The 144,179-nt window shown below is 44.7% G+C and overlaps 1 protein-coding gene across 1 annotated transcript; it reads right to left on the bottom strand.

The window, feature by feature from the left end:
* Nucleotides 1-48,433: 48,433 nt before the first annotated feature.
* SUSD6 (sushi domain containing 6) lies at nt 48,434-104,561 on the bottom strand. Its single transcript, XM_077263332.1, has 6 exons — nt 104,403-104,561; nt 94,838-94,995; nt 58,929-59,126; nt 58,101-58,239; nt 56,148-56,572; nt 48,434-52,083 (listed from the first exon to the last, which is right to left on the bottom strand). The coding sequence occupies exons 2-6, from the start codon at nt 94,941-94,943 to the stop codon at nt 52,058-52,060; spliced, it is 894 nt and encodes a 297-aa protein (XP_077119447.1). The 5' UTR covers nt 94,944-94,995; nt 104,403-104,561; the 3' UTR covers nt 48,434-52,057.
* Between the last annotated feature and the right edge of the window lie 39,618 nt (nt 104,562-144,179).

The following is a 144,179-nucleotide window of genomic DNA, read 5'->3' as shown; positions in this document are numbered from 1 at the left end:
GCCACTGGCCGAATTTGCCCTTAATAATCGGGCTAGTTCTGCTACTTTGGTTTCTCCTTTCTTTTGTAATTCGGGGTTTCATCCTCGTTTTTCCTCTGGTCAGGTGGAGCCTTCGGATTGTCCTGGAGTGGACGTGGTGGTGGATAGGCTACATCAGATTTGGAATCAGGTGGTGGACAATTTGAAGTTGTCTCAGGAGAAGGCTCAGCAGTTTGCTAATCGTCGTCGCCGCGTGGGTCCCCGACTTCGTGTTGGGGACTTGGTGTGGTTGTCTTCTCGTTTTGTCCCTATGAAGGTCTCTTCTCCCAAGTTTAAGCCTCGGTTCATCGGTCCTTATAAGATCTTGGAGATTCTTAACCCTGTATCTTTTCCTTTGGATCTCCCAGCATCGTTTGCTATTCATAATGTGTTCCATCGGTCGTTATTGCGGAGGTATGAGGTGCCCGTTGTTCCTTCGGTTGAGCCTCCTGCTCCGGTGCTGGTGGAGGGAGAATTGGAGTATGTTGTTGAGAAGATCTTGGATTCTCGTGTTTCCAGACGTAAACTCCAGTATTTGGTTAAGTGGAAGGGTTATGGTCAGGAGGATAATTCCTGGGTGGTCGCCTCTGATGTTCATGCGACTGATTTGGTCCGCGCCTTCCATAGAGCTCATCCTGATCGCCCTGGGGGTTCTCGTGAGGGTTCGGTGACCCCTCCTCAAGGGGGGGGTACTGTTGTGGATTCTGTTTTTGGGCTCCCTCTGGTGGTTACAACTGGTACTGGGTGACTTTGGTGGGTTGCTGTCTCTGGTTTCCACCTGTCCATCAGTGGCTGGGTGTTTCCTATTTAACCTGGCTTTCCTGTCATTCCCTTGCCGGCTATCAATGTATCAGTGTGTGTCTCTGTTACCTGCTCCTAGGCCTTCAAGACAAGCTAAGTCTGTATTTCCCTGTTTCATGATTGCTTTCATGTTTTTTAGTCCAGCTTGCAGATATGTAATTCTCTGCTGCTGGTTGCTCTAGTGGGCTGAAATTACCACTCATGTACCATGAGTTGGCACATGAGTTTAAGTAATTTCAGGATGGTATTTTGAAGGGTTTTTCAGCTGACCGCGCAGTTCACCTTTTGTATCCTCTGCTATCTAGCTTAAGCGGGCCTCATTTTGCTGAATCTGTTTTCATAACTACGTTTGTGCCTTCCTCTCATTTCACCGTCATTATATGTGGGAGGCTGCTATCTCTGTGGGAATATTTCTCTGGAGGCAAGTGAGGTCTGTTATTCTTCTGATAGGGGAAGCTAGATCTCCGGCTGGCGCGAGACGTCTAGGGGCCCCCCAGGAACGTCCCCCGGCTACTGTTAGTTGAGTGTTGAGGTTCAGGATCGCGGTCAGCTCAGGTTCCATCACCCTAGAGCTCGTCCTGTTTTTGCCCGTGTTATGTTGACAAATTCCCTGCCATTGGGAATCATGACAGCTGACGTTACTGAACCCCAATAACAGAGGAGCGACTGTGGACTGTGCGGACAGCACTTCCGGACAACAACTAGCGGTGTTGGAGCCCAGGGACAGAAGGAGGAGGAGGTGGAGGAGAGAGGAGGGATTGCCACACACACAGCTGGGGAACAGCTGACGTTACTGAACCCCAATAACAGAGGAGCGACTGTGGACTGTGCGGACAGCACTTCCGGACAACAACTAGCGGTGTTGGAGCCCAGGGACAGAAGGAGGAGGAGGAGGTGGAGGAGAGAGGAGGGATTGCCACACACACAGCTGGGGAACAGCTGACGTTACTGAACCCCAATAACAGAGGAGCGACTGTGGACTGTGCGGACAGCACTTCCGGACAACAACTAGCGGTGTTGGAGCCCAGGGACAGAAGGAGGAGGAGGAGGTGGAGGAGAGAGGAGGGATTGCCACACACACAGCTGGGGAACAGCTGACATTACTGAACCCCAATAACAGAGGAGCGACTGTGGACTGTGCGGACAGCACTTCCGGACAACAACTAGCGGTGTTGAAGCCCAGGGACAGAAGGAGGAGGAGGTGGAGGAGAGAGGAGGGATTGCCACACACACAGCTGGGGAACAGCTGACGTTACTGAACCCCAATAACAGAGGAGCGACTGTTGACTGTGCGGACAGCACTTCCGGACAACAACTAGCGGTGTTGGAGCCCAGGAGGAGCAGAGGAACACAGTGTAGGCCGAAGCCTGATTGGAGAAAGTCGAAAGGGAACCTTTAACCCCCCCCCCAAGGCGTTTGTAGCTGAAAGAGCCAGCTTGTGCAGCACAAAGGATGCAAAAGGAAAAAATGGCTCTTTTCATTATGCTCCTTGCAAACACAGAACTAAACACTTATAAAATGTGTCCCCTGATACCGTGAGACCGTCCCGGAGGTGGGACTTTCCTTCGTAATATGACGCAGCACAGCCGTCATTCCTACCCCCTTGGCGCCGTGCCCCGGCTCCTCAGCGTTGTTTGATTCTGTCCCGAAGCCTGCGCTGTTATGTTATCCCTTGGCCAGACACACTTAGCGCTGCCCATCTTCTGACATCATTTGGTGTCAGTCTGGCTGCGCCTGTGCGTCCGCGCTGGCCGAGATCCCGCCTCGCAGTGTCGTCTAATATAATCCCACCGCGGGCCTGGGATCCGTGGCCATGCGCAGTGCATATCCTCGCCTCTCACTCCCCTCCCTCCGGCTTCTTCAGACTGTGCGGTGTCACGGCCGTGGCATGCTATTAGGGATCAGCTGACGGCGCACAGTCTGAAGAAGGCGAAGGGAGATGAGTGAGAGGCGGAGGTGAAGATATGCACTGCGCATGCCCATGGATCCCAGGCCCGCAGTGTGATTAAATCAGAAGACACTGCGAGGCGGGATCTCGGCCAGCGCCGACGCACAGGCGCAGTCAGGTTGACACCAAATGATTTCAGAAGAGGGGCAGCGCTAAGTGTGCCTGGCCAAGGGATAACATAACAGCGCAGGCTTCGGGACAGAATCAAACAACGCTGAGGAGCCGGCGCACGGCACCAAGGGGGTAGGAATGACGGCTGTGCTGCGTCACATTACGAAGGAAAGTCCCACCTACGGGACGGTTTTACGGTATCAGTGGACACATTTTATAAGTGTTAAGTTCTGCGTGTGCAAGGAGCTAAACAAAAATAGCTACTGTTACTGTGGCTCTTTCAGTAACAAACGCCTGGGGGGGGGGGACAGGTTCCCTTACATTTCAGTTGTTGCGTCAGCGTGGCGGTCGCAGGACACATTGCCGGCTACACAGCTGGGGATCAGCTGACGTTACTGACACCCAATAACACTGGGTCGTATGTTTTGACTGTGCAGACGGCACTTCTGAGCCTCAACTGGCGGTGTTGGAGCCCAGGAATTAAAGTTCAGGTGGTAGAAAGATGAACACAACAGGAGACCTGGATACTGTAGACAGTCACTTAATTATTTAATCAGGAAGAGGAGTGGCAAATTCCTACGAGATCCAGGCCTGGTTCATTTTCAGGAAAGTAAGCTGGTCAACGTTATCGGAGGATAGTCGCATGCGACGGTCAGTTAGTACACCACCTGCAGCACTAAAGACGCGTTCCGATAATACACTAGCCGCAGGGCAAGCCAGCACCTCCAATGCATACTGGCTTAGCTCTGGCCATGTATCCAGCTTTGAGACCCAAAACTTGAAAGGGGAAGAGCTGTCTGGGAGTACAGCAAGAGGGCAAGACATGTAGTCTGTCACCATCTGACGGAACCGTTGCCTCCTGCTGCCTGGAGCCGTCTGTGATGGTGTAGACTTTTGTGGCAGGCACACAAAAGTGTGCCACAGTTGGGCCATACTGGTCTTGCCTTGGACAGAGGCACTGCTTCTGCTCCCTCTTTGTGCAGAGCCTCCTCCACTGCCTGGACGCACTGAGCTGCTTTGTAATGCACTAGCAGCACTTCTCTCAGTTGGACTGGAGAAGATGATGGAATTCACCAGTGTGTCTTGGTACTCCCGCATTTTTCGCTCCCGGTTCAACGGTGTGATGAGGCTTTCTACGTTGTCCCGGTAGCGAGGATCGAGGAGGGTGAACACCCAATAATCAGACATGTTGAGAATGTGGGCGATGCGGCGGTTGTTTCTCAGGCACTGCAGCATGTAATCCACCATGTGCTGCAGACTGCCAACTGGCCAAGAAACGCTGTCCCCTGCTGGAGGCGTGATCTCTGCCCGCTCGTCATCACCCCACCCTCGCTGTACACACTGACTACTGGACAATTGTGTAACTCCCTCCTCTGGACGGATGTCTTCCTCCTCCATTGACTCCTCCTCATCCTCCTCACAAAGTGTCCCCTGCCTATGCGTTTGTGAGGAACCACGTGGCGCTGACTGTCCAGAAGATGATGGAAATGGTGAATCCTCATCCTCCACCTCTTCCACAACATCATCCCTTAGCGCTTGCAGTGATTTTTCAAGCAGGCAGATAAGGGGGACAGTCATGCTGACTAGTGCATCATCTGCACTCGCCATCCGCGTGGAATAATCGAAGGGACGCAAAACCTGGCAGACGTCCTTCATAGTGGCCCACTCTGTGGTTGTGAAGTCTGAACGGCGCGGAGTGCGACTTCTTTGCGCCTGATGCAGCTGGTACTCCATTACTGCTTGCTGCTGCTCACACAACCGCTCCAACATATGTAACGTGGAATTCCACCTGGTAGGTAGGTCACATATGATGCGATGTTCCGGAAGGCGGAATCGGCGCTGCAGAGCCGCAATGCGCGATTTTGCCGTGCTGGAACGCCGCAAGTGAGCACACTCTAGGCGGGCCTTGTGCAGCAGTGCATCAAGATCCAGATAGTCCCTCAAAAAACTCTGCATGATCAAATTGAGCACATGTGCCAGACATGGGATGTGAGTGAGGTTGCCGAGGCCCAGAGCTGCCACCAGATTTCGGCCATTATCACACACTACCATGCCTGGCTGGAGATTCGCTGCCACAAACCACACATCGCTCTCCTGCTTGATGGCATTCCAGAGCTCCTGCGCTGTGTGGCTTCGATTCCCCAAAGAAATTAATTTCAAGACGGCCTGTTGACGTTTGGCCACGGCTGTGCTCATGTCGGTCGTAACAGGTAAACGTTCACGGGTCCATGTGGAGGTGGACTGTGACGGCTCCTGCAGCGACGATTCTGAGGAACTTGTGTAAGAGGAGGAGTCAATGCGTACAGACTGGATTCCTGCAATCCTTGGAGTGGGCAGGACACGTCCTGCGCCACTCGCACGATCTGTACCCGGCTCAACAACATTAACCCAATGGGCAGTGAGGGAAAGGTATCACCCCTGTCCATGTTGACTGGTCCACGCATAGGTGGTGAGGTGGACCTTGCTACTGACGGCGTTCAGTAGCGCGTGTTTTATGTGTCCCTCCACATGCTTGTGCAGGGCAGGGACGGCTTGCCTGCTGAAATAAAAGCGGCTGGGCACATTGTACTGTGGGACTGCCAATGACATCAAGTCACGGAAGCTGTCAGTCTCCACCAGCCTGAATGACAGCATTTCCAGTGACAGAAGTTTGGCAATGCCTGCAGTCAGAGCCTGTGCTCGTGGGTGGTTTGCCAAGAAAGGCCGCCTTTTCTCCCATGCCTGTACTACCGATGGCTGTAGACTGGCCTGGGAGTGTGAGGATAACTGGGAACATGGTGCTGCGGGTGGAATTACAGTGGGTCTCTGGACAACAGGGCCAGAGTTTCTTCCACGGCGATCCTGGGAGGAAGCCGAACCAGCTGCGTGTGAGCTGGAGGAAGAGGCAACACGAGCTGAAGAGGTGGTAGCTGCCGCTGTTGGTTGGCCTAGCTCTTCAGTGTGTTTCTGTAACTCCGCCGCGTGCCTGGTCCGCACATGTTTCCACATGTTGGAGGTATTGAGGTTGCTGACATTTCTACCTCTTTTGACTTTGTGATGACACACCTTGCATTTGACATAGCAAATGTCATCTGCAACTGTGTCAAAAAAGGACCAGGCACTGCAAGTCTTGGGAGCGCCCTTTTTGGCTGTTGGAAGAGACACGCTCCTAACGGGTGCCAAAGTGGAGGCTACAGGATCCGCAGTCTTCCCCCTCCCTCTCCCTCTTTGGCCCGTTCGGGGAATCTCTTCCTCAGAGCTGCTCCCACCACCTTCCTGTCCCTCACGCAACGATGGGTCAAGGACCTCATCATCTACACTACCCTCTGCCACCAACTGCTCCTCCTGGGTAGCCTCAGCAGCAGAGCACGCACCAGAAAGTGGCACCTGAGTGTCATCAGCGGATGCGTTCTGTGGTGTGGTGACCGGAGGCACTGGCCCACCCGCCTCTTCAGACTCAGAGAGAAAAAGCTGTTGGGCATCACTGCACACTGCCTCTTCTTCCATTTCTCCAATGCTGCTTGGCTGGCCCCCTGTTTCCAAGCCAAGAGATTCAGAGAACAGAAGTAGAGACGGCTCCTGTCCTGGGCTCTCTGTCTGCCTGGGCAATTTGGCAGGTGGTGAAGAGACAGATGGGTGCTCTCCAGTGCTCTGTGTCTGAGAGGATGTGGCACTAATTGAAGTCGATGCGTTAGCTGCCATCCATCCGACAACGGCTTCAATTTGTTCTTCACGCAGCAGCGGTGTACGGCGCTCTCCGACAAAGCTGCGCATGAAGGACTGTTCCCTGGTGAAACTGGGTGCTGATGAGTCACCGGTGCCCGCAGCAGGCACAGAATCCCCACATCCTCTCCCTGCTCCGCGCCCACGCCCACGTGCCTTACTCCCTGCCTTCTTCATCTTGGTTGACTGATAAAGATAAGCAGAAAAGTACTAACGGCTTTGTGTGCTTATTCCTGAACAGCTCCTAACAGGTATAAGAAACAATAATTTTCTAAAGTGTGGACTAGACTTTAATATCAGATAATGTGGCCTACACAACTGTAAAGTGGTGTGTTTGGTGAACTTTATTATTTATTTTTTGGGTGCTGAACTGACAACTGGTCAGGCCCCAAAAACCTCCTCTACGTTATCCTATGTAGTGTTTTTCCACAATTTAGCTGGATACGGGTGGAAAGACACTAATAGGAATTTTTTGAAAAAATGTGCAGCAGCCTGCACTACTTAGAAAAAAGGAAATTGGATTTCACGGTATGACGCAGTGATTTACCCTGAGCTGGATACAACCGGCTATGGCTGCACACAGACTACAGGGCGAGCTGCAGTCACACGGAGACCGTGCAGACAGCCGTAAACGGCGCTGCAAGGCCCCAAAAACCTCCTCTACGTTATCCTATGTAGTGTTTTTCCACAATTTAGCTGGATACGGGTGGAAAGACACTAATAGGAATTTTTTGAAAAAATGTGCAGCAGCCTGCACTACTTAGAAAAAAAGAATATATACCAACAGAACATCAGTATAAATATTCAAAATATCCCAATGGCGACTCAATTAGAAATGTGATAACTAAGGAGAACTATAAGTCACAAAATGCCAGAAAAATTATTATAATAGTCAGAATTTTATTGAAAAGTATTTAGCATAAAACAATAAAATCATGTACCATAAGTAAATTCATGTGATAAATCATAAGTGCATCCAAACTCCGAGATACATAAAACAGGACACTGCTGGGTATACTAAAATATCCGTATAATAAGGTGCAGCTATATCATTGCCATCAAATCTGACCAAAGGTGCATAGGCTGTGGCACTCAAACAGTAACAGCATCAGTGCATTTCGTGCCCACAGCATTTGTCACAAGCCTGATAACAATCAGGTTGCGGTGTGCATCGTAAGTAAGCTGAACGAAATTTACCCATAATAGTGTGGCAGGTCAGATTACGATGTGCATTGTGCATCGGTGATACCTGATACTTGCGGTATCGGAATGCTCAACACTAGTTGTGTGGTGAGGACAACTGCAGAAAAAAAAGCAAAAAGAACGCAGCATTTATGCTACATATGATCACAGCCTCAGTGTTACATTGTTGTTACACTTTTTATGGGTTTAACACAGAAAAATATCAATCATGCCATTTAGCCATCCCCGTAAATAATCTTATCTCTGTGTTGTGCAGATTGTTATGTTTACAGGGACACCAAATATGTCCTATGTCTGTGTTAGGCTTCTTTCACACTAGCGTCGGGCCAAGGTTACCGACGCTAGCGTTGTATACACCGCACAACGGGGGCAGCAGATGCATTTTTCCAGCGCATCCGCCGCCCCATTGTGAGGTGCGGGGAGGTGGGGGCGGAAAAAGCGGACCGTCGGCAGCAAAAAACGTTACATGTAGCGTTTTTTTGTGCCGATGGTCCGCCAAAGCACAACGCATCCATCGCACGACGGATGCGACGTGTGGCAATCCGTCGCAATGCGTCGCATAATGTTAGTCAATGGAGAAAAAACGCATCCTGCAAGCACTTTTGCAGGATGCGTTTTTTCTGCAAAACGACGCATTGTGACGGATTGCAGATTGCAGTTAACGCTAGTGTGAAAGTAAAAAAAAAAAACACGTTAAAAATTACATTATTTTTTCATTATTTAGGGTAAGTTCACACAGGGTGTTTTTGCTGCGTGTTTTTTTCTGCAGCAAAACCTGGTCATTTTGGCAGGAAAGAAGCTGTGCCACAAACGCAGGTTTGGGTGCGTTTTTTGGTGCGTTTTTTCATGGTTTTTTTTTCTCTTTGTGCATGCCAATAAAGCTGAGTGCACACAGAGAAAAAAAACAACTTCTTGTAGATAGATAGAATGAATAGATAGAATAGATAGATTGATAGAATAGCTAGAATGAATAGATAGATTGATAGAATAGATAGAATGAAGATAGAATAAATAGAATGAATAGATACAAAATGATAGAGTAGATAGATTGATAGAATAGATAGATAGTCCTATAAATGACAGTCGTATAAATTTAGTAGAATCTTAAGGGGTGCACGCGTGTGGGGTATTTATTGACCAATTCTCCACCTGGCTTCTTCACTTTCTGTTGACAGTCCCACTATCAACATGGGTGACTTCAACATCCCCACTGATACCCTTCAGTCAGCAGCCTCCAAACTCCTGTCCCTTACTTCATCTTTTGGACTTACTCAGTGGTCCTCATCATCCACCCACGCAGATGGACATACACTAGACCTGGTCTTCACCCGTCTCTGCTCTCTATCTAACTTCACCACCTCCCCTCTCCCTCTATCCGACCATCTGCTCACCTTCTCATTCCTGTCCTCCTCACTGGTCACCAGTGTTGAGCGATACCGTCCGATACTTGAAAGTATCGGTATCGGAAAGTATCGGCCGATACCGGCAAAGTATCGGATCCAATCCGATACCGATACCCGATACCAATACAAGTCAATGGGACTCAAGTATCGGACGGTATTCCTGATGGTTCCCAGGGTCTGAAGGAGAGGAAACTCTCCTTCAGGCCCTGGGATCCATATAAATGTGTAAAAGAAAGAATTAAAATAAAAAATATTGCTATACTCACCTCTCCGACGCAGCCTGGACCTCAGCGAGGGAACCGGCAGCGTTGTTTGTTTAAAATTCGCGCTTTTACTTGGTTACGTGAAGTCCCGGCTTGTGATTGGTCAGGGCGGCCATGTTGCCGGGACACGGACCAATCACAGCAAGCCGTGACGAAATTACATCACGGCTTGCTGTGATTGGTCCGCGTCCCGGCAACATGGCCGCCATTAACCAATCACAAGCCGTGACGTCACGGGAGGCTGGACACGCGCGCTTTTTAAAATGGGCGCGTGTCCAGCCTCCCGTGACGTCCCGGCTTGTGATTGGTTGCGCCGCGATCAACCAATCACAAGCCGGGAGGCTGGACACGCGCGCATTTTAAAATTTTAAAATGGGCGCGTGTCCAGCCTCCCGTGACGTCCCGGCTTGTGATTGGTTGCGCCGCGGTCAACCAATCACAAGCCGGGAGGCTGGACACGCGCGCGTGTTTAAAATTTTAAAATGCGTGCGTGTCCAGCCTCCCGGCTTGTGATTGGTTGATCGCGGCGCAACCAATCACAAGCCGGGACGTCACGGGAGGCTGGACACGCGCCCATTTTAAAATGCGCGCGTGTCCAGCCTCCCGTGACGTCACGGCTTGTGATTGGTTGCGTCTCCCATGTGACTGCGACGCAACCAATCACAAAGCCGGGACGTAATTTTAAAATCCTTAAGGACCTGAAATTACGTCACGGCTTGCTGTGATTGGTTGCGTCGCCCATGTGACTGCGACGCAACCAATCACAACGCCGGAACGTAATTTTAAAATCCTGAAGGACCTGAAATTACGTCACGGCTTGCTGTGATTGGTTGCGTCCCGGTCACATGGGCGGCACGCAACCAATCACAAGCTGGGACTCACGTAAAGGAAAGAAAAGCGCGAATTTTAAACAAAGAACGCTGCCGCTTCCCTCGGTAAGGTGCAGGCTGCGTCGGAGAGGTGAGTATAGCAATATTTTTTATTTTAATTCTCTCTTTTACACATTTTTACATTAATGTTGTTTCGATACCGATACCCGATATCACAAAAATATCGGATCTCGGTATCGGAATTCCGATACAGCAAGTATCGGCCGATACCCGATACTTGCAGTATCGGAATGCTCAACACTACTGGTCACCCATGTCCAGCAACATGCGCACCCCCGCAGAAACCTTGCACACCTAGACACCCACACACTCTCTGACTCCATCCTACCACTGGCATCCATATCCTCACTCCACGACACAGACACTGCCCCTGCTTTCTACAATGCCACTCTCGCATCAGATATTGACACGGTTGCCCCTCTCGTTCATGGCAGAGTGCAACGTATCAATAGACAACCCTGGCACAATAACACCACTAAAAAGCTCCAGTACGTGTCCAGGGTTGCAGAGGGCCATTGGAAGAAAACACATTCGCAAGATGACTTCACTGCATTCAAAGAGGCAACACTCGCTTTTACATCTGCTCTCACCTCTGCTAAACAGGCCTACTTCACAACCCTCGTATCTTCCCTATCCTACAACCCCAAACAGTTATTCAAAACCTTTAACCCCCTCTTCTGCCCCCCCACTGCCCCCTCCAACCTCCCTCATCTCTGCAGAGGACTTTGCCACACACTAAAAATAAGACTGATCAAACAAGGCAAGTCTTCATTGTTCAACCCCTTTGTATACCAGACCAATGCCCAAAACCCATAACCTCCCTATCCAATGTCATGCCGTTCTGTCTGCTTCTGGTTTTCAGCATGACAATGCATATGTTTTCTTTAACCCTTTACTCTTTTCCCCCTAATTTGAGCTGGGATACTGATGGCTATTACCTGAATGGAGCCTTTTCAGTTCCCTGCTCTGCTGCGCAGCCGTACATGGTGGTTAGGTCTTTTCTGCTGTAGGACCATCCGCATGTGCGGTCCCTGGTTGCTGCTGTGAAGCTGTCTGCGGGTTGTGAGGTCATTTGCAGCTGATGCATGACTTTCCACGTGGGTCAGTGCTTGCAGTTTCTGCCAGGTGCCCTGAGCCTCAGATCCTGCACTGATGATGCTGTAATGGTTTCTGTTTGTGCTTAGGGCGTGCGCGGCCACACCTCCCCTGCTTTTATCAGTATGTATGTATGTACTTGAAATGCTGTCCCCAGCCAATTGCTGAGGGGCAGCTAGTATTTAAAGTTCCCCTGCCCTATGGGCGGGGCCTGAGCTACTCACAAAGCTCTTGAACTTTGCTATGTATGTTTGTGTTCCTGCACCCCTCCTGTCTATGTTTTGGTACCAAAGTCCTTGCCTTGATTCCTGTTTTGTCCTGTTCTGGTGCCTGTCCTGGAGGTGGTATATCCAGGCCCGAATCCTTGATCCTGTACCTGTCCTGTACCTGAACCTGTCTGAACTGTGTCTGCTGTGATTATGTTCCTGGAATCCCTCTGCATCTGGAGCCTCACTCCCAGTGACTTTGAGTCTCTTGTAACCGGTGTTTCTGCTGAGCATCTACTACTCTGTGCTCTGACTACCATGCGGTGTTAACCCCGTCTGGCTCCTTTCCAGCACGGCGGTGCTTGCACCATCACGCTTTAGTTCCTTCCTAGGTCCGATGCCCGGAGCCTGACGACCGCAGTCTGGAACCTGATGACCGCTGTCTGGAGCTTGGAGCCTGATGACTTTGGTGGTGCCTGTAGGTTGTGTCAGAAGTCCGGAACCGAACGACTCCTGTCTGATGTCTGCCGGTGACCCTGGGTCCAGATGTCCTGATGTTCTGTCTGTACCCTGATGTCCTGCCTGTGTCTTGATGACCTCATTGACCCTGATGCCCTGATATCCTGTCTGTTCCCTGATGTCCTTCCTGTGTTCGATGTCCTGATGTAACTGATGACCTGGGCTGCCACGCCAGTGTCCCAGATGTCTATCCAGTATTCCTGTGTCCTGATGCCCTGCCAGTGTCCTGATGTCCTGAGGTCTTTCCTGATTCCAGATGTATCCTGATGTCCTGTCTGTATCCTGATGTCTTCCCTGTGCCCTGATGTCCTCGTGTACCCTGATGTCCTCGTGTACCCTGATGTCCTGCCTGGGTCCTGATGTCCCGCCTATGTGTGCCTCGATGATCCGTTGGTGCCTTGGGGTCCACTGGGTGGTACCTTTCTGGATGTGTGGAATCGGGAGCCTGACATCGTCATGTTTTGTTTATGTACTGTACAACTTTACTTTAGTAAACTTTACTTTCTCTATACCTGAAGTTGTGCGGTGTAATCAAGTCCTACGTGTCTCTTTCCTTGTCCACATGCTCAGCTGCCACAGAACCCCGGTCTCTGCCCTCCCCTAGTTTGGGTAGGCCCGGGTCCCCCTCTGTGGTTTAAAGGGTCCGTATTGCGTCCCCGCACGCCCCACGCCTTCTGAGGTTGGTCGGCTTGGGGGCGTCTATGGGCTGACCATGACATCCAACATCACTGAAGGGGGGCTTAATTGTCTCCTCTCCAAATCGCACCTCACCACCTGTGCGCTCGACTTTTTTACTTTTTATGCCAAATAAGAATGATCAACCCCCCCACCACTCACCACCAACCATGTGCTTTAGCTTTGAGAACAGAGGATTTTTTTTAGCATTTAGGTCTCAACACCATGACTTACTAATTGTGTGCAAAGGACCCAAAGTATAAGTAACTAGGGAAAAAAACACTTGCATGTCTTGACAATACTACCCTTAATCCCTTCACGCCACAGCCAATTTATGTTTTTTCATTTCCATTTTTCGCTCCCCTTCTTCCCAGAGCCATAACTGTTTTATTTTTCCCTCACTATGGCCATGTGAGAGCTTGTTTTTTGCAGGATGCATTGTACCTTTGAACAACACCATTGGTTTTACCATATAGTGTATTGGAAAACGGGAAACGTCTTCATTTTTCCTGATCTGGGCTAAGAGAGGGCTTATTTTTTGCATGCTGAGCGCACATTTTTATTGATGCCATTTTGGGGTAGATGTGATGTTTTGACCTCCTGCTATTGCATTTACTGCATTGTTGGGGCGACCAAAAAAATGTAATTCTGGCGTTTTTTTTTTCTTTTCTCCTTACGTCGTTTACAGATTAGATTAATTTTTTTTATATTTTGATAGATCGGGCGTTTCTGAACACGGTGATACCAAATATGTGTATTTTTTATTTATTTTTATTGTTTTATTTTGAATGGGGCATAAGGGGGGGTGATTTGAACTTTTACATTTATTTTTTTTTTTTATATTTGTAAAACTTTATTTTTTCTTCACTTTTTACTTGCTTCAATAGTCTCCTTATAAGGGCTCATACTCACTTGCGTGAAATACGGTCGTGTCTCACATGCTAACACCCGGCTCTGCCGCCGGCACTTGGGAGCGGAGCGTGCAGCTCCATGTATTGCTATGCGGCCGCACGCTCCGCTCTGCACAATATGGCGCATACATTTTCAAGTGCATACTAAGCGGCACTTTAGCGCTGTCAGCTGGTGTAGATGACGTTGCACCACTCTATCTCCATTCCACAGACTGTGCTGATGTGGTCATCCAGCTTAGTAAAACCACTTCCCCATGTTTGCTAGAAATATAGTCTAAAGTAATTGTTACTGCCGTGATCGCATTTCCGCCTATTAGCTGCTAGGGCAATTTGCAAATAAATCTAATGTTAGGCTAATATTATCTGTTTAGCCTTTGACATTTTAGTGTGATTCTTTGATTGGAGAGACATTACCAAGCGCTTTATATTTATGTATTCACTGAAAAATATATTACTGAAGGAGAAAATCATTAAAAAAAAGTAAAAAAAAGCACAGTTCTATCTAGAACAACCCATCTGTCTGCTCCCGAGCTAAGAAAATGCAACTGTTGGTGGCTCTTTTTATTATGAATATGGAGGAATCAAACGAGATATCTGCCGATCCAATGATTGCTCAAAACATCATTAGCCCAAAAGCCGTCTAGGGAGTATTTTGGGGGTTTTGGACTGCAGTATGTATAACTCATACATACCCTCAGTGCATTTGCTGGGGATTCAGAAGTATGCAGTCACATAGAGCGGCTGCTGACTTAACGATTTGAACCGGTCCACCCTTTTAATACAATGTTGGTAAAAGGGAGAATGCCCTAATCAATTCACATGTGTATTTTGTCATTAATTTAAGAGGATTTTTCGTCCTCATCCTCAGCTGGTTTGTGCCGTAGGACCATGATCTGCCCACATACGTAATATTTTAATATGCAATCAATTATGGATTCAGTAGTGTGATCAGTTTAGCAGTATGATTTATGTAAAAAGCATTCTGCTCCACAATCTATTATTCAATGTCGTGCTGACTTATTTATGTTAGGACTGCGGCTGCCATCAGAAATGTCTGTCCCCATTGCAATCATGTTGACAGGGCACCATGGGGCCTTCCTTCACTGTCAGTAAATAAAATCTCGAATTGTATTTCTGTAGCTTTAAATTGAACATCTCTGTGGACTGTATGTGAAAATATAGATCAGCGTAAATAAACCACACGCAAAATATATGAACCGCACAAAAAAAGTATAGATCAGCAGCGAATGAACCGCTCTTATAAAGTTTAAGCTGCATGCATAAATATATACAAGCAGTAAATAAACCAAATATATAAAAATGTACTAGCAGTGAATAAACCAGTGAAAAATATATACCAACAGTGGACAGGTCACATGGATAAATATATGTGAGCAGTGAATAAACCCAACACTTTTTGTTTTTTACAACAGTGAATAAACCCTATAGGTAAATGTTTACCAAAAAGAACTGCAGACTGAAAAGCACTCAGTACATTCGATAAAGCGCCATGACTCCCCCCACAAGAAGAGACCAGGAGGTAGTACTGTCTGTGGCTTCATCACTTCGATGGATATACTGTCCTAATTTACACTCAGATTGTGGTCACTTTGGTGTCACTGCTGCACTCTTCTGGTTTCCAGATATTGGGAGAGCTTATTGTAATATAATATTAATATTTTAATAATACCAATGATGCAGTCACATGTAGAGGTTAAATTGATAGTAGCGCACGTTTGCCAATCAGCCGCTTCATAACAGCTGCTGTGCCTTACCACTCTATTAGAAATTCGGGGCTAATGTCTGGCTTAGTGCTAATGGCCACTTAACAATAGACAAGCCATTTGTAGCACTTTTTCTAATAATACAGGAGAAAGCCACTGATACTGTTATGAAGCGGCTGATTGACAAATGTGCTACCTGTGTATCAACAGCTTTGTGGAGCCCCAGCCTCAAAAACTTGCATTATAGTTTAGTTTTTTTTAAGAATAAAACATGTATACTGTAATTGTAAGCAATAAATCATGTAACACTTGGGGTCTCCAACACTACAGTGCTACAAAAAGAAATGGCAGAGAATCCACTAGGGGGCAATCTTGACCACATTTTCTTTGATAGTAGTTGTATTAAAATAAGTGCTAAAATGACCATAGGTAATGTATCCAAATTGTATGAATTAAATAATGCATGGCTAGTAACAGGTGAAAGCCCTAAAAATGGTGGTGTTGTCTAAAGTCATGCTGTCAGACTATTCAAACTACCGTAAGTCCCGCCACTCGTTGCTTCACGGCGGGGCCAAACATTTATATACACCTTCCCACCTGCTTAGTTTCCCTCTATCTGCTCCCCCTCTTCTTTGATTGACAGCTCTGGCTTCATAGGGCCAGAGAATGGTGGAGATAGATGGAAATTAAGCTTGTGGGAAGGTGTATATAAATAATTGTCTCCACCATGAAGCATCAAGCGCCTGTGCTTGGTTTGAACAGTCATTCATGGTGACAAAATTCAATTAAACAACTAAAACTTTTGATTGGTGCATTGCATAAGAAAGGAAGGAGGACACTCACCTATCTGAAGCTTGACTTTGCTTTATTAAATGTTCATTAAAACATTGTCGTAGCTGTTTTCGCTCTGACCCAGAGTCAGTACGTCAGATCACCAGTGAGGCCTAATTGTGAGATTTCGCCCTTAATTGACAAGCGCTTGGAGACAAAAGAATCACACACGTTGTTCTGTGTGATATTCACTTTTATCTGATATATTAAAAACCAAGGCAATGTTTTATACCATTTACAACATATGCATTTGGATGTAACTCATGTAGCCCCCACCATCACCCAGGGTCATACTTTATTTACCATAACCCAGAACATGTTGTGGCTGACTATTGAAAGCATACATGATAAGAAGTATAGTCTCCTTGAACAGGAGACCATCAGACTACTGCGTCAACAGATTCTAGTAATTCTAACACTTAAGAGGCACTTAAAGGCAAACTATTACCCCTTCTATAACAATTTCCCCCTTTTGTAAATGGTATAACCTTTGCTATGGGGTCAGCTGATGTCCACAAAGGAGCTACTGTCTCATGGGTCTAGTACCCACAAGGGGGCTTTCTACCTGCTTCGCCCATCCACCCTCAGTGTGGACACTCACCTTCCATGTCAGCAGTGGCCATACGGGGCCTATGATACTCTACAGAAGGTTCAGCCTTAGGTAATACATATATTAGGGCTTTTACGGCTACATAAAACAATAAGCAAAGCAACAAAATTTGCATACAAGTCTGTCAAGTCAAGTCAAAAATAATCCATCCCTCTAGGCCGCTAAGCCAATCAGCTGGATTTAAAAAGAAGTCTCTAAATTGTATTTGTCTTATTAAGAGCCTTAAGGAACCTAGAAAATCTGAGTCCAAGTCTCATTGTGTATGCAGTGTGGTGTTAATACCCTCCTTGGCTCCTGGGGTATGGCAAAGTACAGCATAGTCCTTGCAGATACTGGGCTGTGTGTACAGATCCAACAGTCCAGCAGTTTTTGTCCTTGTCGACATTTAAAAGTGTATTCAGTGTCTCTGTAAGGTGCAAACATCCTACCACTGCCAGCAAGGTGATTAGAACAACAGTCTTTCTGCTAGTGAAAAAAAATCTTTTTGCAGTGACTGGCATGGATCCAGGTGGGCTTTCCCTCAAGTAAATGTGGTCAGCTGGACTTTACAACGGGCCGTCAAACCGTGGATATAGGCTCCTTCTCACGTGTCTGTGTATGACCACCCATCACCTGGATTCAGCAGATGTGCGTCTGCACTGGCATTAAGATCTGGAATGGATGAAAACACATGTTTATGCACCACATTAAGTCTTTTCTGCAAGGCCTGGACATGGGCTGTTATAGCACCGTGTTGCATTTGTAGCACCTGTGGGAAGTATAGATCAGTCTCTGGCAAACTACTAAACAGGACTTCAAAAGGAGACGAGCCTGTCTTTCTATTTGGAGTGTGTCTGACTGACAAGAGTGCAGGAGACAAGCACTCTACCCCGCTCTTTCCTGTGTCTGCCATGGCCTTTGAATTTTCAGTTTAAGTGTCCCATTTAGTCTTTCCACTTTCCCACTACTTTGTTGTCTATATGGTGCATGATATGCTTGCTGTACTCCCAGGGCCTGCATGACTTCCCTCATTATTTCTCCAGTCAAGTGTGTACCCCTATTGCTTTCTATGGTCTCTGGACACCATACCTGCAGATCAGTTCTTTCATCAGTTTGTCTGCAGTCACTTTAGCATTTGCACATTTTTCCAGATAGGCTTCCAGCCAACCAGAGAAGAGATCTACACATACTAGGACATTTTTTTCTTTTCCACACACTCCTACCTTGGGTAGCTGTATGTAGCCAGTCTGCAGTCTCTGAAACGGGTAGAGAGGCCTGGGTGTCGCTTTCTTAGGGATTTTTACTGTTTTACCTGGGTTGTGCTGTGCACAGATGAGGCATGACCGTACGAGCTTTGCTGCTGCGTAACTGAAACCAGGAGCGATCCAGAAGGCATCTACCATGGACACATGTGACATTTTGAGGTGTGAGTGGGGCCAGGTGTTGCTTGCGCCATTATTAGGAACAGGGACCTTGGTATATACAATTTCTCCTTATTCTCCCAAAACTCCTTTTGAGTTCAGCTCAGCTCCCATTCTCCCCCGTGTTCCTTCTCTGTTTGGGCAGCTGGAGGGATTTCAGGACATCTAGGCTCAGTGTGGCTGGAATACGCTGACTCTCCGCCACCATCCACTGCTCCCTAGGCCACCTTGCTGCTACTTTAGCAGCCTCGTCCGCCCTTCTGTTGCCCTCTACCTCCACAGAGTCACCGTTTGTGTGTGCTGTTACCTTGACGATGCCAACCTGGACTGGTAACGTCAATGCCTCTACTAATTGTTTCACCAGCTCTGCATTTTTAATGGGCTTACCGGCTGATGTAAGAAACGTTCTGCTTCTCCAGATGGAGCAATAATTATGGGATATTCCCCATGCACAATTCGAATCTGTATAAATATTAGCGACTTTACCTGCAGCAGCTCTACACGTCTCAGTGAGTGCCTTCAACTCTGCCTCCTGCACCGACATGTGAGGAGGGAGTGGTTCAGCTCAGATTACCTCATGTGAGGATACTACTGCATGTCCAGTGTAGAATCGCCCATCCTGGTGGTATCTGGAGCCATCTACAAAAATAAAAACCTCAAAATATGCATTAGGAACAGGTTTTTCATGAACATATATAAAACATACTGTCTCCTGACTCATCAGTTCCTATGCAGTCATGTTTGTGCGTCATGTCAACGTACCAGAGTACTTTTTTTTTTCTAACGCTGTCACCAATTCCCCCTTTTCTGAATCCACAGGCAGATGAGTGGCTGGATTCAGAACATTGTATCTTTTGAGGGTGACGTATTCATTAAATTAGTATTAGAGCACATTCAAGTTTGATCTGTCTAGCCATAGACAGGTGTTTTGGTTGAACTTGTACGAGTATGGCATTAATGTCATGTGGGGAACAAATTGTCAAAAGAAAAAGTCAGTGTGAGCTCACATGCCTAGCAGTAATACAGCAGCTCTACAACACGGACACAGGTAAGAGACCCTCTAATCACTGGGTTTAATTGTGCTGAGTAGTAAGCTATTGGTCTCTGTTCCTCTCCACGTTGCTGTGTCAGTACTGCGGTAGCATGTCCTGCCTGCTCTGTTCAAAATAAGAAAAATGGCTGATCATAGTTTGGAATGCCTAAGGCCGGGGCTTGACACAATGAGCAGCTTCAGAGAATAGAAGGAATCAATTGCTTCTTGAGTGAGATTGTAGGGGTCTGATGACAACCTGTCATAGAGTGGTTGCATCATTTGTGAAGCAGACCTTATCCAAGGCCTACAGTAGGTCACCAAACCTAGGAAAATGTGTAGATGCTGGTGTGACCTGGGTAAAGGGAGATTTTGTATTGCCTGTTTTCTGTCTTCAGTCAGGTGTCTTGTACCTTCAGCAATACAATGTCCTAAAAATGTCACCTTTTGTTTGCAATACTGTAATTTGTCACGTGAGACCTTGCAACCCTTCTCTGCCAAAAAAAAACACAGCAAGGAAACTGTAGCTTCCTTGCAGGATGTCTGGTCCGGGTAGCAGAGCAAGAGGTCATCCACGTACTGCAATAGTACAGTCTGTGGATGAGGTGGTTGCCACTGCTCAAGAGTCCCTGCCATCGCTGTTGAATAGATGGTTGGGGAGTTCTTTCCCCCTTTTGGGAGGACCGTCCAACAGTATTGTTTACCTTCGTGAGTAAAAGAGAAAAGATGCTGACAGTCAGAGTGCAGGGGTACAGAGAAGAATGCATTTGCCAAATTAATGACTGTGAAACATTTTGTGACCGTACGGTGTGTGTATTAGGGACAATTGAGATCACACTCACTGTAACATCATTAATAGCCTGTAAGTCATTAACTATTCTGTGTCGGGGGAACCCTTGGGTCCTTTTTTTTTTTTCTTAATGGGATACAAAGGGGTGCTGCAGGGGGAAGATCTTTGCACCAGAACCCCTGCCTTAACGTACTCTTTAATATCCCTGCTCAGGGCCATTGATTTGACTAGGATCAAAGGGGTATTGCTTTAACCAAAGAGGAGTGGTTCCTTCTTTTAATTTATCATGACAGGGGGAATGGGCAGCTGACCCACATCAGATTTTTCCCCTTGCCCAAACGGTGTCTGGTACCTGACTCTTTTCCCTGTCCTCAGACATTCTGGTGTCAGGTGTTACTTTCACTACTCTTGCCATATACACCATTTCTGCAAATTTACACAAGTGTTTATATAAATCACACATTAATGACCAAATATTATTTATACCCGTATTTGATTGGGTAGAGTACCCCTTAAGAACTAAATTTGATTCACAGAATATGTTACCAAAAGAAAATTATATATATGAAAATATATAATTACGAAAGATACTGAGTCATAAAATGGGGGAGCACAATGCCATAGGCCACAGCAAAGCAGAAGCTTATTCTAAGAAGGTAGCAGCCCTATATAAATCCATAACTAACCGTTCCAAATATAAAAAGAAGGGATTTGAAAAATACCAAATATCAATACCAGTTGCTTGCGATAAGGTATAAGAAGTGGAAAGGACAAATAAAACAGTGACTATGGTTTGAGCCAATATAATGAATGGCTAAAAAACTATATATCATATGAAGACAACCTAGAAATACATGGTAACTATACCATCTTGTGTATGGAAACTACTAGACTGGCAAATGAATGGAATTAAGTGTAACTATAATAGGGCATGATTTACCTGTGGTATAATGTGCACGTGGAAGACCCTGGTGTCCTTCTGCACCAAGTGTTTATATGAAAGGGGACTTGTGACTGTAATACCCTCAGGAGAGTACTGTATGGTGGTCTAGCCAGCACTCAACTCTGCTCCCAGCAAATTCATAGGGGAATTGTTATTAACAATAAGTTTCTAAGCACTTCTTGGCTGTCTCGTGATTCTAGTCTTATTTGTTTAGTCATAGGGGCTTCAGTCGCTTGTCCTTCTACACTCACGCATTCCACAGTCTCGTCAGTAATAATGTCTGGCGTTATCAAGTCTTTGTGTACCACAGTTCCGGCTGACCCAGTGTCAATCAAGAATTCTGTCTCTTTCCCTCCCGGCATTGGTATAGTGGTCATCAAGGCAGGACCAGGTCCGGAGGGGACAAGAACCGGGCACACATTTGTCACTGGGTTGTCAGTTTCCTAGTCTGAAGGTGAAGGAAGTGGTAAATTGGTCTGAGTGTCCATTTTCTCCACAATTCCAGCACTTTACTGTTTCTAAGTCCTTAGGTCCCTCACTACGTCTCTACTGTTTTCCTTGTACTCCAGCATACATGACACGCCTTATTGTCCTAGTTTGTTCAACTCTTTAGCGACTTTCAGGAGATCTTTTGGATCTACATTTCTCCATTCAGGTCTGGCTCTCTGTATTGCGTCTCGTAAGTCTTTGGTCATACCGTCAATGAATGTATTTACCAATACTTTAACATCAAGTGGGTTTACTGGACTGTACCCCATGTCTTCCCATTTCAGCTGTAACCGTGCAAAGTACATCTCTACACTCTCTCCTTTTGTCACATCTGTAAAAGTCTTAATTTGCATCCTAGTACGTCACCTTCTTTTGTGCTCACTAACTCCCTAGGCCTGCCCAGGTGCACTTATATGTCCATCATATTATCTTTATTTGTCTGTAAAATGGGAAAGGTTGGTTCTCATGGTCAGCCAATTGTTTTTGCGTAGCTAGCTAGTCAGAGGGCCTCCAGGGATAATACTCCCATATTTGTCTTACCCTACCTGATGTGGTTGGTTCTCTGGTGGTGGGGGTGACTAGATGACCGGTTGGGGGTGACATGACATGCTGGTCTACAGCTCCTTCCCAAAAGGATTACTGTCAGCCTACTCCCAAAAGTTAATGTCCCCACTACCCACCAACCACAATCCTGTGTCAGCTTCTTAAGTCACTACATGTGATCTTGTCTGGACAGGATTCAGTGCAATTCTCTTAGGTCGGGTTGCAGCACAGATCATACAAGTATTTCTCCAGTCTGGGTTTGTCTGACCACAGTGTTTACAATTCCATCTGTCTTGTCTGGGTCTCTGGTTATACAAAGGTATAACGGTAGCAGTAATGTGTCAGTCATAGTCGGACTTTTAAGCATCAAAACATTCATAATACACCTTACTTCCGTCCTGCTGCACTCTCTCAGATGCCATTTATTCACTTGCTATTTTCCTCCTTTGTCTGTGCCTTTTTGAACATCCAAACATCCCCACACTGGCATTTTTGCCTTTTTCAATCTCGGTCTCACATCTTTCACTGCTTCCTTTTTCAATCTGTACAGCGGTTTTGGATCCCATTGGGGGCCCTGACTGCACACAGAATAAGTTGCCCATGGCTTCAACTTATCCGCTCAACAACACCGAGCAGGTTACACCACCTACCACTCGGTGGACTTAAAAGATTTTACCGAGCAGGTTACACCACCTACCACTCGGTAAATCAGCTGGCTAGCACAGCTCCATGGAACGGCAAGGTTACACCACCTAATGCCGTAGACTGACTGTAGCAGGTCACCTCGTACACTACATCAGCCGTGCAGTTGGCTACCTCCTCTGTTGATCCTCAATTTGCTATATCAATCACTCAACTTGAAGCAGGTGAGTCTTTTACCAATCTTTCAATCACTTACAAGTTTTCCTCTAAAATAGGCACAGTTCTTTTTCACTTTCAATTTCCAACTTCAACTTACAACATTCCCTTCTACTGCAATACATACAGTACTTATTGCTTTAAACACAAATCTCTCAGCGTGTACTAAACCAAGGACAGAGAAATTTAGAATGCAGCTACGTGCCCCCCTTCCTCTGGCACAGAGGGAAGAAATCACAAACAAGTCGCGCAGGGGTTCGACTCCTTCCTCCCATCTGGTACACAACACTGAGATAAGAGCTTGGTGCCTCACACACACAGAAACAGAATGCAGCAGTTTTCAGACTTAATCTCTACAAAACATTCAAAATTCATCCTCTCGGAATAAAAAACAGTTTCTCTATACAGGCAAATCACTGCATAACTTGAAAAAGCTGATTCTGACCGTGTCCGGCCAAAACACATATAGACACCTATAGAAACCTATCCAATGTCAAACCATATATAACACAGGTTTCACTGAATCTCAGATGTAATTAAATGTACATTAAAAATATCCACAACTCATTCATCCTGGACCCTCAACAACAGTTAGATAAGTAATGATACTTATGTGATCACTCATTCATACGTGCTCATTCAGGGATTGTTTTTTTCCTTTCCTTTCACTTTTCAGTTGATTTTTACAAGAAGAAAATCCCTTATACTTATTTACTCACCTCTCCTCTCATTCAGAGGTTCTCATAGACATACATACATACATACAGGGCTCACACAGCCTGCCCATTTTGCACTTTGGAACTCCATATAAATAAAACTGCAGCAGTGTCCACTGAAACTCTGAAAGCACTTTAAGGCCAAACAACAAAAACCACGGCCTTATACAAAATACAGCTTCATATAATGTACTGCCAATCCAAAATGACCAAAATAACAACACTGCACAGAGCCTATCCCAGCTCTGTAGTTCACACAGACACTCTAATACACAACCAATTAGGATATTGACAAATAATACAGATAACAATTATCACACTTATTATTCTATTATTCAACTCTCATACGGACATAAACAGACAAAACACAAAACTCACTGGTGATGTGGATTCTTTGAACCGTGTTGGCAGCCTTTTACCCAGAGGTATGGACAGATCCAGAAGAGAGATTGCAGGTGCAAAACAGATTGTAAGAATAACATTTCTCACCTTGCTGCAGCTGGTGTTTGCATGTCCAAACTCTCAGGAAGCTCCCACATACGGATTCCGAATAAGGCTGGTTACCACGGCCCCCATTCGGGCGCCAAAACTGTCGTAGCTGTTTTCGCTCTGACCCAGTGTCAGTACGTCAGATCACCAGTGAGGCCTAATTGTGGGATTTCGCCCTTAATTGACAAGCGCTTGGAGACAAAAGAATCACACACGTTGTTCTGTGTGATATTCACTTTTATATGATATATTAAAAACCAAGGCAATGTTTTATACCATTTACAACATATGCATTTGGATGTAACTCATGTAGCCCCCACCATCACCCAGGGTCATACTTTATTTACCATAACCCAGAACATGTTGTGGCTGACTATTGAAAGCATACATGATAAGAAGTATAGTCTCCTTGAAGAGGAGACCATCAGACTACTGCGTCAAAAGATTCTAGTAATTCTAACACTTAAAGGCAAGAGGCACTTAAAGGCAAACTATTAACCCTTCTATAACAACATCATGGCCGGGAGAGTAAACAAGGAGCTCCTGTGAGCAGTGTGAAGACGACAGCTGTTTCGCGCTCTCACTGTGCTTCCACGGGTCAGATGTTTTAATGAACATTTAATAAAGCAAAGTCAAGCTTCAGATCGGTGAGTGCCCTCCTTCCTTTCTTATGCAATGCACTGATTTTCATGTGATTTCTGGAGGAGCACCCGGTAGCTTGTGGTGGAATTTGGACCGCTTTTCTGCATGAAAGCACTTGATGTGCACAGAGGCTGAAGGTCTCCAAGTGAAAGGTAGTGCCGTCCCTCTTTTTTCTTTTTCTTTTGTCAAATAAAACTTTTGATTGCTCCCTGTCCCAGTAATGAGTCATTGCGTCTTGATATTCCAGTGTTTTTGCGGGTTTCCTCCATGTTCTCCGGTTTCCTCCCACACTTTGAAGACATATGGATAAGGAATTCAGATTGCGAGTCCAAATGGAGACAGTGATGATGATGTCTGTAAGGCGCTGTGGAAAATGACTGTGCTATATAAGCAAGAAAAATAAAGAAATCATAGTGCTACTCTATACTTACATAAACTTAAAGATGGGGATGAAGAGACCTTTGGCTTGCCCTGGAGATACCTGAATGCCATTCAATCCCATATGATGGACTCCTGGGGTTCTTCTTACCATTGACTCCAGTCTTCAGCAAAGAGTTCTTCCCCCTCCCACAAACTCCTCTCACTTGTTTCCAGCCAGATGAGTTAACAGCAGGATTGTAAGAAGCACACCACTTCCTAACCATAGAAGCGCTTTCTTGTATAACATGGGCAAGGGTGATAGACGAAGGGGAGGTGACCATCATCCACGCCTTGCCACAATACTGGAAAATGGAGGTCCTGGCTGTGTGTGTGTGTGTGGCTGTTATCTTGGCGTTACGCCTCTGCAGACCGTATGCTGTCACTTGACTTGGCAAGCCAGGACCAGATGCAGTTGAGATAAATGAGGGAGAGCTAAGTAAAAAAAAAATTATTTTTCTTTACTTAACAACTTGGTGACTGCTTCTGGGTGCCCACTTCTTGTAGGTGTACAATCCCAAAAATGGTGCACGTCAGAGAGTGCACCATTCACTCTGCCATCACCAATACAGTCTGTGGCCCAGCTGTCGCATACGTCCAGACCCCATTTTACATAGTAATATAGTGTTTAAGGTTGAAGGAAGACTTTAAGTCCATCAAGCAATGTGAAAGCACCTGTACCCTGAGTCATTGCTAGGCCCTTTTGCCTGAGATAAGGAATCCTGCTGCCACTTAGTACATTTTGAAGGAAACCAGGATTATCTGATATGTGGTGTTCTCCCCTCTTCGCACACGAACACCCATTACAATGCAGGTCTGTGAGAACAGGTCCATAGGTTTGTTCACTTCTCAATAATTCTCCCTATCTAACAAGTCAACAGGAAACTGCATTCCCTTGTGCCAATGTAACTCCTCCAATTCTCGGCTGGTTCTCTAACTTTTAACCCCGGCTACAGCTCACCAACTATTGCTAAGCACAAAATACATAAAACATAGTAATGCATTATATAATCACAAGAAATAATCTTCAAGAAGGGGTGTGGGCAGCATCTCCACTCCTTTCCATTAAGAAGACGGATGTGAGCAGCATCTCCCTCCTTTGCATTTCCCCCTTCTTTAATGATGGCCATCCTCAGCCATTGATGATTGCAGTTCAACCGTCCGGCTGCTGTAGCTAGAAGCTGTCCTCTGCCTATTTCATAGCATAAACAGTCTTCCTCCTTTCTATTTGAGGCTTGGTCAGAGATAGGCAATAAAGTCCTCTATTTCCATGAGTCCCGGCGTTTTGGACTGTAGGTCCACTGAAATCAGCTACTGTAGGAGTTTCAAACTGCTCCAGCACATTGGGGGAGCAACATGAACAAATGCATGGTCCCCCCAGCTTCTGTATATCTTTCAGGCGTCCTTCAGACCCATGTTTTCTTAGGCCTATTTTCTCTAAGGGTATGGCTCCACGGTCCGGAGGGGCAGCGTTATCGCCGCTCGGCGCTAAGCCCCGCCCCCTTTCTGGGACGCGATGATGCCGGATGTGTACAGTACACATCCGGGATCATCGCACCCCTCGCCATAGGGCCCTGTGATATGCCTTGCGGGGACGCTGCGTCCCCGCAAGGTGTACGGACATGCTGCGATCTGAAAAGACGCGCAGCATGTCCGGAGTCGCAGGGCCGCCGCGTGCGGGTTTCCATGCATAGTGGAGACGGGATTTCATAAAATCCCCTCCACTATGCTGGAACATCTGGACGCTGCTTGTTTGACGCTGCAGCGTCAAACAAGCAGTGTTTACTTACCGTGGAAACATACCCTTACATCCACTGCAGAGTCATTGCCTTGGGCAACATAACAGCTGGGTTGGCTACAGTCACAGGCATTTTCAGGTTAACCCATTCTGTAACCGGGATAAGACGACTCCTGCGGAAGACTCCATCTGACAAGCTGCATGGATTAGGGGTAGCAGTCCATGATTATTGGATTCAGTAGCAGGGCACATCCCTTTGACCTCACCTCTTGGGTTCTCTTCTCTCTGTCAAAATCAACCACCAAGCTGGTAACAGCCACCGCATACCATTCTTTCAGGCCGTCCTCCTTTAAGAATTCTATCTGCTCTCCGGGCTGTAGGCTGTGCAAGTGGGAGGGTAGATAACTCTGTTTTACATAAACAATATGCCTGAGGCGTTCCTCTTGTAAGAACTCTTACCCCCCAAACCTTGTTGAAAGACTGGACCTGCCCTCAAGATAGTTTGTGGTTCATGCTAGCTCCTTTTGCCCATCCATCCAGGCCTTGACGAATTCCTCTGCACCCTTCTTCTCTTCCACCACTTTGGCAATCCATCCGGCCCAGTGGCGGATTATAATGAGGTCAATCTGGGTGGCAGCCCAGGGCCCAGTGGTGTGGGGAGGCCCACCACAGGGCCGCTATCAGGGCCTTACTGCCCTGACTGGCATATGGGGACCGGTGGGCAGAGGGGGCCCACATCGGGCCCCATTTCATCTGCTCACCGGGCCCCTACCGGCAGGCTAAACCAGGCTCTTAGCGGCCCTGCGGAAGTTTAACGCTATTGACGTGTGGCCCGCGCCCGCACGTCAATAGCTAACAGCCGCCAGCCAATCGGACGCTGGCAGCTGACGTCAGCCGCAGCACGCACGTCACCGGTGTCCGACGTCATTGGCAGTCGCTGGCGAGTGCGTGCTTCAGCTGCGTGGAGGGAGCTTCACCGCAGGAGTGTGGCCAGATAAGAAGAACTTGTTTTTTTTGGTTTTTTTATTGAGAGCGGCGATCCGGGGGGCTCTGGGCAGACTGAGACACGGGGGCAGAATGCTGGACATGGGGGCAGAATGCTGGACATGGGGACAGAATGCTGGACACGGGGGACAGAATGCTGGACATGGGGACAGAATGTTGGACATGGGTGGCAGAATGCTGGACATGGGGACGGAATGCTGGGCATGGGGACAGATTGCTGGACACGGAGGGCAGAATGCTGGATATGGGGACAGAATGCTGGATACGGGGGGCAGAATGCTGGACATGGGGACAGAATGCTGGGCATGGGGACAGAATGCTGGACACGGGGGGCAGAATGCTGGACATGGGGACAGAATACTGGACACAGGGGGCAGAATGCTGGACATGGGGACAGAATGCTGGACACGGGGGCAGAATGCTTTACATTGGGGCACAATGCTGGACATGGGGGCAGAATGCTGGACATGGGGCAGAATGCGAGACACGGGGCAGAATGGAGATACGGGACATGATTGGAGACACAGGAGGCAGGATGAAAGACATGGGGGCATGACTGGAGACACTGGGGGCATGACTGGAGATGCTGGAGGCATGACTGGAGACACTGGGAGTAGGATTGGAGACAGATAGGGCAGAATGGAGACACAGGGGGCATGATTGGAGACACAGGGCAGGATTGCAGACATGGGGGCATGATTGGAGACATAGGGGGCAGAATGGAGATACGGGCATGATTGGAGACACGGGGCAGGATTGGAGACAGATGGGGCCGGGTTGGAGACAGATCGTGCAGGATCATGGGGCAGGATGGATATGATGGGGACAGATGGGGAGATCATATGGGGCAGAATGGATACTCATGAGGGCAGGATGGGAGAACATATGGCTGAAGCCACGAATGAGACACACGGGGGCTAGGATGGGGAATATTATTACCATAGGGGCTAATTAAGGGATATTATTACTGCAGTGATGTATTTATTTTTTGAGTATACTGTTTTAAATGAGGGGTCCTGTTACTGTGTAGAGTGACACTATGTTGCCTTTTTTTCTTCATGTTGTATAATGTAGAAGTTGGGAAAAATGAAGTAATGTGTTCTGCAAGCGGAGCTCGAGATAACTGTGTTATTTCCTGCAGAAACGATGGCGGTCTGTGCTGGATGTAAGATGAAGGACTTCACCTAGAGACGTCACTGGTGAGTTAGTGTATTACCTATACACTGACACTATAGACTATATACAGAGCTCCTGTATATAATGTCACCAGTGATCACTGTATTACCTGTACACAGACACTGCATACTAAGTACAGATCTCCTGTGAATACTGGCACTTATGGTGATAGTATTGTGGTTTTTTTTTTATTACTGATCAGTATTGTAGTACTCAGTCACTATGTGGTGGTAATATGTGGTCTGGAAATGGTGTAGTGGTATTTGTCCCTTGTATGTGATATTATTTGGTCACTGGTGGTAATATGTGGTCTGGTCATGGTGTTGTGGTATTTGTTCCTTGTATGTGATATTCCTGGTCATTTTAAAAATTGAAAAATAAATAAAAATATACCTAAACTGTATTGCATATTTTAACAAATATTTCATAGGTTACAGTAGAGTAGGGCCCTGCCAAAAGTGTCTACCGCGTTATGGTGGCGGCTTAAAAAATATTTTGGCCAAAACAAAAGCTGCCAGCTATATGTGTGATCTGGTGATGGGAACTGTTAATGTGTGATAGGTGAGAAGTGGAGTTTCACTCAGCAACTATTTTTCTGGAATAATCTGATTCAGGTATACGATGACCCCGTCACATGACCGGGGGGGGGGGGGGGGGGGCCACAGATTCTGAACAGCCCAGGGCCCTGGCTACCCTTAATCCACTATTGATCAGGCCATAGATACTTAGTACTCGCTTTCTTGGCATGGGGCCCCACTGTTTTTTTTTTTACTTGTAAGGCAGCTAGTCTCTTTGCCCTTCATTTGGTGGCAATCCAGATTGTAGCAAATGGTTCTAGCTCTGTCTCTGGTCCCATGGCTTGTCCTCCGCTCGGGACCTAGGAGGCCTTCTCTGCTAGACCATCTGGTCGGACGTCGCTGTCAGGCCACAGACTTCGGGCCCTACAACAGTCCAGGCTGAGGGGAGAAACCACCTCTATTGGTCTCATTACCAGCAGCATTAGCATACCGCTGGCTATGCAAGTGATCAACCTCTCCATGGTGTCATTCTCCAGCTCCCGCTTCAGCTGCTCCATGAGTTAGCCACAGCAACTGCGCCCTCTTCTGACACTTGATTGTATTATTTTCCACCATAATTTGCAAAACAAATCTTGCCAAATCAGAAAAGGTGATTTTCTGGATTTGTCTTCTCATTTTGACTTTCATAGTTGTGGTCTACCTAGGATGTCAATTACAGGCCTCTCTCATCTTTTTAAGTGGCAGAACTTGCACAATTGGTGGAGGACAAAATACTTTTCCTACCTTTTTTTTCCCCAGAATGCACACATGCAGTAGTACAGAATTGCATATAATGCAGTAGTCTTACTGTATCCTATGTGATGCATATACAGCAGTCAATGTATCCTTTATAATGAATATAGAAGTCTCAGTGCGTACTGTGATTACATAGGATACAGTTTTGTATGTACATCTATATACAGTAGTCTCAGTGTATTCTACAGTATGTGATGTGTATACAGTAGTCTGTGTCTCCTATGTTATATACAGTAGATTGCGTATCCATTGTAATGAATATAGAAGAGCCTTAGTGTATCATATGGGATTTATACAGTGAGGTCTCTAGTCCATACAAGGGATATCACATGGCACAATGGAAATGCAGTATTTCCATGCCATATTTAACCCCTTCACCCAGCCTGTTTTCACCTTCCTGACCAGGCTAATTTTTACAATTCTGACCAGTGTAATTTTATATGGTCATAAATCTGGAATGCTTCAACAGATTCTAGGGTCTAAGGGGTAACGTTTCTCCTTATGGAGAGTGACATACCAGCTGGCTTGTCAAGGTAAGGAGGCTTATTCGCCGTGCAATGCTCCTCTGGGAATTTAAATATGAAAATTGCCTCTTCTGAGAAAAAGAGGACTTAACTCTATAGCGCCACCTGTTGGAAGTAGCGATCCTACAAGTCACAATCAACCCTTTAACGAGTCGTGCAATATGACATATTGCACGACTCGTTAAAGGGTTGATTGTGACTTGTAGGATCGCTACTTCCAACAGGTGGCGCTATAGAGTTAAGTCCTCTTTTTCTCAGAAGAGGCAATTTGCATATCAACAGATTCTAGTAATTCTAAGTTTTTCTTGTGACTTCATGATAGTGGTAAAATTTGTTCTATACGACTTGCGTTTATTTGTGAAAATATTGGAAATTTGGAGAAAATGTTGCAGTTTTCAAAGTTTTAACTTTTTTTGCTCTTACATCAGAGAGTCACACAAAATAGTTAACATTTCCCACATGCGTACTTTACATCAGCCCCATTTTTGAAACTTTTTTATTAGGAAGTCATAAGGGTTCAAAGTTGACCAGTGATTTCTCATTTTTACAACGAAATTTACAAAACTTTTTTGGGGGGACCACCTCACATTTGAAGTGACTTTGAGGGCCTATATGACAGAAAATACCCAAAAGTGACATCAGTCTAAAAACTGCACCGCTCAAGGTGCTTAAAACCACATTCAAGAAGTGTATTAACCCTGCAGGTGCTTCACAGGAATTATTGGAATGTGGAAGCAGACAATGAATATTTAACTTTTTTTCACAAAAATGTTACTTTAGGACCCAATATTTTTATTATATTCACAAGGGACCCCAAAATTTGTTGTGCAATTTCTCCTGAGTATGCAAATACTCCTTATGTGGGGGAAAACTACTGTTTGGGAGCACGGCAGGGCTCTTAAGGGAAGGAGAGCCATTTGAAGTTTTGAATGCAAAATCATTAGCGGACGCCATGTTGCATTTGGAGAGCTCCTGATGTGCCTAAACAGTGGAAACCCCCCACAAGTGACCCCATTTTCTAAACTAGACCCCCCTCAATGAACTTATCTAGATGTGTGGTGACACCTTGGACCTCCAGGTGAGTCACAGAAGTTAATAACTTTGAGCGATGAAAATTAAAAAAAATATATTTTTTTCCCACAAAAATGTTACTTCAGCCCTAATTTTTTTATTTTCATAAGGGTAACAGGAGAAAATGCATCATACAATTTGTGCAATTTCTTCTAAGTATGCTGATACCCAATATGTGGAGGAAAACTACTGTGTGGGTGCACGGCCGGTCTCAGAAAAGATGAAATGACGTTATGCAGATTTTAATGGAATGTTTTGCAAGTGTCATGTTGCATTTGAAGAGCCACTGATATGAATAAACAGTGGAAATCCCCACAAGTGACCCTATTTTAGAAACTAGACCCCTCAACGAATTTATCTAGTTATGTGGTGAGTGAGCACCTTGAACCCACAGGTGCTTCATAGAATTTTACAAAGTTGATCTATGAAAATGAAAAAAATATATATTTTTCCCACAAGTGTTGTTTCAGCCCCAATATTTTTGTTCATTTTCACAAGGATAGCAGGAGAAAATGGACCCTAAAATGTGTTGTGCAATTTATCTTGTGTACACTGATACCTCATATGTGGTCAAAAACTGCTTTTGAAGCACAATGCTAAGTTCAGAAGGTAAGAAGAGCCATATTAGAGTTCAGATTTTGCTGTACTGGTTTGGGTGGAGGCAATGTCACATTGGTAGAGCCCCTGAGGTGCTAGAACACCAGAACCACTCATAAGTGACCCCATTTTACAAACTACACCTCTCAATTAATTCATCTAGGGGTGCAGTGATCATATTCACACCACAGGTATGTCACAGAAATGCATACCACTGAGCAGTGAAGAAAAAAAAAATTACCACCAAAATGTTAATTTAGCCCAAGTTTACATTTTTACACTGGAAAATGGGTAAAAATGGCTTACTCCAGGGTTACTCTGGACGCAGTCCTTTGTTCAGCGGAATAATTCTTTTCACAAGTGCAGAAAACAGTGGCAGATCACGTGTTTATGCACTCCTAAAATGACGGACACCGCCAGATCACAGACCAGATGGTGTCCACACAGTACCTCCATCTGTCTCATTATAGGGAATTTTCCATCGGGGGTTCCATCTGAATCATGTATTTAAGACATTTACATGGAAACCCGGTGCAGAGTGCAGGATAAATGTGAGCCGAGCCTTACTAAAATCTTTGGGAGGCAGAAGTAACAAATCAACAGCAGGTGAAGAATTGGTTTTATTTTTTACGCTGTTCCTTGTGCAGTATAAGCGATTAGACGACTTTATTCTTTGGGTCGGTGCGATTACAGCGATACCAAATTTATATCTGGCTTTTTATGTTTGGCTGCTGTCACACACACTAAAACTAGTTTTTGCATCCCCATATTTAGATACAGTTATATGAAAAAGTTTGGGCACCCCTATTAATCTTAAGCTTAATGTTTTATAAAAATTGTTTTTTTTGCAAGTTATTTCAGTTTCATATATCTAATAACTGTTGGACACAGTAATGTTTCTGCCTTGAAATGAGGTTTATTGTACTAACAGAAAATGTGCAATCTGCATTCAAACAAAATTTGACAGGTGCATAAGTATGGGCACCCTTATAATTTTCTTGTTTTAAATACTCCTACCTACTTTTTACTGACTTACTAAAGCACTTTTTTTGGTTTTGTAACCTCATTGAGCTTTGAACTTCATAGCCAGGTGTATGCAATCATGAGAAAAGCTACTTAAAGTGGCCACTTGCAAGTTGTTCTCCTGTTTGAATCTCCTCTGAAGAGTGGCATCATGGGCTCCTCAAAACAACTGTCAAATGATCTGAAAACAAAGATTATTCAACATAGTTGTTCAGGGGAAGGATACAAAAAGCTGTCTAAGAGATTTAACCTGTCAATTTCCACTGTGAGGAACATAGTAAGGAAATGGAAGAACACAGGTACAGTTCTTGTTAAGGCCAGAAATGGCAGGCCAAGAAAAACATCAGAAAGGCAGAGAAGAAGAATGGTGAGATCAGTCACAGACAATCCTCAGACCACCTCCAGAGAGCTGTAGCATCAACTTGCTGCAGATGGTGTCACTGTGCATCGGTCAACTATACAACGCACTTTGCACAAAGAGAAGCTGTATGGGAGAGTGATGCGAAAGAAGCTGTTTCTGCAAGCACGCCACAAACAGAGTTGGCTGAGGTATGCAAAAGCACATTTGGAGAAGCCAATTTCTTTTTGGAAGAAGGTACTGTGGACTGATGAAACCAAGATTGAGTTGTTTGGTCATACAAAAAGGCGTTATGCATGGCGGCAAAAAAACACAGCATTCCAAGAAAAACACTTGCTATCCACAGTAAAATTTGGTGGAGGCTCCATCATGCTTTGGGGCTGTGTGGCCAATTCCGGCATCGGGAATCTTGTTAAAGTTGAGGGACGCATGGATTCCTCTCAGTATCAGCAGATTCTTGACAATAATGTTCATGAATCAGTGATAAAGTTGAAGTTAGGGGATGGATCTTTCAGCAAGACAATGATCCAAAACACCGCTCCAAATCTACTCAGGCATTCATGCAGAGGAACAATTACACTGTTCTGGAATGGCCATCCCAGTCCCCAGACCTGAATATCATTGAACATCTGTGGGATCATTTGAAGAGGGCTGTCCATGCTCGGCGACCATCAAACTTAACTGAACTGGAATTGTTTTGTAAAGAGGAATGGTCAAAAATACCTTCATCCAGGATCCAGGAACTCATTAAAAGCTACAGGAAGCGACTAGAGGCTGTAATTTTTGCAAAAGGAGGATCTACTAAATATTAATGTCACTTTTCTGGTGAGGTGCCCATACTTATATAAGCACCTGTCAAATTTTGTTTGAATGCAGATTGCACATTTTCTGTTAGTACAATAAACCTCATTTCAGGGCAGAAACATTACTGTGTCCAACAGTTATTAGATATATGAAACTGAAATAGCTGTTGCAAAAAAAAACAAAACAATTTTTATAAAACATTAAGCTTAAGATTAATAGGGGTGCCCAAACTTTTTCATATAACTGTAGCTATAATTTTTCCATGTTTCTGCTTGTGAAAGCTTGTTTTTTTGTGGGATGAGTTGACTTTTTTTATTGGTACCATTTTTGGGCACATGACTTTTTGATAAAGCAGCTTTATTACTCGGTACGATTACAGCAATACCTCATTTACTTTTTTATGTTTTGGTGATTTTGCACAATAAAAACTTTTATAGAAAAAAAATATATTTTTGCATCACATTAGTCAGAGCTATATCTTATATTGTTCCCACTGATGGAGCTGTATGGCAGCTTATTTTTTGTGGGACAAGATGACATTTTCAGCAATACCATTTTTATTTACATTTTTTTTTTTATTTTGTGATTATCTTATAGTTTTACAATTTTTGATAACTTTTCTTTTTACATTGTCCCAGGCTGGGACATCAACTTTACACTGACAGATCACTGATTTACTCAGTGTGAGCCTGTGTGATCATCACACCGTATATATACTACAGTTTATGGGAACGTAGCTCCTACAGCGCCATATATATGTCGCATGTCGGGAAGGTGTTAAATCTGATATCTACATGATCTAGAAATATAATTGATCAGTGAACATTATTGCTTCTGTAGTTCCACACTCCACAATTTTCAGCCTTGTGAAAAGAAATGCAATATCAATCTGTATTATGATATATCAAAGTCATGTTTGGGGTGTCTAGGATAGGAAAAGCATGCTTGTATCGTAAATATGTTGAATTTTTATTGCCTGGCATGCATGTCTTTTTGTATCTTTGCAAGCACTGTACCCTTTTTCGGATAATAAATTTAAAATGTAATATGTTTGTTCCTTGCTGCTCTAAACATACCCACAACCTCAAAGATGGAAAGTATAACCTGGTTGTGTGCTTTTGAAAGCTGGCTGGGTGTGTGTACTAGTGTGTTACTCAAGGCAAGAGTCTCGCTGCCCTAACAAAACGATGAGCGGTGGCAGCAAAAAGTGTGGTGTGGATGGTTAAACTGGCTGTGGGGTGCCTATTCCAGACAGGTGAGTGGGCAAGTGAATGTGAGAAGTGGAGTTCCCTGTTCGGCTACGATCTCACCTTCAGTATTTGTAGCCAAAACTAGAAGTGGGTGAAAAATGCAGAAGTGGTGATGTATTTTTATTATATTTTTCCCGATTGTTCAACTCATGGTTTTGGCTTACAAATACTGATGGAAAATACTGACCAAATGCTGCATGTGTGAACATAGCCTAAGTCTAATTTGAGTAATGTGTGCGATCGACTGGGCGGTGTTCATAACACAATAGAAGAATAAAAAAAAAAAGTTATGGCAACTGGAAGAAGAGAAGAAAAAAAACTAAAGCGCAAAAATGAAAAATTGCAAAGTCCTGAAGGGTTTAATCTTTAGATCAATCGGGGTCTAAGAGTCAGCATAGCCGACGATCAGCTGTTACCAGTGTACTAAGCCAGAACAGCAGGACTGTGTACTGTGTAATGGCAGTTCTCCAGCTCAGCTCCTATTCTTATCAATAAGAGTTGAATAAAATGTATTTATTATATGAGAATGTAAACTGGTTAAGCCTATAGACTTGTAATATTTGCATAAAAAGAAAGAAGACAGTAAGAAAAACTATAAAGTCCAATGTTGCCAGCTCATGTTATTTCTGTTAAACCCAAACAGGAACAGAAACTTCCTCTTTACACACACACACACTGATATAACTATTCAACTACACTTCCTATGAACCGGTCTAAAACATAAAATAAAAGCTAAACTTATTGTTTGGGATAAGATGAAAGTTGTCTCTTTGACATATTATTAGATAGCAGATAAGGTCTCATTTTGTAACCGTGATCTGCAGCCCTTTCAGCTGTTGTCGAACTGCAAGAACAATCTTAGGCTATGATTATGTTCAGGGCCAGTTTTAGAGAAAGTGGGGGCCCTGGGCAGCTGCCTAGTCTGCCTGCCCCTAATGCTGACCCTGTTCATGCCAAAAGTACCCTAGCGTTTCACCCAAAAAAGACAAAGCACCCATTAATCTTTATGTAGCTGTTATAATTATTGCTTAAGCGAAAAAAAAAATGTACAGCTTACTGTTTTGACAATGGAGTCTTTGAGAGATGGATGCAATCACATGATAGTTGCATGACATCTGATTAACAAACCCATTAGGACTCATTCACGCAAGAAAAATGGTTCTAGTTTCATTAGTGCTTTTGTCCAGAGTTTCATCAGAGTTTAGTTAGTTTTCTGTTTTTCTCGGCTGAGAAACAAAAAAAAGTTTCTCCACCTTCTATCTAGTAGTACATGGAAAATGGACAGTACTCAGATAGTACCCACATGATGTCTAATCTATATAAAAAGGAGAAACCGAGAGTCAATTTTAGCCAAAGATCGTTAAATCTAATAATTTTATTAGTATCAATATCACAAAAGATTGACTTTATTTAAATAAGGTATAATGGATACAAATAGGTCTATCATAGTGTGACCCAAGATAAACCAAGGGGGACCAAAGTCAGGACAAAGCTAAGTAAAACAAATTCTGTTAGAGAAAAATAGGGATTTTTGTGTACTCACCGTAAAATCCTTTTCTCCGAGCCAATCATTGGGGGACACAGGACCATGGGTGTTATGCTGCTGCCACTAGGAGGACACTAAGTTAACACATAAAGAATAGCTCCTCCCCTGCAGTATACACCCTCCTGCTGGCTCTAAGTGAACCAGTTCGGTAACAAAGCAGTAGGAGCTTAACATTTAACAAGGATGAACTATGTGAAAACCAAGTCAACACAGAAAAACCAAAGCCAATAGGCTAATAGGGTGGGTGCTGTGTCCCCCAATGATTGGCTCTGAGAAAAAGATTTTACGGTGAGTACACAAAAATCGCTATTTCTCCTATGCCTCATTGGGGGACACAGGACCATGGGACGTCCTAAAGCAGTCCCTGGGTGGGGAACAACCAACTGGAATTGTTCCTTGTACCAACAAGTTACAGATGCAGCACTGCCGCCGGCAAAATTCGTCTGCCGATGGACGCATCTGCCGAGGCCTGAGAATAGACATGGTAATGTTTTGTAAACGTATGCAGGCTGGACCAAGTCGCAGCTCTGCAGACTTGTGCTGCCGATGCCTGATGCCGGATGGCCCAAGATGCACCCACTGACCGAGTAAAATGAGCCTTAATCCCTGCTGCGATGGGGTGACCTCTAACTCGGTACGACTCCTGGATAGCTGAACAATTCCACTTGGCTATCGTAGCCTTGGAAGCGGCTAGACCTTTCTTTGGCCCTTCTGGGAGCACAAACAGGGCATCTGACCTGTGGAAAGACGCCTTCCTCGAGACGTATCTCCTAAGAGCTCTCACTAAATCCAGTGTGTGAAGAGCCTTCTCGGTGCGATGTACTGGTGCCGGGCAAAGTGAAGGAAAGACAATTTCCTCATTGAGGTGGAAAGATGAGACAACTTTCAGTAGAAAAGACGGAAATGTTCTCAAAACCACCTTATCTTGATGAAAAATGAGGAAAGGAACTTGACAAGACAAAGCCGCCAGTTCTGAGACTCATCGGATGGACGTGACCGCAACCAGGAAGGCAACTTTCCATGACAGAAAGGACAAGGAAACTTCCTGCAGAGGTTCAAAAGGGGCCTTATGCAAGACTCCGAGGACCAAATTAAGGTCCCATGGTTCCAAAGGCATCTTATAGGGCGGAACCATGTGGGAGACTCCCTGAATGAACGTCTTTACCTGTAATCTGCTGGCAATTCTGCGTTGGAACAGGACTGACAAGGCTGAATTCTGCCCCTTGAGAGAACTAAGGGCGAAACCCAAGTCCAAACCCGATTGACGGAATTCGAGGATGGAAGGAATGGAAAATTCAAGAGGAGAGCGTCCCCGGTTTGCACCATGAGGTCTTCCAAATGCGATGATAAATACGCATAGACGTAGGCTTTCTAGTGCTGATCATAGTAGAAATGACTTCCTGAGAGAAGCCTGCCTGTGTTAGCACCCAGGACTCAACGGCAATGCCATCAAACACAGGGCCTCGGAGTTCTGGTGGTAAATGGGGCCCTGGGACAACAGGTCTGCGCAATTCGGTAATCGCCAGCGGACATCGGCGACTAGTTGAACTAGTTCGGCGTACCAGGCCCTGTGCGGCCAGTCTGGCGCAATCAGGATTACTGGTATCCCCTCCGCTATGATCTTCTTGATGACTCTCGGCAGTAAGGGAAGCGGGGAAATATGTACGGAAACCGGAACTGATGCTACAAGTGTGTCTGCCCCGATGGCTGCCAGATCGTGGAACCAAGCTATGAAGTCGGGAACCTTGGAATTTAGCCGTGAGGCCATCAGATCCACGTCCAGGGTTCCCCAATGACAGCAGATCTGGTGGAAGATCTCCGGATGGAGAGACCACTCCCCGGAGTCAAGACCTTGACGGCTGAGGAAATCCGCTTCCCAATTTTCCACTCCCAGGATGTGAACCGCTGAGATCATCGAGCGGTTTTCCTTGGCCCAACGGAGAATGTGACCTACCTCGGTCATGGCTGCCTTGCTGCATGTTCCCCCCTGCCGGTTGATGTATGCCACTGCCGTGGCATTGTCAGACTGAATCCTGATGGGATGACCTGCCAGGAAGGGATGGAATTGGAGAAGAGCCAACCTGATTGCCCATATTACCAGGATGTTGATGGGCAAGCATGCTTCCTGAAGAGACCAGCGGCCCCGAGCAGTGTGATGGTGGAACACCGCTCCCAAGCCCAGAAGACTGGCATCTGTTGTCACAACTAGCCAATGTACTGGGAGAAAGGATTTCCCTTGATTCAGGGAGGACTTTAACGTCCACCACCTGAGAGACTGTCTGACTCGCTGGGGAAGGAGGAAAAGATGATCGAGAGAGAACGGGTTCCTGTCCCACACAGCCAGGAGGGCATGTTGTAAGGGGCGGAGGTGTAATTGAGCGGATGGGACCGCCTCCATAGCTGCTACCATCCTGCCGAGGACTCTCATACTGAAACGCAGAGAGTGAGCGTGAGGTTGGGAGAGCTTCTGAGCTTCCCGCTGTAAGACTCAGATCTTTTCTGGGGGAAGTACCAACCCCTGGGACGAGTCCAGTATCATTCCTAGAAAGGAAATTCGCTGAGCCGATACTAGGGAAGATTTTTTGAAGTTTATCTTCCAACCCAGGCGAGAAAGAGTATCTACTGTGATGTTCACGGCCTCCTTGCAGGTGCGGAAAGAGGGGCCCTTGATGAGGATATCGTCTAGATACGGTAGCACCACCACGCCTCGGGTATGAAGGATGGCCACGGCGGACGCCATGACCATGGTAAATACCCTGGGAGCGGTGGCGAGGCCGAAGGGCAGAGCAACAAATTGAAAGTGATCTTCCTGAACTGCAAAGCGAAGAAACCTTTGGTGAGAAGGTAAAATAGGAATATGGAGGTACGCGTCCTGGATGTTTATAGATGCCAGGAACTCGCCTTTCTCCATGGAGGCGATGACAGAACGAAGCGATTCCATCTGGAACCGTCAAGCCTTGATGAACTTGTTCACCAGTTTTAGGTCCAGTATGGGAGAGGTTTGAATAAAAACTTTGAAACCTTTCGCTTTGAGGGACAGGAATAATAACTCCGTCTTTTCTCAGAGAGCTTATAGCTTGGAAGAACTCTGATGCCTTTGCTCTGGAAGGAGAAGACAGGAAAAAACGATTTGGTGGAAGAGAGAATTCTATCTTGTATCCGGAGGACACTAGGTCGCTGACCCATTCGTTGTGAACGACCGAGAGCCACGCGTCGCTGAAGGAAAGCAGGCGGCCGCCTACTTTGAGGGTGTCCTCCGGATACTGCAGGGAGTCATTGTGTGGGAGACCTGCCCGGTCTGGACCCCCTGGATCCTGACTGCCTAGGCCTGCCTCTCCAAGAAGGGGAAGGTTTGTAAGAGGTCTGAGGACCTCTATCCCTACGTTGTGCCCGGCCAGTTCCAGAAGATGTGGAAGTAGAGGACCAATTAGAGTTGAGGTGAAAAAAAAAAAAAAAAAAAAAAAATCGGGAACGAGCCTGCTGCTGTTGTTCCAAAAGGGCCGAAAAGGTCTCTGTTGTGGAAGAAATTTACTCTTCCCTCCAGTGGCGTCGGAAATTAATTGGTCGAGCTTTTCGCCTAAAAGGCGACTGCTCTGATATGGAAGAGAAGTCAATGACTTTTTGGAAGCAGAATCCGCACGTCAGTCCCTGACCATAAGGACCTCCGGATGGTGATGGCGTTTGCTGCTGCTTGCGATCTGTTTTAAAGATTTCTCCTCAAGCTTCAAAGTCTTATTCACTGACTCAGAATCGAGAGTCTCCTGATCGTGATGAAATTCCTGATCTAGGGACGTGTCAGAATCGTCCTCTGAAACAGGTTTTCTACTAGCCCTAGTGGAAGGGGAGCGAGAAATGGAGCTCTCAGAACCCGAATCCTGGTGATGGTCTGGGGATATGGCATGATTCCTTTTCCTGGAAGAGCGAGAGCTCATTGGAAAGGTACGACCCCTAGAGTACGAGGGGTTCTTCTGATCGGAAGTGTCGTCCGTAAGTGCGCCCTGGTTAGAGAGAGGGTCTCGGAACGAGTCTAACGCTTTTGCCAGGGATGCCATAGACCGGGTAAGGGAGGTAGCCCACTCAGGGGGACCGGGCTCACTGGGTTCGGTATCAGTAACGGATGGGTCCTGAACAGTTACCGGTTCACAAGCTGTGCACAATACAGTATTGTGACCCCAGGGTAATGAGACCTTACAAGAGGTACATGCAGCGAAGAACACAGTGTGGGTTTTCCCAGACTTTCTGTGAGGCTTTGGTTGAGACATAGTATAGCCTTGAGGAGAGCGCTTACTAGCAGGGGAAAGGTTAAGCTATGTTTCTGCATCTTACCCAGGTCCTGTGTCTTGAGTCCCCAGGGGAGGTCCGCAGTGTATGGTCCTGAAGGCTGTGAATGGATAGGCTGGAGTAGCGCTGCAGCATCAGCCCTGTGGGTGTCCCAAGAAGGCCGCCAAGATCTGTGAGAGCGCTTCTCAGAGAACGAGAAGCGCCAGGAAAGATGGGCGGCGGTAATTGCCGGTGGGCGTGGCCAAAAACTCTGGCCTGTATGAAGGGGAGAGGCTGGGGACTAAATTTTAAAACTTGCGGTTGTGGCGTCGCGACCGCTGTTAGTGCCATCCCTCAGCCACACTCCCTTATTGAAATCGCTGCAGACCACCCACGGACCCGGGCTTTATGCCCTGAAAGAGGTGCGGACCTTCCATACCCCGGGGACCAGGACCCCCCAGCGCCTCGGCCCCCGCAGTGTACTCACAGTAGATGCGGTGGGCCGGTGCTCAATCCACCGTCGCCATAGTCAGGGAGGGGGTGGAGAGCTTCTGTCACCTTGTGTCATCCGCTATATCAGTGGTGATGCAGTGGGGGGCTGCACGGACGCCATACATATTATGTCCGGCTATGCACCTGGCTTCAGGAGAGGTAGATGGAGGGCTACTCCATGTGGTCACCTGCTATGGTGGGGGGAGATCGGAACGTTATGGAACCGTCGCCCGTAATGTGAGCTCAGGGCTGGCATCCAACGTTGCAGGAAAGGATACGAGAGGAACGCTCCACGTACTTGCCTGTTGATGATTCGGGGGAGATCGGAACCTAGAAAGGATCCGTCGCCCCCATTCACTCAGTTAAGGAATAAAAATAGAATAAAAAGTAAAAAAAAAAAAAAAAAAATTAAAAATAAAAACGGTGGGGTCTGAAAGCAGACCCAAGTGCCTCCTACAGACACTAAGCAAGAACTGGTTCACTTAGAGCCAGCAGGAGGGTGTATAATGCAGGGGAGGAGCTATTATTTAGGTGTTTACTTAGTGTCCTCCTAGTGGCAGCAGCATAACACCCATGGTCCTGTGTCCCCCAATGAGGCATAGGAGAAAAAAAAGATGTATAAAGCGCTATATAGCAGCAGATTGTTTAAGATATCAATTGGGTAACCTAGTAAGTTAATATACAGCGCTCCTCTGTTTAACACGTAAAAATGCCTATACCGGAGCTAGGATAAATACAATCTGCTGTGGAGTACGCCAATATCGGTAATGAGGAGGGCTGAAAAGTATAATTATAGGTATTTACTAGTGATAAGCGAGTGTACTCGTTGCTTGGGTTTTCCAGAGCACGCTCGAGTGGTCTCCCGAGTATTTGTTAGTGCTCGGAGATTTAGTTTTTTTAGTTGACGCTGCTGCATGATTTACAGCTATTAGCCAGGCTGAGTACATGTGGGGGTTGCTAGGGAAGCCCTACATGTATTCAAGCTATCAGCTATAAATCATGCAGCTAAGGCGACAAAAACTAAATCTCCGAGCAGTTACAAATACTCGAAGACCACCCGAGTGTGCTCGGGAAAATCCGAGCAAGAAGTATACTTGCTCATCACTAGTATTTACTCATGGTAAGCGCGTGTCCTGGCGTTGGTCCCGTTACCCATCGTACGCTTCGCTCAATGTATGTTGCTTCTTCAGGATGTCTGATCTGTTCATGAACCCATAGACTTACATTGTAGATTTTTGGAAGATACTCAGATCAGTATTGGACATGTCTCAAGGATTTTGTGCTTACGGCTTGGTTTGTAATAAAAAAAACAAACAAAAAAAAAACGGACACGTGATTGGCCCTATAGACTATACTAGGTTAGCACTCAGAAATACAGACAGAACTCGTGCGGAAAAAAATAAATGCGCCCATAAATATATTAAGAGCCCTACTATGAAATGAATACAATTACCAGAAAAACAAAGCTTGTTCTTTGTGACTACAAATGAAACAATGTTGCAGCGCTCTTTACAGGGATCGTCTTGAATCTAAATTAAAACTAAAATTTTATTTCTCATACTGCGCAGTTCTTGTATAATAACCTGCCCCAATGGTAGCATATTATAAATCGCACTTATAAACCCCTGCATGATCAGGCCATTTTTTTTTCATTTTCTTCCTAGCGCCATAACTTTTGTTTTTTTCTGTCAACATAGCTGTTTGATGACTTGTTGTGAACGACACCATTCATTTTATCAGACAAAGTTCCTAGTGATATGTTAAGAAAACAAAACATTTCTGCCTTTGTTCTTACCATGCGGCAAACATGATCTGGCAACGATTCTTCAGGTCATTATGGACGATAACACAAAACATACAGTAGTTAAGAGTCTGAACTTGGTACAGAAATATAACTTTAATTTGCGCCACTATTTTCTGAGAACCATATCTTTATTTTTCTGTTGATGGAGCTCTATCAGTTTGTTTGCTTTTTTGCTTTGAGAGTTGATGTTTTATTGGTGCCAATATGGAGAACAAACATCATTTTGATCGCCTTGTAACATTCTTTGAACCAGGTGCGAGGAAGTTTTTCTTGTTTTTTAATGGCGCTTATATTATGGGTAAAATCATTTTATATTGTGATAAATTGAAGTGTTACAAACAAGGTGATACAGATATGCTTTTTTTTTTTCCTAGCACCATTATTTACAATTATTTAAAATAAAAATGAGATATATATATATATATATATATATATATATATATATATATATATATATATATATATATATATATATATAGAAGAAAAGTGCGGCACTCACCCTTATCTTGCTGTAAAATTCGTGTACTTTATTTGGAAAACATCGTAAAATACATCCGTCTGGATTTCAGGTCATACAGGAGGTTGCGGGAGTGGAGCAAGGAGTGTGCCGTCCTTTTCCATTTTTCTATATTCGTGTATATATATATATATATATTTATTATACACACACACACATACACGCAAACTTATTGACTCGAGTATAAGCCTAGGGTGTAAAATGCAGCAGCTACCGGTAAATGTCAAAAATAGAAATAGATACCAATAAAAGTAAAATTAATTGAGACATCAGTAGGTTACGTGTTTTTGAATATCCATATTGAATCAGGAGCCCCATATAATGCTCCATACAGTTTATGATGGGCCCCATAAGATGCTCCATACAGACATATGCCCCATATAATGCTGCACAAATGCTGATTATAAAATTATAAAAATGTGCCACATATAATGCTCCATACAGTTCTTTATGGCCCCATAAGATGCTCCATATAACAATGTGCCCCATATGATGCTCCATACAATTCATTATGGCCCCATAAGATGCTCCATATAACAATGTACCCCATATAACGCTCCATACAGTTCTTTATGGACCCATAAGATGCTCCATACAACATTGTGCCACATATAATGCTCCATACAGTTCATTATGGCCCCATATAATAATGTGCCACATATAATGCTCCATACAGTTCTTTATGGACCCATAAGATGCTCCATATAACATTGTGCCACATATAATGCTCCATACAGTTCATTACGGCCCCATATAATAATGTGCCACATATAATGCTCCATACAGTTCTTTATGGCCCCATAGACGCTCCATATACAAATATGCCCCATATAATGCTCCATACAGTTATTTATGGCCCCATAAGATGCTCCATTTAACAATGTGCCCCATATAATGCTCCATACAGTTATTTATGGCCCCATAAGATGCTCCATATAACAATGTGCCACATATAATGCTGCTGCTGCTGCCGCTGCTCCTCAACGTCCCGTCTCTCCGCAGTGACTGTTCAGGCAGGGTGGCGCACACACTAATACGTCATTGCGCCCTCTGCCTGAACAGTCACTGCAGAGGACGCCGAAGACAGGGCGGGGGTGGAACGAGGAAAGGTGAATATGAAATACTCCCTGCTCCCGTCGCGGTCCCTGGCAGCTTCTCCAGGACAGATGGTGTATGCCGCTCCACCCCTATGGGAGTGGAGTCCGTATTCATTACTCATGTGAGCGGTACCACATGACCGCTGAACAGGGGAAGAAGCTGCCGGCGCCGGAGACCATGGGACCGCGCCAGGAGTAGGAGAGTATGTGACAGTCGTCGCTCCCCCTCACCCGCCGCCGACCATGACTCGAGTATAAGCAGAGAGGGGCACTTTCAGCCCCATTTTTTTGGGCTGAAAATCTCGGCTTATACTCGAGTATATACGGTATATATAAATATTATGCTTCAACATTTGTCTTTTCACTTTTTTTTAAGCTCCTCTAGGAGCTTTCGAATATACACTCAACAATGAAATAGCCACACAAAGAAGGAAAAGTCATGGAATTATGTAAATCACAGGATGTAGATATGTTAAGGATATGCAAATGAATGAAAAATTTGCTTCCATTATTTTCAACCATCTTGATTTGTGTACAGGCTGCAATCAGTGAGGATATTTATGGTTTGTCTGAGGAATGTTATGCAATGCTGAACGCATGTGGGCAAATCATTAAAATCCGCTGCTAAAAACTATTACAAAATGATACGTTGGGTGATGAAATCTGTCTTGTGGTTGTTGTTTAATCTTTATTTTCAGTTTTTAGTTAATAATGTGCTCGTGCTCCGGGGCGACTCTTTCGTGCTCTGGCTTCATATTCATCATTGTAGCTTAAATGACATCTCACCGTCAAAGACCTGCCTCCTATTTTAAATACTGCGCTTGCGCAGTTAATATTGTAGTCTTCAATTTTTTTTTATTCTTTAACTCCAGCAAAATGGCACCGACAGCGGCACATGCACAGTAGCCCCCAATTTTTATTTTTTTTTACTCCAACAAAATGGCACTGGAGCCCACTTGTGCAGATTGAGAGCATTGCTTGCTGATAGATGCTACAGTACATGCAAAGCCCTTTTGTTGAAGTTATTTTTTATTTAATTTTTTTTTGAAGACCACAATATTAACTGCACAAGCGCAGTATTAAAAATAGGGGACAGGTCACTGAAGGTCGTGACCTGTCATTTAAGCCACACAATGGTGACGATGAGAACAGAACACGGGGGGGGGAAAAAAAAAAAAACACAGTCCGCCCCGGAGCATTATCTCAATAACTCAAAACTGGAAATACAGATTATTATTATTATTATTATTTATTATTATAGCGCCATTTTTTCCATGGCGCTTTACATGTGAGGAGGGGTGTACATAATAAAAACAAGTACAATAATCTTGACAATACAAGTCACAACTGGAATAGCCCGCGAGGGCTTACAATCTACAAGATTAAACAACAACCACAAGACGGATTTCATTTACTAAGGTGTCATTTTAAAAAGCATAACGGCGCAGACCTGGCACTGTCTGTAGGTTACTGTGCACAATCCTGCTGACGGGTTCCCTTTAAATGATTGGTTGTACCAATGTGCCAAAATGTGTAGCAGATTTGTGTGTGTGTGGTTGCGTACAGAGCGGTACATGAGCTCAAGGCTTTCCACAGGGTGAAGTATGGACTTGGAAGCCATGATTCAAACAGCGTTTGACAAAATTCTGGTGTAAGACCCATTAGAATATCACAAAATGATTATGCAACTCATAGTTGTGCAAAAAAAAAATGTGCCGCATTTTGAATTTTAATCACCAATTTTGCTACCAGATTTTTCAAAAGTGGAAGAAGCTTAGCAAGGGGAGAGGCAAACAAGTTAATAATAATGTACTCATCTTTTTTTTTTTTTTACTTACTGTAAGTTGCGACAGAAAAATACTTCAGTCTCTGCAGTGGGGCATGATGGCTGAAAGATGCACCAAATTCATAAAGTGGTTAATCATTCAACAAAGGACTGGTCCCTTGTTCGCCATAAGGGTTGTAGACTTTCTACTTCGATAAAGATAAGAAGTGCATTGCAGAGTGGCTTTTTTTGGGGTAGCGGTAGTGAAGATGTGTAGCAAACTTGTGGAGGTCTGGGTCCTGTAATTTCATGCAAAATTAATAATGGGAACTCTTCAAAGTAACATTTAGACTGAAGGGGACATCAGAAGACGAGGAAGCATCTAATGATAGGAAACTGGATACTTTTTTTATGTAGTACATAGGCGTACGTGCACCTAGCCAACAACATATGTTGCAAGCTTTTCCAGGTGTACAATGTAACGTCACCATAGACAGTCATTCACCAGAAAGAGTCCAAGACCTTTTTTTTTTTGCCTTCACTTGGATGGTATGTGACTGCATACATGTTGTATAACTAAGCACCGCTGACTACACTTTCCTGTACAGAAGGCCACGGCAAAAGAAAACTATATCACATGTCATACTTTGTTCTTTTACAATATACCCCAATGGTGGACAGGTCTCAACATCCATCCATCCTGTGATCGCGGTTGGGCACGTGCCATCTGAGCGTGTGCCCAACTGTGTGGACTGAACCTTATATCCTGTACATTCTAATAATATAATAATGATATAAGTTTCTTCACATCAGATATATTCAAAGTACAATGTTTTTTTCTTTTAAAACCCCCCAAAATTACAACGTTTAATTTTAAAAGAAACTTTATTATTTAGAAATGCAGTTATATACATAGAACAATTAAAATTAAATTACTTTGTACAAATATTAAAATATTATCTTCAGCCCCACAGCAATGTCCAGGTTGACAGTCAGAGCAGAGGGAATAAAGCTGTGATGTATTTGTAATATCATCCTGGCCCCAGAGGGGTTTCTGCATGCAGTGCCCCCCCACTATGGCGCCACCGGATGACTGCCGCGCTGCACGGTACACCAGGTAAACATTAGATCACCATGCATGTGGTTCTCTCTGCACTTTCTCATGTGACGATCAGCGCTGTAGCCTTTGTTCTAAACTCTGTAGCCACCGAATAGGAATTCTAATCACCTGATATGAGAAGGGAATTGTCACCACTCCAACAAAAATGAAAAAAATAAAGACCCCCACAAATTAAAGCAAAGCCTTGGTTACAGTTGCAAAGGAGTCTGTGGAAAGTTATTTACAAGTCGTTGAATGACTGCACAGGTCCCAGAACCTCGCACATCTCATTGTATATTGCACATCTGATTGTGGGAAAGACAGACAGAATAAGTGCCGCACAAGAAGAAAAGCCTCGCCGCCATCTACACAGTGCTGGCAGCCAACTAGAAAGCCCAGCATTCGTCTGGTGGAATGACCATCAAGACATGACACAATGGGGGGAATTTTACCAGTCTCCTGTAAATACATATACCCTGGCTGTATTAGGATTTCTGCACAGGGGCAACAGATATTAACATGGAAAAAAATAAGTGGGATTGGATCTTTTCTTTGTATTAAGAATGGGAATTGAATCCTGTTAAAATAAAGCAAAGTGTATTACTTCTGTGTATATTATGTTGCCATGTACACAATGTACCCCCAGATGTACAGGTAACTTTAAGGATCTACTTTACCTCCCAAATAATTACAATTCTACGCATTTTTTTTCCTTGTGTAATTTACCTTTGTTTTTGAATTGGCTCTTTTCGGGCAAAACCAGAGTTATTGTGGTTGTACATATACCCCATTCTCTTTATCATATAGGATATCCCTCTGTTGTATGGGACTGTACTAACTATGTAACTATCATCAGGATTTATTGACTTAAAGGAGTAATCTATTACTTGGACAACACCTTCTGAACCCCTAGGATTCTCCTTTGTAAAATAACATCTATACTCTCCTCTGGTGCAGTTTCAGCATATTGGCCCCTCATCCGGATGAGATTAGTCTGAAGGCGAGGAGAGTGAAGCCAGCGCTGAATGGCGCATGATCCCCGGAGAGCCAGTGCTGACACCGTTAAGCGTATCATGTAGTGCTCAAACAGGATATTACAGGAGAATAACAAATCTACCCCAAAAGTGCCTTACAAATCCCAGCTTTTTGTACTGTGGAGCGATGAACAGGCCATGTTGTCACTGCTTTTGTTCAAAAATATGGCGCCCGCTGTGTACAAGAGGTCGTTTTATCAGCATTTCTTCAATGTGATTCACTTTATGGTTTTTAGCAAAAAGAAGATTGGTTTGGTGGCACAAAAATATTTTGATCCCCCACAGTGTAGTCTCTGAACAGTCAATTTTATATTTGTGACATCAATGGCACAAAAAAGGCCCAAAAAAGCAAACACACACTATCATATGCACACCTACACAAGAATGCCCACATCCACAGGTTCTTTGTGCGAGTGTGCGTGGGACATTAGTCTCATGTAGTAAATGATACACACTCTTGCAAGATTACAATCTCCCTTCTCGGTTCCTGCTTAACAAATCCCCCCCATCCGCCATCTCAGCGGTTCCTGTATCTTTTGCACAATAACATCCAGTTTACCTTAATGAATATTGTGCGTTTAAAGCATTAACCTTCTGGTCACGATTTCCTGCATAATACCCCATTACACCTCCACACCTCACCGATTATGACAGTCACTTCCTACCTGACCTCATCCCCCTTTTCCAATTTGGCCTTACCACTAACACATTACCTTCCGGGCACACAGTGTTACCGATTTCATGCACTATGGTACAAGCTTTGGTGGATTGGACTCTTATTGCCTTCAAAAATAAATTTACCCTTTATAATTTCCAAGCCTTAGTGAGAAAAATCCCGTATTTAAAAAGGGGAAATATGTTTCAGGCATTTAAAAAAGTTTACGGTCAGCAATAGAAGTGTAAACATGATGCTAGAGTACATTGAGAAAAAACTTTTTTTGTAGAATAAAGCCTTAAAAGTAAAAAAGGTGTGGTGGAATTGGGATGTAGGAATATATGTCAACATCAGAGGAAACTTAAAAAAGTCCAGGTGCAATACTTTGAGGGCGAATGCAGATACACAAATTGGTTTTCGACTTTCAAACCAGCACCTTTGTCAGGCGAGGCGCTGACGATACTATAGATACTCGCCTAACGAAGGCTTCAGTTTGGAGTAAAAAAAAAATCGGTTTGTATATTTGCATTGTGCTTCAATAAAAGCACTGCATTTGGGTCAAATTTTCCTACGACGGTGACCGTGCTCCGAAATTCCTACACCCGAATTCTCCAATTACTTGGTTAACTAGGAAGGAAGAGTCGAAACAGTCAATCATAGGGTAGTGTACACTGTTAACTATACACTCCCTTACACTGTCAATTCATCGAAAAAAAAGGCGCTACCACTTTTTCTTGTAAAGTGTAAGTGGACTGACAGCCAAGCCAGTATCCAAACCATCGTTGTTTTCTGGGACTCGGGTCCATAGATTTACTTCTATGGAAGTATTCATGTGGTCTTACGTTTAACATTTAAAATTGGCCATCATTTAGAGAGCAAATATGGTCTTCAACTTTAAGATCTGGAATTGTAGAACACTGTAATATATTTCCCCTTTATAACTGCACTCAACTTTAGATAAGCACGGCTTTGTGGTAGAAAGGGTCAAGTTTATGAGAAAATCCTTAGTCTTCACAAGGCAGCGAATGTTGCGGACATGGATGCTCCACAACAGGAAACCAGAGATTGTATAAAGATTAAACCCACTCTGACAAGGTGAACAATGTATTTCTACATAATATGAACCCTAATAAACTGTAGGTATGAAATGCAGACAGCTTATTAGGACCCTATCTGAGACATGAGGGGTCCATGCCCTGTGCTGCTCTGGACAAGAAATATTGCACTGGACATTTTGCATGGTGCCTACTGCATTAGTAGACTTGATTAGCGCCAGCCTGAGTCAAAAGGCCCATTACAAGGGACCGTATATATATGATGTACATGGGAGTGTATGCTTTATGGAAAGCCGCAAGTAATTCTGTGTGAGTGCTGAAAACACTGGGAAGGCCAAGAGGCACTATTATAATTTGTAGGGATAAGTGCCAGCAGTAAGACCCAGCCCCCATCATGGGGGTATTCCTATATCAGTATATAGCCTATAGTATAACACATACATATGAGATATAATTGTACACCTCTGCAAGCAAGGCGCAGGCCGTCTACTCCCAGTGCTCTGCAGTGGGAGAACATGGTCTGTGCTCGGTGAAATGGTGAGGTGGGGGGAGGCACGAATTGTCAGCTCCAGAGCTCCTGCCACTACAGGAGTGCAGAGCAGGAAGATTGTAGAGATCCTGCAGGTCCACTCACAAGTCAGAGGTAATCAAGCTTCTTTCAACAGAGGGATATCTGCAGAGAAAGAAAAAATACAGGTTTGCTTTATTTTTCATCAAAAAGCAGGATATTCAAGGCTATAAAAGACAAGACCGATCCAAATTCATTTCCTAAAATGATACCTGTTCCAATTGCAAGCGGCCAACACAAAGCCTCGTAGTGACAGCCCCGCACAAAGTGCTAGGACAGCGGCGCCAAGCAGAGACAACACCTCTTAAAGGGAGTCCATTACCACCAAACTACAAATTCAGCCATTTACACATTAATAGAGGGGACTTAGCCACTCTACACATCATACCAGTAACATACATTGGTGGTGTAGCTGCAGAAAAATTCACTATTAATCCATATGAAATTGACAGTGCTTCAATACACCCCTGCTGTGGCCAAAGCACTGCTACACCCTCAGATTTGCATATCTAGGACTATCCCCGAGATTGATTGACAGCAAAGCCCAGTGGCCCACTCTGTTAATGAGGGCACGCTCCGATCTCCAGCTACTCACTAAATCCAGAAGTCCAGTGAGCAAGCGGCTTCAGAGAGAAGCCAGAGATCAGAGCGTATAGGAAGTAAATAACTTGGCACTCAACTTGTGTATGGTGATGATTTTAAGAATTAAATAATTATTACTTGGATAGCAGTCCAGCATTAACGTTTCGGTCAAAACAATGAGACCTTCCTCAGCAGACCGACTGCTTGTCTGATGTAGAGGGCCACAGGGTATAGGCTGGGTCCTATATATTAGTTGTGAATGGACCTCTAAAGAAAAACGATTTCCCAGGTAAGTTGTGTGTGAACGTATAGTTCTCCAAATTTGTGGTAAGGATTGTAGCTAAGGTTGCCAAAAATAGGTACATGCACCGTAGTATTAAAGAATAGGATAATCTCCAATGTGTTGGCACGTAACAATGTGTTCCTCACCATAAAAGTATAGGTATCGTATATACTGGCAAATGGTTGCTCGTGCAATGGCACAAAAATCAATTGCTTAAGGTCTCCTTGAGAGTCCTATCAAAATAGGTGCCACTGTGGCCCCAGCTCCAGTATGTCATGGATAGATGATGTGCATCAACGCGGTGTCCGGGTGTTCACACCCAACTTACCTGGGAAATCGTTTTTCTTTAGAGGTCCATTCACAACTAATATATAGGACCCAGCCTATACCCTGTGACCCTCTACATCAGACAAGCAGTCGGTCTACTGAGGAAGGTCTCATTGTTTTGACCGAAACGTTTATGCTGGACTGCTATCCAAGTAATAAATATTTAATTCTTAAAATCATCACCATACACAAGTTGAGTGCCAAGTTATTTACTTCCTATATGTTTACTGGTGTGGGCAACCTATCTTGAGCACCGACACAGCTGTGCCACGATATACTTCATTAGAGATCAGAGCGTGGCTGCACTGACGATGAGGGCGCCCCCAATATCCTCCAGGGTCAGTAAGCGAGCGCAGGAACAGGAAGTTACGTTTCTGGAGAGCTCGCTGTGAGTGAGTAAAGACTCGATTATTCATTGGGTAGGGACAGATTGTCTATACACTAAATTTGAGGCTGTGGCTCAGAAAATGGCAGCTCCGGCTGCTATAACAATATATCAAAAAATTAAAAAAGGGTTATCCAAAAAAAACTATTAGAAAATGTGTCTGTCATTCACATTAAAGGTGTACTCGGGCGGAAAAAAAATGTATTTGAGTCCTGACACTATAAGGTCTCCTATCCCTCTTCATATGATTTCACAACTACTCCCCGACATCCCAGAACTGATGTGGCTCCTGACATGCTACCTCACAGATCAGGGGGAGCCATTTGATTCTTGCTCTTTATGGAAGCTAGCCCCCTGCCCAAGACTCTCCATGGTCGTGTGCATGTTTGACGTTTCCTCGCCTTGCTGTTCAATACTGGGAGGTTTGTGGGTCACGCAGGAGCTTTGAAGGAGTACAGCATGAGTATGTGTACAGTCGTGGCTTTTTACAACTCTTACTTGCCAACTCATGGTTCTCTCCACCCTCCTTGACATGTCACATACAATCTGTGAAAGAAGGGGAAGCGGTGAGAGGCTTTGAGATGTCACAAGGGTTGTAAAGGAGAAGGGAGGAAGCACAGAATAAGCCAAGAGAGTACACATACTTGTTACAGAAGAGCAGTGCAAAACAAGTATAGAACAGAAGGGGGAACAATAAGCATGTACACAGCCACTGAAGCATGGTCATAGGGCTAGCTTGCACAGGGAACAGAAGCAAATCATGCCCCTTGACCTGTGACGTAGCATCCCAAAGTGGAGGGGGAGCTGTTGTGAATTCTGCTCTTGGGTTCCCTCCGGTGGTTGTTGGTGGTAGTGCAGTTGCCTCTGGGTTGGAATCCTGGGCAGGTGTTTCTGCTGATTGCAGCTCTGACTGGGCTATTTAGGTGTGCAGGATCCATTAGCCATTGCCAGTTGTCCATTGTTCTTGGAGGTGTTTCATCTCTGTCTGGTTCCTCCTGCTCTGCTGCCAATTCAGCTAAGATAAGTTTCTGTTTTTGTCTCTGCAGCACACATGCTGTGTGCTTTACAATTCAGTGCAATTCATTGTGTTTATTTGTCCAGCTTAGACTGTGTTTGGATTTTTCAGTCATGTTGGATTCTCAGGAGATGCAGATATACATGCCATGTCTTTAGTTAGATGTGGTATTTTTGTATTTTCTGCTGAGGATATTTTTAGGATTTTAATACTGACCGCTTAGTACTCTGTCCTACCCTTTTCTATTTAGCTAGAGGTGCCTCTTTTGCTAAATCCTGTTTTCTGCCTGTGTGTGTCTTTACTCTTATATTCACAGTCAATATTTGTGGGGGGCTGCCTATCCTTTGGGGTTCTGCTCTGAGGCAAGATAGAATTCCCATTTCCATCTATAGGGGTATTTAGTCCTCCGGCTGTGTCGAGGTGTCTAGGATGTGTTAGGTACACCCCACGGCTACTTCTAGTTGCGGTGTCAGTTTAGGGTTTGCGGTCAGTACAGGTACCACCTACTCCAGAGAAAGTCTCATGCGGCTCCAAGGTCACCAGATCATAACAGGGAGCACTGAGGAGCAGCACAGGACTCTGCTCTGATGTCTCAGCGAGCAGTTGGAAAATCACATGAAGTGGCACATAGGAATGGTAAAAAGAATGAGCCTGTTGACTGAGTGTGGATATAATTCCTTTTTTTCACCTTGTAGTACCTCTTTAAAAAGGTACAGTAGTTACAGAAGTGGAGAATTTTTCTGTTTCCTCTTTTTAATCCTGTGAAACATAATTCCTACATCCAGGGTCATAATTCTCCGTCCTCAGATAAAAAAAAAAAATCTAATCCAACAGATAAAACGTCAGCAATCATACTATTACCATTATTGTTAGTGTGATTAGCACACATATGCTTCCTCTGTCAATCTTTTATTCAACAAGCATATCCAAAATAGGGGAAAAAAATATAAAAAATTTAAAAATGGAAAAAAAGCAGATGTTTTAATGCCACTCGCCTAGGTTTCCTGCCAATCCAGCGCAAGCGCCAACAGTGCCCCCTGGTCTTTATACACAACCAGCTGTGTCAGCTAATCAGTGTCCGCAGTGGAGCTGCCATGTGACTGTCAGCCAGTGTCCGCAATGGTGACAAGAGTAGCAGAGCAATTACTTCTGAATGCTGGGAGCCATGATGCCAGTACTACAGTATGTGACCACTGAGGACATGAATTGGCTGAAACGATCACAAAATTGATAGCTTATAAAAAGTCCACTACTGATTTTTTTAATTTTTTTTCCTCATCAAAAGTTGGATAACCCCTTATTGCTAGATATTTAAAGGTTTGTTACGGTATGCCAATTATACCACTCTTTTCTATATTGCCATAGTTTCCCTGTACAATAATATCGAAGATTAAAAGATGGAAAAAAAAAAGAAGAAGAAATTATCAAAAAATTAACAGTTTAGCGTATTAAGGTAAGTACTACAATTACTTATGTTCCTGTTACAATCTAAAGAGATGAAGGGTACAGACAAGAAGTCCTAGCATTAGAAACTCCATCTGTCCATTTCTGCAGGCTTGTGATGCAGACTGACTCACCGTCTGTGCACTCCTCGGAGGACAGGGACAGGAGACTTTGCACATCACTGTTTTCAGACTCTGCTCCTTCCCGTGCTAGTGTCCGGCTCCCTGCTCCAGCTGCCCACTGAGAAGAAGTCTGGTGGACCAGTACAGTCTCTGAGCGCTGTGTGCTGCCAGCTGGGTGCTGTGAAGTAGTCGCCATAGTTTGGTCTGTGACATAATTAGACCCCATAGATTGTCCCCCAGTGTCAGAGCGAGACACCTCTTGCTGTAGGTCCTGATCCTCGCCTGGTCCTTCAGATAATACTATCTGGACACGAGAACTAGCAGAAGGGATACAGTTTCCTGCACTGCCATACACGGCTTCTTCGTAGGAAGGAAGGGCAACTTGCACACCATCAACCATGATAGATACTTGCTCCCCTGGCACACATGCCTCACGCCTGTTAAAAACAAGAAATTAAGTGTGAATAAAAAAACAAACATTTTTCTTTCTAATCCATCATAGATGATTATAATTTAGTGTGAATTTGCAATGGTTTCCGAAGGGGCGTGGCTCAGAGGATTCCTTATGGGCGTGTCACTAGGCAGCTGTGCATAATTACCAGGTGAGCTACGCCCCCTTGGTAAAGACCATAAACAAATGGGACCATATCCTTGGAAACAAATGGCCGATTAAAGCACAAAAAAACCTAAACACTCAGGGGAGCAGTAGGATGAAAACAAGCAAAAAAAAAAGAAAAAAAAAAAAAAAACAACCCTGGCCAGTTTAGACCCGGTGACTGGTCCTCCTTGACAAGGTATTTGGACACCAGCTTCTTTTTCTCCCCGATTTTAGAAATGAGCATTATGGCTGGTGGAGTACTGTACATGTGCAATAAATGTGTGATGTTTATAGTCATGTTCACCGGCTAGGAATTTACAAAGGAAGATGGATATTCATTTTTCACCAGGTTTAATCTAAGAAAACTACAGGAGCACGAATTGAAAGGTAACCATTACTGTAAGCCCTTCCCTTTTACCAGCAAATGTCTTACCGGCAGTGCTCCATGTCGGAGAAGGGGGAAGGGAAGAACACTTATTTTATTTATTTTCACTCATGAGACCAATGCCTGGCCAGTAAGCCTACTTGCAGCCACCACCAGCTGGCATAGAAGCAGTGGCGAGTTGGCCTTTCACATGCCTTCCAATACTGTAGTGAATAGGGGAGGAACCCTGAGACAGCCATCTGCAGAGGAGCCATTATTCCTTTTGGAGGAGATTGTGGTTTGGCTATTGTACCTAGTGAAGCCTCACTCCAACAACAGTTTGTCATGTACATGTTCTAGTCGTGTTTTTGGCACATATACTTTTTCTAGTCTGTGTTCTATGGAGTAGTCAGTAGTACACACGTTGGTGGCTTTTTTTTTTTTGTGGCCCATGTGTCCAGAAAACAAAATAAGGAGGCATGTCCATTTTTCAGCACACAGTGTGGGTTCTTAATATTGCAATGGGTGGGAGAAGTTTAGATTTTTATTTTTTTTACTTATAGGTTTGCCATCTCCTAAAAGGGGCACTCCTTTTCTGAGAACTCCTTTTGCATTTCAATAGATTGATAATATCGCACTGGACATATTAATTGCTATATTCAATGGTGTTTCAGCACTAGGAACTGCTGTCAGATTCTAGATTTAGGTTTCTAGATTTCTAATATTTTACGACACTTCCTCAAACCATTCAGGTCCCGAAAAAGACCTGTTTATATCACACTTTTTTGGATGCACAACTCCCACAAAGTCTATAAAAGCAAATTAAACATTTCCTGGCAATTTAGACTAATAGTTGTCCAGATTACAGCAATTACTGAATTTGGTTTTTCTGGTTTTACAGAAACCATTAGTCATCTACTTGCGCTCACTGCTGAAGTTTGCTCATGTGCACATCGTATGACGGTTAGGAAAGTGGGTGATCTGCTGACAAGCATTCACTTACCTGCTATGGTGGAAAGACTTGATTTTGGGCTGTAGCAGAACAAATAAGACAATAAGGAGCAGTATCAAGGCCACGGAGCTTGCAGTTGACGCAACAATCGAAAGTGTTGGGACCCCCAGGCTGGTATTTCTGTTGGTTTCTAAAATTCAATGTGAGGAATTAGCAAACCCAACTTAAAGGGGTATTCTCAAGTTCTTATATTGCTTTAACAAGTTAGGCAGCATAAAAATAAGCAAATTTACAACAGACTTTGCTTATTTCGACAGTTGTCCTCCTGCAGTGAGAGCCTGTATCTTTTATAGTGTACAGCTGGTCTCCATGGAGTTCAGCCATTAGATCCAGACCCAGTGTACACAGTAGTTACATTCCAGGAAAGGAGTTAACTCTTAACATCATAGTCAGCTCTTTCCAGCCAACTTTTTTCTGTACAGCAGTTAGCTGCTCATCTCCTTCACTTCCAGCTTCCAAAGAGGGATGCAGTTATAAGTCTTGCAAAATCACCAGCCAGGCAGCTTTCAGAGCAGGTCTACCAGTCACTGTCAGTCTCACTCCCAAGGTATGTGCTTGTTCAAATATCCTGTGAACGCTGTTTAAATACAGTTATAATAGTGCACACTCCAGAACAGAACAAACCACTGACAGCTGAATGTGTTATACAGAATGTGTGCTGCGTTTTGTAGTTCTACTAATATTACAGTTCTACTACTCAACAGACCTGCCTGCCCTGTTATGCCATGAAGAAAGGAGACTGCATTGCTCTGAGCTGCTCAAGACACAACTTGAGAATACTCATTTATAAAAAAAACCTAGGCAAACAAGTGAACTTACCTTGGCTAAGTCTGCAGCTTACTCCCATAGGTGGGTTCCAGGCTCCATTCTTGCACGTAAGGAATTTATAGTCTCCTTTCAACATATATCCCTCTGCACAGAAGTACTCGATGACACTACCCGAGGTAAAGGGCTTTTCACAGTGTGGAGGGTGACAAACGAATCCACCATTTTCTGGTTCTGGAGGTGGGGGGCATACTGCATGTAAAAAGAGATAAGAACATAGAAAATTTATACTACACAATTCACTCTGCACTAGATACATGACAACTTCATAAATGCATGGCTCCAAAGCATAATTGCTAAATGCATAAATATCATAGTACCATAGCGAGCCACAAAAAGACGATAATGAGGTTAGTAGGACTTTTTTTTGTAAATAAATATCAAGGTTGGCCTGTGACTTGGTCCAAGATTTTAATTTTGGTCATCTGTGTATTTGAGTTTGACATTCCTGGTCTAGCGGAAAAGTGTAATTATAACCACAGATATCAATTCTTTACTGTAAGAGCAGTGAAATTATGGAAACGTCTGCCATATCATGTATTCATGGTTGATTCATTACAAAAAAGTACAAGGAGTACTGTACCTATAATAATACATTTGTTCAAGATTCTGTGATGGGACATTGATCCAGGGAGCTAGTCTGATTGCCTTATGTAGAGAAAAAAAAAGCAATTTTTTTCTAATATGGGGCCATTATCATCTGCATCATATGATTTTTACCTTCCTCTGAATCATATGTTATAGCTTGAAATTGATGAACTTTGTGTTCTTCCAGCCTTAGAACTATGAATCAGGGCCTTAATTTTATTTTTTAGAACATTTTTCAAATATCTCTAACTTACACAAGAGTAAAGCTCTCTTTACATTGTGCAAATATTTAACACTAGATGGTGGCCTGATTCTAACGCATCGGGTATTCTAGAATATGTATGCGTAGTACATTGCGCAGGCCACGCCGTACATTGCGCAGGCCACGCCGTACATTGCGCAGGCCACGCCGTACATTGCGCAGCCCACGCCGTACATTGCGCAGCCCACGCCGTACATTGCGCAGCCCACGCCGTACATTGCGCAGCCCACGCCGTACATTGCGCAGCCCACGCCGTACATTGCGCAGCCCACGTAGTATATTGCCCAGCCCATGTAGTATATTGCCCAGCGCACGGAGTATATTGCACAGCCCATGTAGTATATTGCCCAGCCCACGCAGTATATAGCACAGCCACGTAGTATATTGCCCAGGGCACGGAGAATATTGCACAGCCCATGTAGTATATTGCCCAGCGCACGGAGTATATTGCACAGCCCATGTAGTATATTGCCCAGCCCACGCAGTATATAGCAATGTGGGCATCATATCCCTGTTAAAAAAAAAGAAATAAAATAAAAAACAGTTAAATACTCACCTTCCGGAGCTCCCGGATCCAAGCGAGGCCTTTACCGACGCTCCTCGCTCGCTCCGGTCCCAGGAGTGCATTGCGGTCTCGCGAGATGATGACGTAGCGGTCTCGCAAGACCGCACGTCATCATCTCGGGAGATCGCAGCATGGAGCGGTCACCAGAGAGTCAGGCAGGCCTGTTGTCGATTAAGGGGCCGAATGACGGTGAGTATATAACGATTTTTTATTTTTTTTTATTATTTTTAACATTAGATCGTTTTACTATTCATGCCGCATAGGCAGCATGAATAGTAAAAAGGTGGTCACACAGGGTTAATAGCAGCGGTAACGGAGTGCGTTATCCGCGGCATAACGCGGTCCGTTACCGCCGGCATTAACCCTGTGTGAGCGGTGAGCGGAGGGGTGTATGCGGGCGCCGGGCAGTGAGTGCGTGGAGTAAGGAGCTGCCATTTTCTTCCGGACTGTGCGCGTCGCTGATTAGTCGCGGCAGCCATGACAGGCAGCTGTTGAGACCAATCAGCGAACGAATAACCGCGACAGAAAGGACAGACAGAAAGACGGAAGTACCCCTTAGACAATTATATAGTAGATATGCTATAAACTTTTAAAAAAATATATACACACATTATATAATATACATAATTGCAGTGCCCTGCTGTAGAAGAAAGTACAGCAAGCTGCACATTTATACAATATAACATGGCATACGAGCCTGATAGATGGCAAAAGAACAGTCCTGACAGCAGTGAGGCCCCATAGTGTATGTTCGTTTAGTATAAATGACTGGTGCAGTGTAAAAAGCCAACACTTTTACTGAAGATAGCAATTGTTGGTCATAGTAAATATGTCCTTTCTTACAATCTCACAATCCTATTAAAGAAAAAAAAATATTTTAATGCAGAGTACAAAGATGAAGAATGAATTGTAAAAGTGAAGCAGTGAGCAAGTCAAGACAGGATCACTGCAGCAGATCAGTAATGAATAACACAGCAAATGGTTTGTTCCCTCCGATCTCCATATTTAGCTGAACTGTCCACGTAGCTGGAACAGCTGAGAATACACAGTGATCTCTGCTATAGACAGGAGCTTCTGACCAGGACATTTATGTGGTTCCAGCAGCTGAGGCAGAACATCAATAACAGCAGGAAACCACACTGGTGAAAACATACCAGCCTAGGGGTCATGGAGGGAGGGCGAGCAGACTAAAACATGTCCGACTGAACAGAGCGGAAAGAAAGAGCAGGTACAGACACCGGATACATGAGCAATACTGATCACAACATCAGCGTATCAAGCAACCAAACTAGCGTCCGCTCAACTATACTATAAATCAGGGGTGGGGAACCTTTTTTCTGTCAAAGGCCATTTGGAATTTTATAATGGTGTTCATGGGCCGTATAAAATTATTAACTTAAACATTATCCAACTACAGTATATTTATTCAAACATTTCAATAACTTGCAGCTCCCCCCACACACAGTATAGTGCAGCCCCCCCCCACACAGTATAGTGCAGCTCCCCCCACACACAGTATAGTGCAGCTCCCCCCACACACAGTATAGTGCAGCTCCCCCACACACACAGTATAGTGCAGCTCCCCCCACACACAGTATAGTGCAGCTCCTCCCACACACACACCGTATAGTGCAGCTCCCCCACATACACAGTATAGTGCAGCTCCCACCCACACACACAGTATAGTGCAGCTCCCACCCACACACACAGTATAGTGCAGCTCCCACCCACACACAGTGTAGTGCAGCTCCCCCCATACACAGTGTAGTGCAGCTCCCCCCACACACACACCGTATAGTGCAGCTCCCCCCACATACACAGTATAGTGCAGCTCCCACCCACACACACAGTATAGTGCAGCTCCCACCCACACACAGTATAGTGCAGCTCCCCCCCACACACACACCGCATAGTGCAGCACCACCCACATACACAGTATAGTGCAGCTCCCCCCACACACACAATATAGTGCAGCTCCCCACACACAGTACAGTGCAGCTCCCACCAACACAGTATAGTGCAGTTCCCAACACAGTAGAGTGCAGCTCCCCACAAACACAGAGTGCAGCTCCCCACCAACACACAGTTTAGTGCAGCTCCCCCTCCAAACACAGTAAAGTGCAGCTCCCCGCCAACACAATATAGTGCAGGCGCAACTCCCCCAATATACAGTATAATGCAGCCCCTGCACGCACGCACACACACAATACTCATCCCTCCTCCTTGTTCCCAATGCTGCTCCAGGCTTTGCTGCTCCAGTTTCATTGGCTCCACTGCTGGTACAGCATGACACACGAAGTGACATCATTGCACACCCGCCGAGTCACAAGCAGAGGGGGAGTGATGGGAGAGGGACCGTTTGACGCTCTCTCCTCCATCACGGCTTTCAACTGTACCGGCGTCAATGTGCCGATAAGTTGAATGAGCAATGGGGGTGGCGCCAGGCCACATAGCAGCCGCCCGTGTACACCTCTGAAGAATTAAAGGGCCTGAGGCCAGAAAACGGGCAAAGTAGCTGTGGGACGCACCAGATTGTATCATAGGCCGTATACGGCCCATGGGCCGGATGTTCCCCACCCCTGCTATAAATAGAGGGTACTGCTTAATAAGCATCATTAGCTCCTTAAAGGGGGCTACCCAGGGTAGAGAAATGTATAATTTAATACGTATCCTACCAATAGGTATCAGGTCATGCGGGACCAATACCTAGCAGCCCCACCGATCCGCTCTGGAGGGGTGTACGGCACAGCTCCACACACTGTGTAGTGACCGCTGCTGAGAGCTGCAGATCAGTTCCTATTCTCTTGGGACTATAAAAGTAAAAGATCTTTGAATTTTGAGAACATCAGTTGTAAGAAATTGCACCACAAATGGATGCAATACAAAAGTTCCGTATTGTGACACCACACTTCCCTAGCCTCCGCTGCCACGACATTTGGAGATGTCATGATTTTATCATGCCATATTTATTGCACATATACTGCTAATTGAAGAAAACAGTGGTCAAGTAACCAGCAGGAACTCGGGCTGACATATCTAGTCGTACAACAAACAGCACAATACCATTAGATAACCTCAGATGTGGCTGCTTATCTAGATAGCCAAAGCACAATTCATCATGTAAGGTCTACAAGAAGTAGAGATGTGAGGGTATAAGAATAGAAGTTCATCATCACTAAAGGTTTTGGTAAAGGCAGCGCTGTAGTTGTGAGACAATTTATGCCAAAAACGTTGAATAAATAAAAATAAATAAAATGATGAAACAGAAGTAGCCTGGTAAGATATGAAATAGAACGGCTATTTTTAAAGAAATGCTAAACACAGGAAAAGCATAAAAAGGTAAAAATAGCCTGGCCTCAATCTCCTCCTTTTCAGCCTATTTTGTCTCATATTACAAATGAAACTGAAATCTTCCTTGTGTCTCAGAACAGCCATACCCCCCCTCCTCTTCCCTCTGTGTCCAGTAGGGGGAGCAGCTGCAGCAGAAACCTCCCAGCTGTGCCCCATCTACAGATGGACAAGAGACAGCCATTGTGGAAAATGGACCTGATCAAGCAGGAGAGTAACCCCTATGTTCTCTACAAGAATAAAGGTTTAGATAGTGTAACAAAATAAATATGCAGACTAAAATGTCCCCATACACGACTCTCCCGACACCCCCATACAGAGGAAGACTCCAGTAGTATAAAATTATCAGCCGTAGAAATTCAACACCCCCAAGTGACCAAGATCTTCCCTCTTACACTTCATTGGCCATACCAATGTTTCTGTTTGGCACAAAAGCCATCTATTACACAATATGGAGTCACCTTTTACCAAAAATGACGAAACAATGGAGAGGTGAGAACTGACGCTTTGTCTCACCAAGACCATAACTAGTGACTAATAGCTGTTGAATGTGAATACGCCCGGTAACCTACTTACCAAATGTAAAAAAGCCATGACATGGTAAGTTAGGGGTTCTGCAAGGATAACATGGAGACTCTAGTTCCACAACAGGAAGGCTATGGAGTCACACTTAGATCCAACAAGATTATATTGTTTGTAATTTTGGAAGCAAGTTGCACAAGACTTTGTCCCTTAACCCCTTAATGACCACCAATAGTCTTTTTCCTGACCTGTGATATAAAAGAATAGCATCCCCCCACAGGGGACAATCCAGCAGCTGTTGGCTGTACACTATAGCTGGCAATGTGCTGTATCAACCACGATCAGTGTCGGCACCGTCCATATCTGTTTAACCCTTTAAGGTACCTTCACACTGAACAACTTAACAACGATAACGATAGCGATCCGTGACGTTGCAGCGTCCTGGATAGCGATATCGTTGTGTTTGACACGCAGCAGCAATCAAGATCCTGCTGTGATATCGTTGGTCGGAACTAGAAGGCCAGCACCTTATTTCGCCGCTGGATCACCCGCTGACATCGCTGGATCGGTGTGTGTGACACCAATCCAGCGATGTCTTCACTGGTAACCAGTGTAAACATCGGGTTACTAAGTGCAGGGCCGCGCTTAGTAACCCGATATTTACCCTGGTTACCATTGTAAATGTAAAAAAAAAAAAAAACCACTACATACTCACCTTCTGATGTCTGTCGCGTCCCCCGGCGTCCACTTCCCTGCACTGTGTCAGCGCCGGCCGGCCGTAAAGCAGAGCACATCGGTGACGTCACCGCTCTGCTTTAGGGCCGGCGCTTACACAGTGCAGGGAAGCGGACGCCGGGAGACGCGACAGACACTGGAATGTAAGTATGTAGTGTTTGTTTTTTTTAACATTTACACTGGCAACCAGGGTAAACATCGGGTTACTAAGCGCGGCCCTGCACTTAGTAACCTGATGTTTACCCTGGTTACCCGGGGACTTCGGCATAGTTGGTCGCTGGAGAGCTGTCTGTGTGACAGCTCTCCAGCGACCACACAACAACGAAACAGTGACGCTGCAGCGATCGGCATCGTTTTCTATATCGCTGCAGCGTCGCTTAATGTGACGGTACCTTTAGATGCTGCTGTCAATAGTGACTACATCATATACAGTTACGTCTATATATATTTGGAAAGAGACATTTTTCTAATTTTGGTTATAGACATTACCACAATGAATTTTAAACAAAAATTCAGATGCAGTTGAAGTTCAGACTTTCAGCTTTCATTTGAGGGTATCCACATTAAAATTGGATGAAGGGTTTAGGAGTTTCAGCTCCTTAACATGCGCCACCCTGTTTTTAAAGGGACCAAAAGTAATTGGACAATTGACTCCAAGGCTATTTCATGGACATGTGTGGGCAATCCCTTCGTTATGTCATTCTCAATTAAGCAGATAAAGGGCCTGGAGTTGATTTGAGGCGTGGTGCTTGCATTTGGAAGGTTTTAGTGTGAAGTAAACATGCGGTCAAAGGAGCTCTCCATGCAGATGAAACAAGCCATCCTTAAGCTGCTAAAACAGAAAAACTGCCAGCCATGTGCTGTAGTGTGATGTACCCATGCATCCATTCACTGAGCTTATGGTTGGGAAACAGTCCATATGTTCAAGGGAAGAGGATGGTATGTGTCCAGATCCAACATTTGTGTGGCTGGGGCTAGGCATATTGATTCTTACTAATGTCACAATTCTAAAGAATGTATATTTTATTTAAAGCTGTGCTGCTCAGTAGCACTTGCAAACTGCACACTGAAAGCACATGTTGCTTTACTTGTAGAACTACGCGTGGTGGGGCAGCCTACATGGCTCCTCTTCCTTGTGAATTCCGGTAAGCCAGCTGGCGTGGGAGGCATCAGGGGAGCAGTCAGGAGCTCCTAGATCCCAGAGAGCGAGTGGAGATGTGGAACAAAATGGTTGACCGTTCTTTTGTCTCAGTACATGCACAAAAGCCGCAAACCGGTGGAAGATAAAGGAACTGGGCAATAAGGAGGAAGTGTAGCATGAAGAACAAGGCAGACAGACTGAAAACAAATGAATAAAGTCAAGAAGAAGAAAGGAGAGAAAGAGGCTCTATAGGCTGTGAGCTACCTGGCCTAATTACACCTTTGGTGGTGACCTGACGTGTTGGAAGTGAGGTGGGGAGGGTGAATGTTCAGTTGCCAAGGGTCCCCAGTGAGACCCTGCACAGCATCAGGTTTAGTGGGATGGTTAGCCACTGGGCCGTCTGGAACACAGAAACTACACCAATGCCAGTTCTGCATGATCAGTACAGTTTCCAAAGGAAGAACGTTTGGCGACACCAAAGGTACATGACCAAAGCTCATTGTGTGGCCGAAGACAACTCTTCTTCCAATGTGGCCCAGAAACCTCGAAGGGCAGTAACAGACCATCTAGTAGAGCAGATTATCCCAAAGACTGGCACATTGCCTCAGTATGTAGCAACTATCATTCACAAAAGGAGAATAAGGCCAGGCTCACGTGAATGAGCCAGGACGTAGAAAGATATGGGTTTCTGAACTACAACCCTGACAAAGTCTCAGGAAACTAGAAGTAGGTCACTAAAAAAAGGCTAATTTCAGTTCCATATTCTCACTCAGATTGCTATAAGAAGTTATCTCAGCCCACAGAAAACAGTCACAGTTGTGACAGGTAGAAAAATGTGGTTAGTGTAGGCTGGGTCATGAGACAGGAAAATGGTAACGGACAGAAATCCGTCAAGTAGAAAGTGGTGGGAGATGGAACGGATACATGAAAGTAGATGTTTTAGTGCAACAGATTGTATCAACAGAAAGTAATAAACCAGTATATTCTCCACATATACTAGCAGTTTGACGTAGAAAGTATTTGCTGTCCACTGTAACCCACATTCACCTTGAAGGCTTGAACTAAATCTTGGATAAAAGTCAACTGGCAGCAAACATCTAAAGAAAATAAATAAAAAATGGTACCCTGTAATGTAATGATCTGACTCCAAATTTCAAAACACAAACTAGATAATTAAGCAATTTGTCAAAAAGATAGTTATAAAAGTAAATTTACAAGATTAAATGTGCCTGCTTCTTATGGCCTATCTAGAAATGCAGATCAAGTCTGGTAAAACAATCGCCGATAGGCTAAATACAGCCTGATCAAAGGTCCTTAACAGGCCAGTTTACACGGGCGAACGAAACAGTGATTGTTTTGACTTATCACCAATTTGACTGTTCTGTCCCCACACATCGAGTTATCGGCAGCACATCTCCCGCTTACACAGGGAGACATGCTGCCCATAATTTTTATGAATGTGTAAAAATTATGGCACCTGATGAATTAATGTTTTGCTAATTTGATATATTTTCCGTGTTTTGACCAGCCGATAACTGAATAAGCGTTCCTAATTATTGGCTCTTTTAAACAGGCCATTATAGTCCACAGTGCCATGGCCCCGTGACCGCTTCCGTTAATCATTCAGAAACACTGATTGATCAGCAGTGCTTCCCTGCTGGTGTCTGCACCCCTACCTGTACCTTTCCCAGTCCATTTGGAGCATAATTGTCCATTCTTTCCTTTGGAGGCATCTCTAGTGGTGCCTGTCCCCAGCATTTCTTCATGGCTCAGCTTGGCATGCACGTCACAGCGTGGCTACGATAACAGCTTGCCAAGTGGATTGGAGTTTGAACAGTTTCTACACTATTGGGAAACAAGCATGGGATAAATGAACCATACCCTATTCTAAGTGGGGGCAGAGAAGAGTCCAGCATCAGTCTACCAATAACCACATTAATAAACAAGACGGCAGTAGTGAACTGGTGTGGAGCGAGAGGGAACTTGTATAAGGAGTGCAGGAGATGAAGATGATGTGCTTTATGTTGGGGGCGAGGAGGGAGCAGCAGTCCAATACCTCCATACACTACATATAGCAGGCGTACCATGCATGTGTGCCCAAGCACGCTCCACTTCAGATCACAATCATATTGCAAGCTCACAGGGTATATGCAGGGCGTCTGTCACCGACTTGTGCCACTGTGGAGCATATAATAGCTAATTTCAGCCATAGACGACAATTATAGAATGCTGCCGACATATCCTGGCAACACTTGAAAACTAGATGCGAACTTGAATACTGTGCTGAAAAAGTGTAGATAGCGGGTGGTGTCCCTATGTGACAGTCTGCACTGCGTGGTCTACCAAGGGTGATACCGTGGCTACTGGTCCTGTACTAAGATATTCATTGTATAAATATTAGTAGCACAACTAGAAGTAAAATTTAAAGTAAAAATTAGGAAAGTTGGCTACTTTGTCCACCATAGCAGCTTTTCCCTCTGACAGCATAGAGGGGGCTGCAGCCAATCGGCAGCCACATCATACATCTGGCAACCAACAGGGTAAAACACTGGTTGGATCGAAGGAGCGGCGCCGGTCCCAGAGGCAAGTATGCTTTTTTATATTTTATGCAGCAGGCTGGAAATCTAGTGAAAGATGCTCTAATACTTAGATAAAGAGGATGTAGCGTACTGCCCTAACATAACCTATTTATATTGGGATGCCGGGTAAGATGTGTAAGCAATAGCGATCATTTTTCCATTCTAAAAAAGAAAAAAACAAAAAAACCTTGATCTTTTTACTTCTCCATTGGGTCTCCTGTATCGGTGTTTTACATCCATATTCCCAGGGTGTTTTTTTTACCTTTCCGTGTACCGTACTATCAATATGGCAGTTTTTACATGAACAATTTCATGAACATAAAGGTCAAACACGGTTTGCTATCTTTGTAACTGTAAGGGATCTGAGAAAAATGCACGACGTACAGACAGTAACCCATATGGCCATCCATTTTTGCAATGCACAGAAAAGCAGAATACGGACCAAAGTATGCTGCCATTTTTCACATGCAGACCATCAGTCCAACACATTGAGCTGCATTGGTCCTTGTACTGTTCATACGCTATCCGTTTTGCATAAGCATATTTAATACACACACAAAAACAAACAAAAAAAAAAAAGTCTGCAGAAAAGATGAGACCATGAAACTTATCTTTGAACCTCATAACCTTTTGGAAGGAATCTGCATAAGTTTTTACTATCTACGGTAATTAGTACGACCTGGTATATGGACACATATTTCAGACTGATGGTAGAGATCGTTTTCGTGCAAAAGGTTAGTCCAATGGTCTCTACTTTTGCCGTAAACTCACTGCTGACAACATCCAGAAATAAAAATATGCTAACAGTAGCATGACATTTGTGCATATCCTCAAATTATAGCTTATTTTTGCAACCAAGGATTATTGCAAACATTAACATGTTATTTCATGATGTGCCCTTGGCTAATAATCCTGAAGTATGCTAGTAGTCTGGTTGCATTTTTGACTACAATGAAAAAGAGACTTCATAGAAATCACAGAGGATCACAAACTAGCTGGGACTTTCCCAGAGAGGAAACCACAGCACATTTCTGGGACAGGACAGACTTCCAAGCCATGCACTTATTCAATGCCCCCATGGGGATGTGTTCCTGGTAGTGCCGCCCCTATGACTTAGCACAAGGAACAAGCTGTATACAGTAGCGAGCACGTACATGGATACAATCACAGATACAATCAGCGGCTAACAAAAGCCATGTCACATACCAGAAGCCGTGTTTTATTTCCTCTACCTACATTTCTCGGATGGCTGAATGAAATCACTCTTTTTAGGTTATGGAAGATGCTAAAAATTGTCCTACAACAGGATGACTTATGGGGTGTCCAGAAAACAGATAGTGAAAATAAACATGAACGTAACGAGAATGTCAATAGTTATGTTTTTCAGAGTATATTAGACAGATTTAGGCCAAATATCAGGAATATACGGTATTTGGTCTTCACCATGAAGGACCTAGAAGAGGTTGTCCAATACTAGACAACCTATTAGTAGTCCCAGGTTGCTATATAAATTTATACTTCTCTACTAGATTGGTGTTGCTTCTGCATTGTCATCCTTTTCGTCCCCCCTCCCATAAACAATGTCAGGTGACCGCTGCAGCCATTCAGCGGCCACTGATCAGCTGCAGCCTCCACAATTCCATCCCTGTGGAAGAATAAGGCTTCAGGGCTAGTCGGCTGAAATTAATGGTTTATGATGACTAACGGGCTAATAGCAGACAAGCTGCGCTAGTCTGAGAGAAGTACGATTTTATTTTCCATTTTACGCAGCACTCTGAGGCCATAAATAAGGGGTTGTCCAGTAGTGGACGACCTTTTACGTGGGTTTGGCAAATAATTAAATACTACATTTCTCCATCTGATATTAGTAAACCTAATGTTTCACTTACTCCTTGAGAAAGCCAAAGCAAAATGTGCGTTAGGAGTCCTGGGGTCTCTATTTCTTAGCCAGCCAATCTCACCATATATTCATGGTATGTGATTGTATTGAGATGTTCTGAGATATTTGAGGGTGTCATAGATATAATGGTGAAATGGGACAAATATCAAAACAGCTTCTTGATAGGGGAAGTGTCATCCTCATATTGTGGATTTAAATATGACTAAATCATAGCCCTTATAAACATTCCAAATTAACACTCTAAACATCTGACCCCAGTTACTCTAGGACCTCCTGCTGTGAACAGGTAATTTAAGTTTCGTATCTGCTGGACAGCAAAGTCCAAACTCAGTATATACACAAGAGGCTGGGAGGCAACATATTTATCACCTGTAGAGAGAACTCTTCCTAGGTTCAAAAGAACTACAAGCAGTCTCCTTGGAACCGGATTGCAGTTATGAATATTGAGGTTTTTCGTGACCAGTGTAAGTTCTATAGTTATTGGAGACATCTTCGATGTTGTGTTGAACGTAATGCCTTTAGTTACATCATTGTGCGGCCTGCTGGTCAGCCCAGACTTCATATCAGCCAGATGGACAAATTTGGATGTGTCTTGACTATCCCATTGACAAGTGTCATCTAGGGGGAGGTATGTGGTAGTGACTTATCTAATAAAAGCACATTCTGAATTACAATCATTGTTCAGTACTGGGAGATCGTGGTGACTCCTTTACCCCGAAACCTGCATTGAAATGCATCTAAAATTTTCCAATCTTATTCAATATCATGTCCTTCATATGCAACAAATTCCTTGAGATTGATTTGGATACTGACTATATACATTATTCCCTGTTGCTTTTTTTTATGAACTGTTTATATCTGTATTGCTCCCCATAAATGTAATTTTATGGATTTCATATAATAAAGTCAAATGTATATAGACTATTTATGAAGAGTTAATGGCCATGTACATACAGAAGGCTCATTTCTCACTGGTGTGCAGTCAACAGCACGGCCACGTGGCCCACAGCATGCAGAATGCTGCTTTTCTTACACCATACATGTTTATGGATATAGGGATGTTACCAGAGAGCGTGTGTACACACTACAGCCTAATGCTGGTCTGTAGAAGAGCAAGACAGGTTGTATAGCTGCAAGTTTGCCCTTTATCTTCACAAGAATCTGCTTTACGAGTTACTGGGTACATACTGGATGCCTGCACCTTCCCACTTCCTCCATATTTGAGGTCTGGAAAATCTTTCTGGTTCAGGCTTTAACTGCCTGGAAATTACTTTTATATCTACTACTCATGCTGGCTTATGTGAATCGATTTTTTTTTTTAAAGTGCGTTAAGTCACATCCAAAAAAACCCCAAAAAACTGCATCATACAGAGAACCCTACACTTATCATGCATACTCAAAAATAAGGTCTAATTCACGTGCATGCAAAAGTATTTAGCTATGACGACAGTGATTTTCATGTCGAAATTGTTCTGGTCATAAAATTATAGCAGTGAAACTGCTATAAAGCCTTTACATATATATTTAAAAAAAAAAAAAAAGGCTCAGACTTGGGCAAATCAACAGAATGTGACACATGGAGATATAAAGGCTATGAACACCTTTAGGGGATGTTTCCATAGTCAGGAAACCTTCAGTATTTGCTGCGGATTGGACGCTGCGGATTGGACGCTGCGGATTGGACGCTGCGGATTGGACGCTGCGGATTGGACGCTGCGGATTGGACGCTGCGGATTGGACGCTGCGGATTGGACGCTGCGGATTGGACGCTGCGGATTGGACGCTGCGGATTGGACGCTGTGTACAGCCGAAGCGTCCAAATGTTACAGCATAGTGGAGGGGATTTTATGAAATCCTGTCTCCACTGTGAGTGCAGGTCTGTATCCGGCGTCCCTGCATAACCGGACATGAGGAGCGTCTTTCGAGACCGCAGCATGTCTATTTATCTTGCAGAGACGCTCCATCTCCGCAAGATAAATAACCCAGTCTATGAATACGATGCGGTGATTTCGCCTGTGTTCAATTAACACATCCAGAATCACCACGCAGTACAACAGGGGGCAGCGCTTTGGGCGGAGCGGGGTATCCGCCGCGCCCAAAGCGCAGAGATTATGCCCCGTGGAAACATAGCTTTACAGAGAATTTTTTACATAACTTTCTTTAAGAAGCAAATGAGAAACATAAGCACCTACCTAGTCTTCATTAAAAAATATTCAACCATTTCTCTGCTGCAGCATCTAAGTCTTTTATCCAGCTGCCTGCTTTTGAAAATCTGATACGAAACAGTCCCGATCTACTGTTCTTGGTTCTGACAGCTCTTCACTCTACCCTCCCTTCTCTCAGTGTTAAGAGATGGAGCAGGGAGAGGGTTGTGCACAGATCTCCAAGCAGGCAGTCTTGTTATTGCAAGTATACGATTGTGTATACCTCTGGCCATATTCTGACTAGACATGTCCAGCCACGTTCAATTAACTTGTATTGAGTGAAGCTGGACAAGTCTAGTTGGAACATGACCGCATATAGGCAAATTGCATACTTGCTGTCATGCGCACACCCGTTCCCAGCAGTGGAGAATCCTGACAGCATGCACACTGTGCACTGTGAGGATTCACAAGCCTGCAGTCAGAGCCCAAGACTGGACAACACCTTTAAGGATTTAGTACCTTAATAGCCAATCAATAGTAGGACAAGTGGCAAGATCAAATGGAGAGGTTACTGCACATGTGCAATCGAAAGCTAATTTGAAGAGGTTATCTCATCATTCCAGCCTTTGTCCATTTGCGTTATTGGGGTACATTGATATCATATGGTGGTCTCTTGCTCAGGACATTTTACGAGCCAGATACCAAGTACAGTACCAGCTGCTACCACTATGACACTTATTATAATGGCAGGCATTCATTTAGGAAATGTATGGCTGTCTGCAACCTCCCCTCAGCTGAACCACAGTTTTTTGAAATATGATCTGTTGAAACCAGTTGAAAGTGAGTGGGTGTGGGGAATTACAAACAAAAAGGTTTTCTGTGTGAGGCACCACTATAGTCAGCCTTGCAGAATTAGGGTACCGTCACACAGTGCAATTTTGATCGCTACGACGGCACGATTCGTGACGTTCCAGCGATGCATTTACGATATCGCAGTGTCTGACACGCTACTGCGATCCGGATCCCCGCTGAGAATCGTACGTCGTAGCAGATCGTTTGAAACTTTCTTTGTCGTCTAGTGTCCCGCTGTGGCGGCATGATTGCATTGTGTGACACAGGTTGTATACGATGTGCGCACAGTAACCAACGGCTTCTACATCGCAAATACGTCATGAAATTATCGCTCCAGCGCCGTGTATTGCAACGTGTGACCGCAGTATACGACGCTGGAGCGATACTTATACGACGCTGCAACGTCACGAATCGTGCCGTCGTAGCGATGAAAATTGCACTGTGTGACGGTACCCTTACTCTGAGGACATTCAGAGGTTTTTGTACGCTTCATTAATTGCCCATGCAGGGCCACTTTTTATTAGATGATGGAGACAAGACAGGTGTGATCTCAGGGGTCAGATCCTAAAAGATTTCAAGCCAATTACATTACTTTTATAAGGAGTTCAGTTATTGTCAGATGTAACATTTTGTCTATGCACATGAATGACTATTTGTGTTCATTTATGAACTACTAGATAGTGGCCCAATTCTAACGCATTGGGTATTCTAGAATATGCATGTCCACATAGTATATTGCCCAGCCATAGTATATTGCCCAGCCACATAGTATATTGCCCAGCCACATAGTATATTGCCCAGCCACATAGTATATTGCCCAGCCACATAGTATATTGCCCAGCCACATAGTATATTGCCCAGCCACATAGTATATTGCCCAGCCACATAGTATATTGCCCAGCCACATAGTATCTTCCCGTCTCCCATGACTGCACACCTGAGAGAGGGATCCGCCCAGTCAGGACAGGAAACCTACTGAAATAAAAGGGCGGTACCTCTCCCTCGCTTCAGTTGGGTTTCCTGTCCTGATGGGAACCCTTGTGCTGAATCACAGCGGTATTTTGCTTGAAGATTTCCACTCACCCACTCCTGTCCCGGCACTGGAAGGGCAGGCAGGGCGCCTGTACGCCGGCCTTCAGGATGCGGGAATTCCCGATGCAGATCCTGTGGGCTCTTGCGCACGTGCGGGCATCGGACCAGCACAGTACGAGGTCCTGGGGCCCTTCTGTGACTGCCACACCGCTCTCTCCCCCTCTGCTGTTGGTCTTCGGTGACTTCCGGGCGCGCAGCTGGCGTTGCGCGCAAGGCACGCTGGGAATGGGCGTGCCCGCGTGACGTCAGAGCTGCACGCCGGATCCAAGATGGCCGCGCCCATGGCACGGACGCCGGCGGCAGTACAGACTTCCCGGCGGGATACAGGAGGGGGGGGGGAGGTGCATACTGAATACCGGAAGAGGCGGTGAGCACTACGGATCACCCTTTTTTAAGGGTGAAGTATGTGCAGAGTGTCGCTCACTTCTATAGAGCTCTCCAAGTATGGAGGATCGTATGGAGCAGCAGCCATTACAGCAGCAGCAAGAGCCCTTATCAGGTGATGCACCTGCTCACCAACATGCTAAGAGAAGTAGCCGCTCGAGTGGAAGGAGCGACAGTCGTCCTGGCCGGACGTCACAGGACTCTTCAGCTTCTAGGAGGGATGTTGTCCGTGCTCCTATTCAGCCTCAGAATCTGGTACCCTTCATGGTCAGTGGGTGGTGAGTGATCTACATGAATGTCACCCTGGTGGTAATGGGCTACATTTTCTGTTTACTTGGCAGGCGCCGAGGAAGGCTAGTACCAAGTCAAATAACAAGGAATGTGCCCCTTTGTAGAGTTCCGTTGGCAGTCCAGTGGCAGAAAAGTCTTTGTGTGGATTGCATACAAAAGACTATCCAGGAAGAGACCCCCGACTTTGCCTCTAGTCTTAGGGCCATAATTAGAGCCGAAGTTGAAGGCTCTGTAAAAGCAGCCCTTAAGAAAAAGGGTAGTAAAAACCCAGAGCCTATTTCAGATTCCGAAGTCTCTCATTCTGACGAGGAATATCAGGAGGAACCGTTATCTCCCTTCCCCGTCTCTTCCATATCCTCTGGCTCCTCTTCAGATAGCGATGTTGGGGGCCGTCCGTGCTTTCTAACTGAGAACACGGATAAATTAATAAAAGCCGTCAGAGCTTCAATGGGCCTAAAAGATGAGAAAGCGGCCAAATTCCTGGGAGGACATTATGTTTGGAGGTTTAGAGGAGAAAAGGAAGCGTACATTCCCAGTTAACTCTAAAGTAAAAGCCCTTATAAAAAAGGAGTGGAAGAAGCCGGAGAAATCGGGTAATCTGCCCTCGGCTTCTAAAAGACGTTACCCCTTTGAGGAGAAAGATTCGGAGACGTGGGATAAGGTTCCAAAAAATTTATGGTGCGGTAGCTAGGTCGTCTAAAAAGTCATCCCTTCCCTTAGAAGACTCTGGCGTATTAAGGGACCCCTTAGACAAAAAGGAGGATGGTTCCTAAGACACACCTGGGAAGCAACCGCAGAGGGTTTAAAACCGGCGATTGCAGGTACTTGTGTTGCACGCTCCCTTATAGTCTGGCTACAACAGATAGAGGAGCAACTGAAGTCTAAAGTGCCGAGGGAAGAGATCCTATCTAATATGGCTATGGCTAAAGGAGCGGCAGCCTTTATAGCAGATTCCTCGGCAGACTTCGTAAGGCTAGCGGCTAGAGCAGCAAGTTTATCCAATGCGGCTAGACGTGCTCTATGGTTGAAGGGGTGCCCGGGCGACTTGCCTTCGAAGAATAGACTTTGTTCCATACCATGTGACGGCCATTTCCTGTTTGGTCAGAAGCTAGAAGACGTTTTAGAAAAAGCAGGGGATAGGAAAAAGGGTTTTCCTCGCTTTCCGGTGGACATAGGAAGACCTTATTTTTGGAGAGGGAAATTTAGTAGAGGCCGCCCCCCGGGAGATAGGAGGAATTGGGACTCCAGAGACAGAAAATGATCGGGATACATGTTTAAGGGTCCCTCTACATCAGCAAAAAAGCCCTCCCAATGACACCAGGCCAGAGGTAGGGGGAAGACTCTCATTCTTTTTCCCCGCCTGGGTAAATATCTCCCCCAGTCATTGGGCACTGAAGGTTGTCAAAGACGGCCTAAAAATAGACTTTGTTTATCCACCGCGACAGACTTTTGCTTTGACATCCCAAAGAAAATCCCCAGAAGAACAGCTAGACTTGGAATCAGAGGTATTGGAACTGGTGTTAAAGCGAGTTCTGGTAGAAGTCCCTGGGGAAGAAGAAGGGAAAGGTAATAATAATAATAATAATAATAATAATTTTATTTATATAGCGCCAACATATTCCGCAGCGCTTTACAACTTATAGAGGGGACTTGTACAGACAATAGACATTACAGCATAACAGAAATCACAGTTCAAAATAGATACCAGGAGGAATGAGGGCTTGCAAGCTTACAAACTATGAGGAAAAGGGGAGACACGAGAGGTGGATGGTAACAATTGCTTTAGTTATTTGGACCAGCCATAGTGTAAGGCTCGGGTGTTCATGTAAAGCTGCATGAACCAGTTAACTGCCTAAGTATGTAGCAGTACAGACACAGAGGCTATTGACTGCATAAAGTGTATGAGAACATGATGCGAGGAACCGGATTATGTTTTTTTTTTTTAATGTATTTTTTTTTTTTTTATTAGGCCACACAGGGATAGTTAGGTTAATGCGTTGAGGCGGTAGGCCAGTCTGAACAAATGCGTTTTTAGGGCACGCTTAAAACTGGGGGGATTGGGGATTAATCGTATTAACCTAGGTAGTGCATTCCAAAGAATCGGAGCAGCACGTGTAAAGTCTTGGAGACGGGAATGGGAGGTTCTGATTATTGAGGATGCTAACCTGAGGTAATTAGCGGAGCGGAGGGCACGGGTAGGGTGGTAAACTGAGACAAGAGAGGAGATGTAGGGTGGTGCTGAGCCATGGAGTGCTTTGTGGATGAGGGTAGTAGTTTTGTACTGGATTCTGGAGTGGATGGGTAGCCAGTGTAATGACTGGCACAAGGTAGAGGCATCGGTGTAACGGTTGGTGAGGAATATGATCCTGGCAGCAGCATTCAGGACAGATTGGAGCGGGGAGAGTTTGGTAAGAGGGAGGCCGATTAGTAGAGAGTTACAATAGTCCAGACAAGAATGAATAAGTGAGACAGTAAGTTTTTGCAGAGTCGAAAGTAAGAAAAGGGCGAATTCTAGAAATGTTTTTGAGATGCAGATAAGAGCGAGCCAGTGATCGGATGTAGGGGGGGTGAATGAAAGCTCGGAATCAAGGATGACCCCAAGGCAGCGGGCATGTTGCTTGGGAGTAATGATGGAACCGCACACAGAGATGGCAATGTCAGGCAAAGGTAGGTTAGTAGAGGGAGAGAACACGAGTTCAGTTTTTGACAGGTTCAGTTTCAGATAGAGGGAGGACATGATGTTAGAGACAGCGGTAAGACAATCACTGGTGTTTTCTAAGAAGGTCGGAGTGAAAGCAGGAGAAGAGGTGTATAATTGGGTGTCGTCAGCATAGAGATGGTACTGGAAACCAAATCTACTGATTGTTTGTCCAATAGGGGCAGTATACAAAGAGAAGAGGAGGGGGCCTAGGACTGATCCTTGAGGAACCCCAACAGTAAGGGGAAGGTGAGAGGAGGAGGAACCAGCAAAACATACAGTGAAGGATCGGTCAGAGAGATAGGAGGAGAACCAAGAGAGAACGGTGTCCTTGATGCCGATGGAGCGGAGCATAGTGAGGAGGAGCTGATGATCCACAGTGTCGAATGCTGCGGAAAGATCCAAGAGAATTAGCATGGAGTAGTTACCATTAGATTTAGCTGTTAGTAGGTCATTAGAGACTTTAGTGAGGGCAGTTTCAGTAGAGTGTAAAGAGCGGAAGCCAGATTGAAGAGGGTCGAGAAGAGAGTTATCTGAGAGATAGCGGGTAAGACGGGAGTGGACCAGGCATTCCAGGAGTTTAGAGATGAAGGGAAGATTAGAGACAGGTCTATAATTAGCGGCACAGTTTTGGTCGAGGGAGGGTTTTTTAAGTAATGGATGTATGATGGCATGCTTAAATGAGGAGAAAAAATACCGGAAGTGAGGGAAAGGTTGAATATTTTTGGTATGTGAGAGGTGACAGCCAGGGAAAGGGACTGGAGGAGATGTGACGGAATGGGGTCACTGGTGCAAGTGGTCGGGCGAGAAGATGCAAGGAGCCTTCTTACTTCTTCTTCTGTAACTGGTTCAAAGTCAGAGAGTGAACTAGATGCAGTGGGGGAGGGAGGACAGTGCCTGGTATGAAGAGATTGGGAGATGATTTCCTGTCGAATGTGGTCAATTTTTTCTTTGAAGTAATTGGCCAGATTGTCAGCGCGGAGATCTGTGGTTGGGGCCTGCTTTCTTGGGTTGAGTAGGGACTGGAAAGTGTCGAAGAGACGTTTAGGGTTATTGGACAGTGAGGAGATGAGGGTGTTGAAATAGGTTTGTTTGGAGAGGTGAAGGGCAGAGTTGTATATTTTTAGCATGAACTTATAATGGATGAAATCTTCGGGTAGATTAGATTTTCTCCACAGACGTTCGGCGCACCTGGAGCACCGCTGCAGGAAACGTGTTTGCAGCGTGTGCCACGGTTGTCGCCGTCTGTGTCGAGTTGCTCTATGTATAGGAGGAGCAGCTTCATCCAGGGCACTTTGCAGGGTTTCATTGTAATGCTTCAGAGCAGAATCAGGACATGAGATGGAGGAGATTGGGGCCAATGAGGACTGCAAGTTCTTCATAAGTTTCTGGGTGTTAATGGCCTGTATGTTTCTATAAGTGTGGAAAGTGGGGGTGACCTGAGCGGGATGGCAGTTCTTGATAGAGAATGAAAGAAGGTTGTGGTCAGAAAGCGGGAGAGGGGAGTTTGTGAAATCATCCACTGAGCAAAGCCGGAAAAAGACCAAGTCAAGGGAGTTTCCATCTTCATGCGTTGGAGAGTTAGTATGCTGCGAGAGGCCGAAAGAGGAGGTTAGAGATAAAAGGTGAGAAGCAGATGGGGAGAGGGGAGAAGCAATGGGGATGTTGAAATCACCCATGATAAGGGTGGGGGTGTCACAGGAGAGAAAGTGTGGAAGCCAGGTGGCAAAATGATCCAGGAACTGATGAGAGGGGCCAGGAGGACGATACACCACCGCCACTCGCATGGAGAATGGGACGTAGAGTCTGACAGCATGGACCTCAAAGGAAGGGAATACAAGTGAGGGTACTTGGGGGATAACTTGGAAGGTACATTTGGGTGAAAGGAGCAGACCAACGCCTCCACCTGCTCTGTTGTCTGATCTTGGGGTATGAGAAAAGTGTAGTCCACCATATGAGAGAGCAGCAGCAGCGGTGGTGTCTGACTGCTGGATCCAGGTTTCAGTAAGAGCCAGGAGATTAAGAGAATTAGAAAGGAAGAAGTCATGAATGAAGGAGAGTTTATTACACACAGAGCGAGAATTCCAAAGGGCACAATTCCAAGAGACAGAAGGCATGCATGGAATATTAATAAGGTTAGAGGGGTTTCTGCGTGTAGCAGTTGGGAGGTTTGACTGGCTATAACATGGGGGGCCGGGATTTGGAGAGATGTCTCCAGCGACTAGGAGAAGGAGGATAGAAAGTGAGCAGATGGTTAAGTGATTTGTGAGAGCGTCTCTTGTGTTGGATGGTGGGACTGAATGGATCTGCACTGTTAAGCAATGTGAACAGAGCATGAGTGCTATACATAGGAGAGGCAAGGACAGAGGGGCCGATATGGATGGAGTTTAAAGAGTTTATGCAAGGGCGGTGAGTGAATGCAGCAGCCAGGATATAGATTATACAGATACATATGGTGAGTATTTGCTCTGTTTCAAGGGAATAGGTTTAGATTGTCTTACCTGTCTCCTGCCCTGTCTAACTGCCATGTTATAACTGCCAGCACTTAGAAAAAAAATACTTTGAATAAAACTACACGAATAATAGTGCACGAATGCACCCCTGCATGAATGCATCCCCAAGCTATGTCTACATTTATAGAAGGCTAGCTCTTAGATCTCATTTTTTTTTTTTTTTTGTTAAAGGGTGTTTCTCCCCCTCTCGTTACCAATCAATCTAACTCAGTTGAGACAGCAGGACACAATAAATGTAGTGATCAGATAAACAAATGTCCAGGTCTACATGGATCATAACCCCCTTTGAAACAGTTATGTGATCTCTCTACATAGGGACAAGCAAAAGTGAGTTAAATATCTATAAACACAAACAAATGCATAATAAGATGACTAACATATATAGAAAGGTTTTTATTCCCCTCTTTTTTTAATACGAAAACCGGACGGATCATTAAAGAACTATTGTCAACTTAAAAAATCTCAATCAGTCGGTAGTAAATTGCTCCTTCAAAATGGAGTCGGTAAATACAGCGATAAAGCTCTTGTTCCCAAATTGCTTCATGGCGGCTATAGACTTAAAGGACACCTACTACCATGTTCCAATCCATCGGGACTACCAAAAATTTCTAAGAGTAGCAGTTTATGTCCAAGGAAGACTCAGGCACTATCAATACGCTGCCCTCCCATTCGGCCTGTCTATAGCGCCAAGAATATTCACCAAGCTAATATCAGAATTCATGTCCTTCCTCCGTTCTCGGGACGTGGTTATAGTTCCGTATCTAGACGACTTCCTTATAATAGGGAATTCGGCAGTACACTGTCTAGCACAAATAAAAGAGGTGACGGGAACGCTAGAGGTGTTGGGGTGGAAAATAAATTTCACCAAATCAAGGTTGACGCCGGAGTTAGTTCAGTCCTTTCTGGGCTTGGTTCTGGACTCCAGGCGTCAACTTTGTCTCCTACCAGAAAACAAATTGGTCAAAATACAAAATCTCGTGGAGTTAGCAATTCAACACCCTGTAATGACACTAAGAAAGGCGATGTCCCTGTTAGGTTCTCTGACATCCTGTATACCCGCGGTGAGATAGGCGAAGTTTCATCTAAGACAGTTACAATGGGAGGTCCTGTCAGCACAAAAGTGGTTAAAAGGGCATTTAGAGGGGAAGCTACGACTTTCATTGGACGTAACAGATTCCCTAAAATGGTGGGCAGTAAGATCATTTGGCGTCGGGGGTCCAGTGGATAACTCCGATAGAGCATGTCATCACCACAGACGCAAGCGGTAAAGGATGGGGGGGCTCATTTAGGAACCCTCTTGGTTCAGGGATCCTGGTCCCGACTAGAATCACATCAGGCGTCCAATATAAGAGAATTATGGGCTGTAGAGAGAGCTATAAAACATTTCCTTCCTATCCTTCAGGGTCACCATACCAGAGTCATGTCAGACAATTATGCAGTGGTAGCGTATATCAACCACCAAGGGGGAACAAGATCCCTTTTTCTTATGAAGTCAGCGTCTGTCCTCCTACAGCTAGCAGAGCACCACCTACTATCCCTCTCTGCTCTTCACATAAAGGGGGTCGAAAATACGAAGGCGGACTACCTAAGTCGCAAAATACTAAAACAGGGAGAATGGTCATTGAATCCCCGAATGTTTCAACAGAGAGTGCAGGCCTGGGGCATACCTGTAATAGATTTATTTGCCACTCTGCACAACAGGAAAGTGGAGAGTTTCTGTTCGTTAAACCCGAGAGAGAAACCTTTTGCGGTAGATGCTCTTCAAATCCAATGGAAATTCAGTCTTGCTTATGTTTTTCCACCAATAGCGATGATTCCAGCAGTAGTAAGAAAGATCAGAATGGAGCAAGCGAGAGTAATTCTGATTGCTCCATTTTGGCCGAAAAGACCTTGGTTTTCCCTCCTAAGACAGATGTCAGTAACCGATCCATGGATTCTACCAGAGATTCCGGACCTGCTTACCCAGGGTCCAATATGCCACTCTCAGGTGAAGGGCTTCCATCTTGCAGCCTGGAATTTGAGAGGGCATTACTGAGTCGGCAGGGGTTATCACCAGGGCTAGTCTCCACCTTGTTGAAAAGTAGAAAACCGGTCACGTCAAGAATTTATGGTAGAACATGGAAAAAGTTTCTAGATTTTTCAGGGCAACCTTTGGGGGATGAGGCTCCTGTGGGTACTATTTTAGAGTTTTTACAAACGGGTTTACAACTAGGGTTGGCAACCAGTACGCTCAAAGTACAAGTGTCGGCGTTAGGAGCCTTATATAATTGTAATCTGGCCTCCAATAGGTGGGTGTCCGGCTTTATAAAATCATGTAGTAGATCTAGACCGGTGGTAGTTCCGAGGGATCCCCCGTGGGATTTGAATCTGGTTTTAGAAGCTCTAACTAGGAGTCCATTTGAGCCCTTACAGGAATCATCGGTAAAACTCCTCTCTTAAAACAGTGCTTCTGGTAGCATTGACATCTGCCCGTAGGGTGAGTGACTTGCAAGCCCTGTTTATTTCCCCTCCTTACACGCAAATATTTGAGGACAGGGTAGCCCTGAGACCAGATCCGGTGTATCTGCCGAAAGTGGTTCTTAAATTCCATAGGAGTCAAGAAATTGTATTACCCTCTTTTTGTGATAATCCTAGGAACCCAGGGGAAGAAAAATTTCATACACTGGAAGTAAGACGGGCCATTTTACAATACATATCTTTGACCAGTCAGTGGAGGAAGGATCAGTCCCCATTTGTAGCTTTCCAGGCTAGCAAGAAGGGATATGGGGTATCCAAAGGTACTATTGCTAGGTGGATTAGGGAGGCTATTACCTTATCCTATGCTTCTCGTGGTGCAGCGATCCCTGAAGGCATCAAGGCTCACTCCACCAGAGCTGTGGCTACTTCCTGGGCAGAAAAAGCAGAGGTATCGATTGATCAGATTTGTAAGGCCGCTATCTGGTCCTCACCGTCTACCTTCTTTAAACACTACCGACTAGATCTATCCTCCTCATCTGACCTTACCTTTGGAAGAAGGGTGCTACAAGCGGTGGTCCCTCCCTAAGGTGTTCCTTTCTCCAAAAATCTCTCAGGTGTGCCGTCATGGGAGACGTGAAAACACCAAGGTTACTTACCGGTAGCCGGTTTTTCCGGAGCCCATGACCGCACCTGTATATTCCCTCCCATCTTTTTTCACCCTTTGGTGCACACTTTTAGCTGGGTGTTTTTTGTTATTATTATTATGTGGTGGTAGACAGCCATGTGAACTAACCAAGGGGGCCTCTCATGCTCTGAAAATCAACTGAAGCGAGGGAGAGGTACCGCCCTTTTATTTCAGTAGGTTTCCTGTCCCGACTGGGCGGATCCCTCTCTCAGGTGTGCTGTCATGGGCTCCGGAAAAAACGGCTACCTGTAAGTAACCTTGGTGTATTGCCCAGCCACGTAGTATATTGCCCAGCCACATAGTATATTGCCCAGCCACATAGTATATTGCCCAGCCACATAGTATATTGCCCAGCCACATAGTATATTGCCCAGCCACGTAGTATACAGCACAGAGCCACGTAGTATATTGCCCAGCCACGTAGTATATTGCCCAGCCACGTAGTATATTGCCCAGCCACGTAGTAAATTGCCCAGCCACGTAGTATATTGCCCAGCCACGTAGTATATTGCCCAGCCACGTAGTATATTGCCCAGCCACGTAGTATATTGCCCAGCCACGTAGTATATTGCCCAGCCACGTAGTATATTGCCCAGCCACGTAGTATATTGCCCAGCCACGTAGTATATTGCCCAGCCACGTAGTATATTGCCCAGCCACGTAGTATATTGCCCAGCCACGTAGTATATTGCACAGCGACGTAGTATATTGCACAGCGACGTAGTATATTGCACAGCGACGTAGTATATTGCACAGCGACGTAGTATATTGCACAGCGACGTAGTATATTGCACAGCGACGTAGTATACTGCACAGCGACGTAGTATACTGCACAGCGACGTAGTATACTGCACAGCGACGTAGTATACAACACAGAGCCACGTAGTATATTGCCCAGCCACGTAGTATATTGCCCAGCCACGTATGTCACAGGTTAAAAAATAAAAAATAAACAAACATACTCACCTTCCGATCTGAGGGCCCCTTGTAGTTCTAACATACTCACCATACTTGTAGTTCTGTCCCCTGTGCGCGGTACAGGCGGCAGCTTCCGGTCCCAGGGTGTGATGACGTCACGGTCACATGACCGTGACGTCATGGCAGGTCCTTCTCCCATACGATCCTTGCCACCGGAACCTGCCGCTTGCACGGAGCGGTTACCGGAGGGTCGCGAGGAGCGGGAAAGGCGGCAGAAGGTGAGTATATAATGATTTTTTTTAATTATTATTATTTTTAACATTAGATCCTTTTACTATTGACGCTGCATAGGCAGCGTCAATAGTAAAAAATTGGTCACACAGGGTTAATAGCGGCGGTAACGGTGTGAGTTACCCGCGGCATAACGCGGTCCGTTACCGCTGGCATTAGCCCTGTGTGAGCGGTGACTGCGGGGAGTATGGAGCGGGCGCCGGGCACTGACTGCAGGGGAGTAGGGAGGGACTAATCGGACTGTGGCCGTCGCTGATTGGTCGCGGCAGCCATGACAGGCAGCTGGAGAGACCAATCAGTGACTTGGATTCCATGACAGACAGAGGCCGCGACCAATGAATATCCGTGACAGAAAGACAGAAGGACGGAAGTGACCCTTAGACAATTATATAGTAGATGAGATCATGGTGGCTGTGCGATCAGCCGTGAGATTATTCATATACGACAGAAATTTCCTCAACAGACCTGTTATCTTGACAGGGCTTACAGAAACATTAATAGGTCACTGAAAAAAAATATGCTCATTCAGGTAAATTGAGGTTCTCACAAGGTATGAAAGTAAATCTTGGTTTAATAATATCCAGAAGGATACAGTAGCATCTCTTGACTTGGATATTACAGCTTCACATACTTGAATTTTTGAATTTTCAAAAACTAGGTTCACAATTTTCTAAACAAATCTGGCAAAATGCGATCAAAGCATTCTGACAAGCAGGTATTAAGGTTAGCTGTCACTGATAGAAAAGGGCGAACCGACTGACAACACTTGGTACCATTGGCCAGTTCAGTAGTCTCTGGCTGCAAGGCCCGCAAATCTCTTGTCTTCTGGGATCTCCGGCACAGCTTTCGAGTAGCCGGCCTGGCTCATTATCATTGCGGTATGATGCACAGATGACAACACCAGCCCATCTGTTGCCAGAGTATATGGACATACTGCCCTTCCCTACTCACTACAATATGCAAATAATTTGCTTTTAAAAACAGTATGAGATTAATATTAAAAGAACAGGGGAAAAAAAAAAAAAAAAAAACGTAACTAGTTGGATTCTTATGTTAGCCCTCCAACAGATACTGAAGGACCCTATATTGCATTTATGGCAAGTTACGCTGTCTCATGGGGCGGAGAACAAGCATGCACACCTGTGCTCCATTCAGGAGAGGGCTGCAGAATATCATTCTCAGGATAGCTGGGGTTCCCAGCAGCTGTACCTTCAGCAAAAAGCAAGCTATCCTCTACCCCATGGGTAAGACATAACCTTTTGGGGGGGAATAAGCCTTTAACCCCTTCACCCCCAAGGGTGGTTTGCACGTTAATGACCAGGCCAATTTTTACAATTCTGACCACTGTCTCTTTATGAGGTTATAACTCTGGAACGCTTCAACGGATCTTGGCGATTCTGACATTGTTTTCTCGTGACATATTGTACTTCATGATAGTGGTAAAATTTCTTCGATATAACTTGCGTTTATTTGTGAAAAAAACGAATATTTGGCGAAAATTTTGAAAATTTCGCAATTTTCCAACTTTGAATTTTTATGCCCTTAAATCACAGACATATGTCAAGCAAAATACTTAATAAGTAACATTTCCCACATGTCTACTTTACATCAGCACAATTTTGGAACCAAAATTTTTTTTTGTTAGGAAGTTAAGGGTTAAAAGTTGACCAGAAATTTCTCATTTTTACAACACCATTTTTTTTTTTTAGGGACCACATCTCATTTGAAGTCATTTTGAGGGGTCTATATGATAGAAAATAACCAAGTGTGACACCATTCTAAAAACTGCACCCCTCAAGGTACTCAAAACCACTTTCAAGAAGTTTATTAACCCTTCAGGTGTTTCACAGGAATTTTTGGAATGTTTAAATAAAAATGAACATTTAACTTTTTTTCACACAATTTATTTCAGCTCCAATTTGTTTTATTTTACCAAGGGTAACAGGAGAAAATGGACCCCAAAAGTTGTTGTACAATTTGTCCTGAGTATGCCGATACTCCATATGTGGGGGTAAACCACTGTTTGGGCGCATGGCAGAGCTCGGAAGGAATGGAGCGCCATTTGACTTTTCAATGCAAAATTGACTGGAATTAAGATGGGACGCCATGTTGTGTTTGGAGAGCCCCTGATGTGCCTAAACATTAAAAACCCCCACAAGTGACACCATTTTGGAAAGTAGACCCCCTAAGGAACTTATCTAGATGTGTTTTGAGAGCTTTGAACCCCCAAGTGTTTCACTACAGTTTATAACGCAGAGCCGTGAAAATAAAAATTCAGTTTTTTTTTCACAAAAATGATTTTTTAGCCCCCAGTTTTGTATTTTCACAAGGGTATCAGGATAAATTGGACCCCAAAAGTTGTTGTCCAATTTGTCCTGAGTACGCTGATACCCCATATGTGGGGGGGAACCACTGTTTGGGCGCATGACAGAGCTCGGAAGGGAAGGAGCGCCATTTGGAATGCAGACTTAAAGGGAACCTGTCACCACGTTTTTGGAAGATGGGATAAAAATAGCGTTAAATAGGGGCAGAGGTGGGCGTTACATTAGTGTGTGTGTTATGCGTTTATTACCCACCTAAGTTGCCGAAATAACTTTGCAAAGTCTCCGTTTTCGCCTGTCAATCAGGCTGGTCAGGTCGCATGGGCGTTGTCTTCCCCCAGATTTGGCGTAGTTTTCCGTTGGTGGCGTAGTGGTGTGCGCATGCCCAAAGTCCGGAATCCTCTTCCAGGGGATTTAAAAGAGCGCGGTGTTCGTTATTGCATTGGTGATCGGTGGGCGCGGCCATCTTCCTTTGGCCGCGCGTGCGCAGAAGCGGCGCTCTGCTGGCCGCGGCTTCAGGAAAATGGCCGCCGCGATATCCATCTGCGCACGCGCGGCATCCCGCGGCCATTTTCCTGAAGCCGCGGCCAGCAGAGCGCCGCTTCTGCGCACGCGCGGCCAAAGGAAGATGGCCGCGCCCACCGATCACCAATGCAATAACGAACACCGCGCTATTTTAAATCCCCTGGAAGAGGATTCCGGACTTTGGGCATGCGCACACCACTACGCCACCAACGGAAAACTACGCCAAATCTGGGTGAAGACACCACGCCCATGTGACCTGACCAGCCTGATTGACAGGCGAAAACGGAGACTTTGCAAAGTTATTTCGGCAACTTAGGTGGGTAATAAACGCATAACACACACACTAATGTAACGCCCACCTCTGCCCCTATTTAACGCTATTTTTATCCCATCTTCCAAAAACGTGGTGACAGGTTCCCTTTAAATGGATTGGTCTGCAGGCGTCACGTTGCATTTGCAGAGCCCCTGATGTACCCAAACAGTACAAACCCCCCACAAGTGACCCCATATTGGAAACTAGACCTCCCAAGGAACTTATCTAGATGTGTTGTGAGAACTTTGAACCCCCAAGTGTTTCACTACAGTTTATAACGCAGAACCGTGAAAATAATTTTTTTTTTTTTTTTTTTCACAAAACTTATTTTTTAGCCCCCAGTTTTGTATTTTCCCAAGGGTAACAGGAGAAATTGGACCCCAAAAGATGTTGTCCAATTTGTCCTGAGTACGCCGATACCCCATATGTTGGGGTAAACCCCTGTTTGCACAGGGAGAGCTCAGAAGGGAAGGAGCACTGTTTTACTTTTTCAACGCAGAATTGGCTGGAATTGAGATCGGATGCCATGTCCCGTTTGGAGAGCCCTTGATGTGCCTAAACAGTGGAAACCCCCCAATTATAACTGATACCCTAATCCAAACACACCCCTAACCCTAATCCCAACAGTAACCCTAACCACACCTCTAACCCAGACACACCCAACCCTATTCCCAACCGTAAATGTAATCCAAACCCTAACCCTAACTTTAGCCCCAACCCTAACTGGAGCCTTAACCCTAGCCCTAACCCTAGCAATAACCCTAGCCCTAACCCTAGCAATAACCCTAGCCCTAACCCTAGCCCTAACCCTAGCCCTAACCCTAGCCCCAACCCTAGCAATAACCCTAGCCCTAACCCTAGCCCTAACCCTAGCCCCAACCCTAGCCCCAACCCTAGCCCTAACCCTAGCCCTAATGGGAAAATACATTTTTTTATTTTTCCTAACTAAGGGGGTGATGAAGGGGGGTTTGATTTACTTTTATAGCGGGTTATTTAGCGGATTTTTATGATTGGCAGCCGTCACACACTGAAAGACGCTTTTTATTGCAAAAAATATTTTTTGCGTTACCACATTTTGAGAGCTATAATTTTTCCATATTTGAGTCCACAGAGTCACGTGAGGTCTTGTTTTTTGCGGGACGAGTTGACGTTTTTATTGGTAACATTTTTGGGCATGTGACATTTTTTGATCGCCTTTTATTCCGATTTTTGTGAGGCAGAATGATCAAAAAACAGCTATTCATGAATTTCTTTTGGGGGAGGCGTTTATACCGTTCCGCGTTTGGTAAAATTGATAAAGCAGTTTTATTCGTCGGGTCAGTATGATTACAGCGATATCTTATTTATATCTTTTTTTATGTTTTGGCGCTTTTATACGATAAAAACTATTTTATAGAAAAAATAATTATTTTGGTATCGCTTTATTCTCAGGACTATAACTTTTTTATTTTTTCGCTGATGATGCTGTATGGCGGCTTGTTTTTTGCGGGACAAGATGACGTTTTCAGCGGTACCATGGTTATTTATATCTGTCTTTTTGATCGCGTGTTATTCCACTTTTTGTTCCGCGGTATGGTAATAAAGCGTTGTTTTTTGCCTCGGTTTTTTTTTTTTTCCTTACGGTGTTTACTGAAGGAGTTAACTAGTGGGGCAGTTTTATAGGTTGGGTCGTTACGGACGCGGCGATACTAAACATGTGTACTCTTATTGTTTTTTTTTTATTTAGATAAAGAAATGTATTTATGGGAATAATATTTATATATATTTTTTTTTTTTTTTTTTTTTTTTTTACACATGTGGAAAATTTTTTTTTTTACTTTTTTACTTTGTCCCAGGGAGGGACATTACAGATCGGTGATCTGACAGTTTGCACAGCACTCTGTCAGATCACCGATCTGCCTCACAGCACTGCAGGCTTACCAGCGCCTGCTCTGAGCAGGCACTCGGTAAGCCACCTCCCTCCCTGCAGGACCCGGATGCCGCGGCCATCTTGGATCCGGGACCTGCAGCGAGGAAGGAGGTAGGGGACCCTCGGAGCAACGCGATCACATCACGTTGCTCCGGGGGTCTCAGGGAAGCCCGCAGGGAGCCCACCCCCTTCGCGATGCTTCCCTATACCGCCGGCACCGGGGGTTAATGTGCCGGGGGCGGTCCGTGACCGCTCCTGGCACATAGTGCCGGATGTCAGCTGCGATATGCAGCTGACACCCGGCCACGATCAGCCGCGCTCCCCCCGTGAGCGCAGCCGATCGCGTATGACGTACTATCCCGTCGGTGGTCATACGGGCCCACCCCACCTCCACGGGATAGTACGTCATATGTCAGAAAGGGGTTAAGGCCCATTTAAACAGGTCACTTATCTGGAAACAAGCATACGTTGGAACGTTAATTCCCAATTATTGGCTTGTCTACAGAGGCCACTAATCATCCAACAAACAAGCAAAATACTCATTCGTCAGGTGCATTAATTCTTAAGTGGGCTTAAAGATCATTATATCAGCAGCACATTGTCTAATGTAAACAGGTGATGAGCTGCCGATAACCTGATGCTCTACAGGAACACAACAATCACATGTTTATAGGACACGCATCAGCCTGTCTAAACAGGCCATAAATTGACAGTCTAATGGCTTGCATGTAGCCGACCACCAGTAGTTTAAATTTGCTTTTGGGTATAGGGAATAATTTACTAACGAAAAATTGTGAAAAAACAAAAGTTTAGTTTTTGAGGTTTGATTACTTTCAAATTTGACCTTGGGGGAAAAAAAAAAATCTAAAAACAACAAGAAAAAAAATCAATCAGGTTATAAAAAAATTATAATACTATAATATAATAGAAATATTTCTAATTTTATGGAAAAAAATGATGATGTTTGTGCAGCTTTACTGTGACGACTGAAGACATATTATCGGTCCTCTGTACAGCTCTATTGGGCAGCATGAACACTTTCTAATGTGGATAGTTGGATGGATTGTGAGTATTGGATATAACTGACAGCTGTGGTCTTTTTGTTAGGCAGAGACCACAGAAGCCTAGCACAAGGCATGACCTCACAAAAAAACAAATCTGTCCTACAGAAGCTTTATTTTATAAGCAAAAAAAATGATTGCACAGATTGTCTGCAAAAAGCCTGCTGACATGTGTCCGGGTAGAGCTCTGCCTATACAAATAAGAGAAGGGTGGTGGTAAAATGGGTTATGGCTTTCATTCCCATTTATCTGTAAGTGACCCTGGCTCTCACGGTTATTGAAATGCTAATGTATTAGAATTGCATACTAATCCTCAAACACACAAGATGCTTGTGCTCCCTGCAGACAGATGGCTAGGGGTCTGCACTGCCTCGGGGGTCACCAGTGCACGCTATGACCCTGGTGTATTATATTTCAACGTGACACAGCTAGGAAGAATCACTGCAACATGTACGGACAGTAATACGCAACGCAAGGAAGGAAAATGACCCCACAGGAAACAATCACACAGGAATGAGCAGAAGTCCTAATCTTTTCCATATACTCAAAGCCTAATATATTATGCAGCTACCATGTGTGATGTTGTGGGTGAGGCACATGGCTATAAATGTGGCAGCACTACATTTTGCCTGTACATACAACCATACATGTTCATAAATATTGACTATATTGCCTTTTGTCCTCCTCTCGTAGCAGCAAGGTACTGCACTCAAACCATGGTCGGTCTCATGACCCACAGACATAGTCACTGCTGACCACAACTATGGGCCCTGAGGAGGAAGGAATCTTGTACAGATATATCCGAATATGTGCCACAAATGTATAATAGATGGGGGTCCTGTTGTTGGGACTCGCATCTATTGGCAGAGCGGAGGCGTCATTGTGTGTTGCCGTTAGTGGGCAAGTTGGTCAGAAATCCCATATAACTGAATGGCAGTGATGACCACTTCTCCACTGCCCGTATCGCATACCAGGGGCTGATGGGGGAGGGGGAGCGGCATCTATTATCAACTTATCGTATATTACTTCAATATGCCATAAATCTACGAGATGGGACGCCACTTTAAGACAATAGTTAATACAGCACATTATGTGTCACTAGTCCAATATCAAATTGGAGCAGTGAGCAAATCATAAAAGAAGGAAGAATAATACAATTATAACAATGTAACGTCGCTGTTCAAGGTCAAAACAATGACAATATTCTCCCTGATGTCGAGTAACTGGTTTAACCTGCCGAAAGCATATCCACGACACACCTTACAAGTGCTATAACCACACCAGTTGTACTAGTACATGTAGTGCACGATGTACCGTCAGTGCAGAGCTGGGTCTGACATTCTATTCGAAACCAAACCTTCCCCCTTCTATATATTTGCTACCAATATAGAACTGTGCAGTTACTGGCTTCACCCAAGTTGACAGTCTGATGACCGTGACCCCTTATGAAGGCAAAATCCTTTAAGAGCGACCGCCATTTTATTTTATTTTTTTCATAAATCAAATGGTACTTGTGAAAATAAAGAATCTTTGTAATCTATCTTAATCAGAAAACTCTGCTTCTATCGCAGCCTGGACTGATCTTTCATTCACAATTCACGGGTAAAATCTGTCTTCCCCATTACTGATATAGAAGATAACAGCTGGTGCTCCTAAAGTTCTATGGAGAACTGCAAGTGTGGTTTTAGGAGAACACGTATCTGCCTCTTGCTCCTCCTCCCCACCCTCCATAGAATGTTATGAGCACAAACTCTCTCAATAAAGTGAACATTTGCCTTTACTGACTACAGACAAACGGAGTTAAAAAATCAATTCAGGGGACGGAAGAAAAAATAAATTCTGATAAGATATAGTACAAAGTTGCTTATCTTCATGTGGACTACTGACTTATGAAACTAAAAATTATTTCCATGATGAAGCTTTTCCTGCTTTTAACCTTCTAGGATCATGTACTTTATAGGACACATATTTGCTATGTGAGGATTAAGAACTTCATCTAGGGATAATTATCTCATCTATCTGTAATTTTACAGATAGATGAGACATTAAGATTGATTTATTACATGAAAACATGATATCAGCTTACAACGTAAAAAGGAACACATCAGTATTTTGCAAGGCCACGCCAGGAGTGTCTCCAAAACACAGCACAAGTGTCAATCTTTCCTTTATAGTTTTTCTCTGCAAGTTCCACTCCTGGTTTTGGCACACAAAAAACTGATGCAAACTACTGATGTGTGAATGGGGCTTAAAACACACTGCAACAGCCATGTTAGTTAGAGTCAGTTTGCCCGTAGTTTGGGCTGCATGAACCTGCCAGGCTCCCCTTAAGTCAGGGAACATCCTCATTTTCTTTAAGATGTTAGATCCAGCAATCACAGCTCTCCATATATGCAATCGGGACACACCACTGCCAAAAAGATAATTGCGGTAGCCAAAGCTGCACCAACAATGAGGCTACCTATTGTGTGACCTGACCGCTTCCTCATAGCATACATATTGAGATTTTATAGACCAGCTTTATTCAGGAACTATTCGAGCCATTTAATTGCTCCTAAGCCCATAGGTGACTTATCAGACCATCCTGTACATGCCCTGGTTATATGGGGTTTGTTTGAAAGATTTGGGGGGTGGGAGCACAACAGAATTCTGTCTGACAATATGCTAATCAATGGAAGCGATTTGCCACTAAAGCAAGAATAAAGTGATCCCAACATGAACATTATAGCTCTGACTGCTAAACTGTGCACAGATCTGGAAAACCATCTCCAAAACTATGGTTAAATTCAAGCCTGTGGATGAGACAAACCATAATCTGATCATAGAACGCACATGTTGTAGTTTTGTCGCGTTTTTTTCCTGCGCAGATTTGTCATAAAGTCTGACCCACGATCAGTAACTAGCAGCGCTTTGGACGCAGTGTATTTTCGCTGGGTCCAAAACGCTGCGTTCTAATCATGCAGTTAATCCGCAAGTGTTCACTGAACCGTGCAGATTTACTGCATCCAAATCTATTGTTGAAATTTCTGTGTCTCCGCAAGAGAAATTGACATGCTGTGGCTCGTAAACCCACGACACGTCAGCGTCTGCAGGTTATCCGCAGATGCACAGACGCACATTAGATTTCTACAAATCCCATCCCCTATGCTGTAACATCTGGCAGCTGTGTTTTTGACGCTGCATAAATGCGCAGACATATCTGATCTGATGCCAGCAAAGTGAATGAAATTCCTGAAGTTTTATGCACATATTGCTTATTTTTGACGTGCAGACGCGGTCAGTTCGTTCAGCGTTTTTGCTGCACATTTCACCCATACTAATGAGTGGAGAAAAATCTTCAACAACAAGGTGCCTATTTAACGCAGCATTTTTCCTGCCAAGGGATGCAGAAATTTCTGCTGCAAATCCTTAACATGGGCACAAAACCTTACACTGCACCATTATTGTGAACAAACATTCCTAGCACAACAATCATCTAAACAGGCTGCCAATCGCCCGACGACAAAGCTAAATGCTCATTTGTGGCCTGAACCGGTCTGTTGGAAGATTGAAGCTCTCAGCAGTACGTTGTCCTATGTAAACAAAAATTGTGCCGCAGAGTACCCCATTGTGCACTAAATCTATTACTGATCGCTCTGTCCACAACTTTTTTTTCCTTGAGTATATTATCTGGTGTGGAACCACCTGGTTCCGTGCAAGCTGGACTTCAAGTACTAGGTGAGCTGGCTTTCTCTTTACTATATGTGAATTCCTCTCCCTCTGTAATGACTGGCTGTGAATGGATTTTACAGGAGTGATGGCGTCCTTACCTGAGCTGAGGCTACATGGCAGACAGGATAGCAGCAGGACTAATATTCCACTTCTAGAGCACCAAGCTTCACACCAATGGGTTTGTCCCGGGATTCTGGGCCACATTTTACTGACTCAGCCAATCTGTAAGCCAGAGGACAGGTCACCAGCACCTGGTCTAGAGAAAGAGAAAAGAAGTGTTGCTTACTCAACAAATGCAAGTTGGAAAAAAAATGTAAAAAGAAGTTCACTGTGGCCTAATATGCATAATACAGCTAAACCACCGTTACTAGCTGCTGCTATTGAGAGATTACACCAACTGTCCCAATAGAAGACATGCTGTCATATCCTTATCTGAAAGAGGTTGGCCGCTTTTGGGGACTTTTTTACTACTTAAATACCGTACATGTATTTTGGGTTAGATAATCATGTCTGTAATTTGGTTTCGCCGCCAAACATTCAGATCCTGAAGGGGTTGCCCTAGTAGTGGACAAACCACTTTAATGAAGTCTGTGCTCATAAATCAGCTGAGATGTGCTCAGAAAGACAGCTAAAAACAGTAGCAAATTTTCCAGTTTGAAGGTTAGAACGAGCTCACTGACGGATTCTTAATTAGATGTCAGCCATGCTCTCAGGGAGCCTGCTTCCTCGGATCCTACATCACCGAGGCTTGGCACCTCAGGGACACATACCTCCCGTCCACAACCTGTCCAGCTGCCACCCTTGGTGTGGCTAAAGAGTTAATTGCACCTTTCCACAAGTTTTCCCTCTAACTCCACTTTACTTTGATTGACAGCCCTGGCATAAGGCTACGTTCTCATGTTGAATTTTTAGTGACTTTATGGATGTTGGTTGAAGATTTTCTGCACCCAGTAAGTAAAAGTAGGTTACTTACATTTTTTTCATAAGCATAAGAAACTCACCAAATACTCATTGTGGGAACTTGGCCTTACCGTGACTTTGACTGCAACAGCTGTCATGCAGTCGAAGTTCAGCTGCTATAGACATTAATGAGTTTGTATTATTCATTCCCGTCTGGACTATTGTAACTCTCTACTAATCGGCCTCCCTCTTACCAAACTCTCCCCGCTCCAATCTGTCCTGAATGCTGCTGCCAGGATCATATTCCTCACCAACCGTTACACCGATGCCTCTACCTTGTGCCAGTCATTACACTGGCTACCCATCCACTCCAGAATCCAGTACAAAACTACTACCCTCATCCACAAAGCACTCCATGGCTCAGCACCACCCTACATCTCCTCTCTGGTCTCAGTCTACCACCCTACCCGTGCCCTCCGCTCCACTAATGACCTCCGGTTAGCATCCTCAATAATCAGAACCTCCCACTCCCGTCTCCAAGACTTTACACGTGCTGCGCCGATTCTTTGGAATGCACTACCTAGGTTAATACGATTAATCCCCAATCCCCACAGTTTTAAGCGTGCCCTAAAAACGCATTTGTTCAGACTGGCATACCGCCTCAATGCATTAGCCTAACTATCCCTGTGTTGCCTATTAAAAATAGAAAAAAAAACAAAAACACAATCAGGTTCCTTGCATCGTGTTCTCATACACTTTATGCAGTTAATAGCACTCTGTGTCTGTACTGCTACATACTTAGGCAGTTAACTGGTTCATGCAGCTTTACATGAACACCCGAGCCTTACACTATGGCTGGTCCAAATAACTAAAGCAATTGTTACCATCCACCTCTCGTGTCTCCCCTTTTCCTGATAGTTTGTAAGCTTGCGAGCAGGGCCCTCATTCCTCCTGGTATCTGTTTTGAACTGTGAATTCTGTTATGCTGTAATGTCTATTGTCTGTACAAGTCCCCTCTATAAGTTGTAAAGCGCTGCGGAATATGTTGGCGCCATATAAATAAAAATTTATTATTATTATTATTATTATGACACCTACACAATCGTAGTAAAAAAAAAGTTTAAAAAAATTTTTTAAAGTCAGATCCAGCGTTTTTTTTGCGAATTGCTTGTCGCAGTAATGTAGGTGTTTTGCGACCCAGCCATATTCACGTCTATAGCACTTAAGTAGCAGCGACACACAGAACTTCGGTTGCATAACGACTGTCGCAGCCAAAGTTGGCATTGTAGTCCTAGTCTAAACCAAACGGTGCTTGTTATCAACAGTCCATACATAACTATTTCATTAGCAGGGAAGTAGTTTTTTCTTCTTAAAAGTATTGGTTCCAAATAAATAAAAATATCCTTATTACAACATCTCAAATCACAGATGACTCCAAAGTTAAATACAATGATAAAAAAAAAATACATGATATGTATGACAGTATAAAAGTTATACAACAAAGAGATGTGCATAAATGTGTACAATATACAGACCCAATATTCAACATGCAACCAAAACCCCCATAAGCCAAACAACACAGGCCCAAAGCCCAATGAACGTTATGCAGCAGTGACTAAGGCCTCTGAAATCAATAGTTTTCACTAATAGAACGTGCACTCATTAAAGTTTAAGGTGCTATTTAAGTCTGTTTCTAGCAGACCGCACTGCAAACAAAAAACACCTGATTGAATTTTGATCCAAAACACTCAATCCGTTTTTTTACCTGAAAAATTACTACTGCCTGAATGAGGCCTAAAGGAAGTTTTTTTTAGTATTTGGCTTCTTTCTATATAGCTAGTCGGATCCCTTGAGTACCTAACTTTTTTTCTTAATATCTCAAAACCTGCTGTATGGCTGAAACAACCCACCCCCACAATGGAGAAATCCCTGCAATCAGTTCAGAGACCAAGTTTCAACATGCCGCCTATTATAAGTAAGACCGTCACCTGCTCTCTGCTGACAAACCGCCATAAGCTAAAATGCAAGAGATACAATCCGTCTATATATGCAGTATATTCAGGAGGGTCCCCGGAAATATCTGAATACAAGCATCGGGCAAATTGAATAATAAATATATATATATATATATATATATATATATATATATATATATATATATATATATATATACGAACAGTCAAAACAGGAGACAAAAGGGTAAGGTTTGCCTTCTTACATCAAATTGGGCTTACACACCAAAATGAGGGTGTACATAAATTGCTGTAAAAACTGGAACTTTAATTGTTCCCAAAGAAGAAAAAAAACTTGTAAGTCACCTGTGACAATCACACAAAAAATCCAACGTGTCACTTGCAATTTTTCCTTAATAGAGAGCAATTAAAGATGAGTTATAGTTGTGCCTTTACATCTAGATGCAAGTTGCATCATATCCTAAATCTGCTGAAATGTTCTCTTATTAAGTCCTTAAATGCAACTTCTTTCCATATAATTCCATCACAAGAATACTGAGCAATTACCACTAATGGCAGCTATTACAGTGAATGCCTCCCTTTTCCTATACTTCACCTCCAAGGAAAAAAAACCAAAAGCTTATAATGAAGCCTGTGTCTCAGGATACACTGCTGCTGTCACACTTTATTCACCAATTAGTAAGGACAATGCTATAGGCTTGGCTGGATCCTGTGGCAGGCAATTTGACTTTGTTCCAGAATTGCGAGACATCAGATGAACAGCTACTGCGAACATTTCTCCGATAAATCGAATTATCGTCAGTAACACCAGATGCACAAATAGGGGTTAATAGGACCAGCAGATCGTCCTTCCGCCTGCAATTCCACAGTATATACACAAACAGGAGCTTCCGGGAGCTCAGGCTCTTCCCACAAAACAGATTTCTTCATCGCTCTCCAGAAACTAGCCAGAGCTCCGAGTTTCAGAAACTTTGTTTCCTTTTAGGGAGTTTTTTTATATATATATATAAATAGGACAGAAAAGAAAAAAAGATAATAAATACAAAGCTTCAAATATCTGGGAATGAAATTCAGACAGAACTCTGGACGCTTTTTTCAAGAACAAGGGGAAAAATGAGTCACTGTCAAGCTGCATTTATCCAATCAATGTCACGTCAAATGCCAAGAATTGTGACGAATGCCACAAATTGTAATCTACATCTCTCTGCGGAGGGGTGCCAAAGAACATGCCCCCCAGTGAGGGTTCTCCTGAGTGCAATGAGTTTATACACTTGGTCTATTCATTCGCCTGGTGCAGTAAGCACTACCAATGCCCACATGTTGTACAGTTTTGGTTTGCCAAATATTATGGTCTGCTGTCTAGTTAAACAACATCCTAAGCTTTGTAGACAGGAGAGGTTAAAAAGTGTTTTCCAGGAAAATATATCTATTTTTTAAAGTAATAAAATAAATTGTGCCGCCTTCCTTGCTCCTCCAGCTGGTCCCATCCTGGCACTCACACTGAAACTACCTGCTTGGCCGATCACTGGGCGCAGCAGTGACCCGCCACTCACCATTGCTTGGCTCAGTGGGCATTTCCCGTCTGTCAATATGGAAACAGAACAGCGGTGACTGGATGAGCATTGAACCGCTGAGGAGTACCGGATCTTATCTTTCATTACTGTTAGCCAGCCTTGCAGGCAGCACATGGTCACTGGGGACAATTTTGTAGTGGTCATCACTATTTTTTCATCCCTCTTATAGAGGTCAGCTTCCAGCAACCTATAGGGAGCTATGACCAACCTCTGGAAAACACGTAGATGAGCCCGCATGATTGGGATCTATGACCGGACTAGACGCACTCAGTAGGTCGCTACCAGTGCCTTCTTTCCAATGTTATAACTAGCCCTGACAGGCAGCTGCCATGTTTGTGACCAATGCAAACCACTCACATTCTCCTCAACATCCTTCTCTAATAAGTTGCCCATTGTTCCCTACACATAAGCCGCTTTCATTTCATTTTCACTCCAGCCAACTTCCTGCATTGTGTTCTCATGCCCCCTATCAATGTCACACACACAAATACTCCCTTATCCTACATGAAGCAACTTTTCTTACGGCTTCCTGCCGTACAACATGAAATAAGGAAGTCAAGTGTAACGTTTGGTTGTAAAAGCAATATAATCTTACCAACCCCCTGCTACAGACAGCTAATTTGAGAATGTTTCCACATCTATAGGAACAGTTCTGATATAGTTTGTCATTGCTATTAAAACAAGTCATTTTGGATCTGTGTACATTTCCACTTTGAAATGCCGGACAAAATGTTCTCAAAGAATGGACTAAAAACAGTTTGGTTTCGCTGGCACCACCCTGATCTCTGCACATAAAGTACAACATGGCTGTGGAGGCTTCCTTGTTAACAGAGGAAATGATTGCACTGATACAACACAGGGCAAAGCAGGGCCCATAAAACTTCAAGCAGCTTTATTGCATCTCATATAGGCTAATTATTTTACTGAAGCCAAAAGGGGTGGGAGGGCAGTAAAAAGGATGGATGTGTAACCCACCCCTATCCAAATTCCCAGGATGTGATAATGGGGACGGTGCCATCATCAGGAGGCACTGGTATAATGTCAGGAGCTGAATCCAGAGCAGTGCTTTTCTCCGGAGATCCACAGCTTCATGGGAATCAATAAGAGTCTAAGATTTGCCAGTATGGGTAACATGCAAGAGAAAATCATAGGGGCATCTGTATCCCAAATATGAAGTATGGCGGTCAAGTTATAGTTTTACTCTTCTATGTAGATGGGTAGCTTATCCCTGTTAGGGTATGTGCACACGATGTGGATTTTGCTGCGGATCCACGGCAGTTTCCCATGAGTTTACAGTACAATGTAAACCTATGGGAAACCAAAAACGCTGTGCACATGCTGCGGAAAAAAACGCGCGGAAACGCAGCGGTTTACATTCCGCAGCATGTCGCTTCTTTCTGCGGATTCCACAGCAGTTTTACAGCTGCCCCTATGGAAAACCGCAGTGAAAACCACGGTAAATCTGTGATAAATCTGCAACAAAAACGCAGCATTTTTGCCCTGCAGATTTATCAAATCTGCTGCGGAAAAATCCGCAGTGGCCAAGAATACGTGTGCACATACCCTTACTACCGGTAAAGCAATTTTCTAACATACTGCCATTATCAAACTTTCCATAAAGCCTCATTCACACATCTGTTTTTACCACATCAAACTTTAACATATACCACATAAACACATTATAGCTTGTGGCTGTTTTCGCGCATTTTTAGTGCATCAATGATCTACGAAAAAAGAATGATACATTCATCTTTGGTCCAAGTCACAGATCAAAATGACCCTTTCAAGTTTATGTGTCCACAAAAATGTTGGACTGCACGGCGACGACAGCTGTGTGCTGTTCGCTTTTTTTTTATTTTGCAGTCAAGCGCAATTGATGGAAAATTGGTGGTAAAAAAACTTCAACACTGACCAAAAACAAGTCTGGTTTGTCCTTTGAGACTATCCCTTTAAAGTTAAGATCACAGGTTCAACAATGGACGGAGCAGTCACCGCCTCTTCCAGAAAATGAGTACAAATAACTAAACTGCATGAAGGGAAGACATAACCAGCACTTCTGCGTCAGCGAACATTACAGGGAATAAAGACATATGTACAAGTCATGTGCACAGGCCACAGCGTGTAAGGACTACAGCACCCAACATTACTACACGATCCCAATCATAGACATTACAGGTCAAAGTACAGACCACGGCCAGGAGATATAGCAATGAAGATCAGTAGGTGACAGCCTACAGGACCACTACACAGGCACTGTAGCCAATAATACACTACCTGCAAAGCACTATAGACTATTATGCATGGTAGTCTATTTTACACACTCATATAGCAGCATTAATCCTGCAGCACTTTACACACATTACCATCACTGTGCCCGATGGGGCTCACAATCTAAATTCCCTATCAGTATATCTTTGGAGTGTGGGAGGAAACAGAAGTATGTATACTCAGCACTACAGGCCAGTATCACGTTTGCTATATGTATACTAAGCGCTACAGGTCGTTATCACGCCTGTCCTACGCATGTTCAGCACTACAGGTCGGCATCACGCCTGTCCTACGCATGTTCAGCACTACAGGTCGGCATCACGCCTGTCCTACGCATGTTCAGCACTACATGCTGGTATCACGTCTGCTATATGTATGCTAAGCGCTACAGGTCGTTATCACGCCTGTCCTACACATGTTCAGCACTACAGGCCGGAATCACCCCTCTCCTACGCATGTTCAGCACTACATGCTGGTATCACGTTTGCTATATGTATGCTAAGCGCTACAGGTCGTTATCACGCCTGTCCTACGCATGTTCAGCACTACAGGCCAGTATCACGTTTGCTATATGTATGCTAAGCGCTACAGGTCGTTATCACGCCTGTCCTACGCATGTTCAGCACTACAGGCCAGTATCACGTTTGCTATATGTATGCTAAGCGCTACAGGTCGTTATCACGCCTGTCCTACGCATGTTCAGCACTACAGGCCAGTATCACGTTTGCTATATGTATGCTAAGCGCTACAGGTCGTTATCACGCCTGTCCTACGCATGTTCAGCACTACAGGCCAGTATCACGTTTGCTATATGTATGATAAGCGCTACAGGTCGTTATCACGCCTGTCCTACACATGTTCAGCACTACAGGCCGGAATCACCCCTCTCCTACGCATGTTCAGCACTACATGCTGGTATCACGTTTGCTATGCATGTTCAGCACTACACATGTTCAGAACTGCAGGCCGGAATCACCCCTCTCCTACGCATGTTCAGCACTACAGGCCGGTATCACGTTTGCTATGCATGTTCAGCACTACAGGCCGGCATCACGTCTGTCCTACGCATGTTCAGCACTACAGGCCGGCATCACGCCTGTCCTACACATGTTCAGCACTACAGGCCGGCATCACGCCTGTCCTACGCATGTTCAGCACTACAGGCCGGCATCACGCCTGTCCTACGCATGTTCAGCACTACAGGCCGGCATCACGCCTGTCCTACGCATGTCCAGCACTACAGGCCGGCATCACGCCTGTCCTACGCATGTTCAGCACTACAGGCCGGTATCACGTCTGCCATACGCATGTTCAGCACTACAGGCCGGCATCATGTCTGTCCTACGCATGTTCAGCACTACAGGCCGGTATCACGCCTGTCCTACACATGTTCAGCACTACAGGGAGGTATCACGTCTGCCATACGCATGTTCAGTACTACAGGCCGGCATCACGCCTGTCCTACACATGTTCAGCACTACAGGCCGGCATCACGCCTGTCCTACGCATGTTCAGCACTACAGGCCGGCATCACGCCTGTCCTACGCATGTTCAGCACTACAGGCCGGCATCACGCCTGTCCTACGCATGTTCAGCACTACAGGCCGGCATCACGCCTGTCCTACGCATGTTCAGCACTACAGGCCGGCATCACGCCTGTCCTACGCATGTTCAGCACTACAGGCCGGCATCACGCCTGTCCTACGCATGTTCAGCACTACAGGCCGGTATCACGTCTGCCATACGCATGTTCAGCACTACAGGCCGGCATCATGTCTGTCCTACGCATGTTCAGCACTACAGGCCGGCATCACGCCTGTCCTACACATGTTCAGCACTACAGGCCGGTATCACGCCTGTCCTACACATGTTCAGCACTACAGGGAGGTATCACGTCTGCCATACGCATGTTCAGCACTACAGGCCGGCATCACGCCTGTCCTACACATGTTCAGCACTACAGGCCGGCATCACGTCAGAGCGGTATCACATCTGCCATACGCATGTTCAGCACTACAGAGCGGTATCACGTCTGCCATACGCATGTTCAGCACTACAGAGCAGTACCACGCGTGTCTTACATCTGTCCTACGTATGCTCGGGACTACAGGCTCTTATTAACGACACTCTGTATACTTATAGTCTATAGTGCCGCCCGTGTACACACAAATATATATTTTACTAGGTTATATAGCATCATTAATTCCACCAGTGCGATGAGTGAGGTCACACCACAGCACTGAAGCACCGGGTTCCTGCCGACTGGCTCATTTACAGATATCCTTGACAAAGGCAATGTTGCAGAAACGTTGGATTTATTTTCTGTAATTTCCCAAAAAGTTGGCTGTGAATCACACTGCAACTTTTTCCAAACAAAACTGAACCTCACTTATTTGAGTGCTGAAGGTTAGCATACTCCTATTACTACTTCATATTCCTTCAGAGCACCACCATTTACGAGTGCATCACTTCTGACTGACTCCAACTATATATACACACACACACAGTGTGCACTATATACACAGAGTGCATCCACACACACTATATGCTATATGTACAGCATGCGCAGTCTAAATATATTTCTGAACATTCAGAAATATATATACACACAGCACATACACACATATATATATATATATATATATATATATATACACACACACACACACACACATATATACACACAGCGCACACTAAAAATACAGCACGCGCGCACACACACACACTATATGCACACAACCTATATATATATACACACACACTATATAATTACACACACAGCACACTACAGACACAGCATACACTATATAATCACACACTATATACACATCATATATAATTACACACATAGCTTACAGCACACAATACACTGGACACACTGCAGCCGCTTCCGGGTCACAGTCTTTCTCGCCGGTCCTCCGTGTATAACGGCCAGGCTCCGCACTCACCGGCTGCTCCCTGCTCCTCGGCCTCGGTGTCACAGTGTCGCCCCGTTTCGGTATCTCAGTCCCTCCGTAGCTGTTCCGTCTTGTTCTACTTCCGGAAGTGACGTCTGCCTGGGCGGGGCTCTCGTCTGCGCTCCTCCCCCTGGTTGGGTTATTGTGTCCCCACAGTATAGCGGCCGCGTCCTCCTCTGTGGCGGTCGCTGGGCGGGTCCTGGAGAAAGCTGGGTTGACGTACAGTCACGTGCACTAAAGCCGTCACGTGATACATGCACAGCTCGGTGCGGACGGTACCATTCCTCTCCTGTCTATGCTACAGTGTACCTGGAGCGTCATTTTTTTCCTCAGTGCCCGGTGGTTTCTCCCTGTTACTTTGCCATTCAGATTTTTAATAAAAGTCACTTTAACCCCTTAATGACAGGCCAATTTTTACAATTCTGACCACTGTCCCCAGGGCCATATTTAGAGTTTCTGCTGCCCTAGGCACTTTTAGTGCTGCCTCCCCCTTTGGTGAGTATGACACTATCGGCAGTGACTTTGGCAAGAATCGCTGATGTGAAAGTCGCCTTTTGCAGCAGATCGGGCAGTATTTCTGCATCTGCCGCGTAACGGATCACTTACGGCAACACTGCGTTCAGCCTCATTCATTCCCTATGGGATTTGCGGCACTTGCCATGATCTGGCAAATGCGGTACCATACCTCCCAACTTTTGAAGAAGGGAAGGAGGTATAAAGTTTGCGGCAAATTTTAGGCCACGCCTCTGACCACACCCATTTCACAACTAGTCACACCCATATCCACATCCCAACCACAACCATTTAGCACTGCTGATCACACTGTTTTATATACAATAATTAGAAACAAAAAAATATGGCCACAGTGCTCCATACTGTATAATGGCCACACATGATGCTCCATACTGTATAACGGCCACACATGATGCTCCATACTGTATAATGACCGCACATGATGCTCAACATGGGACGTGCTCTGGAGGAGGTGGTACCTGTACTGACCGCAATTCCTGAGCTTAACACACACACTAGAAGTAGCCGTGGGATGTTCCTGTCACTCCCTAGACACCTCGTCACAGCCGGAGGACTAACTACCCCTAAAGATAGAAACAGGAAAGCTATCTTGCCTCAGAGAAAATCCCCAAAGGTTAGACAGCCCCCCACAAATATTGACTGTGAGTGGAGAGGGAAATGACATACGCAGAATGAAACCAGGATGTAGCAAAGGAGGCCACTCTCGCTAGATAGATAGAACAGGACAGAATACTGTGCGGTCAGTATTAAAAACTAGAAAAATCCACCACAGAGTTTACAAAAATCTCCACACCTGACTAAAGGTGTGGAGGGTAAATCTGCTTCCCAGAGCTTCCAGCTTAACTGAAATAATCCATACTGACAAGCTGGACTAGAAAAAACAGAAAGTGCAGAACGATTAAGTCCACAAAAAGTGGACTGCAAAAGAACAAGGCAAGGACTTATCTTTGCTGAACTGGTCAGAATATCAGGGAAATCCAAGCAGAGATGTGAATCCAACCAGGAACCATTGAACAACTGGCACAGGCTGAAAGATAGAACCAGGTTAAATAGCCGAGCCAGAAAGACAATCAGTGGAAGCAGCTGCAGACTGCTAATTCCAAGGAGCAGCAGTACCACTTAAAACCACAGGAGGGAGCCCAAGAGCAGAACTCACAAAAGTGCCACTTACAACCACCGGAGGGAGCCCAAGAGCGGAATTCACAACAGTACCCCCCCCCTTGAGGAGGGGACACCGAACCCACACCAGAGCCTCCCGGCCGATCAGGGCGAGCCAAGTGAAAAGCACGAACCAAATCGGCGGCGTGAACATCGAAGGCAACAACCCAAGAATTATCCTCCTGGCCATAACCCTTCCACTTGACAAGATACTGAAGCCTCCGCCTCGAAAAACGAGAATCCAAAATCTTCTCAACCACATACTCCAACTCCCCCTCAACCAACACCGGGGCAGGAGGATCAACCGAGGGAACAACGGGCACCACATATCTCCGCAACAAAGATCTATGGAAAACATTATGGATGGCAAAAGAGGCTGGAAGGGCCAAACGAAAAGACACCGGATTGATAAGTCTCAGAAATCTTATAAGGACCAATAAACCGAGGCTTGAACTTAGGGGAAGAAACCTTCATAGGAATATGACGAGAAGATAACCAGACTAAATCCCCCACCCGAAGCCGGGGACCAACACACCGACGGCGGTTAGCAAAACGTTGAGCCTTTTCCTGAGACGTCAAATTGTCTACCACATGAGTCCAAATCTGCTGCAACCTGTCCACCACAGAATCCACACCAGGACAATCAGAAGGCTCAACCTGCCCCGAAGAAAAAACGAGGATGAAAACCAAAATTACAAAAGAAAGGCGAAACCAACGTAGCCGAACTAGCCTGATTATTAAGGGCAAACTCGGCCAACGGCAAGAAAGCCACCCAATCATCCTGATCAGCAGACACAAAGCATCTCAAATAGGTTTCCAAGGTCTGATTAGTTCGCTCAGTTTGGCCATTTGTCTGAGGATGAAACGCCGAAGAAAAAGACAAATCAATGCCCATCCTAGCACAAAAGGCCCGCCAAAACCTAGAAACAAACTGGGAACCTCTGTCAGACACAATATTTTCCGGAATGCCATGCAAACGAACCACATGCTGAAAAAAACAATATAACCAAATCAGAGGAGGAAGGCAACTTAGGCAAAGGCACCAAATGGACCATTTTGGAGAACCGGTCACAAACCACCCAGATAACAGACATCTTCTGGGAAACAGGAAGATCCGAAATAAAATCCATGGAAATGTGCGTCCAGGGCCTCTCAGGGACCGGCAAAGGCAAAAGCAACCCACTAGCGCGGGAACAGCAAGGCTTGGCCCGGTCCCACAGGACTGCACAAAAGAACGCACATCCCGCGACAAGGAAGGCCACCAAAAGGACCTAGCAACCAAATCTCTGGTACCAAAAATCCCAGGATGACCAGCCAACACTGAACAATGAACCTCAGAAATTACCTTACTAGTCCATCTATCAGGAACAAACAACTTCCCCACTGGACAGCGGTCAGGTTTATCAGCCTGAAATTCCTGAAGTACCCGCCGTAAATCAGGGGAGATGGCAGAAAGAATCACCCCTTCTTTAAGAATGCTAACCGGCTCAAGAACTCCAGGAGAATCAGGCAAAAAACTCCTAGAGAGGGCATCAGCCTTAACATTCTTAGATCCCGGAAGATACGAGACCACAAAATCAAAACGGGAGAAAAACAGGGACCATCGAGCCTGTCTAGGGTTCAGCCGCTTGGCCGACTCGAGGTAAATCAGATTCTTATGATCGGTCAAGACCACAACGCGGTGCTTGGCTCCCTCAAGCCAATGTCGCCACTCCTCAAATGCCCACTTCATAGCCAACAACTCCCGATTGCCAACGTCATAATTGCGCTCCGCAGGTGAAAACTTTCTGGAAAAAAAAGCACACGGTTTCATCAAAGAACCATCAGAATTCCTCTGAGACAAAACGGCCCCTGCCCCAATCTCAGAAGCGTCAACCTCAACCTGAAAAGGAAGAGAAACATCCGGCTGACGCAACACAGGGGCAGAAGTAAATTGGCGTTTAAGCTCCTGAAAGGCCTCTACAGCCGCAGAGGACCAATTCGTCACATCAACGCCTTTCTTCGTCAAATCGGTCAGGGATTTAACCACACTGGAAAAGTTGGCAATGAAACGGCGATAAAAATTAGCAAAGCCCAAAAATTTCTGAAGGCTCTTCACCGATGTGGGTTGAATCCAGTCATGAATGGCTTGGACCTTAACAGGATCCATTTCTATAGACGAGGGAGAAAAAATAAAACCCAAAAAAGAGACCTTCTGAACTCCAAATAGGCACTTAGACCCCTTCACAAATAAAACATTATCACGAAGAATCTGGAATACCATCCTGACCTGCTTCACATGAGTGTTGTGAACTATACTTCTTGGCTCCCTCTTGTGGTCACTAGTGATTTGGCACTTGGATTGTCTTTTACCAGGTTGGTGCTCACCTGCTTCGTTAGGCCTGGGGTATTGCTATTTAATCTTCCTGGATTCTCAGTCCAGTGCCTGGCATCGTTGTAATCAGTTCACTTCTGTTTGCTCCTGTCTTCAGGTCCTGGTTCTTTGCAAGATAAGCTAAGTCCTGCTTTCGTACTCTTGATCTTTTGCATTGTTCATATTTTTTGTCCAGCTTGTACAAAATGTGATTCCTGTTATCGCTGGAAGCTCTAGGGGGGGCTGATATTCTCCCCCCACACCGTCAGTCGGTTTGGGGGTTCTTGGATATTCAGCGTGGATATTTTGCAGGGTTTTATGCTGACCATATAAGTCTTCTTACTATATTCTGCTATTAGTCAGTGGGCCTCTCTTTGCTAAATCTAGTTCATTCTTACGTTTGTCTTTTCTTCTTACCTCACCGTTATTATTTGTTGGGGGCTTGTATTACTTTGGGGTCTTTTCTCTGGAGGCAAGAGAGGTCTTATTTTCCCTGATAGGGGTAGTTAGTTCTCCGGCTGGCATGAGACGTCTAGGATCAACGTAGGCACGTTCCCCGGCTGCTGTTAGTGTTTGCGCTAGGATCAGGTATATGGTCAGCCTAGTTACCACTTCCCTATGAGCTGGTATTTATGTTTTGCAGATTTTGCTGTAATCTTTGAGGTTCCCTGCCATTGGAACCATAACACATGAGACTCCCAATCATTGGAAAAAATCAAAATATCATCCAAATACACAATCATGAATTTATCAAGATAATTGCGGAAAATATCATGCATGAAGGACTGAAATACAGAAGGAACATTAGAAAGCCCGAAAGGCATCACAAGGTATTCAAAATGGCCTTCGGGCGTATTAAATGCAGTTTTCCATTCGTCACCCTGTTTAATACGAACAAGATTATATGCCCCTCGAAGGTCAATCTTAGTAAACCAACTAGCCCCCTTAATCCGAGCAAACAAATCAGAAAGCAAAGGTAAAGGGTATTGGAATTTGACCGTGATCTTATTCAAGAGGCGATAATCAATACAGGGTCTCAAGGAGCCATCCTTCTTGGCAACAAAAAAGAATCCCGCTCCCAATGGTGACGAAGACGGACGAATATGCCCCTTCTCCAAAGACTCCTTGACATAACTCCGCATGGCGGCATGCTCTGGCACAGACAAATTGAAAAGTTGGCCCTTAGGGAACTTACAGCCAGGAATCAAGTTAATAGCACAATCACAGTCCCTATGTGGAGGAAGGGAACTGGACTTGGGCTCATCAAATACATCCTGGAAATCCGACAAAAACTCAGGGACTTCAGAAGAGGGGGAAGAGGAAATTGACATCAAAGGAACGTCACTATGTACCCCTTGACAACCCCAACTAGTCACAGACATAGATTTCCAATCCAGCACCGGATTATGTTCCTGTAACCATGGAAAACCCAGTACAACAACATCATGCAAGTTATGCAACACCAGAAAATGGCAATCTTCTTGATGTGCTGGAGCCATGCACATGGTCAGCTGAGTCCAATACTGAGGTTTATTCTTGGCCAACGGTGTAGCATTAATGCCCCTCAAATGAATAGGACTCTGCAAAGGCTGCAAGGAAAAACCACAGCGCCTGGCGAATTCCAAGTCCATCAAGTTCAGGGCAGCGCCTGAATCCACAAATGCCATGACAGAAAAGGACGATAATGAGCAAATCAGGGTCACAGATAAGAGAAATTTAGGCTGTACAGTACTGATGGTAACAGACCTAGCTACCCTCTTAGTACGCTTAGGGCAATCAAAAATAACATGAGCAGAATCACCACAGTAAAAACACAGCCTATTCTGACGTCTGAATCCCTGCCGTTCTGCTCTAGTCAAAATCCTATCACATTGCATAGGCTCAGGACTCCGCTCAGAGGACACTGCCATATGGTGCACAACTTTGCGCTCGCGCAGGCGCCGATCAATCTGAATGGCTAGAGACATAGATTCGCTCAAACCAGCAGGCGTGGGAAACCCCACCATAACATCTTTAAGGACTTCAGAAAGACCCTTTCTGAAAATTGCTGCCAGAGCATCCTCATTCCATTTAGTGAGCACAGACCATTTTCTAAATTTCTGGCAGTATAACTCTGCCGCTTCATGACCCTGACATAGGGCCAACAAGATTTTTTCTGCATGATCCACAGAATTAGGTTCGTCATACAATAATCCGAGCGCTAGAAAAAATGCGTCTACATTAAGCAATGCCGGATCCCCTGATTCAAGGGAGAATGCCCAGTCCTGAGGGTCACCACGCAGCAGAGAGATGACAATTTTAACCTGCTGAATGGGATCACCAGAGGAATGGGGTTTCAAAGCAAAAAACAATTTGCAGTTATTTTTAAAGTTCAAAAACTTGGATCTATCCCCAAAAAACACATCAGGAGTAGGAATTTTAGGCTCTAAAGCCGGAGTCTGGACAACATAATCTTGGATACTCTGTACTCTTGCAGCAAGTTGATCCACACGAGAAAACAAACCCTGAACATCCATGCTAGCGCCAAAATCCTGAACCACCCAGAGATTAAGAGGAAAAAAAAAAAGACCAAACAGACTGCAGAAAAAAAATGGCTCAGAACTTTTTTTTCCTTCTTTTGAGATGCATTTAATTCATTTTTGGCCAGTTGTACTGTTATGACCTGGTGGTTTAGGAGCAACATGGGACGTGCTCTGGAGGAGGTGGTACCTGTACTGACCGCAATTCCTGAGCTTAACACACACTAGAAGTAGCCGTGGGATGTTCCTGTCACTCCCTAGACACCTCGTCACAGCCGGAGGACTAACTACCCCTAAAGATAGAAACAGGAAAGCTATCTTGCCTCAGAGAAAATCCCCAAAGGATAGACAGCCCCCCACAAATATTGACTGTGAGTGGAGAGGGAAATGACATACGCAGAATGAAACCAGGATGTAGCAAAGGAGGCCACTCTCGCTAGATATATAGAACAGGACAGAATACTGTGCGGTCAGTATTAAAAACTAGAAAAATCCACCACAGAGGTTACAAAATTACAAAAATCTCCACACCTGACTAAAGGTGTGGAGGGTAAATCTGCTTCCCAGAGCTTCCAGCTTAACTGAAATAATCCATACTGACAAGCTGGACTAGAAAAAACATAGAAAGTGCAGAACGATTAAGTCCACAAAAAGTGGACTGCAAAAGAACAAGGCAAGGACTTATCTTTGCTGAACTGGTCAGAATATCATGGAAATCCAAGCAGAGATGTGAATCCAACCAGGAACCATTGAACAACTGGCACAGGCTGAAAGATAGAACCAGGTTAAATAGCCGAGCCAGAAAGACAATCAGTGGAAGCAGCTGCAGACTGCTAATTCCAAGGAGCAGCAGTACCACTTAAAACCACCGGAGGGAGCCCAAGAGCAGAACTCGCAAAAATGCCACTTACAACCACCGGAGGGAGCCCAAGAGCGGAATTCACAACAATAATGGCCACCACACATGATGCTCCATACTGTATAATGGCCACACACAGTTCCCAATACTATATAATGGCCACAAATGATGCTCAATACTGTATAGTGGCCACACATGATGCTCCATAGTGTATAATGGCCACACATGATGCTCCATAATGCATAATGGCCACACAGTGCTCCATACTGTATAATGGCCACACATAGTGCTCCATACTGTATAATGGCCACACATAGTGCTCCATACTGTATAATGGCCACACATGATGCTCCATACTGTATAATGGCCACACATGATGCTCCATACTGTATAATGGCCCCACATGATGCTCCATAATGTATAATGGCCACACATGATGCTCAATACTGTATAATGGCCACCACACATGATGCTCCATACTGTATAATGGCCACACACAGTTCCCCATACTGTATAATGGCCACACATGATGTTCCATAATGTATAATGGCCACACAGTGCTCCATACTGTATAATGGCCACACATAGTGCTCCATACTGTATAATGGCCACACATAGTGCTCCATACTGTATAAAGGCCACACACAGTTCTCCATACTGTATAATGGCCACACATGATGCTCCATAGTGTATAATGGCCACACATGATGCTCCATAATGCATAATGGCCACACAGTGCTCCATACTGTATAATGGCCACACATAGTGCTCCATACTATATAAAGGCCACACACAGTTCTCCATACTGTATAATGGCCACACATGATGCTCCATACTGTATAATGGCCACACATGATGCTCCATAGTGTATAATGGCACACATGATGCTCCATAATGCATAATGGCCACACAGTGCTCCATACTGTAAAATGGCAACACATAGTGCTCCATACTGTATAATGGCCACACATAGTGCTCCATACTGTATAAAGGTCACACACAGTTCTCCATACTGTATAATGATCCCACATGATGTTCAATACTGTATAATGGCCACACATGATGCTCCATACTGTATAACGGCCACACATGATGCTCCATACTGCATAATGGCCATTAGCCACACATGATGCTCCATACTGTATAACGGCCACACATGATTCTCCATACTGTATAATGGCCATTGGCCACACATGATGCTCCATACTGTATAACGGCCACACATGATGCTCAATACTGTATAATGGCCATTGGCCACACATGATGCTCCATACTGTATAACGGCCACACATGATGCTCCATACTGTATAATGGCCATTGGCCACACATGATGCTCAATACTGTATAACGGCCACACATGATGCTCAATACTGTATAATGGCCACACAGTTCTCCATACTGTATAATGATCCCACATGATGCTTAATACTGTATAATGACCCCCCTCCTGTATGCATGGCTCATATTCCCCCCCTGTATGCATGGCTCATATTTCACCCCCGCTGTATGCATGGCTCATATTCCCCCTCCTGTATGCATGGCTCATATTCCCCCCCTTGCATGCATGGCTCGTATTTCACCTCCCCTGTATGCATGGCTCATATTCCCCCCCCTGTATGCATGGCTCATATTCCCCCCCTGTATGCATGGCCCATATTCCCCCCCCGTATGCATGGCTCATATTCCCCCCCCTGTATGCATGGCTCATATTCACCCCTCCTGTATGCATGGCTCATATTCCACCCACTGTATGCATGGCTCATATCCCCCCCGTATGCATGGCTCATATTCACCCCTCCTGTATGCATGGCTCATATTCCACCCACTGTATGCATGGCTCATATTCCCCTCCCTGTATGCATGGCTCATATTCCCCCCCCCCCCCGTATGCATGGCTCATCACTCCACCCCACCCCCCGCTCCCATCTTGAATGGCACGGCTTACCGTCCTCCTTCATCCCCCCTCCCCTGTCCCCCCGTCCCTCCGTCCCTCATACTCACCTGATCCTCACTGCGCGGCCATGCCAATATCCCTCTGGCTCTGTCCCGACTCCCGGCGCCTCACCTTCTTCCTGCGTGAGTGGTCATGTGATAACGCTCATTAAGGTCATGAATATGCGCATATTCATGACCTTAATGAGCGGTACCACGTGACTGCTCATTCAGGAGCGCTGCAGAAGCCGAAACCAGGCATCGCTGGAGCAGGGTGAGTATCGTCTTCAAGGAGGGTGGGTGGGAAGCGGTTGGGAGGCGGGCGGGCGGCCGGGGGGGCGGCCCTCACGTGCCTAGTGGCAAATATGGCCCTGGTGACATTAACCCTTCATTCCCCCATATCCCACCGCTACACGGGAGTGGGAAGAGAGTGGCCAAGTGCCAGAATAGGTGCATCTTCCAGATATGCCTTTTCTGGGGTGGCTGGGGGCAGATGTTTTTAGCCAGGGGGGTCCTATAACCATGGTCCCTCTCTAGGCTATTAATATCTGCCCTCAGTCACAGGCTTTACCGCTCTGGCGGAGAACATTGTGCGGGAGCCCACGCCAATTTTTTTCGCCATTTAACCCTTTATTTTACCAGCTACAGCACCCAAATTTTGCACATACACACTACTAACATTAGTAGTGTGGAATATGCAAAAAAAAAGGGATATGAGATGGTTTACTGTATGTAAACCATGTCTCATATCCTGTCGGGTTTGTGAAGGAGAAATGAAAAGCCGGCAATTGAATTACCGGCTTCTCACATATCTCGCGCTGAATTAAATATAAATACAGTATATATATATATATATATATATATATATATATATATATATATGTGTGTGTCTCAATGACATATATATACTGTATATATATATATATATATATATACTGTATATATGTTTTAACGAACATTTGAGCACATAAATCCATTAGATGTCGGTTTTGCAAGCCTGCGAGAAAATATCGCAGTACGGATGTCATTCGGATTACATACGGAGGATGCCATGCGCCAAATACGCTGACACACCCTGCCTACGGATGACATATGGATCACTATTTTTGGAACATTTCTGCGTATTACGGCCGTAAAATACGGACCGTATTTTCATACGCTGAGTGTGACGCCGGCCTAATATTATATCTGTCCAGTGTTTACAAACAGCAGTTTACTGTGGGCACGTCATGTAACGCTGTGTATGGAGCGGTAATGAGCACATGGCGGACACCAGGGGCGGGATGGGCCGGGTGGTAAAGAGGCAAAAGTCCCCCCGGGCCGCTCCCCCAGCAGCTGTTCAGGGCCGGCCACCTGATGGCTACAGTACAGCGGACACGGGCGGCAGCAGACACAGCCGCATCACAGTCAGCACACGTCTGCACCAAGGTTGGGAGCTGTGCACATTGCGCAGCTCCCGCTCCCTCCATGTTCTCTTTACTTTCGGGTCAGTTGTCGGGTGTGCGCTATGACATCATCGCGCACGTGGCGACGTGTCCTGAACGCTAGAAGCAGAGAGGCACTGCAGGGGAGCGACTGGTGAGGTAAGTATGAAAAACCTTTTTGATTTCCTTATAAAATGAATTCAATGGTGGGTAACTGCAAGCGATTAAGTGGGAGGGATGTAAGGAGGACTGCACATGATGGAATTTGGGGGTTAAAGGAGACTGCACATGATGGATTGGGGGGTAAGTGGGGCTGCACATGATGAAGGGGGAATGAGGCTGCACATGATGGAGTTTGGGGGTTAAAGGAGGCTGCACATGATGAAGTGAAGGGAGTGGGGCTGTACATGATGGGAGTGGGGCTGCACATAATCAAAGGGGAGTGGGGCTGCACATGATGAAGCTTGGGGGTTAAAGGAGACTGCACATGAAGGAGTGGGGCCACACTTGATTGCGTGGAGGGGTAAGCGGGATTGCACATGATGGAGTGGGGGGGTACGTGGGGCTGCACATGATGAAGGGGGAGTGGGGCTGCACATGATGGAGTGAGGGGAGTGGGGCTGCACATGATGAATGGAGAGTGGGACTGCACATGATGGGGTTTGGGGGTTAACCCCTTAACCCCTGGAGCTTTTTTCGGTTTTGCGTTTTCATTTTTCGCTCCCCTCTTTCCCAGAGCCATAACTTTTTTATTTTTCCATCAATATGGCCATGTGAGGGCTTATTTTTTGTTGGAAGAGTTGTAATTTTCAACGACACCATTGGTTTTACCATGCCATGTACTAGAAAACAGGAACAAAAATCCAAGTGTGGTGAAATTGCAAAAAAGGGCAATTTCACACAATTATCTGTACACTGACACTGTATAGAGAGATCCTGTGCATAATGTCACTGGTGATCACTGTATTACCTGTACACTATATACAGCTGTCGTGTGTATAATGTCACTGGTGATCACATTATAAAGTGTCCATGTACAGGTAATACAAAGTACAAATCTGTGTATAATGGTACTTCTGGTGATATTAGCATTTTGTTGTTTTTTTTTTATTAATGATCAGTATTGTAGTATTTGGTCACTGTGGTGGTAATATGTGGTCTGATTATGATGCCGCGGTATTTGTCCCTTGTATGTGATATTATTGGTCATTTTAAAAATTGAAAAATGAATAAAATGTACCTAAATTGTATTGGATATTTTAACAAATGTTTAATAAGTTACAGTACAGTAGGGCCCGGCCAAAAGAGTCTACCTTGTCGTGGTAGCGGATCAAAAAAATCTTTTGGCCAAAACAAAAGCTGCTGGCTATGTATGTGATCCGGTGATGGGAACTGTTAATGTACTGTATTTTCTGGTGTATAAGATGACTGGGCGTATAAGACGACTCCCAACTTTTCCATATAAAATATGGAATTTGGCATATACCCGCCGTATAAGACGGGGGTCTTCTTATACGCCCAGTCATCTTATACGGCGTGTGGTTCCCAGGGTCTGGAGGAGAGGAGACTCTCCTTCAGGCTCTGGGATCCATATTCATGTAAAAAAGAAAGAATAAAAATAAAAAATATGGATATACTCACCCGTCCGACGGACCCTGGCTCTCAGCGGTGCAAGAGTCTGCCTCCGTTCCTAAGAATGCAGTGAGTGAAGGACCTGCGATGACGTCGCGGTTACGCGACCGCTCACGTGACCGCTCATGTGACCGCAACGTCATCGCGACGTCATCCTGTTATGTCACAGGACAACCCCATGAGTGCAGATAGAAAAACTAAAGGAGAATTTTGTGAAAAATAGACATTTACTAAAACCAGAAAACCTACATGTTTCCAGTAAATGCTTTTAAGCAGATGATCATTAGTAAGATTGTCACAAAGGGAATTTATTGTGTTGAGACATCTGATATATGGGTATTTATTGAGAAATAGGAGTACATTTTGACCAGCCACACAGTGCCGCCATGGATGTAGTAGTTTACAGCCTGCAAAAAATTTCACTTCCAGACAATATCAGTAAGGGCTCATTTCCACTTGCGAGAAACACGTCCGTGTCTCGCATGTGGAAACCAAGCTCTAGCCCCGGCACTTGGGAGCGGAGCATGCAGCTCCATGTGTTCCTATGCGGCCGCACGCTCTGCTCTGGAGTGCCGGCGCCACAGATTGGTCTCAACATGCGAGACACGGACGTGTTTCTCGCAAGTGGAAATAAGCCCTTAGTCAGAACATCTCTTGGGAAGAAGATAACATGTGGCATAAAACCTATTTACAGACATTCACAAAATATCCTGACAACTGTGGCCATCTGCTATCCAGTTTTGCGGTTGCAACTCAGACAAATACAGGTTATTGTGTGTAACACACCGTGATATAAAGTGGCCATACACTCTCAGTAGCTATCAGCTGAACAGGTATTTGGACAACAGATACTGTATTTCTCCTGACGTATTCATACACATGACGATATGGGATGGACCCCACTCCATCTTAAAACCACCATAACTACTGTAAACCTAGGTACTAAAATAAATACACAAAACACATTATTTTGGTTGTCAAAATGGCCACAGCTTTTATTCAAATCACAGAATTAACCCCTTCACCCCCGGAGCTTTTTCCGTTTTTCCATTTTCGTTTTTCGCTACCCTCCTTCCCAGAGCCATAACTTTTTTATTTTTCCGTCAATTTGGCCATGTGAGGGCTTATTTTTTGCGGGACGAGTTGTACTTTTGAACGACATCATTGGTTTTAGCATGTCGTGTACTAGAAAACGGGAAAAAAATTCCAAGTGCAGTGAAATTGCAAAAAAAGTGCAATCCCACACTTGTTTTTTGCTTGCCTATTTTGCTAGGTTCACTAAATGCTAAAACTGACCTGCCATTATGATTCTCCAGGTCACTACGAGTTTATAGACACCTAACATGACTAGGTTATTTTTCACCTAAGTGGTGAAAAAAAATTCCAAACTTTGCAAAAAACAAAACAAAACAAAATTGCGCCATTTTCCGATACTCGTAGCGTCTCCATTTTTCGGATCTGGGGTCAGGTGAGGGCTTATTTTTTGCGTGCCGAGCTGGCGTTTTTAATGATAGCATTTTGGTGTAGATACGTTCTTTTGATCGCCCGTTATTGCATTTTAATGCAATGTCGTGGCGACCAAAAAAACGTAAATCTGGCGTTTCGAATTTTTTTCTCATTACGCCATTTAGCGATCAGGTTAATGCTTTTTTTTTATTGATAGATCGGGCGATTCTGAACGCGGCGATACCAAATATGTGTAGGTTGGTTTTTTTTTTTATTGATTTATTTTGATTGGGGCGAAAGGGGGGTGATTTAAACTTTTATATTTTTTTTATTTTTTTCACATTTTTAAAAACTTTTTTTTTTTACTTTTGCCATGCTTCTATAGCCTCCATGGGAGGCTAGAAGCAGGCACAGCCCGATCGGCTCTGCTATGCAGCAGTGATCATAAGATCGCTGCTACACAGCAGATTTGCAGGTGTGCTGTGAGCGCCGACCACAGGGGGGCGCTCACAGCCACCGGCAATCAGTAACCATAGAGGTCTCAAGGACCTCTATGGTTACAATGGAGGAGCATCGCCGACCCCCGATCATGTGACGGGGGTCGGCGATGCGCTCATATCCGGCCGCACGGCCGGATGCGGTAGTTAAATGCCGCTGTCTGAGTTTGACAGCGGCATTTAACTAGTTAATAGCGGCGGGTGATCGCGATTTCACCCGCCGCTATTGCGCGCACATGTCAGCTGTAAAAAACAGCTGACATGTCGCGACTTTGATGTGCGCTCACCGCCGGAGCGCACATCAAAGCGGGGGTCCCGACATGTGACGTACTATACCGTCACATGTCGGGAAGGGGTTAAATAATCACAGTAGGAGTCAGGTGGAGTGCTAGTACATTGGGATTCAAAGTGAACATATATCCCTTTAAAACGCAACTTTTAATAATATTAATATAAAATTTAACACCATACAGTGTGTCTCCCAGCAAAAAATATTGCTAAAAATTACCCAAGGTGACCACCTAGCAAATACCCTACAATGAACTAGCTATAACCTGCCTTGCTGTGGAGGTTGGCACCCTAAACACGCTTTTTTGGCGCCCCCACTCACCGTAGACTGTCCCTTTCTGCCCTATCTCACCCTATATACAAAGGTGAGAAAACAATATTTAATAGAACAGAAATGAAAAAAGCAAAATAATTTATTGGTCACACCAACCCATATATAAAAAATAAATATAATGAACTTAGCAAAAATAGGGAGGAGGGTGCAAGGCAGAGCAACATGCAGTCATATATAATTTAAATGTGCATCCAACTGACTGCAAAGTCGTACAGAGGCGTACAGAGGCATACATTATCAGGATAAGTGATCCCCATCTTTACCATTGCATAGAAACAGTTTATCTTGTATGGATTATTGAATGTGTGTCCTCATCTATGGGCACTATCTAATCTTTAAGCTATCTCTGGTGATACTCTAGATGGTATAATATTATATGGGTGCTTTCCTGTGCCTCTTTCTTTTGTTTTGTTTGTTTTTTGATACTGATTTATTGCCGTTATGATATGGCAAAACCTGGCAATATACTTATTATTGTGAGTTATCACTTTGCAGTCAGTTGGATGCACATTTAAATTATATATGACTGCATGTTGCTCTGCCTTGCACCCTCCTCCCTATTTTTGCTAAGTTCATTATATTTATTTTTTATATATGGGTTGGTGTGACCAATAAATTATTTTGCTTTTTTCATTTCTGTTCTATTAAATATTGTTTTCTCACCTTTGTATATAGGGTGAGATAGGGCAGAAAGGGACAGTCTACGGTGAGTGGGGGCGCCAAAAAAGCGTGTTTAGGGTGCCAACCTCCACAGCAAGGCAGGTTATAGCTAGTTCATTGTAGGGTATTTGCTAGGTGGTCACCTTGGGTAATTTTTAGCAATATTTTTTGCTGGGAGACACACTGTATGGTGTTAAATTTTATATTAATATTATTAAAAGTTGCGTTTTAAAGGGATATATGTTCACTTTGCTGTTAAAAAATTCCCGCTAAAAATCTGAAATGTTAGATGAAATACATTGGGATTCACAAGTACTGCGATATCCCCAGCTGTCTGACATACCGCACCAGGACAGACAGCCATAAAGGGGCGTCACGCACTGGCTTGCCATTCAAGCAGAGCCAGTAAACTTTCAGGGCACCAATGACCCTATTATCCTCACTCCTGTGCTTAACCACTGTGCCCGCCCCTGATTGATATTACCATTACAACTTCCTTGAGGCTGGCCACCAAAGCCGAGCCTGCTCACCACCATGAGGTTTTACATCTTCTATTAGTTAAAATGAGTCCACCTTAACTTGTCTGCAACTTCCACCTGACTCCTAAACCGCCACCAGCGAGGCCATTTGACACCTTGAATTAACTCGACCCCCCTCACCCATGCCTAATAAAGTCATCAACCAGTTCTTCTTGCTATGGAAAGACTGTGCATATGAGTAACAAAATTCCAGGACTACAAAAGATTAATTTTAGCAATGCAACACTACCAAATTATGATGATAATACGGTAACTACAGCGAAATAACAGCCACTAAACATCCTGCAATGAGGATCCTATAATGGGGAATGCGGAAACTAAACCATAATAAAGGGGTAGCCACAGTCTGACCACCTGTATAATGACATCTGTCATGCCCCAAAAACTATTGTACCGCATGTATTGTAGCCAGCTCTAATAACTCACCAATTCACAGATTTTAGTTCTAGAAACCACCATTACATACAGTAGCTGGGATTCAGTAACCAATTCTTAAACCCACTTACTATTACTACCCAAAAAGTGATGAGTGTATATAAAGAGAAAGATACTATAAACAAGGAGTAATTAAAGCCATACACAATATAATATCGACAGTATAACCGATCATTAAATAATTTAAATAATTTCTGTAATATTTGGACATAGTAAATGAAATAAGCCTATAGCAGAAAAGTCTACAAAGGCATTATTAATAACCTTGCCACGCCATTATTAATTGCTTTACAGGCACTCGATAACATATACCATTAACCCTCTCCAACTGGGACAAAGGCATTGGGAATAGGCACATTGCCCTTCGTGTTAATGCGCTTGATTACTTCACCCTTAGCCGCTCCCACTGGCTCAAGGGCGTCGGGATGCACTTTATTACTTTTCCCTTAGTCACTCCCACTGACTCCAGGGCACCCATATTAGGTACCTTGCTCTTCAGTTTAATGCCCCATATTACTGCATTATCCAGACGACAACCTTGAAAGAAACAGGAGTTGGTCAATATAAACAGTCAAAATCTGTGCTTCAGCATTCTCAAGTCACATGAAAAAAGAGAGCGTCCTTGAAGCTACCGATTGTATTGAAATGCATGCCTATTTTTTTTTTTTTTTCAGCTATTGTTCCTAGCTCATAGGACCCAATTTAATTTGTAGGCATGTAAAATATGATTGCCATGACCACAGGGGCTTTACCCTAACAGGGTCTTGTAAGCTATAAATGCTTCTGGAGACCAGGGGGCCATACCGCAATGGTCACTCCTCCACACCAGGGTGCCATACCAAAGATGGTTACCCCTCCATACCAGGGGGTCATACTATGATGTATACCCCTCCATCCAGGGGCCATACCAGAGAAGTTTACTCCTCCACACAAGGGGTCATACTATGATGAATACCCCCCTAAACAGAGGGTCCATATCTGAGATAGTTACCCCTACTGACCAAATTATATTTAGCTTCAAGGACCCATTAAAAAAAACCAAATAAGTGCTTTTTTTTAAATACACACCTTTATTAAAACAAACAAACAATAACCCAACAAAGCATAAATAACCTTAGCTCGCTGGGAGGAGTCCTTGAAGCTCACAAGATCTGGCTATTACCAAACATAAAGGACATAAAGTGAACATAAAATGTACCAATTACTCCCAGCCGTTACCCCACTGGCTCGGGAGCACCATAACCACAGGGTTCCAATGTTCACTTGAACTTCCCGAGGATCCGACAAACCCTTGCCGAAACTCCTCTCCACATTGCACCAGATCCAGAATCATACTTAATACCAAAAGGAGGAATCCATATCCCAATGGATCCCCCAGACCAATTTGTAACCAACTTCAAGGACCCCAGCAACTGCCCAGCTGCAGGTAATCCACTCAGTCTGTACTATCCACCATCTTAGGTAATATAAAATTTAGCACTTGGTGGGTATACACCATTCATGCAAATATATGAAGGGGACAATATAAGAATTAAAAGAACATACAATAAAACATCAAAGCATAAAGAACATTAACATGTTGGGAGGAGTCCTTGAAGCTCATAAGATCTGGTGATTACCAAACAAAAAGTGAACATAAAATGTACCAACAATTACTCCCAGCCGTTACCCCACTAGCTCGGGAGCACCACAACCACAGGGTTCCAATGTTCACTTGCACTTCCTGAGGATTCAACAAACCCTTGCTGAAAATCCCCTCTACCATTCACCAGTAGGGTTGAGCGACTTTCATTTTTTTAAGATCGAGTAGGGTTTTGGGAAACCCGATTTTGTCCAGAGTCGAGTCGAGTGCAGTCGGCCGATTATCGCTAAAAGTCGGGGATCGACCGAAACACGAAACCCAATGCAAGTCAATGGGGAAGCATAGTCGGCAGTGAGTGGAGGCCAGGAAAACACCTACAGTGCCCATTTTAATGCCAAAAACATCCATTCTTGTTTCTGAAGCTTGCCAATCTTAATTAACTGTATAATAATAGTTGGGCATAGGGAATTGGGGGAAAGTTGTGGGGGGAGTAGGGCTGGCTCAAGTTTTTCGTGGGCCCAGGAAATGCGGACTACGTCACGGCGGTGTTGCAGGGAAAGGTAAGTATTTAAAAGTTGCAAGTGCTGTGATCCTGAGCAAGCAGGGGGGGGGCCCACTCGTTCGCATTGCCACTGGCACAGGGCCCCTCAAAGTACGGCGGTGTGTTTGCATGGCGGGGGCGCCTCCCACCAGCAGCGACACTTTTGCGTACTCTGAGGGGCCCTGTGCCAGTGACGTCGCCAACGAGTATGCCCCCCCACCTGATGAAGGAACCTGCACTTTCATCTGCACCTTCCTCTTTGTCCCTGTGTAAGGTGGTATAACATGCGGGAAGGGGAACCTTACTTTCAGCAGGGACAGATTCTGGCTGTGTAGAGTACAAGGGGAATGTAGTGGTCTAGGTCAATGTACCAGCAGACTCATTTAGCAGTGGCTGGGCAATGGGCAGGATGAGGAGGAAACAGATATAGGGCCAAAGAATAAAGTAGGCTACATGCAGTTCAAAATTGGTAACAGGACTAAACAGGCGGCATTGCTTTGTTCAGTGGAGTAGCAAACCCAAGAGCAGCAGACACTGTTTCAAGGGCCTAACCACACTAGTAGGCCAAATGCAGTTTAATATCTGATAGTATAGGGCGAAAGCCAGAATGTGGAAGCTCAGCTTTGTTCAGTTGAGGACAACACCAGGGAGGGGCAGACACCTTTAGTAGGCCGGAAAAGCCTATTGCATTTTTTAAAATGGTAATTTGGAGCAGAAGGTTGAAGCTCAGCTTTATTTAGTTGAGGGCAACACCAGGCAGGGGCACACAGACAGACACCTTTAGTAGGCCGGAAAAGCCTATTGCATTTTTCAAAATGGTAATTTGGAGCAGAAGGTTGAAGCTCAGCTTTATTTAGTTGAGGGCAACACCAGGGAGGGGCAGAAGCCGTTAGTAGGCCCTAACCACCATTTTTTTTTTAAAACCACTTAATGAGAGCCGGAAGGTTGAAGCTCAGCTTTATTTAGTTGAGGACAACACCAGGGAGGGGCAGAAGCCGTTAGTAGGCCCTAACCACCATTTTTTTTTTTTAAAACCACTTAATGAGAGCCGGAAGGTTGAAGCTCAGCTTTATTTAGTTGAGGACAACACCAGGGAGGGGCAGAAGCCGTTAGTAGGCCCTAACCACCATTTTTTTTTTTAAAACCACATAATGAGAGCCGGAAGGTTGAAGCTCAGCTTTATTTAGTTGAGGACAACACCAGGGAGGGGCAGAAGCCGTTAGTAGGCCCTAACCACCATTTTTTTTTTTAAAACCACATAATGAGAGCCGGAAGGTTGAAGCTCAGCTTTATTTAGTTGAGGAAAACACCAGGGAGGGGCACACAGACAGACACCTTTAGTAGGCCTGAAAAGCCTATTGCATTTTTCAAAATGGTAATTTGGAGCAGAAGGTTGAAGCTCAGCTTTATTTAGTTGAGGGCAACACCAGGGAGGGGCAGAAGCCGTTAGTAGGCCCTAACCACCATTTTTTTTTTTAAAACCACATAATGAGAGCCGGAAGGTTGAAGCTCAGCTTTATTTAGTTGAGGACAACACCAGGGAGGGGCAGAAGCCGTTAGTAGGCCCTAACCACCATTTTTTTTTTTAAAACCACATAATGAGAGCCGGAAGGTTGAAGCTCAGCTTTATTTAGTTGAGGACAACACCAGGGAGGGGCAGAAGCCGTTAGTAGGCCCTAACCACCATTTTTTTTTTTAAAACCACATAATGAGAGCCGGAAGGTTGAAGCTCAGCTTTATTTAGTTGAGGACAACACCAGGGAGGGGCACACAGACAGACACCTTTAGTAGGCCTGAAAAGCCTATTGCATTTTTCAAAATGGTAATTTGGAGCAGAAGGTTGAAGCTCAGCTTTATTTAGTTGAGGGCAACACCAGGGAGGGGCAGAAGCCGTTAGTAGGCCCTAACCACCATTTTTTTTTTTAAAACCACATAATGAGAGCCGGAAGGTTGAAGCTCAGCTTTATTTAGTTGAGGACAACACCAGGGAGGGGCACACAGACAGACACCTTTAGTAGGCCTGAAAAGCCTATTGCATTTTTCAAAATGGTAATTTGGAGCAGAAGGTTGAAGCTCAGCTTTATTTAGTTGAGGGCAACACCAGGGAGGGGCAGAAGCCGTTAGTAGGCCCTAACCACCATTTTTTTTTTTTAAACCACATAATGAGAGCCGGAAGGTTGAAGCTCAGCTTTATTTAGTTGAGGACAACACCAGGGAGGGGCAGAAGCCGTTAGTAGGCCCTAACCACCATTTTTTTTTTTTAAAACCACTTAATGAGAGCCGGAAGGTTGAAGCTCAGCTTTATTTAGTTGAGGACAACACCAGGGAGGGGCAGAAGCCGTTAGTAGGCCCTAACCACCATTTTTTTTTTTAAAACCACATAATGAGAGCCGGAAGGTTGAAGCTCAGCTTTATTTAGTTGAGGACAACACCAGGGAGGGGCACACAGACAGACACCTTTAGTAGGCCGGAAAAGCCTATTGCATTTTTCAAAATGGTAATTTGGAGCAGAAGGTTGAAGCTCAGCTTTATTTAGTTGAGGGCAACACCAGGGAGGGGCAGAAGCCGTTAGTAGGCCCTAACCACCATTTTTTTTTTTTAAAACCACTTAATGAGAGCCGGAAGGTTGAAGCTCAGCTTTATTTAGTTGAGGACAACACCAGGCAGGGGCACACAGACAGACACCTTTAGTAGGCCTGAAAAGCCTATTGCATTTTTCAAAATGGTAATTTGGAGCAGAAGGTTGAAGCTCAGCTTTATTTAGTTGAGGGCAACACCAGGGAGGGGCAGAAGCCGTTAGTAGGCCCTAACCAAAGTTGAAGGCCAAATGCAGTTTAATTTCTGATACTATAGGCCGAAAGCCAGAAGGTGGAAGTTCCGATTTAGACAGTGGAGGACAATTTGAATTAGGGACTGCAGACAGACTTAGTAGGCTGTCCCCTGTGGACCATGCATCCACCACATTAACCCATTGCGCCGTAATGGACACGTAATCTTCCGTGGCCATGCCTACAGGTCCATGCGTCTGTTGTCAGGTGCACCTTTGTACTCACAGATTGCCAGAGTGCATGGACAATGCGGTCTTCTACATGCTGGTGGAGGGTTGGGATGGCTTTTCTCGCAAAAGAAGTGTCGACTGGTTAGCTTGTAGCGTGGTACAGCGTAGTCCATCATGGCCTTATTAATAGTAAATAAAATATATAACTAGGCTCTATGAACTTTTAAATAGGTTCCAGGGGTACACGGGCAGCATTGGTGTGGTCAGTGGAGGAGTATTGCAAGTAGGGGCTGCAGACAGGCTATCAAAGGCCTAAAATAACAAACAGTAGGCAGTCATGGCAGTTTTACATCGGTTACATGGATACACAGGCAGGCACTCCAGGCAGCATTGTGGTCAGTGGAGGAGTATTGCAAGTAGGGGCCGCAGACAGGCTATCAAAGGCCTAAAATAACAAACAATAGGCTCATGGCAGTTTTACAGCGGTTACATGGATACACGGGCAGGCAGCTTGGTGGTCAGTGGAGGAGTATTTAAAGTAGGGACCGCAGACAGGCTATCAAAGGCCTAAAATAACAAACAATAGGCTCATGGCAGTTTTACAGCGGTTACATGGATACACGGGCAGGCAGCTTGGTGGTCAGTGGAGGAGTATTTAAAGTAGGGACCGCAGACAGGCTTCAAAGGCCTAACATAAGAAAATGGGCTGGCTGTAGGCACTTTATAATTGGTTCCAGGGGTACACGGGCAGCAGTGGTCTGGTCAGTGGAGGAGTATTTAAAGTAGGGACCGCAGACAGGCTTCAAAGGCCTAACATAAGAAAATGGGCTGGCTGTAGGCACTTTATAATTGGTTCCAGGGGTACACGGGCAGCAGTGGTCTGGTCAGTGGAGGAGTATTTAAAGTAGGGACCGCAGACAGGCTATCAAAGGCCTAACATAACAAACAATAGGCTCATGGCAGTTTCACAGCGGTTACATGGATACACGGGCAGGCAGCTTGGTGGTCAGTGGAGGAGTATTTAAAGTAGGGACCGCAGACAGGCTATCAAAGGCCTAAAATAACAAACAATAGGCTCATGGCAGTTTTACAGCGGTTACATGGATACACGGGCAGGCAGCTTGGTGGTCAGTGGAGGAGTATTGCAAGTAGGGGCCGCAGACAGGCTATCAAAGGCCTAAAATAACAAACAATAGGCTCATGGCAGTTTTACAGCGGTTACATGGATACACGGGCAGGCAGCTTGGTGGTCAGTGGAGGAGTATTTAAAGTAGGGACCGCAGACAGGCTATCAAAGGCCTAAAATAACAAACAATAGGCTCATGGCAGTTTTACAGCGGTTACATGGATACACGGGCAGGCAGCTTGGTGGTCAGTGGAGGAGTATTTAAAGTAGGGACCGCAGACAGGCTTCAAAGGCCTAACATAAGAAAATGGGCTGGCTGTAGGCACTTTATAATTGGTTCCAGGGGTACACGGGCAGCAGTGGTCTGGTCAGTGGAGGAGTATTTAAAGTAGGGACCGCAGACAGGCTATCAAAGGCCTAACATAACAAACAATAGGCTCATGGCAGTTTCACAGCGGTTACATGGATACACGGGCAGGCAGCTTGGTGGTGGTGAGTGGAGGAGTATTTAAAGTAGGGACCGCAGACAGGCTTCAAAGGCCTAACATAAGAAAATGGGCTGGCTGTAGGCACTTTATAATTGGTTCCAGGGGTACACGGGCAGCAGTGGTCTGGTCAGTGGAGGAGTATTTAAAGTAGGGACCGCAGACAGGCTTCAAAGGCCTAACATAAGAAAATGGGCTGGCTGTAGGCACTTTATAATTGGTTCCAGGGGTACACGGGCAGCAGTGGTCTGGTCAGTGGAGGAGTATTTAAAGTAGGGACCGCAGACAGGCTATCAAAGGCCTAACATAACAAACAATAGGCTCATGGCAGTTTCACAGCGGTTACATGGATACACGGGCAGGCAGCTTGGTGGTCAGTGGAGGAGTATTTAAAGTAGGGACCGCAGACAGGCTATCAAAGGCCTAAAATAACAAACAATAGGCTCATGGCAGTTTTACAGCGGTTACATGGATACACGGGCAGGCAGCTTGGTGGTCAGTGGAGGAGTATTGCAAGTAGGGGCCGCAGACAGGCTATCAAAGGCCTAAAATAACAAACAATAGGCTCATGGCAGTTTTACAGCGGTTACATGGATACACGGGCAGGCAGCTTGGTGGTCAGTGGAGGAGTATTTAAAGTAGGGACCGCAGACAGGCTATCAAAGGCCTAAAATAACAAACAATAGGCTCATGGCAGTTTTACAGCGGTTACATGGATACACGGGCAGGCAGCTTGGTGGTCAGTGGAGGAGTATTTAAAGTAGGGACCGCAGACAGGCTTCAAAGGCCTAACATAAGAAAATGGGCTGGCTGTAGGCACTTTATAATTGGTTCCAGGGGTACACGGGCAGCAGTGGTCTGGTCAGTGGAGGAGTATTTAAAGTAGGGACCGCAGACAGGCTATCAAAGGCCTAACATAACAAACAATAGGCTCATGGCAGTTTCACAGCGGTTACATGGATACACGGGCAGGCAGCTTGGTGGTGGTGAGTGGAGGAGTATTTAAAGTAGGGACCGCAGACAGGCTTCAAAGGCCTAACATAAGAAAATGGGCTGGCTGTAGGCACTTTATAATTGGTTCCAGGGGTACACGGGCAGCAGTGGTCTGGTCAGTGGAGGAGTATTTAAAGTAGGGACCGCAGACAGGCTTCAAAGGCCTAACATAAGAAAATGGGCTGGCTGTAGGCACTTTATAATTGGTTCCAGGGGTACACGGGCAGCAGTGGTCTGGTCAGTGGAGGAGTATTTAAAGTAGGGACCGCAGACAGGCTATCAAAGGCCTAACATAACAAACAATAGGCTCATGGCAGTTTCACAGCGGTTACATGGATACACGGGCAGGCAGCTTGGTGGTCAGTGGAGGAGTATTTAAAGTAGGGACCGCAGACAGGCTATCAAAGGCCTAAAATAACAAACAATAGGCTCATGGCAGTTTTACAGCGGTTACATGGATACACGGGCAGGCAGCTTGGTGGTCAGTGGAGGAGTATTGCAAGTAGGGGCCGCAGACAGGCTATCAAAGGCCTAAAATAACAAACAATAGGCTCATGGCAGTTTTACAGCGGTTACATGGATACACGGGCAGGCAGCTTGGTGGTCAGTGGAGGAGTATTTAAAGTAGGGACCGCAGACAGGCTATCAAAGGCCTAAAATAACAAACAATAGGCTCATGGCAGTTTTACAGCGGTTACATGGATACACGGGCAGGCAGCTTGGTGGTCAGTGGAGGAGTATTTAAAGTAGGGACCGCAGACAGGCTTCAAAGGCCTAACATAAGAAAATGGGCTGGCTGTAGGCACTTTATAATTGGTTCCAGGGGTACACGGGCAGCAGTGGTCTGGTCAGTGGAGGAGTATTTAAAGTAGGGACCGCAGACAGGCTATCAAAGGCCTAACATAACAAACAATAGGCTCATGGCAGTTTCACAGCGGTTACATGGATACACGGGCAGGCAGCTTGGTGGTGGTGAGTGGAGGAGTATTTAAAGTAGGGACCGCAGACAGGCTTCAAAGGCCTAACATAAGAAAATGGGCTGGCTGTAGGCACTTTATAATTGGTTCCAGGGGTACACGGGCAGCAGTGGTCTGGTCAGTGGAGGAGTATTTAAAGTAGGGACCGCAGACAGGCTTCAAAGGCCTAACATAAGAAAATGGGCTGGCTGTAGGCACTTTATAATTGGTTCCAGGGGTACACGGGCAGCAGTGGTCTGGTCAGTGGAGGAGTATTTAAAGTAGGGACCGCAGACAGGCTATCAAAGGCCTAACATAACAAACAATAGGCTCATGGCAGTTTCACAGCGGTTACATGGATACACGGGCAGGCAGCTTGGTGGTCAGTGGAGGAGTATTTAAAGTAGGGACCGCAGACAGGCTATCAAAGGCCTAAAATAACAAACAATAGGCTCATGGCAGTTTTACAGCGGTTACATGGATACACGGGCAGGCAGCTTGGTGGTCAGTGGAGGAGTATTGCAAGTAGGGGCCGCAGACAGGCTATCAAAGGCCTAAAATAACAAACAATAGGCTCATGGCAGTTTTACAGCGGTTACATGGATACACAGGCAGCTTGGTGGTGAGTGGAGGAGTAGTGCAAGGAGTGTCTGTCCCAGTACTCCCAAAATATAAATAGATGTTAATGTCTCGCAAAACAACCAAAACAAAAAAAAAAGGTGGCATACTTAGGTACAGGGGTGGGCTCATCTACTGAGTTTCTGACATAGTAATTTGGCAGTAACTATTTAATGGTGCCAATATAGGACACAGACACAGACTACTTTAAGTTGCATCATAGATGTCTACAAATTTGTATTGTCAGTGCCAGACATTGAATGATGTCAGCGAATAGACTAAAGATTGGTGGAGCTGTGCGACATAATTTTGCACGTGGTAGAGCACATTTTGAGCTGGGGTAGGGGGGAACTCTCTTGAGGCCGGCGGGACCGCCCCAGGGCCCCTCATGTTACAACGGTGTGTCTGACGTTGGGTGCGCACCACCACCGCCAGAGACACTACATTGTACTATGAGGGACCCAGTAGCAATGCCGTCAACCAAAAGCGAGCACACCCACCTCTTCAGACAAACAGCAGTCTCACGGGTGCTTGCGCCAAGTCGCGATACCACGGCCCCGTGTGGGGAGTTTTGCCATTTAGGGAGGTGTAAACATGTCGTATGCTGTACAATCAGCTGCAGCAAATTAGACATTAGAAAAGTAATTCACAGGCAAGAGCTTTTCATAGGAAAGCTAGGTGTCGGCCGGGCAAGGTGGGGCAAAAGATTTCGAAATCCAGTTGTGGTTCATTTTAATGAATGTTAGATCGTCAACATTTTGGGTAGCCAGACGAGTCCTTTTTTCGGTTAATATTGAACCTGCAGCACTGAATACTCTTTCTGATAGGACACTTGCTGCCGGGCAAGCAAGCTCCTGCAATGCATATTCTGCCAATTCTGGCCAGGTGTCTAATTTGGAGGCCCAGTAATCAAATGGGAATGACGGTTGAGGGAGAACATCGATAAGGGATGAAAAATAGTTAGTAACCATACTGGACAAATGTTGTCTCCTGTCACTTTCAATTGATGCAGCAGTACCTGTCCTGTCTGCGGTCATAGCAAAATCACTCCACAACCTGGTCAGAAAACCCCTCTGTCCAACGCCACTTCTGATGTGTGCACCCCTAACACTCCTAGTCTGCTGCCCCCTGGAGCTCGTGTGAGAACGATCACGTGCGCTGTGTGCTGGGAATGCCTGAAGCAAACGGTCAACAAGAGTTGATTGTTTGGTTGCTAATATTAGTTCCAAGTTCTCATGTGGCATAATATTTTGCAATTTGCCTTTATAGCGTGGATCAAGGAGGCAGGCCAACCAGTAATCGTCATCGTTCATCATTTTCGTAATGCGTGTGTCCCTTTTTAGGATACGTAAGGCATAATCCGCCATGTGGGCCAAAGTTCCAGTTGTCAAATCTCCGGTTGTGATTGGTTGAGGGGCAGTTGCAGGCAAATCTACGTCACTTGTGTCCCTCAAAAAACCAGAACCCGGCCGTGACACGCAACCAAATTCCTGTGCCCCCGGGAAAGGTTCGGCATTAAAAATATACTCATCCCCATCATCCTCCTCGTCCTCCACCTCCTCTTCGCCCGCTACCTCGTCCTGTACACTGCCCTGACCAGACAATGGCTGACTGTCATCAAGGCTTTCCTCTTCCTCTGGTGCAGACGCCTGCTCCTTTATGTGCGTCAAACTTTGCATCAGCAGACGCATTAGGGGGATGCTCATGCTTATTACGGCGTTGTCTGCACTAACCAGCCGTGTGCATTCCTCAAAGCACTGAAGGACTTGACACATGTCTTGTATCTTAGACCACTGCACACCTGATAACTCCATGTTTGCCATCCTACTGCCTGCCCGTGTATCCTCCCACAAATAAATAACAGCACGCCTCTGTTCGCACAGTCTCTGAAGCATGTGCAGTGTTGAGTTCCACCTTGTTGCAACGTCTATGATTAGGCGATGCTGGGGAAGGTTCAAAGACCGCTGATAGGTCTGCATACGGCTGGCGTGTACAGGCGAACGTCGGATATGTGAGCAAAGTGCACGCACTTTGAGGAGCAGGTCGGAGAACCCAGGATAAGTTTTCAATAAGCACTGCACCACCAGGTTTAAGGTGTGAGCCAGGCAAGGAATGTGTTTCAGTTGGGAAAGGGAGATGGCAGCCATGAAATTCCTTCCGTTATCACTCACTACCTTGCCTGCCTCAAGATCTACTGTGCCCAGCCACGACTGCGTTTCTTGTTGCAAGAACTCGGACAGAACTTCCGCGGTGTGTCTATTGTCGCCCAAGCACTTCATAGCCAATACAGCCTGCTGACGCTTGGCAGTAGCTGGCCCATAATGGGACAACTGGTGTGCAACAGTGTCATCTGCCGATGGAGTGGTTGGCAGACTGCGTTCTGTGGAAGAGCTGTAGCTTCTGCAGGAGGACGAGGAGGAGGAGGAGGAGGGGGTGCGAACGCCTACAGCCAACTGTTTCCTAGACCGTGGGCTAGGCACAACTGTCCCTAAATTGATGTCGCCTGTGGACCCTGCATCCACCACATTCACCCAGTGTGCCGTGATGGACACATAACGTCCCTGGCCATGCCTACTGGTCCATGCATCTGTAGTCAGGTGCACCTTTGTACTCACAGATTGCCTGAGTGCATGGACGATGCGCTGTTTAACATGCTGGTGCAGGGCTGGGATGGCTTTTCTGGAAAAAAAGTGTCGACTGGGTAGCTCGTATCGTGGTTCAGCGTACTCCATCAGGGCTTTGAAAGCTTCGCTTTCAACTAACCGGTAGGGCATCATCTCTAACGAGATTAGTCTAGCTATGTGGGCGTTAAAACCCTGTGTACGCGGATGCGAGGATAAGTACTTCCTTTTTCTAACCAGAGTCTCATGTAGGGTGAGCTGGACTGGAGAGCTGGAGATCGTGGAACTTTCGGGTGTGCCGGTGTACATGGCAGACTGAGAGACGGTTGGAGACGGTATTGTTTCCGCCGGTGCCCTAGATGCAATATTTCCTCCTACAAAACTGGTGATTCCCTGACCCTGACTGCTTTTGGCTGGCAAAGAAACCTGCACAGATACTGCCGGTGGTGCGGAAAATGGTGGCCTTACAGTGACGGAAGGGATGTTGCGTTGCTGACTAGCTTCATTGGCCGAGGGTGCTACAACCTTGAGGGACGTTTGGTAGTTAGTCCAGGCTTGAAAATGCATGGTGGTTAAGTGTCTATGCATGCAACTAGTATTTAGACTTTTCAGATTCTGACCTCTGCTTAAGCTAGTTGAACATTTTTGACAGATGACTTTGCGCTGATCAGTTGGATGTTGTTTAAAAAAATGCCAGACTGCACTCTTCCTAGACTCGGATCCCTTTTCAGGGATTGCAGACTGAGCTTTAACCGGATGGCAACGCTGTGCTCCAACAGGTTTTGGCTTTGACACGCGTTTTGGTCCAGATACGGGCCCGGCAGATGGAACCTGTTGCGATGTTGATGCCTGCTGCGGCCCCTCCTCCACCTCCGCTTCTGAACTACTGCCGCCTGCACCCTGTTCCCCCAATGGCTGCCAATCGGGGTCAATAACTGGGTCATCTATTACCTCCTCTTCGAGCTCGTGTGCAACTTCGTCTGTGTCACTGTGTCGGTCGGTGGTATAGCGTTCGTGGCGGGGCAACATAGTCTCATCAGGGTCTGATTGTGGATCTGTACCCTGAGAGGGCAATGTGGTGGTCTGAGTCAAAGGAGCAGCATAGTACTCTGGCTGTGGCTGTGCATCAGTGCACTCCATGTCAGAATATACTTGTAATGGGCATGGCCTGTTAAATGTTTCACTTTCTAAGCCAGGGACGGTATGTGTAAAGAGCTCCATGGAGTGACCCGTTGTGTCGCCTGCTGCATCCTTCTCTCTTGTTGTAGTTTTTGCTGAGGAGGACAAGGAAGCGACTTGTCCCTGACCGTGAACATCCACAAGCGACGCGCTGCTTTTACATTTACCAGTTTCGGAAGAGGAGGCAAAAGAGCTAGAGGCTGAGTCTGCAATGTAAGCCAAAACTTGCTGTTGCTGCTCCGCCTTTAAAAGCGGTTTTCCTACTCCCAGAAAAGAGAGCGTTCGAGGCCTTGTGTAGCCTGACGACGAAACTGGCTCCACAGCTCCAGACTTAGGTGGAATATTTTTATCCCCACGACCACCTGATGCTCCACTACCACTACCATCATTACCAGCTGACAATGAACGCCCACGACGACCTCTTGCACCAGACTTCCTCATTGTTTTAAAATCTTAACCAAAGTAACTTTATTTGTTGCTGTCAAACAACTTACACGGTGAGCTATAACTTCAGTATGATTTCAATATCCCTTAACAGGTTGGTGAGACCACAAGGAAAATCAGGCACAATGTTACACACTCTGTTTTCTGTGGCACAAAATCACAGAGATGACACACACGCAGGACTGTCACTCAAGCACTAATGTCAATATTAATCTCCCACCTAATTTATTTATTTTTTTTTCTCAGGGAGACTTTAGAAACCAAATAATATTAAAAAAAAAAAAAAAAAAAGGCTTTCTATGGCCCACAATTAGAGAGAGAGAGGTGGCACAACCAGGAGTCAAGACTGGCGCACAAGCTGAAAGGGCAATATTACTCTCCCACTGTTTTTTATGTTTTTTTTGTTTTTTTCAGGGAGACTTTAGAAACCAAATAATATTAAAAAAACCAAAAAAAAAAAAGGCTTTCTATGGCCCACTGAATGAGAGGGAGAGAGGTGGCACACCCAGGAGTCAAGACTGGCACACAAGCTGAAAGGGCAATATTACTCTCCCACTGTTTTTTTAGGTTTTTTTTTTTTTTTCAGGGAGACTTTAGAAACCAAATAATATTAAAAAAAAAAAAAAAAAAAAAAAAAAAATAGGCTTGCTATAGCCCACTGAATGAGAGATAGCACACACAGCAGTGGCACACAAGCCCTGACTGAGGCCAATATTTTTCTCCCACTGATTGATGTAGTGTTTTTGTGTTGAGGTAGAATTTAGAACACAAATCACGGAAAAAATAAATAGGCTTTCTATGGCCCACTGAATGAAAGGGAGAGAGGTGGCACACCCAGGAGTCAAGACTGGCACACAAGCTGAAAGGGCAATATTACTCTCCCACTGTTTTTTTATGTATTTTTTGTTTTTTCAGGGAGACTTTAGAAACCCAATAATATTTAAAAAAAAAAATAAATAGGCTTTCTATGGCCCACTGAATGAGAGGGAGAGAGGTGGCACACCCAGGAGTCAAGACTGGCACACAAGCTGAAAGGGCAATATTATTCTCCCACTGTTTTTTTAGGTTTTTTTTTTTTTTTTCAGGGAGAATTAGAAACCAAATAATATTAAAAAAAAAAAATAAATAGGCTTTCTATGGCCCACTGAATGAGAGGGAGAGAGGTGGCACACCCAGGAGTCAAGACTGGCACACAAGCTGAAAGGGCAATATTACTCTCCCACTGTTTTTTTAGTTTTTTTTTTTTTTTTCAGGGAGACTTTAGAAACCAAATAATATTAAAAAAAAAAAAAAAAAAATAGGCTTGCTATAGCCCACTGAATGAGAGATAGCACACACAGCAGTGGCACACAAGCCCTGACTGAGGCCAATATTTTTCTCCCACTGATTGATGTAGTGTTTTTGTGTTGAGGTAGAATTTAGAACACAAATCACGGAAAAAATAAATAGGCTTTCTATGGCCCACTGAATGAAAGGGAGAGAGGTGGCACACCCAGGAGTCAAGACTGGCACACAAGCTGAAAGGGCAATATTACTCTCCCACTGTTTTTTTATGTATTTTTTGTTTTTTCAGGGAGACTTTAGAAACCCAATAATATTTAAAAAAAAAAATAAATAGGCTTTCTATGGCCCACTGAATGAGAGGGAGAGAGGTGGCACACCCAGGAGTCAAGACTGGCACACAAGCTGAAAGGGCAATATTATTCTCCCACTGTTTTTTTAGTTTTTTTTTTTTTTTTTCAGGGAGAATTAGAAACCAAATAATATTTAAAAAAAAAAATAAATAGGCTTTCTATGGCCCACTGAATGAGAGGGAGAGAGGTGGCACACCCAGGAGTCAAGACTGGCACACAAGCTGAAAGGGCAATATTACTCTCCCACTGTTTTTTTATGTATTTTTTGTTTTTTAAGGGAGACTTTAGAAACCCAATAATATTTAAAAAAATAAATAAATAGGCTTTCTATGGCCCACTGAATGAGAGGGAGAGAGGTGGCACACCCAGGAGTCAAGACTGGCACACAAGCTGAAAGGGCAATATTACTCTCCCACTGTTTTTTTAGGTTTTTTTTTTTTTTTCAGGGAGACTTTAGAAACCAAATAATATTAAAAAAAAAAAAAAAAAAAAAAAAAATAGGCTTGCTATAGCCCACTGAATGAGAGATAGCACACACAGCAGTGGCACACAAGCCCTGACTGAGGCCAATATTTTTCTCCCACTGATTGATGTAGTGTTTTTGTGTTGAGGTAGAATTTAGAACACAAATCACGGAAAAAATAAATAGGCTTTCTATGGCCCACTGAATGAAAGGGAGAGAGGTGGCACACCCAGGAGTCAAGACTGGCACACAAGCTGAAAGGGCAATATTACTCTCCCACTGTTTTTTTATGTATTTTTTGTTTTTTCAGGGAGACTTTAGAAACCCAATAATATTTTAAAAAAAAAATAAATAGGCTTTCTATGGCCCACTGAATGAGAGGGAGAGAGGTGGCACACCCAGGAGTCAAGACTGGCACACAAGCTGAAAGGGCAATATTATTCTCCCACTGTTTTTTTAGGTTTTTTTTTTTTTTTTCAGGGAGAATTAGAAACCAAATAATATTAAAAAAAAAAAATAAATAGGCTTTCTATGGCCCACTGAATGAGAGGGAGAGAGGTGGCACACCCAGGAGTCAAGACTGGCACACAAGCTGAAAGGGCAATATTACTCTCCCACTGTTTTTTTAGGTTTTTTTTTTTTTTTCAGGGAGACTTTAGAAACCAAATAATATTAAAAAAAAAAAAAAAAAATAGGCTTGCTATAGCCCACTGAATGAGAGATAGCACACACAGCAGTGGCACACAAGCCCTGACTGAGGCCAATATTTTTCTCCCACTGATTGATGTAGTGTTTTTGTGTTGAGGTAGAATTTAGAACACAAATCACGGAAAAAATAAATAGGCTTTCTATGGCCCACTGAATGAAAGGGAGAGAGGTGGCACACCCAGGAGTCAAGACTGGCACACAAGCTGAAAGGGCAATATTACTCTCCCACTGTTTTTTTATGTATTTTTTGTTTTTTCAGGGAGACTTTAGAAACCCAATAATATTTAAAAAAAAAAATAAATAGGCTTTCTATGGCCCACTGAATGAGAGGGAGAGAGGTGGCACACCCAGGAGTCAAGACTGGCACACAAGCTGAAAGGGCAATATTATTCTCCCACTGTTTTTTTAGGTTTTTTTTTTTTTTTTCAGGGAGAATTAGAAACCAAATAATATTTTAAAAAAAAAATAAATAGGCTTTCTATGGCCCACTGAATGAGAGGGAGAGAGGTGGCACACCCAGGAGTCAAGACTGGCACACAAGCTGAAAGGGCAATATTACTCTCCCACTGTTTTTTTATGTATTTTTTGTTTTTTAAGGGAGACTTTAGAAACCCAATAATATTTAAAAAAATAAATAAATAGGCTTTCTATGGCCCACTGAATGAGAGGGAGAGAGGTGGCACACCCAGGAGTCAAGACTGGCACACAAGCTGAAAGGGCAATATTACTCTCCCACTGTTTTTTTAGGTTTTTTTTTTTTTTCAGGGAGACTTTAGAAACCAAATAATATTAAAAAAAAAAAAAAAAATAGGCTTGCTATAGCCCACTGAATGAGAGATAGCACACACAGCAGTGGCACACAAGCCCTGACTGAGGCCAATATTTTTCTCCCACTGATTGATGTAGTGTTTTTGTGTTGAGGTAGAATTTAGAACACAAATCACGGAAAAAATAAATAGGCTTTCTATGGCCCACTGAATGAAAGGGAGAGAGGTGGCACACCCAGGAGTCAAGACTGGCACACAAGCTGAAAGGGCAATATTACTCTCCCACTGTTTTTTTATGTATTTTTTGTTTTTTCAGGGAGACTTTAGAAACCCAATAATATTTTTAAAAAAAAATAAATAGGCTTTCTATGGCCCACTGAATGAGAGGGAGAGAGGTGGCACACCCAGGAGTCAAGACTGGCACACAAGCTGAAAGGGCAATATTACTCTCCCACTGTTTTTTTAGGTTTTTTTTTTTTTTCAGGGAGACTTTAGAAACCAAATAATATTAAAAAAAAAAAAAAAAAATAGGCTTGCTATAGCCCACTGAATGAGAGATAGCACACACAGCAGTGGCACACAAGCCCTGACTGAGGCCAATATTTTTCTCCCACTGATTGATGTAGTGTTTTTGTGTTGAGGTAGATTTTAGAACACAAATCACGGAAAAAATAAATAGGCTTTCTATGGCCCACTCAGTGAGAGATGGCACACACAGGGATGGCACTGTAGCAGAAATGCCAATCTTAATCTCCCACAAAAAAAAAACAAAAAAAAACAAAAAACTGTCCTACAATTACTATCTCCCTGCAGTAATGTAAGCCAGGTATGGCAGGCAGCAATAGGAGTGGACTGATGCACAAATTAAATAAAAAGTGTGGACAAACAAAAAAGATAGCTGTGCAGAAAGGAAGGAACAAGAGGATATGTGCTTTGAAAAAAGCAGTTGGTTTCCACAGTGGCGTACACACAGCAATACAGCTATCACGGAGCCTTCTAGGGCAGCCCAATGAGCTACAGCGCTGAGGGGAAAAAAAAAAAAAAATAGCTTCCACAGTCCCTGCACACCGAAGGTGGTGTTGGACAGTGGAAATCGCTGCAGCACAAGCGGTTTGGTGGTTAGTGGACCCTGCCTAACGCTCTCCCTGCTTCTGACGAAGCGGCAGCAACCTGTCCCTAAGCTCAGATCAGCAGCAGTAAGATGGCGGTCGGCGGGAACGCCCCTTTATAGCCCCTGTGACGCCGCAGACAGCAAGCCAATCACTGCAATGCCCTTCTCTAAGATGGTGGGGACCAGGATCTATGTCATCACGCTGCCCACACTCTGCGTTCACCTTCATTGGCTGAGAAATGGCGCTTTTCGCGTCATTGAAACGCGACTTTGGCGCGAAAGTCGCGTACCGCATGGCCGACAAGCACAGGGGTCGGATCGGGTTTCATGAGACGCCGACTTAGCCAAAAGTCGGCGACTTTTGAAAATGATCGACCCGTTTCGCTCAACCCTACTCACCAGATCAAGAACCAAATTAAATTCCAAAAAGAGGAATCCATATCCCAATGGATCCCCCAGACCAGTTTATAATCAACTTCAAGGACCCCCCCCCCCCCAACTGCACAAGATGTGGGATAAGTGAAGATGAAAACACCATGTAAGTTTACAACCAAGGTATATTGCAGGTTGATACTGGAAAATGTCCCATCATAAGGTCAAATAAATTCGATGATGGGCAATGCTGTGTTATATGCTGTAACAATAAAGAAGCCGCCTGCTCCTCTACAGCAGTTACAGACAGGCTCGCTAACCACCAGCTGCTCATACATCGTAAGAAAATATATACAGTATGTAGATCTAGTATAAGCTGCCTGTCACCATAAGTGTATGTGCAGAAAACTGCAAGGTCTGTGTCCCCAGTCAGTCACGCTACCTACATACAATAGACAGGGCTGAAAACTGGACCCATTATGTGTTCTCCAGAGCAAGGTGCAGCATGACACTAGGAGTGCCCACTCATTGCCCGCCATGTGCTGAGTTATTAGTGCCCACTCACTGCCTGCCATGTGCTGAGTTATTAGTGCCCACTCAATGCCCGCCATGACTGCGTTAGTAGTGCCCACCCACTGCCTGCCATATGCTGCATTATTAGTGCCTCACTCGTCACCCCGCCATGTGCTGAATTACTCCCCGAATAATTATTGACACCTGATAAAATATATAAAATATATATAGTAAGGCTCCAGGTAATCCACTCAGGCTTGTGCTATCCACCATCTTAGGTAATATAAATAAGCGCTCAGTGGGTATAACCCGATCCTGCAAACATATGAAGGGGACAATATACAGAAAAAGGGGTGGATATATCAGGCAGGACAGCACGCAACATAATAGGACTAAAGGCTGCCATATCTCCAGAAATAAAGCACGGATTTGGAAGTCATGCACAAATTATATGTGCAGCAAGGAAAATAACCTGGAGACCGAGGATCTAACATGTACTCAAAGTCTGTATACATGCATGATAAGCATGCTGCGCAGAGATGGAGCCTTTACTCATATATCACATATATATAGTGAGAGTAACCTGTTATGCTGGATCTGTACACCCAGCATCATCAGACTGTACTGTAGCAGAGATGGAGCCCTTACTCATATATCACATATATATAGTGAGAGTAACCTGTTATACTGGATCTGTACACCCAGCATCATCAGACTGTACTGTAGCAGAGATGGAACCCTTACTCATATATCACATATATAGTGAGAGTAACCTGTTATACTGGATCTGTACACCCAGCATCATCAGACTGTACTGCACAGAGATGGAGCCTTTACTCATATATCACATATATAGTGAGAGTAACCTGTTATACTGGATCTGTACACCCAGCATCATCAGACTGTACTGTACAGAGATGGAGCCTTTACTCATATATCACATATATAGTGAGAGTAACCTGTTATACTGGATCTGTACACCCAGCATCATCAGACTGTACTGTACAGAGATGGAGCCTTTACTCATATATCACATATATAGTGAGAGTAACCTGTTATACTGGATCTGTACACCCAGCATCATCAGACTGTACTGTACAGAGATGGAGCCTTTACTCATATATCACATATATAGTGAGAGTAACCTGTTATACTGGATCTGTACACCCAGCATCATCAGACTGTACTGTACAGAGATGGAGCCTTTACTCATATATCACATATATAGTGAGAGTAACCTGTTATACTGGATCTGTACACCCAGCATCATCAGACTGTACTGCACAGAGATGGAGCCTTTACTCATATATCACATATATAGTGAGAGTAACCTGTTATACTGGATCTGTACACCCAGCATCATCAGACTGTACTGTACAGAGATGGAGCCTTTACTCATATATCACATATATAGTGAGAGTAACCTGTTATACTGGATCTGTACACCCAGCATCATCAGACTGTACTGTACAGAGATGGAGCCTTTACTCATATATCACATATATAGTGAGAGTAACCTGTTATACTGGATCTGTACACCCAGCATCATCAGACTGTACTGTACAGAGATGGAGCCCTTACTCATATATCACATATATATATGGTGAGAGTAACCTGTTATGCTGGATCTGCACACCCAGCATCATCAGACTGTACTGTAGCAGAGATGGAGCCCTTACTCATATATCACATATATATAGTGAGAGTAACCTGTTATACTGGATCTGTACACCCAGCATCATCAGACTGTACTGCACAGAGATGGAGCCTTTACTCATATATCACATATATAGTGAGAGTAACCTGTTATACTGGATCTGTACACCCAGCATCATCAGACTGTACTGCACAGAGATGGAGCCTTTACTCATATATCACATATATAGTGAGAGTAACCTGTTATACTGGATCTGTACACCCAGCATCATCAGACTGTACTGTACAGAGATGGAGCCTTTACTCATATATCACATATATATAGTGAGAGTAACCTGTTATGCTGGATCTGCACACCCAGCATCATCAGACTGTACTGTAGCAGAGATGGAGCCTTTACTCATATATCATATATATAGTGAGAGTAACCTGTTATACTGGATCTGTACACCCAGCATCATCAGACTGTACTGTAGCAGAGATGGAGCCTTTACTCATATATCATATATATAGTGAGAGTAACCTGTTATACTGGATCTGTACACCCAGCATCATCAGACTGTACTGTACAGAGATGGAGCCTTTACTCATATATCACATATATAGTGAGAGTAACCTGTTATGCTGGATCTGCACACCCAGCATCATCAGACTGTACTGTACAGAGATGGAGCCTTTACTCATATATCACATATATAGTGAGAGTAACCTGTTATGCTGGATCTGCACACCCAGCATCATCAGACTGTACTGTAGCAGAGATGAGGTCACCAGACTCCATAAATGGGAAGGGGGGAATCAGCACACAGCAGCACAGACATGAAGTGCAGCCTCTTACCCTCATATATATATGGTGTATATATACCATCCCGTTACTGCTCCCTCTCACCAGTAGTGATGTGTCGTTCGCGAACGAGCCGACACAAAGAGCCGGCTCCCTGCTGTGAACGATGGGAGCCGGCACACCAGTGAGAGCCACTAAAATTCCTGAATGGCTCTCACTGGGCATAAAATCCCGGGCCTCGGCATGTGTAACTCCGTCCACCTGAGCAAAACCCCGCCCACTCTTCAATTTAATTAATCAATTAATTAATTAATTGGCTCTAAGAAGTGGGCGGAGTTTCTGCGGTAGGTGGGCGGCGTTTCGGACGCCTGAACAGATATTCAAAAGGGATCCATTTAAGATTCAAAAAGAGCCGTTTTGTGAGCCGAAAGAGCCGGCTCTTTTTGGTGAGCGGAGCCATGAGAGCCGGATCACCAAAAAGAGCCGGACTGCCCATCACTACTCACCAGTGACTAGTCCCTGTAACTGCCCAGCTCCACGCTAGCAATAGCAGACACTGTGTGTGTCAATGCTCTGACCTATCATACAGATACCCCAAATTCATGAAGACTCTGTATAATACAGCAGAAATGTGACAAAACAGCCATGTCTGTAAGGAGGTCATACAGGAGCTGTCTCTGCAGTGCGTGAGGCAACTTGTAACAGACCCATGAAGGAACATGGCAGCTACATGAATCTCTGAGGTAATATTGCTCCCAAATAAGATGTAAGAGCTGATACTACACTAATACATGATTAATATGTAGTATATCAGCCATGTCTGCAGGGAGGTACACATGAGGGAACATGGCGGCTACATGAATTTCTGAGGTAAAATTGATCCCATATATGATGTAGGAGCAGATACTACACTAATACATGATGTGTGAGGTGAATGTGCTCCTATCAGCTATAATGTGAGGTGATAACCCCAGTATTATACTCCCTGACACTGCAGACATGTTTCCTCCTGTCCATCCTGTGCGAGAAAGAGGAGAGCCAGAGTGGCCTCCCTATATAAGCCCCACCCTCCTCACAGTAATACACCAGGCACAAACATCTACACTCCTTCCTCTTAACCCCTTAGTGACAGAGCCAATTTGGTACTTAATGGCCGAGCCAATTTTTACAATTCTGACCACTGTCACTTTATGAGGTTATAACTCTGGAATACTTTAACGGATCCTGGTGATTCTGATAATGTTTTTTCGTGACATATTGTACTTCATGTTAGTGGTAACATTTCTTCGATATTACTTGCGATTATTTATGAAAAAAATGGAAATATGGCGGAAATTTTTAAAACTTTGCAATTTTCAAACATTGTATTTTTATGCCCTTAAATCAGAGAGATATGTCATGAAAAATAGTTAATAAATAACATTTTCCACATGTCTACTTTACATCAGCACAATTTTGGAAACAAAAGTTTTTTGGTAAGGGAGTTATAAGGGTTAAAAGTTGACCAGCGATTTCTCATTTTTACACCATTTTTATTTAGGGACCACATCACCTTTGAAGTCATTTTGAGGGGTCTATATGATAGAAAATAACCAAGTGTGACACCA

Source organism: Ranitomeya variabilis, chromosome 1, assembly GCF_051348905.1.
Source record: "Ranitomeya variabilis isolate aRanVar5 chromosome 1, aRanVar5.hap1, whole genome shotgun sequence".
In the NCBI taxonomy this organism is placed as follows: domain Eukaryota; kingdom Metazoa; phylum Chordata; class Amphibia; order Anura; family Dendrobatidae; genus Ranitomeya; species Ranitomeya variabilis.
The sequence above is the reverse complement of the archived record's forward strand: the minus strand, read 5'-3'. Positions and strand labels throughout refer to the sequence as shown.

Coding starts and splice junctions, on each gene's coding strand:
- SUSD6 (XM_077263332.1), bottom strand. CDS start 94,943: ATGTGGCCCAGAATCCCGGGACAAACCCATTGGTGTGAAGCTTGGTGC. Junction 59,127..94,837: donor GCCATGTAGCCTCAGCTCAG/GTAAGGACGCCA, acceptor TTTTACATGCAG/TATGCCCCCCACCTCCAGAA. Junction 58,240..58,928: donor AAGCTGCAGACTTAGCCAAG/GTAAGTTCACTT, acceptor ATTGAATTTTAG/AAACCAACAGAAATACCAGC.